This window comes from Apiospora phragmitis (assembly GCF_038363925.1).
Source record: "Apiospora phragmitis strain CBS 135458 chromosome Unknown utg000005l:1.0-4161743.0:1.0-4166827.0, whole genome shotgun sequence".
Lineage (NCBI taxonomy): Eukaryota > Fungi > Ascomycota > Sordariomycetes > Amphisphaeriales > Apiosporaceae > Apiospora > Apiospora phragmitis.
Genome location: NW_027117403.1, coordinates 3840224 through 3962119, shown reverse-complemented (window position 1 = coordinate 3962119; position 121896 = coordinate 3840224). Strand labels below are relative to the sequence as shown.

General features: G+C 39.2%; 23 protein-coding genes across 23 annotated transcripts; 6 read left to right on the top strand and 17 right to left on the bottom strand.

Moving 5' to 3' along the window:
* Positions 1-263: 263 nt before the first annotated feature.
* PG994_005205 (P-loop containing nucleoside triphosphate hydrolase protein) lies at positions 264-3226 on the bottom strand (the record flags this gene model as incomplete). The annotated part of the gene is made up of 6 exons (XM_066856614.1): positions 264-553; positions 960-1196; positions 1253-1426; positions 1696-1777; positions 1836-2541; positions 2595-3226. The coding sequence occupies 6 exons, from the start codon at positions 3224-3226 to the stop codon at positions 264-266; spliced, it is 2121 nt and encodes a 706-aa protein (XP_066718781.1).
* A 441-nt stretch (positions 3227-3667) lies between these two features.
* PG994_005204 (uncharacterized protein) lies at positions 3668-4358 on the bottom strand (the record flags this gene model as incomplete). The annotated part of the gene is made up of 2 exons (XM_066856613.1): positions 3668-4235; positions 4294-4358. The coding sequence occupies 2 exons, from the start codon at positions 4356-4358 to the stop codon at positions 3668-3670; spliced, it is 633 nt and encodes a 210-aa protein (XP_066718780.1).
* Positions 4359-5589: 1231 nt separating this feature from the next.
* On the bottom strand, positions 5590-7237 carry PG994_005203 (uncharacterized protein; the record flags this gene model as incomplete). The annotated part of the gene is made up of 2 exons (XM_066856612.1): positions 5590-7082; positions 7177-7237. 2 exons carry the CDS (start codon positions 7235-7237, stop codon positions 5590-5592), a joined length of 1554 nt encoding a protein of 517 aa, XP_066718779.1.
* A 1807-nt stretch (positions 7238-9044) lies between these two features.
* On the bottom strand, positions 9045-10452 carry PG994_005202 (uncharacterized protein; the record flags this gene model as incomplete). Its single annotated transcript, XM_066856611.1, has 3 exons — positions 9045-9220; positions 9241-10340; positions 10391-10452. 3 exons carry the CDS (start codon positions 10450-10452, stop codon positions 9045-9047), a joined length of 1338 nt encoding a protein of 445 aa, XP_066718778.1.
* Positions 10453-11429: 977 nt separating this feature from the next.
* PG994_005201 (uncharacterized protein) lies at positions 11430-12048 on the bottom strand (the record flags this gene model as incomplete). Its single annotated transcript, XM_066856610.1, has 2 exons — positions 11430-11723; positions 11746-12048. 2 exons carry the CDS (start codon positions 12046-12048, stop codon positions 11430-11432), a joined length of 597 nt encoding a protein of 198 aa, XP_066718777.1.
* A 1008-nt stretch (positions 12049-13056) lies between these two features.
* On the bottom strand, positions 13057-14793 carry PG994_005200 (uncharacterized protein; the record flags this gene model as incomplete). Its single annotated transcript, XM_066856609.1, has 6 exons — positions 13057-13681; positions 13772-14169; positions 14255-14322; positions 14413-14449; positions 14528-14623; positions 14677-14793. 6 exons carry the CDS (start codon positions 14791-14793, stop codon positions 13057-13059), a joined length of 1341 nt encoding a protein of 446 aa, XP_066718776.1.
* An 8460-nt stretch (positions 14794-23253) lies between these two features.
* On the bottom strand, positions 23254-25710 carry PG994_005199 (glycoside hydrolase family 92 protein; the record flags this gene model as incomplete). Its single annotated transcript, XM_066856608.1, has 3 exons — positions 23254-23836; positions 23896-24340; positions 24396-25710. 3 exons carry the CDS (start codon positions 25708-25710, stop codon positions 23254-23256), a joined length of 2343 nt encoding a protein of 780 aa, XP_066718775.1.
* A 1616-nt stretch (positions 25711-27326) lies between these two features.
* PG994_005198 (uncharacterized protein) lies at positions 27327-28359 on the top strand (the record flags this gene model as incomplete). The annotated part of the gene is made up of 3 exons (XM_066856607.1): positions 27327-27795; positions 27895-27979; positions 28050-28359. The coding sequence occupies 3 exons, from the start codon at positions 27327-27329 to the stop codon at positions 28357-28359; spliced, it is 864 nt and encodes a 287-aa protein (XP_066718774.1).
* A 197-nt stretch (positions 28360-28556) lies between these two features.
* Positions 28557-29533, bottom strand: PG994_005197 (uncharacterized protein; the record flags this gene model as incomplete). Its single annotated transcript, XM_066856606.1, has 4 exons — positions 28557-28816; positions 28854-29061; positions 29149-29473; positions 29523-29533. 4 exons carry the CDS (start codon positions 29531-29533, stop codon positions 28557-28559), a joined length of 804 nt encoding a protein of 267 aa, XP_066718773.1.
* A 133-nt stretch (positions 29534-29666) lies between these two features.
* PG994_005196 (uncharacterized protein) lies at positions 29667-31233 on the bottom strand (the record flags this gene model as incomplete). Its single annotated transcript, XM_066856605.1, has 3 exons — positions 29667-30414; positions 30510-30970; positions 31024-31233. The coding sequence occupies 3 exons, from the start codon at positions 31231-31233 to the stop codon at positions 29667-29669; spliced, it is 1419 nt and encodes a 472-aa protein (XP_066718772.1).
* A 355-nt stretch (positions 31234-31588) lies between these two features.
* Positions 31589-31783, top strand: PG994_005195 (uncharacterized protein; the record flags this gene model as incomplete). The annotated part of the gene is made up of 1 exon (XM_066856604.1): positions 31589-31783. The coding sequence occupies one exon, from the start codon at positions 31589-31591 to the stop codon at positions 31781-31783; it is 195 nt and encodes a 64-aa protein (XP_066718771.1).
* A 207-nt stretch (positions 31784-31990) lies between these two features.
* PG994_005194 (uncharacterized protein) lies at positions 31991-33814 on the top strand (the record flags this gene model as incomplete). The annotated part of the gene is made up of 1 exon (XM_066856603.1): positions 31991-33814. One exon carries the CDS (start codon positions 31991-31993, stop codon positions 33812-33814), a length of 1824 nt encoding a protein of 607 aa, XP_066718770.1.
* Positions 33815-34156: 342 nt separating this feature from the next.
* PG994_005193 (uncharacterized protein) lies at positions 34157-35812 on the top strand (the record flags this gene model as incomplete). The annotated part of the gene is made up of 1 exon (XM_066856602.1): positions 34157-35812. One exon carries the CDS (start codon positions 34157-34159, stop codon positions 35810-35812), a length of 1656 nt encoding a protein of 551 aa, XP_066718769.1.
* Positions 35813-36630: 818 nt separating this feature from the next.
* PG994_005192 (uncharacterized protein) lies at positions 36631-37434 on the bottom strand (the record flags this gene model as incomplete). The annotated part of the gene is made up of 1 exon (XM_066856601.1): positions 36631-37434. One exon carries the CDS (start codon positions 37432-37434, stop codon positions 36631-36633), a length of 804 nt encoding a protein of 267 aa, XP_066718768.1.
* A 752-nt stretch (positions 37435-38186) lies between these two features.
* On the bottom strand, positions 38187-38456 carry PG994_005191 (uncharacterized protein; the record flags this gene model as incomplete). The annotated part of the gene is made up of 1 exon (XM_066856600.1): positions 38187-38456. The coding sequence occupies one exon, from the start codon at positions 38454-38456 to the stop codon at positions 38187-38189; it is 270 nt and encodes an 89-aa protein (XP_066718767.1).
* A 23-nt stretch (positions 38457-38479) lies between these two features.
* On the bottom strand, positions 38480-40068 carry PG994_005190 (uncharacterized protein; the record flags this gene model as incomplete). The annotated part of the gene is made up of 2 exons (XM_066856599.1): positions 38480-39163; positions 39247-40068. The coding sequence occupies 2 exons, from the start codon at positions 40066-40068 to the stop codon at positions 38480-38482; spliced, it is 1506 nt and encodes a 501-aa protein (XP_066718766.1).
* Positions 40069-40692: 624 nt separating this feature from the next.
* On the bottom strand, positions 40693-43077 carry PG994_005189 (uncharacterized protein; the record flags this gene model as incomplete). Its single annotated transcript, XM_066856598.1, has 4 exons — positions 40693-40978; positions 41062-41324; positions 41641-42534; positions 42646-43077. The coding sequence occupies 4 exons, from the start codon at positions 43075-43077 to the stop codon at positions 40693-40695; spliced, it is 1875 nt and encodes a 624-aa protein (XP_066718765.1).
* A 557-nt stretch (positions 43078-43634) lies between these two features.
* Positions 43635-44329, bottom strand: PG994_005188 (Highly reducing polyketide synthase ACRTS2; the record flags this gene model as incomplete). The annotated part of the gene is made up of 2 exons (XM_066856597.1): positions 43635-43945; positions 44005-44329. The coding sequence occupies 2 exons, from the start codon at positions 44327-44329 to the stop codon at positions 43635-43637; spliced, it is 636 nt and encodes a 211-aa protein (XP_066718764.1).
* Positions 44330-44630: 301 nt separating this feature from the next.
* PG994_005187 (uncharacterized protein) lies at positions 44631-47550 on the bottom strand (the record flags this gene model as incomplete). The annotated part of the gene is made up of 7 exons (XM_066856596.1): positions 44631-45767; positions 45832-45918; positions 46113-46242; positions 46297-46418; positions 46480-46750; positions 46804-47202; positions 47261-47550. 7 exons carry the CDS (start codon positions 47548-47550, stop codon positions 44631-44633), a joined length of 2436 nt encoding a protein of 811 aa, XP_066718763.1.
* An 898-nt stretch (positions 47551-48448) lies between these two features.
* PG994_005186 (uncharacterized protein) lies at positions 48449-49210 on the bottom strand (the record flags this gene model as incomplete). The annotated part of the gene is made up of 3 exons (XM_066856595.1): positions 48449-48633; positions 49044-49133; positions 49180-49210. The coding sequence occupies 3 exons, from the start codon at positions 49208-49210 to the stop codon at positions 48449-48451; spliced, it is 306 nt and encodes a 101-aa protein (XP_066718762.1).
* A 9059-nt stretch (positions 49211-58269) lies between these two features.
* PG994_005185 (AAA family ATPase) lies at positions 58270-59771 on the top strand (the record flags this gene model as incomplete). Its single annotated transcript, XM_066856594.1, has 4 exons — positions 58270-58545; positions 58595-58869; positions 59021-59335; positions 59504-59771. 4 exons carry the CDS (start codon positions 58270-58272, stop codon positions 59769-59771), a joined length of 1134 nt encoding a protein of 377 aa, XP_066718761.1.
* Positions 59772-60776: 1005 nt separating this feature from the next.
* On the top strand, positions 60777-61599 carry PG994_005184 (uncharacterized protein; the record flags this gene model as incomplete). The annotated part of the gene is made up of 3 exons (XM_066856593.1): positions 60777-60887; positions 60941-61255; positions 61285-61599. The coding sequence occupies 3 exons, from the start codon at positions 60777-60779 to the stop codon at positions 61597-61599; spliced, it is 741 nt and encodes a 246-aa protein (XP_066718760.1).
* Positions 61600-61830: 231 nt separating this feature from the next.
* PG994_005183 (uncharacterized protein) lies at positions 61831-62703 on the bottom strand (the record flags this gene model as incomplete). The annotated part of the gene is made up of 1 exon (XM_066856592.1): positions 61831-62703. The coding sequence occupies one exon, from the start codon at positions 62701-62703 to the stop codon at positions 61831-61833; it is 873 nt and encodes a 290-aa protein (XP_066718759.1).
* Between the last annotated feature and the right edge of the window lie 59193 nt (positions 62704-121896).

Genomic DNA, 121896 nt, shown 5'->3' with positions numbered 1-121896 from the left:
CGCTATCTTATCATCCCAAACTCCCCGCTCCTCTATCGGCGCCCGTGACTTTCGCTGTCGGCTGTGACTGAGGAACTCGTCGCGACCGATGATGATTACACTTGAACCGCAATACAAAATGCATAATGAATGATATGATTCAGATGTATTCGCGCAAGTAAATCTAGTATTGAATCGACCTTTCTTGAAGTCTGCAGCTTCTTGAATGCCTACTCTTATTCTATCAACCATCCACCCTAATTCCAACGTCGACATCGACGAGCCTACTCCGTATCTCGTATCGTACTCAGATACGACGATTGCAAATCCTGGAGACTGAAGCCCCATATGGTAGTCAGGTAAAGTATCAAAAGCCCAACCACAGCCGTCGCAACAGCAACAGCCACGACAATGGATGTCGCCAGCCCCAATGGTCTGTAATCGTCAGTATCCGTGGATGGGCGTCGGCCATTTCGCGAGAGTTGTACCATGGCCTCCAATTCTTCTCTTGCCACGTGGGTCTCGCCGCTGTCTTCATTGCCTTTCGCAGCCAATGCCACGGCGCCTTCGACCACTAAATGTGTTGTTTTTGTTAGCCATTGCCATTGTTGTGCAACTTACAGCGACCATGTTAATATGTGAGGCTAACCTCTCAGCATGTCGCTCCCGTTCTACTTGAGCGCCCTCACTTTCGGCGTCGTGATGATGCTGCGCGCCGCCTCATCCAGGTGAATTCGTGTCACCGGGTGGCATAGTCATCGCAATTTATCTTCCACACCTTTCGGCGTTGAGCCTCCGAGAAAGGGGGGTAATGAACCCGCGCGTGCGCTTTCGAAATGATATCCTCGCCTAGGTCATCTATCCGGTTCATCTCCAGTATGACCAGACTTTGATTTGCATCCAACGCATCGCGGAAGGCTACGGTGCAGGCAGGTTAGTAGAGATAATATGGAGAGAACCTGGGCGTTTCGTGAACTCACCTCCTCGGAAACTCTCCTCCATAGATGAACCGCCGTCACCAGATGAGGGCCTCCCGGCCAACAATTTGTCGGCATCTACAAAGTGGACAATCGTTTGCCATTTGTTGGCCGCACGGATAACTTTCATCATCTCCACTTTGTGTTGGGCTGGGAAGTGGTCGATCACGTCGCTGGAGGATAGTGTCATCAGTGGCCTCTTTCTGTGAGCGGCGATGCATTCTGTGTGGCAACGAGATACTGTTAGTGTTTCATCCGTCACTTTCAGGGCCAACGCCGGCGGGCGATCTACCTACCTGCAGTGAAGGTTTTGCCCAAGCCCGGGCCTCCATACAGGTGCAAAAGGAGACCGCTGTGCCGTGCCTCGACCAGACGGCTAATGAGTCGCTTCTGGGGTTCGTCCATGACCAGCTCGTTCATGGGAGCGTGCTTCCAAGTGAGAAGTCTCAAACCTTGGACAGGTACCTTGTCTATATATCACATCAGCATCGTATATAACCTGCAATTTGGGTAACTAAGGGGGAGGGACTTGCGCCAGTCTCGGGGGTACAAGACAAAAGCCCAAGTCGACGAAGAGGGCAGAGCAGGCATTGGTGCGGCGTTAGGATCTTGCTCGATCTCGAGTCGATTCGGCAATAGTCTCGAAATCTCTTTTCTTTTCTGGCTGCTGGGCTGACACTCCTAGGTTGTCATTACACGCATCGCAGGGGCAGTGCGGAGATCAGACAGCCAAATCTACATCGCTCATCAGGGGTGGGACCCCTTCTTGTGGCTGCTCCATTGAGGGCCTGCTGATGATCAATCATTACAACGGAATCGATCTCGAACCAAGTTAGTTTGGCTTCCGATGCGAGTGGGTGTTTTTTTTTTTAGTCTTACCTCGACTTGCGGGTAGTCGGCAGATAATCCTTTGAACTGCCAAGGTTGAACTTCCCGGACTACATCCCAGTAGGACCTTCCGTTGGCGATGCTGTCCGTGACACTGAAGGACGACGGTTCGCTACTCTGTGATGGCCCCACGGCCTCTCCTTCGGTAGATTTCGACGAGTCTTCGTCGTCGTCATAAACCTGCCATGATGCAGGCTCTAGAACTCGCCACAGCCTCTCCCTCAGCCCGACAAATGGAGCAACTCTGTACCCGGAGACAACCTCCCCCAGACTGTGGCCGTCGTATTCCATATTCCACTCTCCGACATTCAGAAAGCCAACCTGTACATCATATCGGCAAGGTAAGGCAACGAATGGCCCTCGGCTCAGAACGTTTGGCCATTCGCCGCCGTGGGGGCGGCGGGATAGACCGTGCGTCGCGGCAGCCAGGGGCAAACTACGTCGTAGATGATGGTGGTGCCCTGCTTCTGCGATACCCACGCTATATCGAACGTGTACATCCCCCTCCTGTTGCGTTTCTTTTATTCGTTGACTTGCGTCATGATTGTCATGTCCCAAGTACTCGATCAGAAGTTGTATATGCTCAGGAATGTCCTGCTTCATTGAACACGCCGCAATACTCTCACTTCCGGTTCTCCACTCTGCTGCGTACTCTTTCGGTTCATCGTAGTGGTGCACCAATGGCTCATAGGGCCAACTAAACATGGGATAGGCCTTCGTCAGCTCCAGTTCTGGGTAGTACCGAATAACGGATCGGAGAGCGTAACCTGACGTGCTGCTGAGGTCTCGGGGTTAAAGATCCACAGGGGTGCGCCGCAGAGCTCATTGTTGTGTGCAAACCCACGGATAACTCTGGCGGGCAGTTGAGCCACAACGCGGGCCAAAGGTATTGCCGGTTTCGCGATGATATACACCCTAATGGCAACCTCGGGCCGCTCCGGGGGCTCACATAACTCACGCATCTGTTGCTTGTTGAAGAATCGTTTGGCACGCCTCTTCAGGCGCTCTTCGCAGCAGACGACTATCCAAAGTCTGGCATCGGCCTCACTCCTACCCAACATTGCTGGCCTGATGACGAATGGATGATGGGGATATCGTCCTGTATCCCATCTAAGCAGGTTTTCGAGTAATAGGTTGCTGATGCGGCTGATGACTTCGCCGTAGCGCTGCAGGTTCTCTCGGCCCGGATCAAGCTTACTAAACTCACGAAGTCCCCCTAGGGCAGGGGGTTGTGGATTCGCTTCAACATTCGGATTAGTTGCATCTTGCATCGCTAGGATCTGAATGTTGTCGTCGTTAGGCAGAGACAAAGGTGGAGTTGCATGGCCGGGCTGGAGGGAGGCATGGAGAACGCTCGAGCTGGTTGTGCTAGGAAAGGGCATATTGGACTTGTGTCATGCCCTCAGTCATGCGAGGCGCGAATGTACAGTTTATGCTAGATGTTCATATTCAGCAACTGTGTTTCAAGACAGCAGTTTCTAAGATTGTACGCTTCCTGGACGACGTTTGCGGTAACACGTGACGTAAGAGCATGCGTTCAGACGCTTGAACCTGAAGGAGGTATTCCATTCGCTCTCTGTGTGCGGGGTATAGTTATCGAGGAACAAGACGAGCGTCATGCCAGCTTCCATGATGTAACACTACATGCAATGCTGTGTCTGTAGAATAATACGGCTTCAATAGATACTTTGAGGGTATGTACATTACACACGGCCTACCCAAAGTAGTCATGTAATCACACGCAAGTAGGCCGCAGTTCGATAGCAAGAGTCACACCCCCTTTATCAGTGCCCAAGTACACCACAAGCCAGTCAGCTGAAGTATCACTGGCCCGGAGCCAAACACCGCGCCTCCCCGCAGCCCGACTGCACCCAGATGCCCTGTCCGTGCCAGATGTTCGGAAACGACCGATACGTGAACCCAACGGCGCCGCAAACGGCGTGCTGGGAGCTCGCGTCGCGGTCGAAGTAGAGGCTGCACGTCCCTGCAGTATTGACCTCCATGGCCGCGCAGTCGGCGTTGTCGACGCAGGCCTGGCAGCACTTGGCGGCCGCATCGCCGTCGTCTTCGGACAGGCGCCCAACCACCACGCCCGCGGCGCTGTCGTCGAGGTAATTCCACCGGAGGCCCTGGCCGTCGTGGTCTCGGACGATGTTGGTGGGGCGCACTTGGCCGCGTACGTCGTAGTCACGGTGGGTGCGCAGGACGCCCGCACCGTCCGCGTCGTGCCGACGGCCACGAGCGTCGTCGACGTCTGGGTTAGGGTCGTCCGCCACGCCGTCTGTGTGGCCAACGTGACGGTTCTGAACCCGGATTAGGTCTGGATACCGGTGTTCTGGGCTACGGCGCCGGAGAGGGCCAACGCGACAAGGAAAAGTCAGCGCATCATGACTGAAGGATGTTCAAATGGTAGAGTATGAGAGATGCGGCGACTAAGTACACGACTTACTGTTGATCTGCCCGCGGGAGATTGGCAATGATCGGCGTTGAGGAGGATGTGATAAGCTCCAACATAGCGAGGTGCCTCGATGAGATACTTATACTGTTCGCGCAATGTTGCAAGCAACTGGCCTCGGCTGTCCTGCCCGCCTTTCCCCCCCTCTCTTGTGATTCCGTATATCCCCGGTATCTCCTCCAGAAATGGGTAGTGGCCAATGTCCAAATGTAGCCATTACTCCAGTGGGACGTTGGGCGTGCCTTGCGTAAAAAGTTTGCTAATATCGATGCGACGCGAGGGATGAAAACGTATCTCGCGTATGTAATTACTGGTGTGCATATAACGCGAGGGATAGAAATATTACATTTGTCAGGACTTATAAATCTTGTCTTTACGTCCCATAACGGGAAATGCGCGTATGTTTCTCTAATCCTTCGTCGTGAGAGGCTTGAATACCTTATTGCCAATGCAAAGTATTGCATGCCGTGGCTGTCATACTGCAGTCATCAAGGGTCGCTGGCCGTGCCGTTCAACTATATGTATGGTTATCTGTATGGTTCTAACAGGCATGCTTGATTTTATAATCTGAAATACATTGCCAAGGGTGACTATCTGGTTGCCATGATTGTGATAGTTTTCAACAAGTGTTGCTGTCCACCCCATCCCTTGACATGTTGGCATGAGGCCGCGTCAATTGACACTGATCCCATCTTGTAACCCCTAGAGACCTGTAGACAATGGCACTGCCACTTTAGCCCGAGACCACCCAGTAGGATCCATGATCAATGTCATTGTCGATATGGCCATCTTGAGGGTTCTTGTTATGCAGTCAGCCACGGAAATAGCGGCGGCCCGCATGTCCCGTTTCCTTCGATTCAATGCCATGGCAGCCCAGCAGAAATAAGAGATTTATAATAATCTAAAGGTTATACTCGTTATCGTTAAGTCAATTCCTATAAGTTGTACCGAGTCCTTAGCAGCCGATATCAGACTACGTCAGAGGCATAAAGGCCACACGCGGACCTCGACCTTTCCGAGATGATAAAGTAAGATTCCAACCCAAGGAGAAGTAAAGAAGAGCGGTAGTTCAGTAACTTCTTTCTTACTGCTTTCTAAACATAATTATCCTACCATCTGCATCGCTCATAGCCTAGATGGTCTATTCGTTAAGCGGATGATTACCAAGTCTTCGGTTTCCCGGAATAATAGTATACATGGATCACTCAGGAACCCATCCCTCCGCTCTATGACGAAGCTCATTATATTCAAGCCTCCCGCGCGGCAGCAGATCTAACTACCCTTGAAACATCAAGCCACCCCAAAGTGCAACCCCGTCGTCACATCGCCCCACCTGGCATACAGCAAATCCCGCGGCGGCGCGTCCCGCGGCTTCCAGGGCGCCACGCTACCGTACCGCGGGAGCCGGCTGTCGGCGCTCTCGCGGTAGTTGGACGTCAGGTTCCAGAAGCGGCGGTCCTGCATGCGGGCCGCGTCGACGGCGCCTACCCTGGGCGTCGCGGACGTGACTTTTTGTCGCTGCATGTGTCGGTACACGCGCGTCAGGATCCGCGCCGTCGCGTCCGCGCCGGGCGTCCAGGACGCGTCTACGTACCCGATCATGAAGAAGAGGTTCGGCACGTCCGACAGCATGGCGCTGTGCCAGCACCGGCGCGTCGACCACTTGATCGGGTCGCCGCCGTCGACGCGGACGGGGATGCCGCCCATGAAGTGCATGCGCAGGCCCGTCGCCGTCACGATGACGTCTACGTCGTCGAGGGTGGTGGTGATGTTGGTGTTGCCATTACCTTTGCCGCTGTTGACGCTGCTACTACTGCCTTTGCTCCTTTCGAGCTCGATCCCCCGCTCCGTCACGGTCCGGATCTTGGCCGTCACGACCTCGCACTTGGGCTTGGGCCCGCCGAGGGCCCTCTGCAGGTCCCCGTCGGGCGTCAGGCACACGCGCTGCTGCCAGGGCACGTAACTCGGCGTGAAATGGGGGTCGTGCGCGAAGCCCTCGGGTAGGCTGGCGACGACGAGCTTGCGGAACTCGGCCGTGGCGAAGTTGGGGAAGTAGCGGCACATCAGCACGACGCACCACTGGAACGTCATGTGATACCAGCGCTTCCACACCTCGGCCGCGCGCCGCGGCAGCAGCGTCTCGGACCACGTCTTGGGCCGGCCCACGTTCGGGGTCGAGACCACGTACGAGGGGCTGCGCTGCAGCATGGTGACGTGGCGGGCCTGCTTGGCGAGGTTCGGGAGCAGCGTGATGGCCGTCGCGCCGCTGCCGATGACGACGATGTTCTGGTCGGCGTAGTCATAGTCTTCGGGCCAGAACTGGGGGTGGATCACTTTGCCCTGGAAGTTCTCGATACCAGGGATCTCCGACTTCAGGGGCTTGTCGTAATCATAATACCCCGAGCCTAGGACCACGAAGCGCGAGGTAAACCGCTTGATGCGGCCCTTGTGTTCCATCTCGACCGTCCAGGACTGGCCCTTGGATGACCAGTCGACCGAGAGCACCTTGTGGTGGAAGTGGAGGTACTTGCCCAGGCCGTACTTCTTGATGCAGTCCTTCATGTACGAGAGGATCAGGGGGCCCTCGGCGATGGGCGTGGAGTATGGCCACGGCTCCCACGCGAAGCCGTAGGTGAAGAGGTCCGAGTCGGAACGAACCCCGGGATATTTGAACAGGTCCCACGTGCCACCAACATCGCCCCGGGCTTCGAAGACGGCAATTTTGGCATCTGGAGTCTCCGTCTGCAGCCTATACGCACAGTTGATGCCCGAGATGCCGGCGCCTGCAACAACATCAGCCCATCAGCCAATATGACGTGTCCTATCACATATCACCGAAGACCGCCAGGGGAGTACAAGAAAAGCAGTATAACTTACCGACCACAATTACATCATAGTCGACCTCGGTCGACGCCTTTTTCTCGATGCTAAGACCCATGTTGAGCTTGGTCTAATGTCGCATTGAGCAGCGGCCGGATTTCCGGGTGTTTGTTTCTCAGAAATGAAATAGGAATCAGAGACCTTTATTTGCGCTAGTACAATCGTCTGGGCTCGGGACAGAGATGAAATTAAACAGTCGCTGCGTGTCTCAGTTGTGCCGTCTCCGTGAGTTCGGTGTCACTGACGGGGCTCGACGCAGGAGGGATGGGATGCACCATTTATCAGAGCTCATGTGCATCGCATGTTCGTCATGAACCCCCAATGCTACACACCATCCATAACTGCCGATCTAGGCACATCTTGAATGCTGGGCTGCCTATCATGTTTGCTTTTTGTTCCCCCCCCCCCCCCTTTAACCTCGGCCCCCGCGCACCCACCTTTTAGAGAACAGCCAGCTACTGTCTGCATTGAAGCACTATTAGCGATGAATGCTACGCCAGCTGTGGATGCTAGGATTCCCGGTACACAGCCCCATCACCCCCGGTCCCTATGCAGGTCTACTTACATGCCATTTTGGGACAAGCTCTTCCGATTGAAGTCGATCTCGGACGCCAATAGCTCCTCGGATATCTGGAACGGTGGAACGGATGGATGTTTCTGGTCACAGTCATGTGTCTGTGGGCTGTTTGCCAAGGGTTGCCGAGGGGACGCTGTCCCCGGTTTCTCAAATAACTGCGAGACAGCATCATAGACATTGCCTTTTCTGGGGAGTCCGGGCAGGTTGGGAAGGGCTCCGTGATTCGTTATTCGGCTACTCCTTCTTTCTCCGCTTTGCTCTCCGCATTATTACAGTATCTACCCCTGAAACTGCATACGGGGGAAAGTGCATATGTGAGTAAAAGTGCATAAAGTATGTACTGTATACGACTTCTAAAAAGATACAGTTTCAGGGGCCTTAATAAGGGGCTCCGGTACCGCTAGTAGGGGGTTGAGACCTATATTTCGACAATTTTATACATACGTATTTCCCTGCCAAATCTGTCGTCGAGTGGGTCTGGTTTTCGACCCAGGTTCCCAGGTCAGAACAAAAGTGGAGCGGGTCGGTCGGATCGGGGGCTTTTTGGTGACGTTTGGAAAGCGAGCCTGAGTCGTATGCACTTTCAGGGGTACGTACTGTATGGTACTTTTGCCGCATGGTGCAGAATAAACTCTCTGGGATCCGTGGGTAGATGCTAAGATCGCCTGACCTCGGAACAACAGGGGTCCGATTCCTTCGTGATGGGTATAAATTGGGACTGACGATCACAACCGATGGTACCAGTCGTATGGGTGCAACTATTTGCCCCTATCGGTGCTTGCCTAACCATATAACAGTTGCTACTGGGAATATTAAATAGGCAACAGCTCCTGAGAATCATGGGATGAGGTCGTACGATACAGCGGTGGCAGGAATCAATAAATGTTACAGCAAACCGCATATATTGGATTGACATTGGTACGATAGTCATTGGAAATGCATCTTTAGGTTGGTGTTTCTTCCGGATCTGTTTAGTGCTTACTGCTGGGCACTGGCGTGGCATTGGGGGTTTGATGCACATCATATCATATTAGCAGTTCCGCCGACTGCAACGCTGACACGCATTGTTATATGTATGTTTGGCATGACGCCTGTGTGCTAGATATGACTGCACGCCAGTCGGAAAGGACTGTACGCCGAGAAGGAGCCAAGGCAGGCTGTCCAAGGAAAAGCTTGAGTCTGAGCCTACACATCAGTCAATTGCCCACAGAAAGAACAGCACAAGGATATCAAAAACAATGAAGAAATCATCGCTACCAACTTCCAGCCTCCAACCTCCAACCCAAGCCTAGTTAGCCAACAACGAGGCCCGGGGCTTCCTCCGGATGAACTCCCCAACCTTGGTCGTCACCTCGCGCACACTATCCTCAAACCCCAAATTGCCCCCTACGAGGAGCGTATCATGCGGCGCCCCGTCCTCGTCATGAGCTCGAGGTCGTTCTGCCTCCTCCTCTTCTTCTTCCTCTCCCCTTTGCCATTCATACTACCCCCATCTTCTTCTTCTTCTTCTAACAAGGCGACGACCTCTTGCATCTCCCGCACCCACCGTGCCCCGTCGATCTCGAGCACCTCGGCCGCCCCGAAACTGACAAACAGGCGCACGGGCGTCACGAACGGGCGACCCAGGGGCGAGATGTACGGGTCCGACGCGGGCACGAGGCGCGCGTAGGCCGCCGCGCCCCAGCGGAGGAAGGAGGGCGGCAGGATGTCGGTGCCGTAGTGCGGGTTCGACGTGAGGACGACGTCCGGGCCGAGATTGTTCACGGGCGCGACCCAGGGGGAGATGAGGACGGCGCTGTGCGGCAGCGGGATGCTGTTGTGTAGCTGTGTGGAGTGCTCGGCGAGGTAGCGCAGCAGCCCGATGATCAGGTTTCCGCCCGCGCTGTCGCCCGAGAGCACGATGTCCTTTGCGGGGATCCCCAGCTCGCGCACCAGGTACAGGTAGCTCGTCAGTACGTCCTGGAGGGCGCCGGGAAAGGGCACGGGGTCGGGACGGCAAGCGAGCCGGTATTGCGGGGAGTAGACGCGATCCACGCCGGCGTGCCGGAGCAGCATCGAGGCACCGAAGCCCATTGTGGCGGTCCGGCCGTCGCCGATGACGAAGGCTCCGCCGTGCACGTGCAACATCACCATCGAAGACAATGAGGAAGAGGAGGGGAGAGAAGACGACTTTGACGGTTTGTCCGTGGGCAGGAAGCAAGTGATGCCCACGGGCGCCGGCGCCACGGCGGCGCTCCTCAGCGGTCCGACGTAGTCCGTCTCCGATCCCGGCTGGGCGATGCAGAACCGGTCTTTCTCCTGGCCCGGCTCCAGGCTCAGCGGCGCCGGCGTCTCGGTGACGCAGGCGCCGTGGAGGACGGGTTTGGTGAGCGTCGCCATCAGGCTCTGCTTCAGAGTCCATGTCGGGATCGGCCGCAGGCGCGGGAAGAGGGCGAACTTCAGGGTCCAGTACGGGATGCGCGGCAGGACGGTGGCCAGGTAGCATACGCTGTAAATCGACGACAGGGGCTGTCGCGCGAGCCAGGGCAAGGGCGGTCCCCTCCTTCCGGTGCTGAGGAAATGAAATGCTGCGCCATTGTAGTCGCTGATTGACTTTGCGGTTCGTGGACAGTGAAGTCGTCGCGAGCAGGTTACTTGACCGTTACTCCTCCTGCGGGACGGCACCGAATTGCGAGATTGAAGGTGACGTGAGACATGGCAATCTACCTTCTTCCCGTGTCAATCAGCCGCGGCACAAGGAATACCTTGGCCTGTTCCCTTCGCTGGCGGATTGGCCTGTCTCCTTCGCTGACGGATTGGCCTTATCACTTCCCCAATCGGCCAGCGAATAGCTATGCCGCGGCAGGGGTGGGCGTCATCAGGGAAGCATGCGGGGTAGATGGCCAGCGCAAGCCAGATCTGATCTGGTGGACATCACCTCCAAACTCCCGAGCGATGTGCGCGCTCTGTACAGTATGTAGATGCGGCCGCATTGTGCAGGAAGGGAGGGGCCGCAGCATCCCAATGAACCGATGGAAAACCCACAGAGCGGGTACACGATGCCACATCTCCCGGCATTTGGCTGATCGATCGGGCGATAGAAATATCCCGACAGCCTGATGGAGGACCGTATACATAGTTGTATACAGTTGGGTGTACTCCGTATTGAGCTTCCACTCAGTGGACGATCGCTGGCCGATGATGCTGCTGCTGCCCAACCACACAACAAGGGTACAGTCCCATCGCTGTGCGGGCCAAGGATGCGGGGGTCGCTTGGCGTAGGTGGCTCTTGTCATCAGCCATCATAGACAGTGTGTTAACTGCTGTACATGACCAGACTGCCAGATTTTCTAGCATCACAGATAACTTGAAGCAGCTCATGAAGTGGACCAATGATGCCAATGCCTTCGTCGATGTCGGCGGTGGACATACATGATAGTGTGTTAGGCTCACTGCTATTCCTGAAACAATACTTAATGGATGTGCCCACCAACCGGGCTAGCAAGTCTCCGTACACGTGCAGGCAAAGTATGAACTAATGCACCACATCCGGACCCGGTTAACAGTCTTCAAATTCGGTATGCAGGTTAGCCAATTGGCCAAATGAATTATTTTATTTATTATTATCTTCGTCTACTGTTATATTGGTCACCAAAACCTCTTCAGTGTGATTGATCCCGTCAACGTCTCCCAATTAAAACACTGGTCCGCCAGCCTCGAGCTGATTCGCCTCCCGCTTCAGCAAGTCGGCCCGGAACTTGCGGTACGCGTTCTCGACACGGCCCTTGCGGGCGGGGTCCTTGGAGATGAGGCGCGCCGCGGACCAGCTGCCCAGCAGGAAGCCCAGCTCGCCGCCGAGGATGGTGCCGCCCAGGCCGAAGAAGAAGTAGGTCGCGTAGTCGCCGAAGCGGCTGGGCTGGATGAAGGGTGTGATATCAGGCACGGGTTCTGTATGAGCGTTAGTCGATATATCCATAGCAAAAGGGTTCTAGAGAGGGAAAAGGCCTCACCTTGCCTCCCCCAGCGAACACGACGTGCGTCGGCCGCTCGGCGGCGCGGAAGGCCCTGAACACGTCGGCTCGGGCGCGGCGCAGGCGCACGGCGGCGTAGAGGCCCAGGCCCAAACCCACGAGGGTGCCGAGGGTGGCGGGCACGCTAACGCGCGAGGCGGCCTTGTAGAGGCAGTCGCGGTCCGACTGCTCGAGGTCGTGCTTCATGTGCTCGTCGGCCAGGCGGGCAAACTCGTCGTGGCGGGGGTCCCGGCGGAGGGCCGCGAACGGGGTGCCGTTGATGCTGCTGCTGCTTCTCGACATTATTTGATTGGTTTGGTTTGTTGATGATGTTGATTTGCTCGAGCCTCGGTGATGATTTGGGCGTGTGCGCTTGAGATTGAGTCTGAGACGTGCTGGTGCGTTGTTCGATGCTGAGATTAAGTATCCTGGAACGGACCGCTCGGGTGTCCTAGACAGATGAACCGTTTGAAACGAGGGGGGTGATTCTTCTTGACACAGCAGCTTCGTCAAGGTTTCTCTGTGTGTGATGAAGACAAGATGTGCTGGAAGCATCACTATGACATCATCGGCACCGACCAAAGCTACCTCTCCACCCTGGGTCAATTGCATCAATTGTATGTCGCTCTGAGCTCTCTGACTGACCACACGCAAATGGCTCAAACCCCGAGACATCTAGTTCATTGCGACCGGCAGTCAGTCTGCCGATAGAAGCCAGGAGACCTCTCTTTGATATTCGTATCAACTATGCACCAATTTTTAGGGGTTTAGGTTGGTAGAGTAGAGCGTGCGACCGGTCATTGTCGTGGTCGGCAGGTCGGTGCCAGCTTGCCAGCTTGCCAGCTTGCCAGCTTGCCAGCTTACCAGCGTCCCGCAACCGCTGAAACGCAAATGCTGAGAGCTGTGACAGGCGCTTGGCGACCATTCAGCTTTGTGGTGAAGCCACAACTCTCAAGCCATAACGAACATGGCGAATCAATTGCCCAGGACTTGACAGATCCTATGGACAGCGGCGAACTCTTTTTGTATCATTTCTCTTGATTTGGTTTTGTCTTTCATCTCAAGTTTCTCTTGGGATCCCTACCAGCAACAGTCCGACCAGGGTTGGGTTGGAAGTGAGAAAGATTAGATGGCAGATGTCAAGCCTCGTCCCAGATCCAAGACGAGCAGAGAACACACACCCTAAAGTAGACGTACATAGACTCCCAATCAGAAAGGGTATATGTTATGAAGATAATTACTTAGTTATTCAACTCAAAATGCTATAGGCTATTTATACAACACTCGCCTCTGTTCTTCTTCTTCGTCGTCTCATCCGTCCTGGTGCCTGGACGGCTTCTTGAGCATCTGGGCCCGCGAGTTCTTCCGCGACATCTCGCGCGACACCTTGCGCGACACGGGCTGCGCCGAGATCTCCAGCTCGACCTTGCCCACCGAGCTCAACGGGTCGACCTGGGCCGCCACGTACTCGTCCCTGTAGTGCATGTTGCTATTCCCGCTGCCTCCTCCGTAATACGGCCCGCCCCCGCCGCTCCGGCTCCGGTTGAGGCTGGACTCGCTGGTAGCACGACTGTGCGGCCCCCCACCACCGCCACCGCCGCCGGTGCTGGTGTTGCTGCGCGTGCGGTGGCTCTGCTGCAGCTCGACGCCGTCGCCGTACTTGCCGTCGCCGCCCAGCCCGTCGAGGTCCTCGTCGACCGTCTCGAACCGGTGGATCCGCTCGACTTTGATCTCGCGCGTCACGAACACCTTGTCGAGCCGCGCCGTCAGCACCGGCCAGAAGACCGGGATCGACGCGCAGATGGACGCGAAGTTGACCTCGAGCGTCGCCAGCTCGATGCTGATGGGGCCGTACCACGTCGGGTCGAAGGTTGGGAACGTCGCGGCCCGGTGCTCGACGATGGTCTTGACCCGCCAGATGGAGATGAAGTTGATGCTGGATATCCGTTGTGGTTAGCCAGGGTTCGGTTTCACTCTTATCTATTCCCCTGTAACGACTTAGGGCACGAGGGGGAAAAGAACTTACAGAACACCCATGGCGAACAGCCCGATCAGCCCGATCTTGGACTTGAAGGGCGTGTTCTCGGCGAAGTAGATCGGGATCGGGATGCAGAGCACGATGATGTCGAGCGTCATGTTGATGGCGGCCGACGAGGCGTACGTGGCGTAGAAGGCGGGCGCGACCAGGGACCCGAACGCGTAGCACGTGCCCGGCAGCGTCAGGGTCCAGTACTTCTGAATCGGGAAGCACGGGACGATGGCCATGAAAGAGTAGGCCAGGCCCCAGAGCGCCGTCGTGATCATGACGACTATACAAACGACGCGCATCCGGCCCGTCTTGAAGATGCGCAGGTACTGGAACAGCAGCGACAGCTTGACGAAGGCCGTCGAGCAGCAGTATGTGACGTTGGCGACGTAGAAGAACTGGGGAACGAGTAAAAGAGCACCGGGTTAGCTCATGTGCCTTGCCGACGGTGGAGTGCATGGTTCTCTCTTTTTGGGTACTTACTTTGAGGTACATGATCCTGTCCTGGGCCGATATCAAGATGAAATGTTGTCCCATGCCATATCTCGTTGCTAAATTTCCACATCATGGTCAGTCCACGCACCAAGTAGTAGGTACTTATGCAGCGCCTCAAAGCAACATCTTATCTGAGTTGCACTCACCAATGCATTCACATATAGATCCCACTGTGCCGGAAAGCTATGTATAGTCAAGGTCAGCAACAATAGCTTGATGGCATCCAGTCGTCAGAGACTGTGAAAAAGGGGGCCTACGGACCAGGACCAACACCACAAAGACATCGTCCCATCCTGGCGAGTACATGATGAAGAACCGCGTGTAGATCCGAAAGATGACGCATGCCCACGTTACTGCCTGTCGCGATAGTCAGTCTCTGCATTGCGTTTGGAATGATGCTGTCTTCGTACCAGGAACGACACGGCCAGCGCGATGATGGTTTCCGGGTAGTTCGACACCGGCTGGGTCTCGTGCAAGTTGTCGTAGAAGCCGATCAAGCCGATGATACTCTTCGTGTCGTCCGCCATGGTGGGCCGAGTGTTGTTGTTGTCGTCCCAACTCTCTCTCGCAAAAACAGATCCCAAATGTCTCCCGTTCCGTCCCCTATCGGCGGGCGCGCTCGCTAGGCGGCTGGCGGCGGGCGACGGTGTGTGGCGGTGTGCTCCTTTTTTTTTTTTTTTTTTTTTTTTAACGCACTTTGGTCGTTCACGACACACTCAAAAGCTGGTGGTGGGAGGTTCGTGCTCGTGACTGCTGCTGCTGCACATCGCTCATCGATTGACGACGGACTATTCGTAAATGGTGTCTTCCCTAAAGAGTTTCGAGGCCGCGAAAAAGCAATTGGCTCCCGAGACGATCGGGGCGATTGAACTTTATTTGACTCAAGGATCTCCTGTTGGTGCCACCCCTAATTGGTGATCGATCCCTCCCTTCCTTTCCCACAAGTCTCGAAGGTCACACCAAATTCACTGCGAACGTGCCGCCACGATCTAGGATTATCCTTGCATTGACCCCCATCGGGCAGGGAACCCCCCGACACATTAGAGCCGGGGGTCGGTCGGCCTTGTCGGAGGCATTCTTGCCCAGCATCGCATAGGTTGTTTCAACGTCCCTAGTTGATGGAGAACAGATGAGCGACGGGCTCCTCACCTTGCTGTGCTTTCGGCCAACCGGCGCCGAACCGGCGGCGTCCTTGGGGGTATAAGCGAGGCGAGCACAGGTCAACTCGCTGTCCCGACTCGCTTAGCTGGGCTGGAGTCGCATTCAAAACGGGAACGGCTAAGGGCTTAGTCGGCATGCTAGCAGGCAAACCAGGTCGGACGACAAGGAACTTAACTAGGTAATTGCCTGCACGCTGGGACCCCGTCATCGCAATTATCTTGCTAGCACGCAAGCCAACACAACGAATTATTCCAGAAAGGGTATATTCCTCGCTTCTATGGCTATGGACGTACATACGTCAACGGGTATGTCAGAGAGTGTCAACTTGACTGACACTGTCAAGAGTGTTATTAGATGGAACCCCAACCAAAAGCCTCCCGCACGCTAAGGCACGCCAATCTTAATATTTAACTTTTCGTCCGCCTCGGGCCGCTAAGGTGCGACGAGTGTTGTGTCAGTGACTGATTAGTCAACCGGCCTTGGCTTCAGATGCCGCTTCACTGTCACTTCCGCCGGTTTGAAACAAACGACGAACCGCGAGGGTTAGATGGTTCGTAATACAGCAGCTGATCTCATCCATTATGTACGGCAAGAATGTAACATTGACGATCAATTGTCGTCATCCACTTCTGCGTAACACGCTGCTGTTCGTGCTGCTTACTACTACATAGTGAGTCCTGACTGATGGACGAGGCCGTTCAGCTTTGACCAGGGGCTCCATTGCAACCGTCACCAACCATCAGGAACAGCCACTAGGAAAGTTGTATGTATTTAGAACTCACTGCCAGAGGAAGAGGACTGAGGTTAAAAGAGAGTGGCAAAAGCAAAAAGCCAAGAGACGAGGAACAAGGCATGAGAGAGAGGAAAAGGCGATGGAGAAAAACCGTTGCAGGTATCCATGCGCGTGTCTGCCCCCTTGCAACAATGGCCCCCCCCCCCCCGGTTTGTGTGATTTGTCGGCCGATAATTAGCTGCGACTAGCGAGATCCAAGTCGTGCCAAGTTGGACCCATGTTATTATACATTCTCCACAGTTGCGAATTTCTTTCTCACTTTGCCAGTCTCGATACTCCAGACCTCGTGGGACACACGATATTAACAATGGAGACAAACGCCCACAGAAAGCTTGTCGTGTCGGCCGAACTGCGAATTGTCACTACCAGACCGGAGAACCCCAGTGCAGAGTGGTTCCCTGCGTGCCGGAGTCCGGTTGATCTGGTGTTTTGAAGCCAAAGCTGAGGAGCGAGGAGTTTGCGGCAATCTCGCAGGAAGGAGGAGTCTGTTTCTTTGCTAACATGGGCTAATTAGCAACAATTTCTTTTTAGTGCTGCTCTAGTTCTACAACAGACAGACAGTCCAAGTTCTGCCTTTTGCCCTATTAATCCATTTGAGATATGCATTTCTACTTCCAATCCTACATATGTATGCATCCGTGCTAGTATCGGCCGGGGGTGATGGTGGTAATGGTAAGGGTGCTGACTCCCGACAATGGCCTGAACGCCCCTGGCAGGTGGCAGCCAAGATAGTCCCGTCCGGAGTGGCCTCGGCAAGCCTTTCAAACCATGTGCAATCATGCACGACACCATCCCGGTATACACCTCTCTGTACAGGTGACAGGTGACAGGACGTCAGGACTATAGAACATGCCCATGCTACTCTTTGCATACATATTGTAGTATATATACAGATCAACAGAGATCAAAGCGAGGTGCGCAACTTCCAGCGGCATCTTCCGTAATGAACAATGATGGTATGTCTCCAGGCACGGAATGCAACACCAGCCATCGATACCGATCTCATACGCAGTAATCGCCAGCACCCCTATATCTACGCTTTGCATAGTACATAGAAAGATATAGATGTCAAAGCGGCTCGAGGTCCAACGGAACCTTCCGTAATGAATGATGACGGACAGGCTCCAGCCGAAGTATGCACACCAAAGGTAATTGTCACCCTCTTTTCCTTCAATTCGATAATTACCATCAGGGCAGAAAAGAAAGACCCACGAAGGGCAAGTCACTTAGAAAAGCCACCATACCAACTGCCTTTCGAAATATGCAAAAACGTAACAACATATATGACTCCTGTTGATCGGCAAACGTTTGGTGATAGCCATGGGGTTGCGAGAGAGAAAATAATTAAGCACAATAAGCAGATCTCATACGAATCGCGCACAAGAGACCTATCTAATCGCATCTTATCTATATCCGTAACTCTGGCTCGACATGGGGCCTGAGCTGCGCGCAGGTCTTTTCTTTTCTTTTCCTACCGTTGCAAAACGGCATTCGTCAGTCGTGCGACACAGCTTGACAGCAACCTAACCTGGTCGGACGATGTCACCTACTTACTTATGTGGCCCTGCACGGCGAGTATCGCTATTGCACCCGATGGCACGTACGTGAAACGGCATTGCCAGATATAAATAGATTAGCGATTGCGCAACGGTCTTCCTTATCTGGGTGATGAAGGACGTCGATCGTATGAAGCCATGCTACCTCACCCTTGTCTCGTGACTCGCTAGAGCCGTTGCAATGCAGCAGATTTCAGATTAGGTTCCGAGTTTTGTGACGCACAAAAAGACAAGCCTACGATGTCTTTTGTAACCTTGCTCGCACTTTTCCCGGAAGCCGGTAGGTGGATCTGCGTCATGGCATTGGCCATGTGGGCAAGAGTGGGCACACGCAAATCAAGGCCAATCCCTCTGAGATTGGGTATACCAGAATTCACATATAGGGGGGTATTGCAACAATAACGTGCTCGGGGTCCGCCAGCCTGTCAGCATAACTCGGTCTAAAACTTCCGATCGAGCCAGGCCGACCCTTGACGAGCATGTGGTAAGTGACTGGGGTTGTTCATTTTTCTTCTTTCTGTCATCTTATGAGTTCGGTCCAAAGCAGCCGTATATTGCTCTTGCAGGTGTCCGTGCAATCTTGGCAGCGGCCGCTTGTGAACGATATGTACGGAGTCCCCCAGACTCAACTGCAGGTCTTTGATGGGCGCTCGTCCCATCTGATCAGCTCGGCCTCCACCTAGGCCGCCTGCCTGCATGACTGCCAACTTGGGCCTGAGGGCATACCGTTAGAGAAATGCAAGCCCGCGGGGGATCGTCACCGTGGTGGTGGGGGAGCCGGCCTGTGCCCCGACGAGGTAGTACATCTGGCCGACATCTCCCGAAAGCTTCACTCTTTGCCTAGTGATAACGTCAGTGTTCAGTGCGGCGTCGATGACTGGCGTGAACTCGCTCTCGTTGAGGGAATCTGCGCGTGCTACCGTTAGTCCCATTTCCCACCCGTTGGGACTGACGAACCTCGCCTAATAAGTCGGCAATTTCCGTGCCGTTCCTGATGATGGCGCCGGCCGACCGACTCGACTAGAGACTGAAGGGACAAGGTACTTTGCTGTCCTTTGTCGACGTAGACCTGGATACTGTGAGTAACCGTTCTCCGGCGCCTTTCCTCTCTGGGCAGAAGTATAGTTGTCTTGGTCATCTCCTCCTTAGATGGCATCGAGAGCATACACGGCATCGCGCACTGCCTGGCTGAAAGTGCCGACTGAGTCTTGATGCTCACTCTCCGAGATACACTTACATGAGTTGTGCGTGAGGACTGGTTTCTGGTGCGGGCAAGGACATAAACTTTTCTGTGCCTGTGTACATTTCCAAGAATGAAAGCTAAGACGTGATTACTCTTCGTATGGACAGGTTTGTTTGCGATATTCAACGTCAACAGCGACGCCGCGTAGCGGCTGTCGCTCACCTCCCTAGGGGTATGTGGCGTGTCCGCTACAGTTACTCCGTACGTATGGACAGGAAGTCTGGCACAGGCGCCATACTATATCTACCGCGTTGAGTGTCTCGATACCTTGTTCCCACCTCGACCAACCTTTATCCGGATCATAATGCCATCCATCAACACCCTCATGGTGAGTTTCAGGATTTATTCGCCGGGAATAATGATCCGGGATGCTGTGGGCGAATTGTAGCTCAAAATCTGTAGGTGCTTTATGATTCAACATTGGCTGGATCAAGCTTGAGACGTTTGACCTCTGCATTCTCGAATCATCGTAATAGTCATCCTCGTTTAAACCAACACTCCGTAGCGTTGCGGGTTTGATCCACCGCGGGCTTGAAGAAGTCCGAAAAGGGAGCCTGTGTTTATCGCTCCCATGCCTTGATTTGGTAGTTGTTTCGTTAATTTGGTGTTCCATGCACAACCTAAACCGTAAACCAAGACTGGTAAAGTCGTCCATGGTGAACGTTCCCACTTGATCCAGGGTGGCCTTCAGGAAGCACATTGATATCGGCATCAATGGCTGCTCCGTTTCGTAGAAGCACTTTGATGAGTTTCAACGCCGTCCTTATTTACTTAACCAACCCATTTTTGTCAAGTATAAGAGACTCGACAACCCGATCAGGTGCTTCTTTTGGCACAAGCTTGTTTATTAACCCCGCTCCCCTCCTAGGGGGATAAGAGGATCCTTGTTCCTGGTTCTCTAAAAAGGTCCCGTCTCATAGCCTTTCAACAGCCTCGAGTTCACGTTGGAGCGATATCCAATAAACGCTGCTATCTATATGCCATCCGTGTCTTTTACCGTGGCCTCTGCGCCTTTTTCGCGTCTGGTCAATATTCTGTGGATGGGCCAGAGATATGACAAGTCATTCAAGACAACAGTCCGCGTAGGAAATGAATCCACAATGGCCTTTCGGATCGTTCTTAAAATCATGTTCGTGTTCTCGAATGCGGACCAGAGCACCTCCCCGTGTTTTGTTTCATCACGTCTGAATACGAGCAACCTGATGGTGTCGCCCACGTTTGTTTAACATCCATCGTGCGAATAAAAGGTTATTCACCCGAAGGGCATGGAGGGCGCCGTTAACTAGCGTGGATGGTGTTTTGATAGACTCTCTCCTCAGCCGTATCTGAGCAAAGTCTCGCAACAGGAAGTCTCGCGCGGTTGAGTGCATAAACCTGACTCCATAAGTTTCGATCTGGGAAATACCATGCTCTTCTAGCCTTTCCTCGGACACATTCTTGAACCACCTAGGAGCAATATTCTTGGTTTTATAGAGTTCCAGTAAGCCGAGGCAATGCGACTGAAGGCGACATTTTAGACGCTGCAAATCAGAAAGTGCCTTCTGTTCTTGGACATCAAATCTGGTCAAGAAGAGGGTAACATTTTTTGGAAGAGTCTCGAGTTCGGGAGCAATGGGTGAATATGATGTTGATTCTTGTGTCGAAACGACTTGTACCGCGCAAAGGAGGTGAAACAAGTCAACATGAAAATGACCCCCGAAAAGGTCCTGTGATTGGAGTGTGATGTAGAGCATCCTGGAGGCATCCTGCAACTCGTCACCTGGTATTTGCTGGATCATATGCGAATAAAGACCGTCCTCGCCACCTAACTGCCTGGGTAGGCTGTCAACCAGCTCCCAAAGTTGGCGGGTGTCTTTTCCCCTGTCGTGGTTGTACACGATGCGGTCAGCAACTATTCGTACCCACAGGAGCACTCCCTGGGCCTTTGCACTGACTTCCTCACTCAAACTCAAAGGTGTCTGACTTTGTCAGGTCCCGTGCTTCCTGTCCGAGTCGAGTTCGACAGTACTGGACTATGTCACCCGCTGTATGTTGTTGGACCTGAATCCGTGGCTTGAGGCAGAAGGCCTCTTGTTAAAGATGTTGAGCTCTCAGCCCGTGACATAATGTTGGAGCTCCAACACCTCTAGAATCTTTAGCTCAATTTTAATGTCACTGCGCTACATCAGATACTCTAGCCAACTGAGCCAGGCCGCGCCCCAACTAGGCAAAAAGGACTACATTTCCAAGTCAGCGTCTTGGATGTGTACTAGAGCTTATCACCGACCCCTCAGAGTTAGTGCACCTAGCTTTGCAGACATATACGAGAGTGTTATCGTACTTTGGCTCATGGCCTTGATGGGTTCTAATTTTACTCTCTTAGTTTTGATAGAGCACTCGGGATTGTTGGTGCAAAAGCGGTTGAATTGAGGTAGGAAATCTATGTAACTAAACTCACCATAATTGGTGAGTTTTCCGCTCAAAAGTGGCGCAAGCCACCTAACTAATCCACAGTCTCATACACTTACCTAGATGCTACCTATCGCCGACTCTACGTGCGTGCTTGATTAGCAGAGCACGCAATCAGTCGGCGAATATGCCGAAGAACCCTCTTATATCCAGTGTCCTCCAGACTCGAGAACTTCACCATGTCTATATGATTTGCGTGAATAGCATCCGCCTCGACCAAGAACCCGTCGTACACTGCCGAGACATTGTTTACGACCTATGGACAATGAATCAGCGTGGCCCAATGATGCATATTTGAATTGTGAGCTTACCATTTCCCCATATGTCTTGATTTCCTCCCCGAAAGCAAACCACGAGAAGATCTTTCGTAATGCTGGTAAATTCGTCGCGTTGATTGTCGAGGACGTCGGAATCTCGGCGAAGGACATCAAGGAGTTGATTGTTGGGCTGACGCATAAATACTCCATTTCATCATTGACTGATTTGAGACCGTCGGTCTATTGGCCACTGGCTGGCTGGGCTCAAACTGCCGTAGCGAATCGCTTCCCCAGTTATACCCGTTTCCGGTATCGAGGTGCTAGCATCCGTATACGCTGACGCGGCCCCGAGATTCGCGATGCTCGATGAGGCTCTGAGGTGACGGAAATGCAATGATCTAGATTTTCGGATAGTGACTGTAAAGTGAAGCACTTGGAAAGGGCGGACAGCCGGTCTGGTAAGACCCCATTGGACGACGACAATTGTTTGACCAGATCTTCCGTAGCGGGGTAGTCAGTGTCAGTACGACTTCTCGGCTGCGCAACCTCTAGACGGCATGGATATTATTAGCTCCGTACACGGAGCCTTATGCCGAGACTTGTGAGCTGTACAGCCTGACATCAATGCCCCCGGCTTCTCGCCCAACTCCACGGACACCAACTCGTTCTACAAATGAACCACTCGGGTCTCTCTTGATTCAAGGTCTTTTCGTGTTCTCTTACCGCTGTTGCCCAAGTGCATCTCTAATGCCTGTGCTGTCATCTGAAGATGACTCGACCGGTATCACCAGGGAACACAACTCAACGAGAACCGGCATAATCGCACAGGCCTGGCGACCATCGTAGCACCTCCTTTGGGCCTCCGCTCACGTACCCTCCCCTGTACGCGAGAATAGTGGCACAGCCCCTCAGTAAACCGAAATGGGTGGTCATCGGAGTATTTGCTCCTGAAAGTGGTATCTACTTACGTAGCTGTAGCACAATCTCTCAAAGACCAGAGGAGTAGCCAAGATGTTGACGATGCTCCAGGCCAGGAATGATAATGCCAACAAGGAGGTTAGTGCTTATTCACTCTATGCGTGCATCTCATTCCATGTCCAACCTCTGCAACACAAATTCGTGATCAAGATTTGATACTATCATGGATTCTTCGTCTTCATGGGCGGTTTACCAGTGTCTCTCGATCATCCAAACGAGATACAGCCAAGGGAAAATTGACTCTGGCGAAATTCTCGTGCAGGACTGTCGCGAAACATTGTCACATATAGGGTTAGTGGCTCTGGTTAGCACAGGAAAGTTACAGGCAGCTAATTCTGGCTGGACTTTTACTGAATACTACATCGCGGTTTAACATATTCCCAGACTAATCACCTACCGGCAGTGTCCCTTTCCTAACGTGAATATGCGCAATGCGTCATAAACTATAGCAGAGCTTTATCTATTATATAAATCTATACAATACACAATTAATCGTATTTGATCGTATGCACGTCGTAGTCTTGGGCTAGAGCGTTCAGCAACAAGCCCCCTCAACTACCACTAATCCGACTCGGCGGACGATCTTCCGGCCTCGTCCCCCACGCCGACTCCTCCGCCCCCAGCGTGATCTCCATCGTCCACCCCTCGGTAAACAGCTCATGCGTGATCCAATTCCGGGTCCAGGGCTCACCATTGACCGTGACGCTCTGAATCGACACGTTAGCATAAGCCGGGTCGAACCCGCCCACGACGCGGACCGTGGCCGTCTTGCCCGTGACGCCGTGCGTCACGCGCAGCTCCTCGAAGAAGGGCGCCGAGATCAGGTACACATTCTGGCCCGCGATGGGGAACAGGCCCATAATGCCGAACACGACGAAGGCGCCCATGGAGCCACTGTCATCGTTGCCCGGCAGGCCGTCGTTCGTGTTGCGGAACCGGGAGGGGATGTACGTGTGCAGCCGCTTCGTCGACAGGGCCGGGCGGCCCGCGTAGTGGTACAGGTAGACCGTCGAGAAGACGGGCTCGTTGGAGATGTCGGCGAGGCCCGAGGTGTGGAAGAAGTCCAGGCGGGATATGAACTCTTCGTCGCCGCCCATCAGGGAGATCAACGTCGAGATCTGTTGGGGCACAAGACTGTGACATGTCAGTCACTAGAGTCAATGCGGAGGTTATTCAGTCATCCAGCAACTTACAATTGATACTGCCAGATGCTGGCTTCGAACGTTTCGCTCGGGTTCGTGGTCAGCGAGCAGAAATCTGCTAACGCCGAACAGGCGATAGGATCTTGGTAGCCCCAGGTCCCATTCATGTACTTGGGCTGGAAGAACCCCTTGAAGCCAGTGTCATTTCCCTGGATGGCGGAGGTCTGGTCTTCCTTCCAGATGTTGCGCCAGTTTGTGCTCCGCTGGATGTACTTGTCGTAGACGTCGGCCTTCCCGAGCCCCTGGGCCAACGTGGCAAGGCAGTAGTCATTGTAGGCATACTCGAGCGTCCTCGAGACGCTGCGCGAGTTGGTCCCGAAGCCCAGGGGGTCAAAGTCCAGATAGGGGATATAGTCGAGACTCTTCCAGCTCTGCAAGCCGCCCCGTCCCTGGTAGGACCACTCCAGGGGCTCGACCTCGGCGTCTTGGATAATGGCTTCGAGGGCGAGCTGCCAGTCAATTCCCGTCAGGTTCTTCACATATGCATCCACCAGCACGACGTCTGCGTTCGAGCCACCCTGTGTCCAACCCGGAGCACATGCTCATGTGGCAGTCGGGGAGCCACCCTTCATGCTTGTAGATGTCCAACAAGCTGTTGACCATCTGCGACTGTGCCACGGGGTCCAGTATGGTGAGGAGTGGGTGCTGCACGCGGAAGGCGTCCCAGATGCAGTAGTACGAGTCGAAATAGGGGATACCGCTGTCCCAATGGGGGTTCTCGCCCGTGTAGTTCTGGGGCGATATCATGCCGCGGTAGATGCCGCTCCAGAAGCTGCTCTGCAGGTCCTCGCTTGCACCCCCCGCCTTGATCGAGATGGGGCTCAACTTCTGACGCCATGCATCTTGGGTCTCCGACACGAGGCGGTCGAAGTCCGTCAAAGGCTTAGGTATCTCGGTGGCCGCATGATTACAAGCCTGTTCGGTGCTGATGAAACTGAGCCCCATCCGTGCCGTCAGGGTGTTGTTGGCGAGGTTCTGGAACCGGACCCAGTCCCCTGCCTCCACGAAGAATAAGTTGAACCCGCGGGTCACATACAAGCTTTTCGGTTCCGTGCCGGCGCGGTTGTTGACCCACACGCCGTTGTCGCGAACGTCGCCGCCATGGAAATCGACGCAGAAATGCATCACATAGGAACCGGCGCCGAAGCTGGGAAGAAAGGTGCCGTTGCCCTTGAGCTGACCAGTGAAGGCATCCACACTGACAGAAGCGTTCTGCCGACTCTGCCACAAGTCGGTCAAATCGAGAAGCACGAGCGGGTCGCCTCCTCCTCCCGTCGGGAACTCAAACCGGTACAAGGCCGCATGCTCGCTGCTCGTCATCTGCGCCTTGACCCCCGACACCAGCTCGACGGCAAAGCGCCCCGGCTCCGCGACCACGCTGTCGTTGACGTAGTGGGGAGCGCGGTCGCCGATGCGGAACTGGCAGCTGTTCACACCGTCATCGCCGCTCTGGGGGCAGACTTGGGGGAACAGCGGGAAGTTGCCGAGGCTGGGGTTGCCGCCCGTGCCCAGATCGTGCACGGCGCTGAATCCCGTGACCTTGGAGCCGTCGGTCGCGAAGCCGCCCGTGTTCTGGCCGTCCACGTTGGCGACGGGCTTGGCCAGGGCGTAGGGGCGGGTGGCGCCGGCGAAGACGTTGCCGCCGTTGGTGCTGCCGATCAGGGGGTTGATGAGGCGGAGGATGTCATCGCCATCGTCGGCATGGGCTGCGAGTGCGGTGCTGATGTTTGCTAGCAGCGAAAGCAAAGAAAGGAGGAGGAGGAGGAGGGGCAAGCGGAAGGCCGAGTGCGGGGTTGAATTTGGCATGGCGGACTGTCGCGCCGGTCGAACTCTCGTCAAAGAGACCGCGGTTCAAATAGACGGTCTGAGCTGAAGGAAGATCAGCTCGGGTACTTAAATTAAGTATAAACAATTCCCAACCGGAGGTGATGGTTCTTTTGGATTCACATCGCCAGTGCTGAGTGGTTATTGGGCCTCGGTTGTTGTTTTTGGCTTGTCCCTGACTCTCATTTCCCAAGGCCATTCAATAACCGTTCACACAGATTGCGCTGGCGAATCGCGGCAGAACCGACATTGTTACCTGCCTATCCAAGGAAGGTACAGTCCCGGAATGGGAAGGATTTGCTGGTAACGGTTGATTGTGCCGCCCCTGACGCCGAGTCAATCATTCGTGGGGTAAAGCTGCTGCTGCTGCCATGTTGCATCCACGACCAGCCACAGAACATGCAGGCGGGCGGCTATGCATGGTGGCTGGTGATGAAGTCCCAAGCCAAGTAGACCACTACTGATTTGAGACCATGGGAAAACACAGTATTGTCAACCTCCCGATTTTGCAGCTGCGAACTCTGCTACTGTGGCTAAGGCCAGGCTCAGTCGCAAACCTTCCATCAGAACGGCTGTCAGATAGGGCAGCTGCTCAAGCGTTTCTGAACCGATGTCCGAGAGGGCACCTGGTTTTTGTTATCTTTGCTGTCGTTCTTGTTCTCGTCCTGCGCCGGCCAGTTTCGATCTCAAGCGATGCAGGACTTCTCGGTCCGCAAAGATGATGTGGTACATGACCATGCGCAGGCTGCTGGCAACCATCTCGAACCCTCCCCGGGCGATACTCCCGACCTCCTTAAACACTCGCCTTGGGGAAGAACGGGTACATAATATTCTCATCAGAGGAGCAAGTGTCAGGAATTGGAATCCGCATCTCAATGATAGGCAATACGGGCAGCCCATCAAGTTTTCATGCAAAGTATTCGAACCACTGGAATATCATAACACCTCTCAGTATAACATGAAATACATTTACCAAAGCTTAACTTTCCCGGGATCTTATAGTACAGCTCTACTAGATAGTCCCAGATCAGGCCGGCCAGGAACTGCGCGGGATACGACAGGGGATCGAGTCTATAAATAGCAACGTGTGGGCCACAGCCAAGAGTAATACCACCTTATAATAAGATCCCTAAAAGTTTATTAATTAATAAATACCGTTTCGGACTTTAAACGAAGTACCGATAGGCTATATTTATAGAGGAAAAATATCGAACGTTTATGTAAAATATAAAAGAATAGAGGAGTTACTACCGTAAAATATATCCCGCCACTAAACAGCTATTATACGTTTCAGTACGATAGAGATATTGCGGACGTATGAAATACCTATACAAGGGCTCTCACACAAGGGTACGAATTTAACAAACTTTCAGGGGGGCGGGTGTATTACTTCTCGTCCACCCCAGTGGAGCCCTGCTGATATGCGAGCCCGCTATCCGCATCACAACTGCCGACACCGCAGCCTAACCCCGCCCAGACGCGGCGGGGGCTGCCGCCCGACGCTCCAGACCTCCTTACTTGCTTTCCCCGCCGGCCGTTGAAGGAATCAACAATTACTGGCCAAGCACCCGACCCGCGCCCTAAACTTGGATTCCACAATGGAGAAATGCTGGTTCGTCCTCCGCCAGCGGCACTACCCCGCCCCCGTCTACACCGCGCCCGGCAAGGCCTTTGGCGACGCCGAGGGCCCGATCCGCCTGGGCCACTTCGTCGCGGGGCCGAAGCGGCTGGACCAGGTCCTCAACCCGGACGCCGTCACGCCCTTCCCGCGCGATATGCGCATCTGGGTGACCGAGACGGCGCAGTTCCGGCTCTCGCGCCGCGAGGGCCGCGTGCACGACAATACGGTCGGGGCCGACGCGCCCGTCGCGGCGGCGGCGGGGCTCACTGTCGACGCCGAGGCCGGGGTGGTGTTCAGGAGGCTGATGGGCGAGGAGTGGGAGATCGATCGGCTGGAGACGCAGATCGTGCAGCCGACGTCGGCGTACTTGGAGCAGTGCAGCCGGTCGGAGCACTTGGCTTCCTGGGTGGAGAGGCATAAGCTTCTAGGCACATGGAAGGTTTATAGTGAGTCGCCTCGCCGTTCTTGTATATCAATCAAATCTACCTGCGCCAGTTCCATGGTGACGCTTTGGGGTTTCTAACGACTGACTGGTGCGACGGCAGTGATCAGTGGCATCATCGTTGCCCGCGGCGCCAAGTTTGGACGCAATGACGGGAATGAGGCGGGCGTGCATGTGAGTGGCGAAGTGTGAGTATTGTCCCGTGTGCATCATCAGATCCATTCCAGTTGTACATCGCTTTAGCTGACTGTCGATCAGGGATCTATTCGGGGCAGCCGGGGCCAAGGCCAACATTGAAAACAAGAGAGAAAAGGAGGTCAACATCTCTGGGCAAAGCCTAAACGACTTCGTCTGGGCCGTCCGCCTTACCGAGGTCTCCAAGTCACTTTTCCAGTCCAACATATCGCAGAAGACCGTCACCAAGGGCACCGTGTTCGCGTCAGGGCCCAAGAAACTCGACATGGCCGAGCTTCTGTTTGATGCAGGTCTGGCTGGTGAGAATGTGCATGACTTGGAAGTGCTGCAGGGGGAGGATCCGGAACACCTGATTGCTATCGATGAATATTGATAGTATTCTCTCCTTATGTAACTACATGCTGCTCAATTCCTCCTATATCAACGTCGCTTGCTTCATTACCATGCATCCTCCAAACGATCCCTGATCAAGTTGCAGATGCGGTCTCGTGCTTCCTCCCGTTCCTTCCAATGGGGATAACCAGATGTTTCAAACGGGATCCGTTTCAGCAGCTCGGAGCGAAGTAACCTCTAAGGCTTCAAGCACTGAAACTCGGAGTCTGTCATAGCCATAGACATCAGGACTTTAGTCATACCATACTTCACCTTGAGCATGGAGGCGTTCTTGATGAGGCCTTTGCAGTCTCTGTGCCTGGAGAACTCCAGCAGACGACCGACCAGTCCTGCAGCGATGGCGGTCGAGAAGGACGTTCCGGATCTCACCTCTCCACTCATAGTCTTAATGTCTTCACCGAGGATGGCGAAAGTTGATGTTGTTCCTGCCCAGGCCTCTGGAGGGATTGAGCCGCTGAGAGTTTCTGACGGCACCGTCAGTGGAGAAGATGCACAACACGTCATCGTCGTATTTAGCGGGATACGCTATCTCGCCGGCGTTGCTTTCGTTGGTTGGAGCCGCCAGTATGAGCATCTTCCCCGAGGCTTCATGGAATTTGTCATACAGCTCCTGGCTGGAATCGACGAATCCGCATGCAAGACAGAGGACATCCAATTGTTCCTGGATGCACCAGTCAAGGACCTGGTCATTGGCAGTTAAAGTCAGTGGTCGTGCACTGTTACTTCCGCTTACTGGAGATCATATATCAGGCGGGAGAGAAAGACTGACCTGTACTGCTAATTCTTGAGTGTTTTCGTTTGCTTCATCCGACTCAAAGATTCGAATAACGTGGACCGAGGCCGACTCGCACATGTGGAAGATGAGGTTAACCGAAGTCGTCCCATGACCGGTGTTGTCGCATTTGATGCTGTCATTTCCACTCACAAAGTCTCGGTACCCGTCTACGTAAACGGAAGCGGCATCGTCGGGGTCAACTCCCGTATCCAGGACGGCGATCTTAACTTTCTCAAACGTATCCCCCTCTCCAGCCTTGGGGATGTAGTTGAGACCGGACATTCGCTTGAACCAGTCTTTGGTTGTGGTGGAGTTTGTGCTAAGTCCCGTTAGCGACATGAACAAGACTATTGGGCCTGTGAACTCACATTTGTGCCATGGTACGACGAGGCCTAGTAGTGTTGGTGGCATCTGCGTTGGGAGTGCGTAGTACGGACCTTGGTAGTGGCAACGGTGCATGACCAGCGGTTTCTGTCGGGGGTAAAGTGCACGCCAGACTCAGGGGCTTCACGTTATGGGGCTTCCAGGGGATCCGAGATGTCCTCGAAGAAGTGCTTCTTCCCAATGAGGTCTTTGCAGATCCTGTGGTCCGTGTTCTGGTTCTCCTTTCCCTGCGGGCAGTACTTGGACCATTCAGTTTGGCTGTAAAGCGTCTCGATGGGCTGCCCGAGCTGTATCTCCACGAGCATCATACCCAACGCAAGCATCTTTGGTATCGGGTGCCGCGGTCTGCTGAGGAAGGGCGAGCGACGTCGTTGTGCGTCGGGCTCGCGTTTGACTGTTCCCGGCCCCGATTCGTTCGCCGTGTCACCCCCGGAGGCCTGCATACGGCGGCCAATAGAGACCGAGAGGAGCGGTTCGTTCACGAATATTCCCGCAACGTCATGACCATCCTCGTCATGCCGCCGCTCCAGGAGAAAGTGCACGCTTTCTTTGTTCCATGGCTGCTGCATCCAAGGGGAGTTGTAATATTGCCAGATGGATTTTGCTAAAGGCCACGACAACACTTCCTTTCTCTTCTCCGTCAAGCCGCTCGCAGATATCCCTTCCAAGAGTTGGCCGAGGGAAACACTGGGCTTATCGGTTTCACAGTAGCTGGAAAGTTCCATGGTGTCTTCGAAGTATAGCTTGCGTCCTCTGATCGTGAACTTCAACATCACTATGCCATGCTCGTCTTGAGCCGATATGTAAGAACAGAATGGATACCCGGAATCCGATCGAATCTCCTCGTAGTCGATCCCAGAACCGGTGTCAAAGTCACTGCAAGACACATCAGTATGATGTTAATGGAACATGACTGAGGACAAGGACGTATAGGAGTAGGGACTAACACAGTACGGCTAATGGAAAAATACGTATCCTGCCATAATGGCTGCAATGGAAGATCGGTCTGGGTGCGATGCGGATGGGCCATGAAAACCATCCCAAAGGTGATATTTGCACTGTCACCTTCCAATGTGCTGCGGAGTCTGATTCGGGCTAGCATCTCGTCTGAGTCGGTGCAGAGACATTGTGCGGACAGAGCGGCGTGAAGCGATCGGATCTCTCTTCCACACTCGGGAGGTTCGTCGCCTATAGATCGGAGATCGGTATCGGAAGGTGAGATGTCAATGTTCCCTTGCTCCAGATCCTCGGGTAGGAAAGCTTTAAGCGAAGCAAGGGTCGTTTTCCGCTGCCTCAGTGACTGTGGATTACTCGCCACGTCACGTATGGCCCAAACCACCGATTCCGACTCGGCCAATAGTAGAGCGACACACGAGGAACCTCCATCAAGGGCCACACTGGGCGGTGCGGGTTGAGCGGGCGTATTTTGCAACTAGGATCATCTTAGATGTGTGGCCAAAGTTGTTGGATGACATGTCTAATTACCCTGCAGAGCTTGTCTAGTCGCTCGAGCAATGCACTCGCCTCATTCTCGGAATGTTTGTCCTCGGGAAGGCTCCGGAAGCACTTGAGGAGATCAATCAGAATGATCTTCAGACTCTCGCAAAATTGCAGGCATGCAGGCTGGGCGCGCAAGTCGTCGACCACCCCCTGGAGCCGTTTTATTGCCCGGATGGCTAGTGATAGAGCGGACATATGGATGATGGCTCAATTGGTCTTTTCTGGCAGTCTAGTGTCCAACACAACAACGTGAAGGTACACGACGCTATCGATTTACTGAAACGAACTCACTGATATGATATGAGCGGTTAACCGTAGTTGGGGCCCGACGACGTGTGCGGGGTAGGATGTAACACAAGTAGGTACTGGGGCGGTCGGCTCTCTTCCCCATCTACTCTCCCCGGAGAGTCTGTCTTCCATGCAGTTCGTGCCCGGCTCGTTCCTCTTAGCAATGAGCTCCAGCAGAGGCTTGATTAAGAGCTATTCCTCTTGTATTGTTTCAAAGAAGCTCAACCTAAACACTTGAGAGCTTTGAGAGCCGTGGGCAGTCATGGAGCCAGCCAAGGGGCCCCTCTTGGCCGATCACAACGAAGCCGACGACAGAAAGTTGCAAGAAACCACGACCGAGCCGAACGAGGGCACAGCGGACCCCACAGCCATTCGAATCCGCACAGAGGCGTGTCAAGCTTTGTTCGAAGCATGCCAACACCAGTTTCCCCCCGGTGAAGATGTCGGCGCAGTTTAACTGGTGGTCGTTGGGAATCGGCGCGGCCAAGTCTGGCCATTCCTCTTTGGATCGCCGTGTCCAAACTCGGGACGACGTGAAAATCGTCATAGTCAGTTTGCTAGACATTCTGAAAATGTCACTCAATAACTGGATTGCGATTGGTATGTTGTTGAACCTTTTCGTTCACGGACATAGTCCCAGCCGGCATGACTGAAAGTGCAAGCCATGGCGAGGCACAAGAGGTGCGAGGCGACATTCCCGGACCTGGACGAGCAAAAGTACTACATCAGAACAACTCTGAAGGACCTGTCCAACATTTCAACGTCCATACGGAAATCCGGAACCAAATTCAGACATCAGCGTGTCGACCGCATGTTGGAGCGGAGAGCTCCAAAGCTGGAAGAATTTCGAAGATACATGTTTTGGATCATTCTTGTCGGGCCGACAAAGATGCAGCTACTGAACTCGCTCCTCCAGCGTCATACCCTCACAAGCGACATCATCTGGAAGAAGGCCTGGATCACGCTCAGGGCATATTTCACCGATGAGCAGAGACTGAGCCCCGTTCAGAAGCGGCTCATTCATGCCAACTTGGTTCGACGTAATCGGTTCGACGTTTACTTCCGCATGTTCTGCCAGAAGACAGAAGGCGACAAAGGAGTCGCGGAAACAGGGAAAACCCCAATCCAACACGCTGCTGTTCCGCCTAGGCAAACCTCGACCAAGAAGCCAGATTCGGTCCCAGATCAGGCTGGTCACCACGATCCTGCACCACGTACGCAGCCCACTCCGTCACAAGCGGCCGAGTCAGTCGAAAGGACAGTCCTGTCTTCACAGCCCGCTACCGGTATCGGAAGTTTCGTCATGCCCAAACGCCCTCCAACGCAGGGCACTAGGTCCGTGAGCACCAAGTTCTCCAGAGGCGCACTCGAGCAAGATTATCCGAAATGCCCAGGTGCCGAAGGAGGTGCATTCTGGTGTCTGTTCTGCGCTCAACCACTGGACGGATCCTACTCTGACCGAAAGAGAAACAAGAGATGGCGGTATGTATGGTTCATTCTATCTTTGAGCGACACGTACCTAATTGCTTCCAGTGGCCACGTGGCTGAAGACCTGAGCCCGTATGTGTGCATATACGAGGAATGTGACTCCCCAGATTCCATGCACTTGTCGACGGACCAGTGGAAAACTCATCTCAAAAGTTCCCATAGCGTCCCACGCTGGTTCTGTGACAGTTGCTGGCTTGACTCGGACAATCCAGACGAGTTTGAATTCGATGACGAAAAAGACTGGACCGCCCACATGCTTACGGCGCATGATGGCGAGCTCGAAGAGGATGATCTGGGCGACCTTGCCGAGACCAGCCACAGATCCGTCATACCGCCGGTCTCTTGCCCTCTGTGCTATGGCAGCTCGCCACCTCTGAATCCCGGGACGGACGGACACATTGCTGAGCACTTGCACTCCTTCGCGCTCCAAGCCTTGCCATGGGAGACGGTCGGGCCAGTTGATGAAACCCGCGTCTCCGTGGGCTCGGCAATCCGAAGTCACTCCTACTCAGCATCTGACGACGAGTCAGAGGGCTCGGAGGAGGGGGCAGACACAAGGCTAGGGGAACATAACCATAGCCAGTTGTTGAAGTTGCGGGGCATGTCTGCTCTAGAGCACGCCGAGGAGCTGGCGACTGATCCAAGGTTAGGCGAGAATTTACAAGGTATGATGGTCGACCTGGTTCGTGAACTACTGGTCACTTACGAAGTCGAGGCCGAAGCCCTTCCAAGCTACAGTGAAGATGCAACTCGCGCGATTATCACTCGCCTGGAAAATATCGAGTGTATCTTGGAAAGGTTGCGCAATGGCATCGACTTCATGGACTCGGACGCTCTGGAGTACGCAGCCTATGAATTATCCGAAGAGACTTCGGGGCTGAAAGCTCTTCTTCCTCCCACAGATCAAGCATCTATGGCCCCGTCGATCATAACATATGACAAAGACGCCCTCGAAGATGTCCCCCCATTTCTGGTGCTCCAAGAGATGCCGAGCGCCTAGAGACTTCGAGCGTGAAAGTTCTCGTGGCGCTGGCCAACAAGGTATTCCTTACTACGGCATTGGCTCATGACGTCCCAACCCCTATATCCCCAAACCTATGCGTATCGGGGAGACTGTTGCTCCTGAAAACTTGTCAGGAGCATCTGATGACGACCCAGACGGCTCCACCAATCCCTTTCCCCCGAACGGACGGAAAACTCAGCTCTGGGATCTCTCATAGCGCTTTCTACGAGGATACTTGGGCTCATGGTCCCGTCGGTGCCACTGCACAAGCCGTCACACATCAAAGAGATGGTGGAAGTTGTTGCTTCTTCCTCTTGTACACCTGATTCCCCACAAGACATGCCTGGCATGGATCGCATGAGTAGCCTTTTCGATCGACACTGGAAGGACGCCTTTATCACCGCACCGGAGTTTCACCCTTCTGCCAAGAAGGCCCAAGACGCTCCCTTTGTCGTTGCGTTGCCAGCTCGACAAGGCGATGAGTCGCCGGAAGTGTATCTTAGGCGCATTCAAACGGGGAATAGCTGGTCGGCCATTACTGCTGCCTTGTCGACGTACGCTGATCCCTTCTCGGCCGATGTGCTTCAGTTGCACATGCGCAACTTCCACTTCGAGTGCTACACGACTGATCTATCCTTACTCAGGTTCTTTATGGAAGTTGGTTTCGCCCAAGGGATAACCGCCATTGCCATTGATCGGATACTGCAAGGGTTTGAGACCTACTACCGCTCGAACTATGGGTTCTGGGTAAAATCTTGTTACTCTTTTGCCTTTTCTCTTCTGGTCCTGCACATGACCACGTTCCCCCGAGAGACGACTAAGATCGCTGGAGGACTCACGTACGAGGTGGCGCATGAGATGAATGCAGCTGACTATCTAAGAAGAGCTGGCGGCCAGGGTGTCTCTGACTATGTTCTGCTGTTGCTTTACAAGAATCTCACATGCGCTCCATTCCAGAGCATCAAGGATACGCGTTCTAATGGGCTTTTTGAGGATGGAGAGCTGTCGATACATGGGAGGTTCGGCGTTCCTTCCACCCTCAGAGTAGACGATAAGGCATTACGAACTATGGGTCGCGAACTGAAGACGACTCAGGAATTTTCTGATGGATACAGTTACCGCAACTCAGCAAGCCGTTCCAGCGTGGCCGGAACCTACAGTATTGTCGAAAAACATGATCTAGTCCGGGGGGAGGCAACATTGATTCCATATGTACGTGGAGACAAAGTCTTAAAAGAAGGAATGTTGAGGCTTGGAGACCCCCGATCAGGCGAACCACGTGGGACACAAGCAATGGTTACTTTGAAAGGCGGGTATCTCTTTGTCAAGCTAGACGCGGACCTGCCCGCGGGCACCCGTTCTCTCCTGGGTTACGAAGACAAAAGCAGCATATACCTTTGCAAAGCCGTGGCGGTACAGAACAATTATGGCTTCAGCTACCATGACTTCATCGTAGCGGACGACGACGGTCAGCAACATGAATTCGAGGCTGGAGACGACGATGACTTTGCTGATTGGATGGCCAAGATCAACTACGTGGCGGCCTTTCTCACCCACATCGACCCTTATGGTGAAAGAGAAGGACCAAGACCCCACCGTCGACTGATAAGTAGCGCCATTGACGCGGCTGCTACGAGCTTATCGGAAATTTCCGCCAAGGAAGATTTACTATATGAGACCAGCTATTGGTTCCAGGCCCTGATTCCTCTTCAACTACCCATACGAGACCATATGCTGGCAGCCGCTGAGAGACTGTGTGGGGAGCAAAGAGGTGCCTACCTGGAGAAATGCATGATAGAGTGTCACATGTACATCTTGCTTGAATATCTTCAATGTAGAAAAGAGACATCTGCAAACGAGGATGGGGCAACAGAGGAGGGTACGACAGAGAAAGGGAAGGCAGAGGAAGGGACTACAGAGGAAGGGTCAACAGAGCATCGTTCAACGGGGGGTTGGAGTTACGGGGACCCGTTTGGCATGAACCACAGAGTATAAAGTGCAATGTTTGAGAGGGCCTCAACACTGGCACGCTTGCTCTGTTGGCCGACCGGAGAATCTGACACGGATGACAGGGCAATTAATGGACTGGACGGTGCAGCCTATCATCGCTCTTGGATGTAAGTAAAACGCGTCCTAGTTAGATGATTTGGGGGTTTCTTGCCTTCAAATTGGGAATGAGATTCAATTCACAATCCATAGCTCATACCAAGCGAGGTGCTACAGAGATTGACAAGCTGTGGACGCGTCGACGAAGCCGCGAGGATAGGCACGCTATGGAATTTGATTCACGGGAGACAGAAAGCACCTTCTGAACTGAATAATAACTTGTCTCGTCCCATCAAGCTCGAGTTATCACAGTGTTGCCCAAACGAGTGACAAGACCCCTGAAATCCCAAATTGAAGATTCACTGGAATTCAGGGCCCTCGTTGAACCCCAGCATGGTGAGTCCAGCTGCTAATAAACTTTTAATAGTTGCAAAGGTCAATGACTGAACGCCGGAGAATAGGATAGGAGGCAACTACCACATCGGCATGCTCTGTAGGATAGCATCAGATCATACAGGCAAGTTAGAAGTGTTCCAGCCCCCTGCCTTTCATTCACTTTCGCCTTCTGTGCGTCGATGCATCATCATGCCCTAATAATATCTCCGCCGCCCCCATCTGCGACTTTGTCGGATCCCGAAGTAGCCTGAGCTGCCGTAGTAACCTGAGCCGCCTCGCGTGGGTCCATCGTAGTATGTACTTGTATCTAAGGAGCATTAGTCAGACTCTGCGCGCTCAGAAGGGTATGAACAAATATGGCCGTCCATCTTTCACTCACCTCGAACCCGGCTGATGCCCAGCTGGTCGGCCACGTTGACGTAGCCCTCGGACCCCACCACGCCCGTGTTGAGGATCTTCTTGACCACGTCCTCGTCGCCCTGCCAGAGACTCCGGCACATGGGACACGTGACCTGGTCCTTGGCGCCCGGGCTCTGGCGCTTGGTGGCGGCCCACATCTCGAAGCACTCGGTATGGATGTTGTTGCCGCAGGTGGCCTTGCAGTAGACGGTCTCGTCGTCCTCGTCGAATTCGCTGAAGCAGATGGGGCAGTCGCCCTCGATGGCCTTGCGGTTCTTGTCGTCCTTCTTCCCCTTCCCGGCGCCGCCGACCTCGATGGGCGGGGCGCCCTGGAAGATCTCCCGCAGCTCGCTGCTGAGCAGGGCCAGCTGGTAGACCAGGTCGAAGCGGGCGTGCAGCACGCGGGACAGGACGTAGAGGATGTGCTTGCACTGGTTGCGCTTCAGGCCGTGGGGGCAGTCGCACGTGGGCTGTTTGGCGATGTGGACGTGGTAGATGTTGCCGGTAGACCCTGTCAGCTCGACAATCTCCTCGGGGCAAGAAGGGTCGCCGCAGCGCGTTCGTCCCAGGACGTAGAACCTCTGGGAGATGGCGCGCTGGTAGACTTCTTGGAAGGCCTGGGGGGCTTTGGTGCGGAAAACCCGCAATCGCTTTTCTTCATTGGGGTCCTTCTTTCTTGACTTCTTGTGCTTCTCCACAACCTCTTTCTGTGGTTCAGGTTCAGGTTCGGGTTGCTTGCGCTTTCGCGATGAGCTTTTGGATGATTGGCCCGCCATTGTGTGCTGCAGGTGAGTGGATGTGGGGGAGGGAACAGTGGATTTGGTGGGGGTTCTACGGGGGCTGAACTGAGCTTAGCGGGCTTCCGTGGGTACGTCCTTGATTTGGGGTGCAGCTGCCAGTTGCGAAAGGCAATTGGAATGTCAGCTTTTCCTTCTTCGCAAAGCGTTGAAATGATCTTTGGGCAATCGCCTGGATTGAGAGGCAATTTTATGAGTTTTTCAATGCAGTGGGATCGAAGAGGGGAAGGAGATTGAAGGAAAATGAACCGAGTGATTGACAGATGAGTTGCGACGATGGCTTTCATTGACGTCGTTTCTAGCCAAACACCAGTGCGTCGCGGGATCACGTGACGCGAGACCATCAAGATTTGGCCAGGCACAATTGCAGTTCAGAAACTGTCACCACAAAACTTCTTGTCAATGAGACAAAGACATTAGACGACCATTTCATCGGCGACAAATGGACTATGGAGCTTTCGTTCTGCATACTGGGTTTCAGGCGCGGTAACCTTCTTTCCTGCCTTGACACACGAGTCGCGGGCAATTGAGTTATCTCGAAGCTGAGGCATAATGTAGTAGGCACAAGTTGTGTGTACAGTCACACTAGCCACACACACGTCTTACCTACAAAGCCAGTCCCTGGACCATCAATTGCCATCTTAACCCTGAAACAATGAGATATCGAGGATGGCAACAATGACGGCTCTGAGCAGCGCATCATAGAAAATCTTAATGATATTCCCGGCCCATCAGATAATAGCCCGCGGTGCCCGCCAACCCCACACCTCCGCGGCCTCCTCGTCTGCCATCATCGCACGTGCGCCCTCTACTTCCCTCATCCGTGGACAGTCCTGGAACGGCTGGCAGTCCGGCTGACAGACCAACCCCTCGGGCGGCAGCTCGCCCGTCGCGAAGTACTTCCGGATGTAGCCCTCGCGGCACCTGCCCGGCGAGAACAGGCTGCCGTGCCCCGCGTTCTCCTGCACCAGCACCCGCGAGCCCGGGTGGTCCCGCGCCATGGCCCGCGCGTTGGCCAGCGGCGTTACGGGGTCGTACCGGCTGGACACGAACAGGATGGGCGCGGCCGGTCTTCCGGGAAGGCGTGCATCTTCGTCTGTCGGGGCGGTGTGGTCCAGGGCCCGTCGAAGCGGTACTTGGGCCGGATGCGCCACCCGGAGCACCCAAGCCGGACCTGGGCCTCGAGGAAGGCGAAGTCGGCGTTTTGCCGCTTCTGGAGGTCCGCCACGTAGTCGGCGAAATCGGTCGCGGTCAGGTTGTCCTGCGGCTCGCCGTCGCCGCAGGCGACCGCCGTCATGGCGTCGGGCCCCCAAGTGTAAGCCCGCAGATCCGTGCTGTTGTTGCTACAGCTGTCTTTGTGGGTGGACGCTCGATTCAGGCTCGAGTATAGCAGCGTCAAGTTGCCCTGGAGCGCCTCGGACAGCAGCCGCGCAAGGGCCGGGAAGTCGCGCAGCGGCCGGTAGAGCGGGCGCAGGACGGCGTCGAGCACGTCGTGCTTGGTCACCGCGACGAAAGTGTTGGTCGCGCGCGAGACGTAGGGGGCGGGTTCGGCCCCGAGCGAGTCGAGGAACCCGTGCACGCGGTCGCGGATGGCGGCCGCGTCGGGGTCGGTTCGCTGGTAGAGCGCGCAGGCCTCGCGGCCGCGGAAGCAGGTCTCCCAGAAGTGGTCGAGGACGTGCTGGGTATCCAACAGGCCGACACCCCACGACTGTGCTTCGTGTAAGCTACTATGTTAGCCTACTACTGATCATTCATACAAAATCTTCAGTCCCGCTCAGGTCTCTCACTCACCGCCGAGTGGTAGTCGTGTACGTCCTCCACGCCTTCTAGGATCATGCGTCCGACTCGCCCAGGGAACATGGAAGCGAAGTAATTGCCGAGAGCCGACCCGTACGAGAATCCCCAAAACTGAATCCGAGGGGTGGTATCTTCTTCTTTCTCATCGCCCGCAGACCGCAATTCGATTCTCAGCTGCGCCTCCTCGTCCTCATCCGATACAGTCCTGACAGCGGCAGCATCCACTGCCAAGGTCTTCTTGCGCAGCTCCTCCAACTTGTCCACGATCGCCACCATATCCCGCGCCACGCTACTGGTAGACATGAACCCCCAAATGCCCCCCTCGCCCCCCGCGGCCTTGTTCCTCGCCTCGCACAGCCTCCCGAACCCCTCCGCCCGCGCCATGGCCCGCCGCACCGTGTCAATATCAACACGGCCCTCGCCGTCCTTGCCGGCCTCGCCGACGGCGCCCAGCCCGCGGTCCGTCCACCACGCGACGCCGCGCGCGAACTCGTCGCCGCCGAAGCAGTCGGCGCGGGGCTCCGTCAGCCCGACGCCGCGCGGGTCGAAGCTCAGGATCTCGTAGTGGCGGCCGCCGAGCTCTTCCTCGCTGTCGACGGTGCGCTGCACCAGCTCGCCCGCCCGCAGCATGAAGCCGACGCCCGAGGCCGACGGGCCGCCCGGGTTGACGATGATGGTGCCGCCGTGGCGGGGGTCGGACTCGGACACGGTCGCGGGGCGCGCGATGATGGCAAGCGTCACGACCGGGGTGTTGTTATCATCATCAGTAAGAGATTCCGAGGATAGCCAGTCGAGGGGACCACGAGCTTGGCGCATTTGTACGTCTGGTCGTAGCAGCTGGTGTAATTGAGCGAGGTGGAGGGCGTTACCCTGGTCCAGTTGAAGTCCGAGACGACGGGATTTGGCGCGGCGACAGCGTCAGTGGTCAGCATGAGAAGGCCTATGAGCAGAGAGAGGCCTTGGCCCGCATGGTTGGGAGTGGGAGTCTGCCTCATGGTCAACTGAGATACAAGTACCAATTGTTGTGTTCTACTGGCATCAAAATATCGGTCACTTGGTAATGTAAAACATGTTAGTTTTGCAGTTGTGGCTTTTGAGGGATGTCAGGGCTTACCGACACACGCAAGTCTGTGGAGCGACCGGAGCAATTGGTTGCCTGGCCTATTCCGCATGGGTTAATTACGTGGCGGAGACTGCTCCGAAGCCGATGGTCAGGGGTAAGCACTGAACCCCGCTCTATGCCGATGCGTTGTACTCAATCAGGCATATCTCCGATACGGTTGCTGCTTGTGTGCTTTAATATTTGATATTATCAAAGAACGAAACCTCGTTATCCCCTAGATTACATATTTATAGATCCCCTCAGATCGTTTCATATACTTAGCTATGCCATATCATACTCCCAAGGGTGTCTGGAACCCCGTACTAAAACTATCTAGGTTACTTAATCTGCGACAAGATCTCCTTGGACAGGGCATTCAGATGGCGTGCCGCCACGATATCCTTGAGCGCCAAGTCGGCGCCATACTCTCTACGAATCCAGTTTCTCAACTCGACCGACACCAGACTGTCTAGCCCGTAGTGAGCCAGACTCCGCTCCGGCGTGATCTCATCCCGGTCCAGCATCGTGACGTTCGACACCTTGGTCCGCAGCGCCTCCATGAGGGCCTCCGGCGACATATCCACTCCCCTGCTGTGCCCATTCGCGCCCCCCTCCTCCGGCCGCCTGGGATCTGTTGTTGTCTGCGGTCTCGCCCGAGGGGGTGCTGTAGCGGCCGAATGGCCCGGAGCGGATGGAAGTGCCCCCACGGGAGCGTTTCGGCGGCCGTGAGGGTGCTGACGAACGAGAAGCTCCGGCCGTCGACGTTCAGGCCCGAGGCCGGGCCGAGGATGGCGCCCTTGATGAGCGTGTACAGCTGCTCTTCCCCGAGGCTCAGGCCCAGGGAGCCCTTCAGCTGGTCGCCGATTCCGCGGTCGGCCACGTAGCCCACGCCTTCGATAACGGGCAGACTGATGGATACGGCGGGTTTTTCCTGCTTGATGCGGTGTTCCGAGAAGGCGTCGAGGAACGTCTGTCATGGTTTAGAAGTTAGCCCTCTTGAGTGTGGCACAGGGGAAATGGGGGAGATGGTTCTTACCGAGCTTCCCGCGTATATGGACTGCCCAAGTGGCCGATGATGGAGTCGATCGACGACAAGGACACGAAGAAATCAAGGTTGGGGAATAACTCATCCAACAACCAAGCGGCCTGCATCTTCGGACGAGTGATGTTCTGGTAGTCCTCGAATGTGGAGTTCAGAAACATGGCATCCTGCAATAAGATCGACATCATTTAGTCCAATTCCCAGCGCGTAGGTGGTGGGGGGCTCCGAAGCGGATAAAACTTACGCGTAGGAGCAGTGCTCCGTGAACAACACCAAGGACAGGCGGCAAATCTTTGATCTCCTCCTTCATGCGGAGCAGGCTGTCGCGGGACCCGACATCACACGCGATCGCGCGCATGTAAACATCAGTGCCGTCGTATCTTGTCAACAGCTCCGCCACCTTGGGATTCGACGATCTGCTGCGTCCAAGCATGATGATGTGCTTCGCTCCTTGTTTGGACATCCACTCGGCCAACGAGCGTCCGATACCGCCCGTCCCGCCGGTGATGAGGTACGTAGCGTCCGGAGACAGCAGCGTCTTCATCGTCGTCCCCAAGCTGGTGGTAGACGGGACAGCCAACGGCGGGAACCGCTCCGCCAAGACCCTCTCGTCGGCCCCTAGCGTCAACACGACCTTGCCGACGTTGTAGCCCGACTGCAGCCTGCGCAGCCCCGCCGCCATCTGGGAGATAGGCACCCGTGTCACCGGCCGGATGGGCCCGATGGCCCCGCTTTGGTAGAGCGCCACGACCTCGGCCAGCCACCCGCGCACCCCCTCGACCGCACGCACGTCGAGGCCGTGGAAGCTCGCATTCTGCAAGAAGGGTCGCATCGCGAGGTGGCTATTCAGCAACAAATCCTTCTTGCCGAGCTCAACGAAGCGGCCGTGCGGCGCGATGAGCTCCCAGGACTCGCGCAGCAGGGCGCCGTTCAGGGAGTTGACCACGACGTCGACGCCGCGGTCGGCCGTCGCCAGCAGGAGGCCGCGGCGGAACCCGGCGTCGCGGCTCGAGAAGACGTGGGCCGCGGGGAGGCCGAATGTCTGGGTGAGGAAGGCGCGCTTCCCGGGCGTGCCGGCTGTGGCGAAGATGCGGGCGCCGAGGTGCTGGGCGCCCGCGGCGGCGTGGATCAAGACGCTCTCGCCGCGTTAGATGTGGGCAGTGTCCACGAGACTCAGGAGTGCCGTGCAGTATGCGATGGGCATCGAGGCCGCATCGGCCATGTCCAGACCGTCGGGGAGCTTGTAGACCTGCGGGCAACGCGTCCGCACATAGTTGGTCATTCCAGCCTGGGTGATGGTGTAAAACACCCGGTCGCCGATTTGCAGATCGGACGCATCCGGTCCAGCCCGAACCACTACTCCAGCTCCCTCCATGCCCGGGGGATGCCAAGGCAAGGGGCCGAGGACGAGGAGGAGGTCCCGGAAGCTAACACCGATGGCGCCGACCTGGATGATGACTTCATCGCCGCTCAGGGGCTGCTCAAAGACGTCTTTGGTCGTGTCGCGGAAGAAGATGGAATCGGGGCTCCCCACGGCGTCCACAGTCATTTCGAGAACCTGCTCATCTGCACTCCGGATGCTCTGTTCCTCTTTGACGGAAACTCCGGCCTCCATAGCGAATGTCTGAGCCGCCGGCTCGTGCGGGCAGAAGCGCGGGACGTGGAGCAGGCCGTGGACCATGGAGTATTCTTGCTCGTCCAGAATGCTGGGCTCACTCAACCGCAGGGCCAGCTGAGATATCGCCTGGAGGCCTGCTTTGTCAAAGGTGGCGTTCTCGAGGAGCACGAAAGCCTTCGAGTCGTCTTCTATACGGAGAGTGCGTAAGAAGCCCTTGACCAAAGCCGAGTCCGGGTGCGAGTTGGCGGGAGTGACCCAGAGCACATGGCAAGCAGACTCCGTCAGCGCTTTCTACAGGACAGAAAACATTTCGGGGGACGGGTCACTAAAGACGCTGCGCTCTGGATCATCCACGAAGACGCAAGTTGTCTTCGAGTCTACATCGAGTTCCAACAGTGGAGAAACAGTTGACTCGACCAGTTCCTGCGAGATCAGGTCGGTCAATGCGTTATCGCACGTTCCTCCGCTCGACACTTGGCACACGTTGAAACATCCGCTCGGCTCCGCCAACTGAGAATGCTTGGTAGACCAAATGGTCGTCAAGAACTGTTCAGGCTCCCCGGGATAGTCATCGACGAGCCCGTCTATGTCGGGAACCCGTTGGAACCCAGCAGAGCCCGCTAGGAGTCCTCGGACAGCAGCGGCCCATCGATGGAGCGGTAGGTATCCTCGGACAGCCACCAGCCGGGGAGCGAGGCGAACGGGAATGCCAGCGGGAGCGACGTCTTGGTGAGCTCGAGCAGCACGAGTTTGCCACCGGACTTCAGCAGCATGCTTGTGTTCTGGATCGTCTGCACGATATCCGGCGTCGCATGCAGCACGTTGGCGGCAATGATCAGGTCGTAGTCCTCGGCGACGAACCCCTGAGACAAGGGGTCCTGGCTGATGTCGAGCTTCTTGTACGTGATGTGTGCTTGGACCAGCGGCCGATCTTGGTGCGGGCGTTGTCGAAGAAGCCGGCCGAGATGTCGGTGAAGGTGTACCCGAAACTGGCCGAGGCACCCTCGAGCGCCTGCTCCATGGCCTCCAACACCGGCAACGTCGCACTTCCCGTACCGCCACCGATCTCGAGTATTCGGATATCGGGGTTGCAGTCGTACAGGAGTCCGACGTATTTGGCCAGGGCCTCGGTGGAACGCTTGTTCGCCGGGTCCTGCTCGTAGTAGCGCGTGAGCAGGCCGTCCTCGAGCATGATCTCGAGCGGCTCGATCTCGCCGCGGAGAATCTCCAGCAGCAGGCTCCTCCACCTCGGCCGCTGGCGGCGTGATGGTCTTGGCGAGGACCGAGCCATCGATGAGATCGACGTGCGGCACATGGCGCGTGAAATACGTCTTCGGCAGCCCGTCCACCACGGACTCGTCACTGAGCTGGGTGATGGTCTTGAGCGCCATATCGTCGACCTCCATCACGGGCTGCGGAGATCCACTAGACAAGTCGAAGACGACGAAGCTGAGGTGCAGGTTGCTAGACTTGGTGTCATGAGACAGCCTCGTGCTCACGACGGTGAATTGGTGGCCCGCATCGGCCGCGATGCTGTTGGAAATGCGCCATCGACATGTGTGGGTAGGCACGTGGACTGGCCTCGGCCCTTCGAGCTCCTGCAAAGCTCCTATGGTCTAGAAGAAGGAGCCCAACGTAGGCGGGTCGACCGTGGCAGCAGACGCGTCCTGCGATAGCATAGCCTCGATGTCGCGGAGTTGGATGGTGTGGATGATGGCGCCAGAAAGACGACGCATGTCAATCATGTTGAGGAAGGTTGGGCCGTAGACCACACCGTTCTGCCTCTGGAAGGCGTATTCTGCCTCGTGGTCGAGCGGCTGCGCTGTCGGCTGTTCCAGAAGGAGAGCCGCGGCTTGAACAGCAAGGTTTGGTTCGAACGTTTCGCCATGGTCCCTTTCCACCAGCCCGCGACAATGCACGGTCCAGTCGTGGGCGCTCGACCACGACATGACCTCGAAAGCCCATGCGGCGGTAGACGTCAACTCGGTCCCCATGTCGGCCGGGCGCATCTTGGTCGTGAGATCGACTTGCTCGTCCTCCTTGATGCGGAGACCTCGCGTCACGTGGAACTCTCGGACGAGCACGTTCGGCAGCGGGGTGCTAGCGTCATGCACCCTTCGGAACGCCTCCACGGCCAAGGAGAAGAAGCCTGTGAACGGGAAGAGAACGGCAATCTCACCACTCGAGTGCCCGACCACAGCGGCTGGCGAAATGCCCCAGGACTGCAGCAATGCGACGAGGGCAGGCTGGATGGCCGTACAGACCGGCTGGCTGAGTTCAGCATCATCTATCCGGGACTCGCTCTGGGGCTTTGCAAGCTCTTCCGTCAAAGACCACGGAGCGCCAAGTTCAGTAAGGAGCGACTCTGCTCGCTTGATAGCGTTGGCGAATGCATCGTACTTCTCCAGTCCAGCGGCCATCTGGAAGTACTGGGCACCTTGACCGGTGAAGATGAAGGCGATGGTTCCGTCCAGTGTTTCGGCTGTTTTGGAATTGGGAGGCGCTGATTTCAGTTGGTCTAGCAACGAGCCCAGGGAGTCCGCACTCACGGCCAGCCGGTGACGAGGGAAGTGGGTTCGGCGCTGGCCCAGGGTGAAACTCAGGTCCTGTAGGAACTGGGTTGAGGTGGGCTGTTTCTCAAGGTAATCGGCCATGGACGAGATATAAGCCTCGAGGCTTGTAGAAGATTTGGCAGAAACGACGAACAACTTTTCATTTGCGACTGTGGAGGGTGAATGCCCGTTCAGCAGGATCTGGCTTGAAGACATCATCACCATCGATAGCCACGGCGCCGGCGTGTGGAGATATTCCATTCACCAGCGGCTTGTGAATACCGTTCGTTTGGACTTGCGACGCTTGCTCGAGAAGAACAGCTGCATTACTGCCACCAAAGCCTAAGAAGCACTGTTGTCAATAACAGTATGCAAAGTGGTTAGACTGCGAGTTGTCGGCTCACCAAAATTAGTCACACAGACGCGTTTTGTAGTGCTAGGGGGCCACGACAGCGGCTCCTTTAATACCTGCCAGAGGATACCTGGTAAGCCAATGATCCCACGTAGTCGAAACCTCGAATAATATGAAAAGACTCGGGAACTCACCTTCAGACGCCCATCGTCTACTATGTCAGGATTGAACTTTTCGAAGTTGGCGTTAGGCAACAGGCATTCTTGCTCGAGCATCATGATGGCCTTGACCACCGATACCAAACCACTAGCTCCTTCCAGATGGCTGTATATGGTTAGACACGGCAAGAAAACAAGTTAAAAGGACGGAGGAACTGACCCAAAATTGGATTTTACCGACCCCAGGTACGTCGGATTGCTCGAGGAAGCCTCCTTTGCTACCACGGCTGCAATAGCGCCGGCATCGATGGGATCTCCCGCCTGTGTGCCCGTGCCGTGGCCCTGTGGATGCTCAGCCACGGTGAACTCGCAATGGAGGGGGGGCGGGGGGGGTTGTTCTTACCTCGACGAATGTGGTGTCCCTGGGGCTAAGTCCAGCAGACTCATGTAGTTTAACAAGCAGCCTCTCCTGGGCAGCCTGTGATGGCATGGTGATTCCCTTACTCTGCCCCGAATGGTTGCATGCCGTACCTCGAATGATCGCCCTTACTGGGTCACCGCGGCCCACGGCGTCTGAGAGTGGCTTGACGATCAGATAACCGCCGCCCTCGCCTCGGCCAAAGCCTGCTGCTCTCGAATCATATGAGAACGATTTGCCCTCCGGAGATAATGCACTAGCGTCAAGTTAGCCACGAGCTCCGAGCAAAAGCCAACACCAAACACATACCCTAGGGCTGCCAAAGCAACCCACATCTCGGGGCCACTGATGATGCTCGCAGCTCCCACGAGAGCGGCGGAGCAGTCACTAGCCCTGACGCTCTGGCAGGCCTGATGCAGTGCGTACGTAGTACCTGCACACGCGGCATCTACCGAAACACTGGGCCCGATGAACCCAAAGAAGTACGAAAGGCGATTGGCCACTAGAGACTGGGAAATGCCGAGCCCTGCATATCTGTTTGCTGTTTGTAGGTCTTCCATCAGGCGCATGCTGTAGTCGGAGAATGTTGCCTGGCAAAAACTCCGATATCGGCGCCAGCCAACTCCGGCAGCGTCATCCTGGCGACATTGGTGATTAGTGAGTCGCATTCTAGTATGATTCTTGGAAGGAGTGTGGACAGCTTTGCTGCTACCACGTGCATAATTAGGTCGCCCCTGAGTTTTGCTCCATGGCGACAAACGCACACTCGAGCATGAGCCTGGTCTGGGGATCAAGAGACCGCGCCTCCTCGGCCTTGATATTGAAGAACAATGCATCGAAAGCATATACATCATCGGGTAAAAAGTGGCCCCCTTCTGATGGGAAGAACCCAGGCTTGCCGCTGGTATGATGGGATACATCCTTGTTGAATCGGTCCGGAGGGATTTGGGAGTATGCAGACTTGGCGTCGGCCAGGAACTCCCACAGGCCTTTACGCCCGACTCCTGGGGCCCGATAGGCGTACCCAACGACAGCCAAGGGTGGGTTGGGGTCCATCAAAGCGTGCTGGTAGAGAATGATCGCAAGGAAACCAAGTAGAACTGTCAAAGGGTATAGAATTTTTACAATGCAAGGCGACTTTTCAGGCCGGGCTTGACGGGGAGAAGCCGGTATATACAGTCAGGGGTTGAGATGGCAACGCCGTGTTCAGGCCAAAAACAGGTGCATACAGAAAAGCAATCATATTGTACGTTAGAAACCATGCGGGACTAATGCCGCCAATCATATCAAAGACCGATACGTTGCATTTACGTATTAATTTCGAGCACTGGGCGTCACCGAGGAGAATCGGGTCACTTACACGCCGGCCATTACCACGCGCGTTCAAGTGGAAATTTGGCGAGGCAAGTCTGAGTCCGGTTCAACTTGCAGGGCGTTCTCGTTCTCCATCAGATAGAACCATGGAGTCGAAGCCCCAGAAGATCTTCACGAAATTTGCGACCCAGGACCCCGGAGGTATTCGATGATGTCTTGCAGCCTAGTTGAGACCTACAGTATTCGGCAGCGGTCCCTGGTAGAAATTGCCTCTGGGGAATGTATGTTATCGTTGGAAGAAGGTGGTGACGAGGTGGCAGGGCCTGTGAGACTCGATGCGTGAAAATCCTGCAAGACATCATGCGGCGACGTGATTCATGATTGGGGGGAGCCAAACGGTGACGGAGAGGGCAGGCCAGGTTAGAAAATGTTTATGCGAGGTCTGAGATAGTGGGCGGCCGCACTCGGATCCTTTCGATTTATCGGTAAAGGCCGATGGATCTCTCATCTCCCTTTCTGAGACAAGCACATCATTCGCCAGTTCCGGCCGAATGTTTCACAACAGGCGTCTGTGTAACCTCGGGACCGTCAAGCCCCTTGACTCAAAAGGCTGATTGAGTTTCCTGGCGTCTCGGCTTTTTCATTCGTCGCCACAGATATCGTCGAGGTTGTTGAGGGAACAGGGCCTTCGGCCTTTCCCGACATTGTCGCGGGAGCAGGGTGGAGGCTGGCTGACAAGACCACGTCCGGGTTCTGCCTTGAGACCAAGACCTCTCAGGTTTGCAGTGGCATTAACATATGAGGTCAATGGCTTAAACGGCCGGGCTGTTAGGGGTTCGTCGCATCCCCCCTTCGAATCAAAAGGGGCCATACTCCAAGAACCAGACCAGGCCACTCTCTGTATCATTCATTCGCTTCTTCTATATCGCTGTCGTATACCTTCTTAATACTTTTGCCCCGAACCACTTGGTGCTGGGCGGCCCAAAACTACCACCAGCAGCCATGGCGAACGTTCAAAGACACACGCTCGAAGAAATCTCCAAGTCGTGCGGTGTGCCAGTCGACGCCATCGAAGATGTCTACGCCTGCACCCCGCTCCAGGTCGGCATCATGGCCCAGCTAGACCAGCGGATCTATAACCACACACTCGTCTTCACACTCCACCCGTCAGTAGACGAGGATCGCTTCTGTGAAGCTGTGTGTGAAGTGGTGGCAAAGAACTCGGTTCTACGAACACGCATCGTCAATTGCGACCTGGGGCTGTCGCAGGTTGTCATCGCAGAGCAGTTCCAGGTCGCTCGGAATTTTGGAGCTTTGCGAGTTTCCTAGAGGATCACAAGTCAACCCATATGCACCTTGGCCAATGCCTACTCCGGATCTCCATGGTGGAGGAGAAGTTCATCCTGACAGCGCATCACGCCATCTGCGACAATGCTACCCTACATACACTGGTAAACGACACCTCCAAAGTATACCACGGCGAGCCAACAGAACCCCATGCCGAGTACAAGCTCTTTTCAGACCACTGCGCATCATTGGACGAGGAGGCAGCAAGGGCTTTCTGGAAATCCAAATTCAGCGGCCAGCCGAGTCTCTAGCCGCCGGCCAAGATGGGCCACATCCCAGAAGCCTCGCGCCAGATCCTCAAGGAGATCAAGCTCAAGGCCGCCCTCTACCAGGTCGACTCGTCTCTCATACCCTCCTACATCCAGGCCGCCTGGGGCCTCACCGCCGCCTCCTATCTCTGCGCGAGACGCAGGCCAGCCCGGCCCTCCAGCTGGGCTTGCTCCACATCCGGCAGGTCAGCGCGGTGGCGGCGGCGGCGGCGGCGCGGTTCACCACGCTCCTGAGCATCGTGCAGCACGACGCCGTTACCTACGCGCGGGACATGGTGTACGAGTACGAGCACGAGAGCCGGTCGCCGTACTGCCTGGGGCTGGTGTGCACGCTCGGCCAGGGGCTCGTCTCGGTCCAGGCTACCTTCGACAAGGCCGTTCTCCCTCCGCAGTAGATGGGCCGCATCCTCCACCAGTTTGAGCACATGCTGCAGACTCTGATACGGTAAGCACCCTAACTACTTAGCCGTCCTACCACATAAGCAGCCACCCAAATTGACTACCGATAAGCGAAGCCCCCTAACCCCCTTGTCGCATATAAGTCAGCATCCAACCCCCTCATTAGCAATCAGAGGATACTGCCAGAATCGTCACTTCTCGTACTTTCTAGCCATGCCCATCCCAACCCCCGAATCCGCCATTCAGCGTGCCATTTTGGCCGTACAAGCTGGCGAGTCGGAACGTGCAGCCTTTAAAAGACTTAAGGTACCCCAGCCACTTTACGGGATATAATTAGAGGCAGACCGACCCGGACCGAGTCCAAGGAGTCCGCTATGAGCCACTTTTCCGCATAGGAGGAATATCTTAAAACCTGGGCTATCTGACAGGCGTAGCTAGGCCTTGCCCTTAAGTATAACGTGTTCCAGCTGTTCGTCGCCCGGCTATTCAAAATAGATCAGCGCGCCCTGCCTTTAAAATCCACTGAGTAAGGAGATTTATCGCCCGTTACCATAAGTTAAAGACTATACTAGCCACGACGATAAATTTCCGACGCGTTTACTACATATTCGAAGAGAATATCCAGCTTTTTTTTTTTTTTAAGGCAGGATTTTATTAAGGATATTCCCGCCCGATTTATTTATAATATAAATAAAATTAGTAATATTATAAGCTTAAGTAATAATTATTATATAATTAATTTAGCCGAATTAATTAAGATTTTTATTTAAAATACCGCTTATCGCGAATAAGTAACCGTTATAATATTTATAAATATAGATAATATTACTTTACCCTTTTTAATTATTTTTAAAGGCGTTAGCGTATAATAGTAGTAATTCTTAAACCGCGGCGATAACTTTTATAACCTACGGATAAATTTTTAAAATTAGTTATTCGCTTATTTACTTAAAGGATTAATTAATAATATATTAGCGATAATATAATTATAAAATATTTATTTATTATAAATAAAACCGAAAAACCCGGAGTAATAGCGGCTATTTATTTTAAACGGCTACGGTAATTACGCATAAAACTATTTTATAGCGGAATATATAATTAATAAAATTTAATTATTATATTTATTAATATATCCTCTTTATATATTATAACTTTTAAATCTAGATTTTTTTCGATATTAAAGTAGAAAGTTCGAAAATATTTAATTCTTCGCTATTAATTAATGTTTAATATAAATATAAATAATACTAACTTTATTTAAGCGTAATACCGGGCCCGGGAGTTAGCTTTTAAACTTAAGGTAATAGTTAACGGGTAACGAGCCACCGGAATCTATCCACGGGATATTTTTAAACCCTTAAACTCTCGGTTACGTAGATACGAGTAGGGCCGCGGTTAAAAAGTGGTCCTTTTAAGCCTTAAATAACTTAACGATTAGTAGACACTTATTTGAGAAGCGCCTACACCTATTATCTCTTAGTATATACGTTAGATCGAAGCTTTAGCTCGTAATGAGGATATTTAACTTAATAATACTTATAAGAGGCTATTATTTCGTAAGCTTAAAAAAAGGCTTAATACTTTAAACGCTTAATTAATTAAATTAAAATAAAAGAGGGATCGTTTATAAGCTAAATTAAATAAAGTATATAAGTTTAAACCTTATTAAGTAATTAAAGACCCTAATCGTGCTTTTATTACGAAATAAGATGTGATAGTAGTTAAGGATAAAATAGCAGGCTAGTAGTATAACCCTTAAGATAAATCGAAGGAAGATAAAGCGATTTAAATTATTAACTTAAATTCGAAAAGCGATTCTAATATTACTAGCTATATTAAAGTTAAAATTCGTTAAAGTTATAATTTTCTAATTTCTTTTTAAATAATTATTAGTAAAATAAACTTAGGTTACGATGTGGTTTAGTGTTGAGTTTAGGTGGCTGCTTATGTGGTAGGACGGCTAAGTGGTTAAGGTGCTTACCCTAAGGAGACCACCATTAGCAAGCTCCAGCTCGTCGGCGTTCACGACCGCCGCGAGGTACTGGAATGGAACCGGGCGGGTCCCCCGGACGTGCCCGAGCAATGCCTGCACGACCTCCTCAAGAGGCAGGCATGCGATTGAGATCGTCGTTGCCCGCGAGAACACTCTCGCGGGCATGCTCGACACCAAATTCCAGCCCCTGGACCGTCCCGCTTCACCATCGCAAGCCGCGTACATCCTGTTCACGAGCGGCAGCACAGGCGCCCCCAAAGGTGTCGTCCTCGAGCACAGAAACCTCGTCTCGGCCCTGACCGCCTTCGGCCGCCGTCTGGCCTGGACGCCGGGCACCCGCGTCCTCCAGTTCGCCTCCGCGGTCTGGGGCGCCAGCCTCATCGAGACGCTGGGCGCCCTGCTGTTCGGCGGCTGCGTGTACGTCCCCTCGGACGAGGCGCGGTCCTCGGACCTCGCCGGCTACGTGGCCGCGGCGGGGGTCGAGTGCGCCACCCTGACGCCCACGGTCACCTGGCTATTCGCGCCCGGCGACATGCCGGGCCTCCGGACGCTCTGCTCGGCGGGCGAGGCAGTCGATGTCGAGTCCGCCTTCCGATGGGCCCGGGCAGGGGTCTGCTTCTTCAATGGATGGGGCCAGAGCGAGACGTCCATGTGCAGCACGCTGGCGGAACTCGCCCCCGACAGCCCTTACCCGCAGAGCATTGGCACCCCTGTGGGTTGCGCCATCTGGATCGCCGACGAGGCCAACGTGAACAAGCTGGCCCCAATCGGGGCCGTAAGGCAGCTGATCATAGAGGGCCCCGGAGTGACACGAGGCTATCTGAACGACGAAACCAGAACGGCGGAATCCTTCATCCCGCCACAGTCGTGGACACCTCGAGGCAGACCGGGTCGATGGCACCGCAAGATCGGTGCATGTAGCGCAGTGGTGACCTGGCGAGATACTACACCGATGGCAGCATTGAGTATATGGGACGGCAGAGCAGCCAAGTGAAGATCCACGGGCAACGGTTCGACCTCGGCGAGGTGGAGAAAGCCATCTGCTCTTGCGCGGCCGTTCGGGGCGCTTTTGCTACGGTCGAGGCGTCGGCCGAAAGCCACGATGACCCTACATGATCCCAACAGCGTGGCTAGTGGTCCAGGACTTCCCTAGCACGCCGTCCGCGAAGCTGGATCGGCAGCGCCTCAAGGAGTGGGTGGGGAAGAAAGATCTGACAGCCGTTAGACTAGTCATCAGCTCATTGCGGCGGACACAGTTGTCCGGGCCAACCACGGCCAAAGAGAAGGTGCTGTACTCGTCATGGGAAACCGTGTTATCGGTTCCGGAAGGAGGGCTTGGGAGGGAGAGCTCCTTGCTGAGGCTCGGGGGCGATTCCGTCACTGCGATGCAGATTTCCTCGCTCTGCAGAAGTCGGGCGTCAAGGTGTCAGTAGCTACACTACTTCGGAGCGAAACTCTGGCCGACGCGGCCTCCGCCGGGGAGTGGCTTCCGGGGTTCACCGACGCTGGCGGAAGCTCTTGCTCTGGCGAGGCAAATGTCGGGGATGGGTCCATTGTTCAGCCGGCCGAGCCCTCACTGACCCTGCGCGAAACACACCTGGCTGGTTCAGAGAAGCCGAGAGTGCAACTACTCTCCAGGCATCTCGTTTCCATGGGTATCTCAGTGCCCGAAGTCGAACCCGTGCTGCCGTGCACTTCCATGCAAGATGGCATTCTGTTCGCCCAGATGAAGGGAAAAGGGGATGAATACTGGAACACATTGCGGATCAAGATGTCCACAGACGACAACCAAGAAGGCCTCGATCCACACCAACTCGCCAAGGCGTGGCAAGCCATCTGCGAGGCCCAACCCGTTTTGCGCACGTTCTTCATCAGCTCCATCTCCGACCCGGAATGCGCCTTCCAGCAGGTTATACTCAAGGATGTGTTCCCATCCATATCACAAGGGCCTGTCAAGTCGCGCCTGCGCCCGGGGGGGGGGGACTTCCCGATGCCGGGAATCTCCCCGACGCAGCCACCGCACCATCTGCATCTCACGCGCGTCTCTCGCTATGTCGTGTACGCCACAATCTACATAAACCATGTGCTGATGGACGATCGATCCATGGGCATCCTCGGCCAGCTGCTCCGCCAAGCCTATGCCGACCTGTCAGCACTTGCTCCGGGACCGGGCCTGGGTGACTACGTTGCCTGGGATCGCCACCATCGCACTTCGGCCCGCGATTACTGGTCGAGGTATCTTTCGGGCGTAAAACCCTGCCTGGTTCCTCACTCGGTCTCCCAAGTTCCTCCAAGGCGGAAGCCAGTAGTAGTAGCTTCCACGACACAATCCCCAGAAGAGATGCCAGCACTCTACATGACTTCTGTAAGGGTCAGGGCATCACCCTCGCCAACTTGGTGCAGGTTGCGTGGGGTATCGTCCTGAAGAACTGCACGGCGACGGAATCGGTGTGTTTTGGCAGCATCCTCTCGCAACAAAGCTCCGTCGAACGCGGCGAGTCGACCTTGGGCCCCCTCCTGGCCATGGTCGTCTGCAACTTTGAGGCTTCCCCGAGCAGCACCTTGCGTAGCCTCCTCGAGGGTGTCAGGGACGATGCATTGGCTATTCTGGAGAACGGCGGATGCCCGATGAGCGAAATGCACGACCAACTCGGGATGGGCCACTCGCCGCTTTTCAACACGGCCATGACCATTGCGCGCACTCGCCCCGGCGGCGTAGAAGTCGGTTCGGACATAAAGCAAGAGTATCTAGATGTTGAAGATAACCCAACCGAAGTGAGTGGCAGTTTTTTCCAGCTCCTGTGCAGACCATTGCTAATCTGCTGTCACAGTATCCCCTTACCATTGGAGTCGGGTACGACCAAGACTCGTATGGGGCTCGGATATGGTGTGGCCAAACCAGAATATCCATCTCCGATGCTTCAGAAGTTGGAACGATGTTCTCCGTCGCCCTGAACAGCATCATGAAAAACCCGGAGCAGTCGGTGCAGGATCTGACGGCACGACTGAGCAGCCCAAGCACCATGTCGACCACTGTCGTCGACGACATCCCAAAGACGTGGGAGCACTCGGACACTTCTGAAAGCTCCACCACAAGCAACTGTCAGAACACTCCTTCCACTTCGTCGGCCAGACGGAACCTTCTCGGATACCGAGGCCGAGCTGCGTCAGCTCTGGTCGCAGGCCCTGGCTCTTCCCGCCGACACCATAGCCAGGGATGGCAACTTCTTCGAGCTGGGCGGAAACTCCATCCGTGCGATGCGCCTGGTCAACCAAGCGAGAGCGGCCCACCTCTCCTTTACGGTAGCCGACGTCTTCAAGGCCCCCGTGCTATCCACTCTGGCTGCCGTCATCTCGCGTCCTTCCTCCAGCTCCGGCGCGTCAAGCCAAGACTTGGTTCCGACCAGGGACGCCAACTCCGATTTTGCCTCCGCCCCCGTGGAACTGCGTCACGTCGCGGACCTGGCGACATGGCACGCTTGTTTCCGAAGCGACAACATCGAGAGCGCGGTGCCGGTCACCGACGCCCAAGCTTCCCAGCTCGCGGTGAGTGAGCTGGACGGCGAGAGCCTGCACAACAAAGCCATCATCGAACTGCTGGGGGGCCTCGACATGGCCCGCCTGGCCAAGGCGTGTGAGCAGGTCGTGCAGCACCATGCGCTCTTGAGAACCGTGTTCGTACAGGAAGGCCCCCGGTTGCACCAAGCGGTCCTCCGTTCCCTCCCCCGCCAGTACCGTGACGATTCAGGGGCATGATGAACAGCCGATGGGCTTCGACCAGGCTCGGTATTTGCCACGGTTCCAACTGCGATGCGATGGCCCGGACAACAGCTCTTGCGACGAGCTGCGCCTCCACATCCATCATGCCCTATACGACGCCATCTCCATTGAGCTGGTCCTCCAAGACCTTCACGCAGCCTACATGGGAGAGCCGCTGTCCGACACGCCAAAATTCTCCGACTGGGTGGCGCAAGTGGGCGCCGCGAGCTCCTCGTCCTCGTACGACTACTGGCGCACGTTCCTGGCCAAATCGTCCGTGACGGCCCTCACGCCCCCGCGGCTGCCCGCCCGGGGCGCAACCCAGACCCGCAGCGTCACCTTCCGGACGCGGTCCCGGAACCTCCAGACGCGCTTCGGCCTGCCCTCGAGCGCGCTGAGCGCCGCGTGGGCCGCGGCGCTGTTCCTGGCGATCGGCTCGCGCGACCTGGTCTTCGGCGCGGCCAACGCCAACTGGAGCCGGTCCTCCTTCCCGAACGTCCTCCAGGTGCCCGGGCCCTGCTTGAACCTGCTCCCGGTCCGGGCCACCTTGCCCGACGAGACGACGTTCGGCTCCCTGATTGAGCAGCTCCAGGCTCAGGTTCGGTGGGAATTCCCCATCAGCACGTCGGCTTTCGCTCCATCGTGAGGCAGTGCACGAACTGGCCTTCGTGGACGAGACTGGGCTCGGTCATGGTGTACCAGAACTACGAGACCGTCGGCGACGCTCTCATCTTCGGGCATGTTGATGCTATTTTTGCCGGCGAGGGAACCATCGGCGACACCACGGACTTCTGGGTCGCGGCTCGGCCAGCGGCAGAGCCGGAAGGAGACGACGATCTTGATTTCGAGATCATGTATGCTCCTCATAGGATCTCTGAGGAGCAGGCGCGTTGGGTGTCTCGCTGCTTAGAGTCGGTATTGGCCTCTGTCCACACATTGCTGGAGTACTCACTTGAGTCTTTTCAGAAGCTCGTGGATTGTCCCGTGCCTAGTCAAGTCCCCGTAGCGAACAAGACTGTCGATTCCCCCAACGACGTCGTTAACAGGTCTAGTTCTCCGGATAGACAAGCCCAGGCAACTGTGGCGCTTGCCTGGAGCGACGTTGTTCTGAAAGAACAGAGCAACGAGGAAGTCAACGACGGTGCCTCACTATTCGACTGCGGGGGTGATTTGGAGACGGTGCTCTTGCTGTCGTGGTGGTATCGTTATCGCGGCTACGATGTTTCCATGTATGATATCATCGAAAATCCGACAAGACTGGGACAATCGCAGCTTCTTGGTAAAGGTCTGGTGATGGGGCAGAGCTAGAAGTCGAGCTATCGGGCTGATCATGAATGGACCGGGCAGGATGGTACGTCTTTATGTTTCATGGTTAATACTTTGTGGGCCAATAAGGCCCGCTGCCTTAAGATCCAGATGCGTCAATTTTACTATTCTTAATATTGATATCCTATCAAGCATAAACGGAGACTTGTACCTTCCTTAAGAAATCTCCATGTACATCTAATCTAGTTCGTCCATCTCGTTAATCAAGGCACAAACGGATGTGGTGCGAGAGCTAACAATACACTGTCTGGTTGTAGAGTGAGCACGAGGTTACATTCCGCTACATGGTATCACTCCGTCTCACTGGCACTCCTTTGAACTGGACGGTTGCAAGTGGTCGCTGTCTTTTTCATGCTGTTGGCATTCTTTCGTTTGTTTGTCGTTTGGTTGACTGTTGACCCCCAAGCGCCATGCGGTGTCACCACACCTTTAAAGGGGCAGTAAGCATGTTCCCACCTAATTCCAAAGAGACCGCCATCTTATGAGATCAGCCATCATATATGTGGGACATGCCTAGTCAGATTCGTTCGCGCCCCGATTGCCTAAATAAGTATCAATTTCTTTACTGAGGAGGGAGGCCGATGAGGAACTCCGTTTCCATCCATTCGATTCTTCCAGGTATAGCTCCCGGGTATAAGTTCCACTGCCCCCCCCCCCCCCACTCTGATATAATTGAATTCACTTCTTGTCACCATCTTCAGCTGATTACGATATCCTCAGAACTGCAGCTCTGCTTCTCCGGATCCCGTGGCCCCTGAGCTGGCAGATATTTCAGCCCGACAGATGCACGAGATCACCTCGAGCGGCATCGAGTGTGATTTGCAAAAGCTGTACCCGGGTCCGCCCAAATGCTCCTGCTGCACCAACTGGGTTGAAGAGTACACGACGGATCTCAAAAGCTCTATCGAGGAGCAGCCCGAGTCAAAGCGGAAAGCCCTCGTGGTACGCATGGGCATAAACCATGGCGAGGGCAAGCCCCTGTCGCTGGATTCCATCGTGGTCCAGAGCCAGCACATCAAGGATCTGCTGGGCGATGTCTTCCAGGGTTACGGGGGCATCACGGCCAACCTCAACAAGCTGGTCTTCAGAGCACCCTTTCATCCCTTCTACCACCGCGGGGCCCGGTTACAAAATCTGCTGGCCGAGAAGAAGCAGGAAGATGCACATGCCCATGCATACTCTCAGCTGCTCTACAACATTCTGGGGCATGAACTCAAAGAGACCATGGACGAAGCGAATGACCTCTGTGCCTAACAGGTCATCACATACCAGCTTCTCTGGGCCATTTTTGAGCCTGGTACTCGTATTTACTCGACATTGAATGATCTAGATCAGTTCTTTCTGGTCCGAAGCACCCAATAAATAATGGGATGTTTCAGAATTGCTGCCTCATACGTTGATCATAACGGATATATGTTCGGATTCGCCACCATCAATTTGGACATCGCATCCTTTACAAAAACCAAAAAAATCACCAGCTTGAATGTTCATCCCACGTCGTTCCGCGATGACGAAGGCCTGATGAAACAAGCTATATGGGCCCGAGGCAAACGGTTCTACGATCTTCGGGGTGTTCAGTACAAAGCGTATCGGGGCTCCTGCCTTCTAGCCGACGAATATATCTGGGGTACTAGGCGTAAGGTAATTAAACGACAACGTGGCTGTTGATCTTAACGCTGATAGCTTGCAGCAACTCGATGGACGCGTAGTCATTGACGCCTCATTGGCTCCTCCTCTAGTCGGTATTGGTCGTCTTGTCTCTCTTGATGATCCGTCCGTGGCCCCAACGATCCATGTTGACGAACAACCCAGCCACCAGACGCCAAGAAGCCAAAGACGATATCAACCTGCTTTTCACGACCCAACTCCCCATCCGGGGATCACATCCCGCTATCGGTCAATCAGACGAGAAACCTCGTCACAAAGGGCGCTCGAAACTGCTTCAGGTGCAAACTGGCTCTCAAGGTAAGTAATATGCGCAATCACACAGTCTCACAAAGAAGAAAGCTAATCTAAGACGTTCAAAGTCGAACCTTCCGAGGAACAGCTCATGCTTAGCAATGGTAGCGTTCGAGGATATTCATTGGTAGACAAATGCTGGGGACTGTTAGTGTAGACTCTATCGGAGAAATCAACTGGAACGAGAACGCGTCCCAAATCTCCGACTCCCCGAGGGGCATAAGGGGCTCATCCTCGCCTTTGTTGATGGGCAGCTGTCCGACTCGCAACCCTTCGACGGCATCATCCAGGGCAAGGGTCTCGGGCTCACGATGCTCCTGGCCGGAAGCCCCGGCACGGGCAAGACCTTGACGGCCGAGGCGGTTGCCGACAGACTGCGCAAGCCGCTCTACGTGATGAGCGCGGGCGAGCTGGGCCAGAGCGCAGCCTCGGTCGAGAGGGAACTCAACATTACTCTCGAGATGACGGAGAAGTAGGGGAGCCATTCTACTCTTAGACGAGTGCGACGTGTTCCTGGAGAAGCGATCGCATAGCAACCTGGCACACAACGAGTTGGTCGCGGTTTTCTTGAGGTAAGTGGACTATCGTCCCAGTCCGCTTGTGCCGTCTCACATTCATCCCACTGACGCTCAGCGCTTAGAACTCTCGAGTACTATACCGGAATGCTATTCCTGACGACCAACCGTGGTGATGCCATCGATGCCGCTTTCCAGAGCAGAATCCACCTGACGCTGCAGTATCCCGAGCTCAGCACCGATGCCAAGACCCACATCTGGAACCAGTTCCTGTCGCGTGCCCCTTCCAGCGCCGTGACTACTCTCGAGGTGTCGAACCTGGCACTTCTACCACTGAACGGCCGACAGATCAAGAACATTGTCAAGACGGCCTCGTTACTGGCCAGAAGCTAGGGATGTCCTTCGATCAAAGGCGAGCACATCGAGACCGTGCTCAAGGTGACAACCCAAGATGGCGAGAAAGCAAAGCAGGAGGGTATTGATAACACACGCGATGACGTCCAAGTCAAGATGTAAACGCTATTCTGAGTACAGCCCTCTCTCAGGAGTTGGTTACTTTCGGGGCAACGGATTCTACTGGACCTGGACGAGACCTCTCGTATTCGCCCGTTCGTCTTGCAGCTGGGCTGTCCAAGTGACAGGCATGCGATGATCACAGCTAAGGAGGACAGGCAGGAGCATACTGAACTAGTTAGGAGAATGAATTTTTGATCTGGCCGAGGTGAGACAGTCACTAGGGAATAACCCCTTTTCCCGGATCCGCCTATGATCAAACTGGCGTATGCCCCTACCGAAACCAGATAGTTATGTGCCCCTAAATAAGATAAATGTTATCTCTAGATGGCGATAATGCGTCCACCTGAGAAGATTTTCACGGATTTCCCTCCGGCTTTTATATGGCAGGCCACCGCTGCCTTTGAACAAATCCATAGGTTTGCTGGGGCTACTTACACCCGCACACATTACATTCTCCGACAATATGTAGCTTGAACTCAGTGTTGCCTAACTATCATGACGCGACGGATGACTCATTGGGGAAACAGGATTGGAGTTGATTGTGTATGCGATACAGCGACTGTATACTGTGTCACGGAATACTGGGTAGCGCAGTATGCAATTTGCCAATGTTGTTAGGCATGTAGTTGGGGAGTACAGGGTAGTACTGAAACCAGCTTCCTCGTAGTGCTGGGTTAACAACCAATAAAAACGTGAGTGAGCCGAGAGAAAATTGCCAAGGACCAGAGCGGAGGTGGGACGCAAGGATAGTGGCAGCCTAGTGGGATTTCTATGGGACCTGCCTGTTGCCTGGAAGCCTGAACAACTTGATTAATTAGGCAATTAGAGCAGTGTATTTCCGCTCAGAAATTCCTCAAACCCCTTGGCGCTATACAGAATACTATGCCTGTTACTATCAAAGTTGCCAACCACGAAGCCAACCTGATCTACAGGCCCCAGAGAGTCGACAGCCCGGAGAGTCTCCTTGGAACACTGCACGGAGACGACAGCGCGGTGAACTGTTTTGGAAAGGTTTGCCCCCAAATTCCCACGGCGACATCCTCCAGTCTTCCCTGGAGGGCGACAACCTCCCGCCAGTTCTGCTCGCTCATAAGAATGGCTTCGTGAACGCGGCGACGACAGCCTACAGCCGGCACCACCATCTCGCCATCCGGCCCGAGGACATCTGGCTCGCCATCATCTCGCAGTTCAGCATCTACATCAACAAGCACGCCGAGGAGCTCCGCGGCCAGTTCGTGGCGCACGCGGGCCAGAAGGAGCTCAAGATCGTCTACGAAAACGCCACGCGGCACACGGTCGACTTCGCCGACTTCGCGCGGCAGATCCGCGGCTTGATCTCGGAAAGCGTCGTCGATGACGAGGTCGGCCGCTGGATCACGCCCGACTTCAGCACCACGACGGGGACAACGTCGTCGTGGCCCACGTCATGATGATGGGCACGCTGCAGGCCTACTTCCGCTACGCCATCCCCTCGGTCACGCTGCTGGGGACGAAGCAGGACTACGAGGAGATCCTGCGCCGGCTCGACAGGCGAGCCCGCCACGGCGAGGAGCCCGGCGCCTTCTCCGACCTCCTGCGGCCGGTCGTCCGGTGCCTCATTCGCGGCTTCGACGAGCCCGGGCACCCGGACGTGCGCAGCTTCTGGGAGAAGATCTGCGATGAGCACCACGGGAGCGGCTTCAGCTACTACACGGGCTCTATATAGAACATGCTAATTATACATAGATAGCTTGCAAGACCCACACAGAGTTTGCTATATCGATTCACCGTCTTTCAACTGGCCAACCTGCGAACCACTACAACGTAGCCCACTTTCTATGGCAATACCCCCTATCCCTCAGATATCTTAAGCCATATCGTCAATATACTCGAGTCTGATGACACGGCAGAGAACTCATGACCGAGTGGTTAGTTCGATATCCGCTCGAATCTCAACCTACCCCTTTTCACCTCTCCGTCCGCCGCCCCCGATCAACCGGGCCTTGACCCCGTCTCCCCACTCCTCCAGCGCCTCCTTGCCCAGCTTCTCTCTCCCCTTTCGCGCCTTCAAAAACGCGCCGAACTCCTCCTCCCATCCACCCGAGACCAGGAATGCAAGGCCGCTTGTCTTCCACAGCGGCATGCCACCGGTGGCGATGATGCTTGCCACCAGCAGCAGGGCCGCTAGGGCGGTCTCCACGAGGGGCAGTATCATCCAGGGCCAGCGCACACGGATATACGTCTCGTCGTAGACGGCCTGGCCCTGGACCGTTGTCGCGTTGTAGTTGTCCCCGGGGTCGACGCTGCGAATCTGGTTTGTCAGAGCGGCCGCGAGATCCGTCGAAATCTTATCGAAGGGCGAATTCATCAAAGCATATCCGAGATTGAACTGTACATTTCGGGAGAAGTCGGGGCGGTAGATGTTGTTACGAACAGTAGAGCCAAGGAGGACGGACAGCACGTTTGGGAGCATCGATGTCATCCGAGAGATGTTGTAGACTCGGTCAGTGGAGTTGGCGACATAACTCTTGTAGTAAGTCCCCATCTCATTGCCGGAGGCGTAAGGTAGGGTGAGATTGCCCGTAAGGGTGAGACGCTCCGAGGTCATATTGAGATCAGCATGGGAGATGCCAGCAGGGGTGGCGGTTACGTTGTGGTAAACTTGCTCGCACCACCCGAATTCCGCATAGGATACCTGGACAGGAGGCGGTTCCAGTCGTCCGTCTTTGCTCGTCGGTATGCCCTTGTTGAGTGCCTTGATGGCTGTGAGGGGGCCAAATGACGGCCAGTCGGCGGCCCCGTTCGCATGGAACAGTGACCCAAAAAGCATGGTCCCTTCTCCTGCACCTCCCGTATTCTCTTGATTCCATGACATAACAAGGACGTCATCTAGGTCTTCTCGGTCCACTGCACAGTGACTAGTAGTCAGTAGTGGTCCAAACAGATGAGCAGTAGTGGCAAGCATAGAGATGCCCCAGGTAACACTGTCTCATTTCTTCCCGGTAGGGTAACAGAGTAGATGTAGAGGTGGCTTACTCATGCCGGGGAATGTGTAAGCCAGCTGACGGTGCTACGGTCACCCCATGCAACGGCGACCCCTAAATTTAGATAGCCCCTGACAGCACCATATATAAATCAGTATATAAACTAGTCAGCTTTTGATTTATAATTAATTGAATAATACCATCTTCTTCTTTTTCTTTTCCTCTTTTCGATGGGCCGTAAACTTGACGAGTCAGCACTATAACGCGCGATTTAAGATGTTGTAAATGGTTCGTTAATAAAACAAACCGCCGAGAAGCATAATATCCTGGAACAATTTTAAAGGCTCGGATTCACGGCCGTAAGACTATAAAACAACGGAATAAGTCCTTCCAGGCTTTAATAATAGCGGAAGAGTTTTAGATCGTGACTTGGTACCTTGCGTAATATAATCTAGGCTGTTTACCGGCGTATATTATCTTTCGGATATTCGCTTAACGGATTTTTTAAATTAACGAGATTAATATAATACTCGGTAAATACTAGGTTAAAAAATTTATTGCTCGTTATTTATTTATCGGTATTATTTTTTTTAAAAGGATAGATTTTTTAAAGCTTGATGTAACTTCCGTAGAAAAAATTATCGAGTTTTTCGAGCGGCTTAAAAATCTTATTTTAAAATCAATCCCTCCGGAGTTTCGGTTTAATGTCGACAAGATCGGTAACTAGCTCGGCTATAAAACGAATATAATAGTTATTAAATTTATTAGAATAAAGAGAATATTAATTATAGACTCTTTTAACCGATAATGGGCTTCTGCGGTCGAATATAATAACGCTTTAAGCCGAGCCTTGCCTCCTTTTATAATATTTAAAGGTTAATAGGTCTAGTAGTAATAGTTTTTAGAAGAGGAGGACTCGCTAACGGATACTATAGAGGATTAGGTTTTTATAGCATCCCTTAAAGGCTGGACTAACAAGGAGCTGGCCTTAGTATAGCTAAATAAGGTCTTTATCCCTTATATAAAGCCTAAAAACGAGGACTAGTAACGGCTTATTATCCTGGATGGCCACGTTAGCTACGTAAGCGAGGACTTTATTATAACGTATTTAAAATATAAAATATAACTTCTCTTCTTTTTAGCACACTCGTCGTACCTATTATAACCCCTAGATCTTAATCCTTTTAATATATTAAAGAATACCTATTAGTAAAAGGTGACCTTATTCTATATAGGGCTTAATAATATAAATATAAGTAAGAGGGATTTCCTTTAATATTACGAGCTAATTAAAAGGTTTACTTTTCGGCCGTATATAATAGCTAGCGGCTAGGCCGTAATTAGTATATTCCCTCGCGATATTAATAAGTCTTTTAATAATATAACGAACGCTATCTAGGTTTTAAAAGAAACTTAATAAAACGTACTAGGGTTTATATTAATAATATAAGAAAGTATCCGAACGTGCGATAAAAGTCGCTTTTATTAATATAATAAGTAATAGTTTATAAAAATAAAGGTAATTAAAGTATATAAGTTTAAAAATATTTATAATAGTTTTATTAAAATTATTTATTTTATTAATAAATTAAAATTAATATTTAAATTAATTATTAAAATAAAAAGTATTTATATAAAATATATAAAAAACGTCCGTCGTTATATATTTAATCTCTTCTTTTATTAATCCGTTAAAACGTCCGCTAGCTTACGGTAATCCCGTTATCGGCTCACGGTGATCCATCTTTTAAATCACGGTGATCTATTTTAGTAGCTTATTTAAGAGCGTCGTGATCCCGTCGCTCTTAGCTTATTTATTAAAGCGGTAGTTTAATTACTCCTCGTTTCGTAACTTTTTCCTAGCTGCTTTTTTAGGTCGGGTCTATTCTTTTATTATTTAGGATATCTTTGTAATTATATTTATACGCTTTTATAATATAAGAGAGTTTATATTAATATAGTTAATAATACGGTCGGTAATTATAATATTATAGCCTGATTAGGGTATAGTAGTTTTATTCCGGCGGGTGGGGTTTTAACCGTATGGTTAGGTTAGGTTATAATACTATCCTCCTTCTTTTAACCGCTTTATTTTTAAAGTATCGATTTTATAAGTATTTTAATTACCCGTATTATTAAATTATAGTAGGTTTCTTTTCTTTATTATTCTTTATTATAATATTTATTTATTATAATTAGTTATATTAAAAAATCTCGGTTAAAAAAACTGTCGCGCGTTTAGTTCTTATTATTAATATAGAATTTACGGGTAACTTAATTAGTATACCTTATACTTATTATTTTCGCTAGAACTTAGCTTGTTATATAAACGAGAAATTATTTCGCTATTCGGAGTATATTCGGGTTAGTCGCTCCTATAATAGCACTTTTATTACGTCGGCCTTAACAAAGCTGGCTATTTAATAAAAAAAGCTGGAGGCGGAAGAGTCGGATATAAAAGAGACTTTGTTCTTTTTATAAACGTAGTTATTTACCGCCTTAGGTTATTTAGCCCGTTTTCGTTATATAAAGAAGGTTGTGGTAAAAAAGCGTTCGGAGGCGTTTCGTTAGGGAATATAGGAGCTGGATAAGGAAGATAGTGTTTTTTTTTCGATTATTAACTAGGAGAACTTCGTTTTTAATAACCTGCGTTCTTTAGGTATTTCTGGGGACGTTAACTGGTCGTTTTTTAGTTTAGTAGGTTTCTCTGAACCTAGGCCGTCGGTCCTCGCGGGGGAAGCTTTTTTTTAAACTTTTGGAGTTTTTCCGCGGCGTTCGCTAGGTGTTTTTTAAGCTTTTAGGTATTATTCTTTAATAGGTAACCTTTTTACTAAACGAGGTATTGGAAGTTTCGTTTTTTCTTTTTTTTATTAATAATTCTGTCGATTTTATACTCGTGTTGATCTGTTTTAATTTCTAGTTACGTATCGATTAGGGTTTCTTTAGCCGTTGGTTCGAGTAATGAAATATGAAATATAAGGTGTATCCGTATTATTTTAAGTAGCAATAATTAGTAGTTAGTTTTTAAAATAATTTCTACGATTTTGAATAGTCCGATCTTTTTGAAGTCTAGTTTATCGCTTGGTCGCTTGGTTTTAATGTTTCGTTATAAAAGGTAGATTTTTTTTCCTTTTTTAAAGGTTAGTCTTTTTAATTTTATTCGGTCGGCGTATCCTTTTATCCATTATTAAAAGAAGGTGAGGTTTTATTATAATATAATTTAAAGTTCTTTTAATTTTTTGATTTATATAGTCGTAATTAATACTAGCTTTTTTTTAAAGGTTTCTTAATAATTTCCGGGTCGTATTTATAGTTTATTCGGAATAATAAGATACGCGTAGTTTCGTTATCCGCGTTATTATAAATAAATTAAGTTATTAATAATAATTATACCTAATTATTTTATTTATAATTAATATAGTAGCGTAGGTATTATTTTAAGGTTTAGTTTATTTATTTAGTTTGTTTATTTATTTAAAGGTGGTAAGCTGTAAATAGTTTATATTTAACGCCGAGTTATGTTATTAGGGATTTCTAGAATTTAGCGGTAAACAGTTTATTTTTATCGGAGATAATCGTTTCAGGCAGTCCGTACTGGCTGACGATTATTCGGAGGAAGGTATATATTAAATTATTAATATCGCTAAATTCTTTATATGGTAAGAAATAGGTGTACTTTGTGAGTTTATTTATAATTATTAGGATGTTATTATAATCGACCTTAATTAAAGGTTTTTTTAATAAAGGTGGTTTAATAACGAAATTAAATATAATAGTTTTTTATACTTTATTTAGCGGTAGGATCGGCTATAACTTTCCGTATAGCCGGTATCGGGTGGCTTTTACTTTGCTATAGAGGTTACACTTACCGATCACTTTAGCTACGATTAGCTTGAGGTTTTTATAATCGAATTATTTAGTAATCCTCTTCTAGGTTTTAAATATTCCTTAATATCCGTGTATAGGGTGCTCGTAAAATTTTTAAATAAAGTCTTCGCGGTATTACTTAGGGATATAGATCTTGTTTTAATAAAAAGCGAGACCGTTATAGTTTTCGAGGTAATCTTTAGGATAATTCGCGGGGTCAAGGTTTTAACTAAGTTATCGGAATTTAATAACCTATTCGTCGTTATATTAAACATGGTTCGTAACGTTTAATTATTTTAAAAATACGAGGTTGCCGTTTTAATTATAAATAAGAATTATTCGCGTCTTGGGCGGAACTTCCTTTTAATGGTCCGGTTATTAGCTTAGTGCGTTAACGCGACCGTTCTTGCTACTTTTTTAATAGATAATAATAAGGTTAAATCTTAATAGGAATTTAAACTATTATATTTATTATTTATTTAATTCTTTAATAGTAGTAAACGTTATAAGGTTTTTATAATCGGTATAGACTTTAATTAGCTTTATTATTTCGTTAAGGTAATATTTTTATTTTTCGTAAGCTTTAATAATAGTTATTAGTTTTTTATTGTAAATTTAATAATTTAGTTTTAATTCGTTAAGCTTTTTTTAAAAAAATACGACGGGATGCGACTTTTCGTTATTATTTTATTAATTTAGTTACCTTTCGATCGTATAGTTTAATACGTCGGTTTCGACTTTAAAAGGTTTAAACGGGTTTATTACGCGAAATATTAATTCGTTAAAGATTCGTTCTTTAATATTATAAAAGGCCTCGTTTTCCTTTTCTGTTTATTAAAATAGTTCGTCTTTTTTTATTAAATTCGTTAGGGGTGTCGCTATTTTGTTAAATCCGGGGACGAAAATCCGGTAGTAATTAATTAGTTTTAAAAAGGATCTAACTTTTATAACGCTTATAAGTGTAAACTACTTTTTAATTATTAAGATTTTCAAAGGTTTTATTCAAATTTCGCCAAAGATATTACGTATTTTATAAAAGTAACGGATCGTTAATAAAATTCGCTCTTTTTTAAATTAATTAATAGGTTAGCGTTTTATAGTTTTTAAAGTATTAATTTTACGTATTTTCGATATTATTCGTTATTTTCGGAGTAAATAAAGATATCGTTGAGGTATATTACGATAAACTTATCGAGGTATTTTTATAAAACGTAATTAATTATAATTTAAAAATTAATTAATATATTAATTAAGTTAAACGGTATAGCTTAATATTCGAAATAGCCGTATTTAGTTCGGAACGCGGTTTTCTACTCTTTTCTTTTTTTAATTCAGATTAGGTTATATACGTTAAAGAGGTTGAATATTGTAAAGATTTTAACGTGTAACAGTTTATCCTATAAATCGCTAATTAAAAGTAAGGGGTACCGGTTTTTAATAATAATTTCGTTAAGTTTCTAATAATCGATATATATACGCTATTTAGGTTTCCCGTCTTTGCTTTTTTTTAGGACGAAGAAGGATAAGGAAGCCTATTAATAATATAAATAGTTAAATAACTCTTTTTTTGAGATTTTCCGTAATATATTTTTTTAAGGTTTATTCGTACTCTTAATTAAGTTTATATATAGGTATAAATAAGGGTTCTTTTTTATTTTTAAAGGGTATTTTATAATTTTACCGTGTATAAAACGGTAAGCCTATTTTTAATTTTTTATTAAAAAATGTTTCGAATTACCGGTACTTTTTTAATATAATCGTTATAATATTTAGCTTAAGTTTTTTAATAATAATATATATTTTAAAAACTTTAAATTTATTAAGGGGTTATTTTTTAAACCGCTACTTATTAATTAAACCTTTTTTTAATATATTTTATTAAAATTAGCTTATTTTTTAATTAATTTTAAAATTATTTACCCGTAATTAAAATATTTTTAAAATTATATCGTATCTTACGACGTCCGTAATATTACACGTAATTCGTTTATAACGTCTTCTAATATTAATTAAAAGGTTCGCGATTTCTTTTTATATTTCTTTATTGTTATAAGTTATAAATCTTTTATTAACGGTTTTAAATCAATATAAAGCGTTTTTTTCTTATTATTCGAATTTAAAGTAATTAATGATTTATAATAAAATATAGTTTTTTTATACTTCGCTCGCTATCAAGTAACGCTCTAATATAAACTCTTTTTACACTTAGTATTAATATAATATACTTATAAATAACTTAATTATCCGTTATTTAATATAAGAACCTATTTTAATCCGCTTATTATCGTTTTTTTATAATAAGCGGCGTTTATTTCTTAAACGTTACGTTTATAAATTATTAATAATATCTTACGATTAATCCTCGTATCGTCGCCATTATTCTCTCCGTTTTTTATAAAGCGTTTCTTAGTATACTAATAAGGGTATTTTTATACTCCTCTTCGTACGAAGTATTATCCCTAGTATTTAAAGTTCGGGTTTTTTTAATAATTCGAAAATTTATTAGGTTCGCGATAATCTATAAACGCTTTATAAGTTCTTTAATACGGTAAAGGGGTTCTCTTATTAAGTATATACTTATATATCCTAAAAGTATTAAACGCTTTCCTTTAAATATTTATAAACTCGCGATTTTTCTTAGGTATACTTAAAATATTAATTTTTAAAATATTCCCTTTAATCTCGTCTTTTTAAATAATACTATTATAACTACCGTAAGTTTTCTTATATTAATAGGTACGCGCGTCGTCCGTTTAGGATCGACGTTCAAATTTTTCTAATAATATAATCCGGGTATAGTTACGTAATAAATCGTTTACTAATCTTTTAAGGAAACTATTTATATTCGAGTTTTTTCGCGAAGTATTTAATATAAGCGTTATATATATACGAAATTTATAAAAACGTAAAGTGTCCTCCGTATATAGGGGAGGTTTATAAGTTATTTTTTATTACATAGTTATTATAAATTCTTTAATTAAAACCGGCCGTAATAAGTATTTAGTATAAATATTTCGAGTCGGGGTAAGAAATACTAGGGATAATTAATTACCCGTCGGTTTTAAAGTCTCTAAATTTAGCGATCTCGTTTATTAGCTCGTTTATTAATATACTTATTAAATATTTATAGTTTATTAATTATTCCGATTAGCTTATAATATTATTTATCGAATTACTATCTTTGTTATAAAGAAAAGGTTACTCCTTTCGCATTATCGCGACGCTCCGGCTATAGCCCTTCTTGCTTTCCGGGGTTTTAAAGAACTATCCGGTGCCTTCTTTATCCGCTAAGTAAAAGGTATATCTATTATCGTAACAGGCTATTTAAAATAAGCTACTATATTTAATAGTAGCGTTATTATTTTTAATAATTATTATAAAAGTGTCCTCTATTTTAATAACGTTAACGTATTATTTTTTTAAAACTTATTAAAAATCCTTTTTTAATACTTAATATTTTTAAACGTAATACCTTAGTTTTTAATAATTATAATAAATATTACGTAACTTTTTATCTTATTTATTATATTTAATAACGTTAAAGTTTATAAGTTTATTATAATAACTATATGTTATAATATTTTTAAGTGGTATATAATTATATTAATATAGTCGCCCCGTATTAATTTAAATTTAATTAATTTATTATTAAAGTCCGCCTTATTTTTTACGGCGTCGCTTATATATATAAATATTAATTTTAATAATAAATTCTATATATAAAAAGAAGTTATTAAGGGCGTTAAGCCGGCTAAGTTTGTTTTTAATATTATTTTTTAATTTTTAATAATATATTATAATTTTCGTAATTTCGGTATAATTTAATCGAGTTATAATACGCCGGAACTCAGTTATATAAAAGGCGGTTAATCCTTTTTACTTAAAGGTTTTAAGCTCCCTCTCCGCTTATCGCTTTTCGTCGGGGTTCTAAAAGAGTAACTTAAAGGCTTATTCGAAGCCGTCGTAACTTTCGAAAATACGTTATACCTCTGTGCGGCATAATTTAACTTATTAATTGTTTTTTACGAGTTCGTTTAAGTAAGGTTCGAACTAAGCGAGTGCTTTATTTTTAAAGAACGAGGTAACGTAAATAACTCGCTAAGTAAAGTTTTAGAACGTCCTTTTATAAAATCGTTAATAGGTTTTAATTTAAATAAAAAAGCTTCGGAAATTTCCGCTTATTTTATTAAAAGGTGTTAACGTATTAATCTTGATACCCTTTTTTAATATAATAAGGGTTTAAATAATATTAATAACTATACGAAAGAGACGTACCTTTTCGCGTAACTTATTAATATTATAAAGTATTTATTTTAAAATACTTTTAATTAAAAGCTCGTTACGCTTTTTTTTAAATTTAACGTAATAATATTAATAATTAGCGCTCTTTTATTCGAGTTTTTTAATTCGTTTAATTAATACTTATCGTATAAGCTCGTCGTTATTATTATCGCTATCGATATCTATAATAAGGTTCCGTTAAGAGGTATTAAAGGTAACGATAGGAGTCTTTCTTTATCGGACGGCGTTACTAAGGCCAGGTATAAACATAGTTCTTATAATATTATTATTTAAGGGTTTAAGTAATAACTTATAAAAATAAGAGTAATTAAAATATAACGAACGCTATTTAGGTTTTAAAAAAAACTTAATAAAACGTACTAAGGTTTATATTAATAATACGAAAAAGTATTCGAATATATAATAAAAGTCGCTTTTATTAATATAATAAGTAATAATTTATAAAAATAAAAGTAATTAAAATATATAAGTTTAAAAATATTTATAATAATTTCGTTAAAACTATTTATTTTATTAATAAATTAAAATTAATATTTAAATTAATTATTAAAATAAAAAATATTTATATAAAATATATAAAAAACGTCCGTTATTATATATTTAATTTTTTCCCTTATTAATTCGTTAAAACGTCCGCTGGCTTACGGTGATCCCGTTATCGGCTCACGGTGATCCATCCTTTAGATCACGGTGATCCATTTTAGTAGCTCACTTAGGGGCGTCGTAATCCCGTCGCTCCTAGCTTATTTACTAGAGCGGTAATCTAGTCGCTCCTCGTACCGTAGCTCCTTCTTAATTACTTTTCCGGGTCGGGTCCATCCTTTCGCTATTTAAGATATCCTCGTAATTATATTTATACGCTTTTATAATATAGAAAAGTTTATATTAATATAGTTAATAATACGGTCGGTAATTATAACGTCGTAGCCTGGTCGGGGTATAATAGTTCCGTTCCGGCGGGTAGGGTCTTGGCCGCATGGTTAGGTCAGGTTGTAATAAATAGCCGGAACTAGAGAATAAAAGACTAGGCAGAAGCAGGACTATCTAAGCCTCCCCTTAACGTTTTCGATAAATAATTCTCTTTTATAGCGTTATTAATATTTATAATTAACCGCTAAATTAAAAAGTTAGCGGATATGCTTAGTAGTAATAATGTTATTTTCGATAGCGCGACGCGCCGGGTTTTGTTCCGGAAGCTTTAGAAGAGTCTAGATATTTTAAACGGCTAGATTAGCTAACTAGAGTACGAGAAGTTAGTTTTAAAAGGTAATTTAGAAAAAGAAAGAGGTAAAAAAAGGAAAAAAGTAATACTTAACTTTAATTAAAAGTTTATACGTATACGAGATGTTATAATAGTTAAGAGGGAGATAAATAGCGTTATACCGGAACCCTAAGCTATTACTCTTTTATCGTCAGGCGCCGGAAGCCGTTATAATTAAATCTAACTTTAAATTTAAGATTAAGAGTGTTATAAAAGCGTTTCGAGATTGAAACGGTGTTTTTAAAATTTTATATTAATTTTTAATTAAATTATTCGTATTATTATTATATAGTATTATTATTAGTTTTTAGGGTCGCCGTTACATGGGGTGACCGTAGCACCGTCAGCTGGCTTAGACCATTCTAATACAATTCGAACTTCTAGGGAGCTCCAATAGATCTCTTGAAGTGTACACCCGGCTAGGACTTGTCTTCTTCCTAGCTTGGAGACTAGATACATCCACGTCGATCTTTATTATTATATTTAAAAAGTTTCGCAAATTACTTAGCAACCTTTGGTGATGGGTTCAGCCTCTTCGCGTCGACAGGTGAGCACGTGGGTGCCGGGTGCGTGCAACCACTGTAGCTGAGAGGCTGTCTGGCGCACCGAAGTTTTGCTCGTGCCCTGTTGGTTCCGGTCATTCGTTGATGGTAGAGACCGACCAACGGCGCTGCATGGTAGGGCACGTTGGAGAGCAGCAGTAGCGCAAGCAGCCCCGGCGCCTTTGGAGTGTAAGCACACCCCCTGTCAGCGCAACACCTGCTCAACGCAACGGCCTTTTACAGCAAAACGCTAACTTTTTATACCTTAATAATAAATTGAATATAATAGATATAAATACTCTTTTTAAAATACTAAACTGAGAATTTATAACGATATAAAATAAAAATAAAGGTAAAATTCGAAAGATTCGTTATTATTTTTAAATATTTTTATAAATAAAAAGTAAAATATAATCTCTTACGTTTAATATTAACCGTTAAAAATTTATATAATTTTTTATCTCATTTTTTATTTAATTAAATCCCATAGTAATAAAACTTTTACCGAAATTTTTCCTATATTATTCGACTTATTGTTCAAATTTTAAAAGTCAGCGTTTTAGTGTAAAATGCCGTTGCGTTGAGCAGGTGTTGCGCTGTCTAGGGGTGCGGCTTATATACAGGAGCAACGGAAATGGGAACACATCTTCTGGGGAATGCAGCAGCAGCGTTGGATAGTATGCGGCTGTGAAGAAAGCGTTTGTGGGTGACAGGCGTCCTTTCATCTTCTCGCGAGCACCCAGGTTTAGGGGGCGGCATCGAAAGCAGAGTCGAAGTTTTCGGCAATGGTTCACGAGCTAGTGTTCCAGTCGTCGAAATTACTCGTTGCGCGAGTCGTGGGTGCCATCTTAGTAACAAGCGAGTTAAATATTAAACATTATTAATAAATTAAAAATATTAAAAAAAGTTAACTTAATATTTAATATAAAGGAAAATGTTTTCTTAAAAAAGTTAAGTTAACTTTTTTAATAACATAATATTAATTTAATATAATAGTTTTTTATATTAAAAGGTTAGTTTATTAAATTTAAATAATAATTTAAATATTTAGTTAATAATAATAATAAATTAAAAAGAGTATTTAAACGTGCGAAAAAAACGCCTTATTAATATAATAAGTAATAATATTTCAAGTCGTCATATAATAATAAAAGTAATTAAATAAAACAATATATAAAAAACGTTTATTATTATATATTTCGTTTTGTTTTTATTAATTTAAGGATATATTAACTCTATTTAAATTCTTTAAATCCTTTTTTATTTTAAATCTATAAATCTCTCTTAAATCTCTAGATTTATTATATAACCTAAGTTAGTTATTTATTTTTAACCGTATCGTTTTAATTATTTAAACCTAGTTATTTAATTCGTATTAATTATTTAATAGTGTCGTTATTATTTAATCTTATATCCTTTTTTTAATAACCGTTATTATATTTTCAGCGAGTAAGTTCGTTATTATTAATAAGTTATAAGCGTTAATTAAATAAGTTAAGACTAGTTTATATTAAGTTTCGTATATATTTTAAAGTATTATAAAACCGTATTAAAAATAAGTTTAAGTTATATTATTAAGTTAAGTTATAATAATATTTCCCCTTTTTTATTTATTTATTTTTAAAGCGGTTAATTAATATAAATACTTATCGTTTCGTTATTTATTAATAAGTTCTTTTTCATTTTTATTTTTATTATAATATATATTTATTATAACGAATTATATTAAAAAGCGACGTATATAAAAATATTTTAAAACTAAGCGTTATAATATCGTTTTAAGCTTAATTTATTAACGGTTAATTATTTTACTTTTATAATTTTATTACGAATCTCGACGTTTTAAAGTTTATAAAGTTTTATTATTAAACTCTTTTCGTTATAATTATATTACTTAATTTATTTTAAAAAAACAAATCGTTTTAATAATTTAAGCGATAGAAACCCCTTTAAATATAATAAACGAAAAAGCTATTATAAAGATATATAACGTCTTTAAAGCTACTTTACGTTATTAAATCTATAACTAAACACTACGACGCGAAATCCGATATTTACGATATAAATTAAACTTAAGCACCTTAACTACTTAGCCGTCCTACCACGTAAGCAGCCACCTAATTTAACTACCGATAAGCGAAGCCCCCTAACCCCTTTTTCGTATATAAGTCTATATTAAACCCGCTTATTAATAATTAGAGGATACTATTAAAATCGTTACTTCTCGTGCTTTTTAGCTATACTTATCCTAACCCCCGAATCCGCTATTTAGCGTGCTATTTTGGCCGTATAAGCTAGCGAATCGGAACGTGCAGTCTTTAAGAGACTTAAGGTACCCCGAGCCACTTTGCGGGATAGAATTAGGGGCAGACCGACTCGGACCGAGTCTAAGGAGTCCGCTAGGACCCTTTTTTTTACCCAGGAGGAATATCTTAAGACCTAGGCTATCCGATAGGCGTAGTTAGGCCTTACCCTTAAGTATAACGTGTTCCGGCTGTTTGTTGCCCGGCTATTTAAGACGGACCAGCCCGCCTTGCCCTTTAGAATTTATTAGGTAAGGAGATTTATTACTCGTTATTCTAAGCTTAAAACTATATTAGCTACGACGATAAACTTCCGGCGCTTTTACTACATATCTGAAGAAAATATCTAGCTTTTTTTTTAATTTTAAACTAGAATTTTATTAAAGATATTCTTTATCGATTTATTTATAATATAAATAAGATTAATAACATTATAAACCTAAATAATAATTATTATATAATTAGCTCGGCCGAATTAATTAGGATCTTTATTTAAAATACCGCTTATTGCGAGTAGGCGACCGCCGTAAAGTTTATAAATATAAATAATATTACTTTACCCTTTTTAATTATTTTTAAAGGCGTAAGCGTATAGTAGTAATAGTTTCTAAACCGCGGTAACGATTTTTACGACTTACGAATAAATATTAAGAATTAGTTATTCGCTTATTTATCTAAAAGATAAATTAATAACGAGCTAGCGATAATATAATTACGAAATATTTACCTATTACGAACGAAACCGGAGGACCCGGAGCAATAGCGGCTACTTATTTTAAACGGCCACGGTAATTACGTATAGGACTATTTTATAGCTAAATATATAGTTAATAAGGTTTGGCTATTATATTTCCCGGTATATATTTCTTACGTGTTATAGCTTTTAAATTTAGGTCCGTTTTTTATATTAAAGCGGAAAGTCCGGGATTATTTAACTCTTCGCTATTAATTAATGTTTAATATAAACGTAAGTAAGGCTAATTTTATTTAAACGTGGTATAAGGCCTGGGAGTTAATTTTTAAACTTAAAGTAATAATTAATAGGTGGCAAGCTACCGGAATCTATTTACGGGATATTTTTAAGCCTTTAAACTCCCGGCTACGTAGATACGAGCAGGGCCGTAACTAAAAAGTGGTCCCTTTACGCCTTAAATAACCTGACGACTAGTAGACCCCTATCCAGGAAGCGCTTACACCTATTAGCTCCCGGCATATACGTCAGATCGAAGCCCTGGCCCGGAATAAGGATATCCAGCTTAATAACATTTATAAGAGGCTATTGTTCCGTAAACTAGGAAAGGGGCTCGACTCTTCAAATACCTAGTTAACTGGATTAGAATAAGAGAGGGACCGTTTATAAGCCGAGTTAAATAAAGTACGTAAGCTTAAGACTCGTCGGGCAGTTAAAGACCTTAATCGGGCCTTTATTATAATATAAGATATAATGGTAGTTAAGGATAAAATAATAGGCTAGTAGTATAACCCTTAGAATAAATCGGGTAAAGATAAAGCGATCTAAGTTATTAGTTTAGATTCGGAAAGCAATTCTAATATTACTAGCTATATTAAAGTTAAAATTTAATAAAGTTATAATTTTACGATTTTTTTTAAAATAGTTATTAATAAAATAAACTTAGGTTACGATATTATATAGTATTAAGTTTAAGTAACTGCTTATGTAGTAGGACGATTAAGTGGTTAAAGTACTTAATTAAAACGGAGGTGCTTCGTAAGTATTTATAAATTTAAATACTTAAAAAATACTTTTAATATCGTTAATATAAAAAATATAGCTAATTTTATTTTAAAGTCGCGCGATAATGAGCGCGTTAATAAGTATTAAATTAAGCGATTTATTATAATACGCGCCGATTAATATAAAAAAGCGAAATTTATTTAGTTTAATAATTAAAAATAGTTAATAATTATAAATATATTAATATAAAAGGTTAATATATTCTATTATTTTTAATTATTTAGAGTTAATATTAGTTTATAAATTAAGTTTATAAATATAATTTATTAAGCGATTAAATAATTAAACCGACTTTTAACGATTAAATTAATAACGAAAAAAGCTTAAATTAAATTAAATATTCTAATAAATATATAAAGTTATAAATAAAAGATTATTATTATTTTTTAATCTTTAATAATTATATAAGCTATATTTTAATATAATTTAAAATATATTATTAAAATAATAATATTATTACGTTTAATATATTTATTTATTTATTTTAATTATGAAATATAATACTTTATTTATTATTAAAGCGCGTATATATAACGAACGCTATTCGATTTTTAAAAGAAACTTAATAAAACGTACTTAGGTTTACATTAATAATATAAAAAAGTATTTAAACATGCGATAAAAGAAACGCCCTATCGATATAATAAATAATAGCACTTTCGGTTCGTAAAGTAATAATAAGGGTAATTAAGCGAAAAGATTCGTATAATAGAGTTATTAAAGCTATTTACCTTATTAATAAGTTAGATTAATATTTAAATTAATTATTAAAATAGAGAGTATTTATATAAAATATATAGGGAATATCTATCGTTATATATCCCGTCTCTTCTTTATTAATTCCCCTTGGGATCGTACCGTCAACTAGTGATCCCTTCCACTGGCTCACTTGGATCACTGTGATCCGTCCGCTCCTAACGTCCCTGGGTATGTCATCCCTTTGTCTTATCTCCACGTGACCTAAGTTCGTCATCCGTCTAGTTTGTCCAGTTCTGGCCATCTAGACCTGGCTTTCCAGTTCGTCCTAGTTGCCTGGTATTATCGTTGTTATTGTATCCCGTGCTCTTTCCTTAATAACTATTATCGTGTTCCCGGCGAGTAGGTCCGTTATCGTTGGTGGGTCGTAAGCGCTGACTGGGTGGGGCTGGCTTGTGCTGGGTCTCGTACATGTTCCGGGGCATCGTAGAGCCGTGCCGGAATTGGGTTTAGGTCGCATAGTTAGGCTAGGTTATATAATAGTATATTTAAAATAAAATAAAATAATGTATTAAACTATTAATAAATTATGTTATGAAATTAAAGTTTTTTATTATTTTTTTAAAAATTAATATTAAATTTAGTTTTAAAACTTAATGTTAAATTTAGTTTTAACGTATTTAAGTTAAATTTTTATTATTTAAACGAGGTAATTAATGAGTTAAATATACGTTTTTAAACGTTTAACGTACTTTATAAACGAGCTGCGTATATAAACGAGCTATACACTTTTTATTATTAAGTTTTATAAGTTATAAATTAATTTAATTATAACGCTTATAATTAGTTAAATATATTAATAATTACTATTTTTAAAGGTTTTTATATTATTTTAATAAGTACGCGTATTATGCCCAGGCTCTCCGTAGATTTTATAGCACTATAAGCGTATTTTAAACGTTGTCGTATAATCACTCCTTTAACGCGATTTATTTTATAATTATTTATTAATGTTCCTTTAAAACTATAAGTCTTCTTTAATTTATATACGAAGTAATCCTCTATTTTATAGCCGTTTTTTTTATACGGCGGCGCCGGCTAAGTATTTTATTTATTTTTCAAAGTGTCGCGTTTTTACTTATAAAAGAGCAACTTAGTATATAACTTATATTACAATTTTTACGATCTAGTTAAAGCTAATTAAAATAGATATCGGAAAGTTATTTCAATATTATACGATACGGTTTTAAACGCATTAAGTTTAAAATTAGGTTTTAATCGAATTATTTAAGTTTTTAATTTTTAAAGAATAAGTAAGCTAAAAGACGTACCTAGAGGTGTTAAAGAGCGTAGCTTTATATTTAATTATAAAATAATATATTTCGAATTATACGAAACGAGTCCTATTTTTCGAAAGCCTCCTTATATATTCGAAATAGTAAAAGTCGCTTGGAACGCTTTTAAAAACGTTAGTAGAAAGTCCTCCTTTAAGATATAAGCGATATGCGCCCGCATAAGACCTTTAATTTCTTTCCCATACGGGATTTTTAATGTACGAAAACAGCCGATATTAAAAAATTAGAGCTTATATAATAAATAAGAAGATATATAGAGTATAATAATTAAGTTCTTTTCGTAGTAGAGCTTAAAAGCTATCGAGTAGTAGCTTTCGTAACCGTTTAGGATTAGGAAGTAATAATAACCCTTCGTAGGAGACCTAGTATATTAATTAAAGTGTCGAATCTAGTCCTCGCCTCTTTTATTCGTAATCTAGTTATTTTTAATAACTGCAATTACCTTATCCTTTAATAATAGGCTGTTTTTATATTAAAAAGAGGTGCGTTTTCCCGGTAAAGATAATATATAAAGGGATAGTTTAACCGTTTAATTCGACGCTTTAAATAATTATAACCTATTCCCGGTTCTTTTACTATATTACCCTAGGCCTTCCGCGTCGATTAAAGGTGATTATAACTATTTTAGACGAGTTCTATACAAGAATAAACTACGCGCGATACGTGTTAAGGTCTTCGTAAAAGACTTTTTAATAATGGATTCTTTAGTTAAAACGCGTTCGAAGGTTATACTTATCGTCGTACGAAGTTAGAGGCTTAGTTAACGCCGACGCGTCTCGCGTCGCATAAACTAAGTAATTAATTCGCTATATCTTTTATATTACTTAATTAAAGAAGGAACGATCGCGTATTTAAATTAATAATATATTAAATAATTAATTCCTCTTTAAAATTAGAAAGCTTTCGAGAGTTTATAGAGATTTCGGATCCTAATCGAATTCCGCGTCGTCGGCTACGTAACGTCGACTCTAGGATATAATATATCTCTATAGCTTTTTATACACTTAATTTCGGGTTATTTAAAACGCTTAAAGCGTTAAATTAAACCCTTTTTCTTTGTTTTTTAATTTTATGCTTATTAAAAAAGAAAAGTTAATATAAAGCTAATTAAAAAAAAGTTAATTAAAAGTATATAGCTCGCTTATATACGCAGCTCGCTTATAGGGTACGTTTAAAGATAATTAATACCTTTAAATATTATTTAATCTTTAGTAAATAATTTTTTTATTAAAAAAGCTTTTTAATATTATAAATTAAATAATATAATTTATAAAATAACTTTTATATATAATCGAATATATATTTCAAAAAAAGTTAATTTAACTTTTTTAAAGCGTTAAGGAGATAATAAATCGCGAGTTTAGCTTAAAAGAGGCCTTATTATTAAGGAATCTAAAAAGATATAAAACGAGAAGGTAAAAAGAAAGCGTCTAGCGATTAATAAAGGCGAAAATAAAGGTTCGTTAAAGCGGAGGGCGACCGGTAAAAAGCGCTGCGGTGTTTACGGCGAGATAGTTTATAATCCACGAATATATGAAAAGGATATAGAATCGAGTAGCGAATTAAATTAAGAGTAGTTTTAATTAATTTAAAGCGTTCTAATTAAATTATTTTATATAAAAGTGTCGAAATATAATAAAGGTAATTATTTAATAATATAAACTATTTAATAATAAATTACGTTATATTATAATCAGATTTTAATTAAAAGTTTATTAAATATATTATTTTTATAGTAGTTTTATATTATAAGAAAAGTATAATAAAATAAAAGCGTTTAATAAAACTTATTTTAATTAATTAAATACTTTTTAATATTTATTTCTATACTAAAATATAATAATTCTTTTTAATGTTATTAAAGGTTTAATAATAACGAAAAAGTTTAAAAAAGATTATATAATTTAGTTTTTAATAAAAGGGTTTTAATTTTTAATTATTTTAATCTTCTCGAATTTAATTTTTTATTCACTTCTTAGACTAAATATATATTTTATTTAAACATTATTTTTTAAAAATATAATAAATTAATTTATTTCCTTTTAACTTTATACTTTTTTTTATTATTTTATATATTAAAAAGCTATTTATTAATAATAAAACCTTATATAAATTTAATAATTAACGAATTTTATTTTTAAGTATAAAAACCTAAATTTTATATTTAATTTATAAATTAAAGATATTATTTTTATTAATTAATATTAAATTTTATAAGTAATATAAAAAAGAATAATTTATTTAATATAAGTAATAATTTAATTATTAACCTTTAATAAAGGGCTTTAAAACGTTATAAAATAATATATAATATTAAAAAGTTTATTATTATTAATTCGTATAAAAAAAGCCGAGTTATAATAAATAGTTTTTTATTAAATATTTTATTTACTTTATTATTATAATTATAAGGGTTATAAAAAGCTTATTAAATAAAAGTTTATTTATTTTTAAAAACTTAACTATAATAATATATAATAAGAATATTCGTTTTATTATTATTTAAATTAAAGTTATAAATAAAGGATTATTATTTTTATTTAATAAAAAGCTTTTAATTTAAAATTAGAATAATTTAAATTTTATTTTAATATAAAACTTAATAATAAATTTTTATCTTAGTATATATAAAATTTAAATAAATTAAAAAGTTTTATATAAATATAAAACTTTATAATTAAAATTTATATAATAAAATAAAACGAAAATATATAAATTAAAATAATTATTTTAATAAATAATATAATATGTTATAATAAGCGATTATTATAAATAAATTTTATATAATAAAAAGTTAAAGAAGTATTATTAAAGTTTATATTATAAGAAGTAAAAAATGAATAAAAATAATTAATAATAATTTAATTATATTTTTAAAAGAGATAATATAAATCTTAAAATAAGCCACTATATATATATATAAATTAAAATATTTATATTTTAATATATTTTATAAATATATATTAATATTAAAGATTTATTATTAATAATAAATTAATAATTCTTAAATAACGTTATTAAAAACCTTAAATTATATTATATATTATAAATAAAATTAAAATTAAACCGGTTTAATTTATTAATAATATTTAATTAATAAATAAATTATTTTTAAGTTTAATCTTAAAAATAATATAATTAAAAACTATAAATATAATATAGTTTATTACGAAATCGATTATATTATTAAATTAATTAATAATATATATTTTATTCTTTTTATATAAATTAATTTAATCTTTATATTTTAAATTAAATAAAATTACTTTTTATTTAATTCGTTATTTAAATTTAATTTATATATATACTTATATATTATAACTTATTTCGCCATAAATATTATAACTTATTTACTAGCCGCCTTTTATTTTAATAAACCCCTCGTTCCGCTTTTATTAATTATTAACCGCTTCTTTTTTTTACTTAATAGTTTTATAGTTTTTAATATTCTAATTTAATAAGTACTCGTTTAAGTTAAATGCGTGGTTTTTTTAATGCTTTAATACTAAAAATATTAAATTAACCTTTTAAAAAGTATATATGAAATTTTTTATAAAGTTTATTTTATATATTATTATATATATATATATATCTCGTTATTTAGTTTATAATGTTTAAATCTAGTATTAAAAAGCTTTTTTAATAAATAAAAACTTTATTTTAAAAAGAAATAACGTATTTCATTATTTATTAAAAATTAAATAACGTTTAAAGGTTATAAATATTAACCGTCTTTAAACTTAACGAATTAAATATAAGCGTTTAAAAACGTATATCTAATGTATTAATTATTTTATTTAATTCATAAAGTACTAAACTAGATTCGTTAAATCGAGATTTAATGCTTTATTTTATAAAAATAATAAAATACGCGGCCTTAAAAACGATAAAAAACTTTAAGTTCGTAATATAATTTATTAACGCTTTAATAAATAGCTCGAATTTTTTTTAAATAAAAACGTTTTAATAATAAATAAAGTGCTATATTTAAAGATTAAAATAGGTAAGAAAAATAAAAAAGTATACTAAGCGTAATAATACCGTTATTTTTATAATATTCTTCGAATTTAACCGAAGTATAACTTACATCACCGTTTAAAATTAAAAGACGATCAAGGCTTTTCGTTCGCGTTTTAATATATTTATCGAAATATCTAATTTAATTTACAGTCGTTATATTATTAGTTTTATTATTAAAAGTCGAATTAATTATTTAATTATATAATAAGTGATATTTATAAGATTAATTTACGAGGTAATATTAATTTTAAATAATTAAAAACAGCGGCATATATTAGCTTTATAAATTAATATATTTTATAGCCGTTAATTATTCCTAATTATTAAACTAGACCGATTTCGCTTTTTTATATTAATCGGCGCGTATTATAACGAGTATTAACTTAATTATCTTTATTATAAAGCTGGTTTCGTTAAAAATGTATATATTTTTATTTAAAATATCGTATTTAATTTCAATATTTCTAATTAATAAGAACTAGTTAAAAATAAAATTTAGATTTTTATAAAAAGCTTATTAAGAATTATATTAATTATTTATTTAAGTTTTAAGGTTTAAGTTATGATTAATGAGACGTTTAACTTAATATTTATTAACGCGGCCGCCGCTACGTAATTTTAAGAAAAAATAAATTATATCTTTTATAATATTAATATTAAGAAGCATTTTTTAAATATTTAAATTAATTATATAATTACGAAGCATCTTTTTTTAATTAGATTTAATTTATATTATAAATATTAGATTTCGCCTCAAGGTTTAATACCGCGGAGTTAGTCGCTTAAAATAGTTTAAAAGACACTATATATTTTCGTAGCAGCTCTTTAACTAATTTAATTTAAACTTTCTCGCGTCGCTTAAATTATTAAAACAATACGAACTTTTTTTTTATTAAATCGATATTATAATTAAAAAAATATTATGTATTAAAGTTTAATTATATAAATTAAAAAAAGTAGTTAACTTAGTAATATAACTTAATAATAAACCACGTTATTTTTTTTTAAAAATCGTAATTTTATATTTAATTTTAAATATTCTTTAATGATATACTTTCTTTTAATAAAAATACCCTTAAAATAATAATTATAAGTAATATTATAAACCGATTACTTATAATTCTTAAAAATATTAAAATAAGTTATATCGTTAAATAAATAATTAATATTTTTATTAAAATATTTTAAAACATAGCTTTTATAGCTTTAGTTATAGCTATTATAATATTATAATAAAAACTATTAAAGTTTTTAAAAAAGAACTTAATAAAATATATTTAAGTTTATATTAATAATATAAAAGTGTTTAAACGCGTAATAAAGAGAGCGTTTTATTTATATAATAAATAATAATAAAAGTAATTAAGTAAAAGTATTTATTTATTATATTAAGTTAAATTAAAAAGTTTTTTAAAACCTGCGAACGTTTTTATCTTTAAAATAAATTAGTTTTAACAGTGGTTTCGCTAATATACCTTATTTTTATTATTTAAAAAAAAAGGTATAAGAGTACGGATTTGTTTTTTTCGTTACGAGGAGTATATAAGCCGTAATCGCTTTTATAAATGCTTATTTATAATTTTTAAAAAAATGGTTTTTATATAATTATATAAGTAAGATAAAACTAAAAAGAGAGCGAGTAAAAAGCTTTTATTCTTATGTTCGAAATTAACGGAGCTATAGTTTTAATTAACGAAGGCTATTAACCGTTTTTCGCGGATTTAAAGAATTTGTCGTAAGGTGAAAAAACAAGGCTTCGATTTATTTAAGCGTGATATATAAGAGTTAAATTAAAAGAGCGAAATTTTATTAGCTTTAAATAATTATAAATTATATTTTATAAATAATTATAAGTTATATTTTCTATATAATTTCAATTATATTAAGGTTTTAATAATATTAATTAATTATTTCTTAATTTTATCGATTTTTAGAATTTTAATATATTAATCTTTTTTAAAAGCGCGTTTATTTAAACTCTTAACGCTTTTTTATAAGATTTTTTTAATATTTCTTAAATTTTTAAGTATTATTTTTTAATAGGTAATTTTTTTATTAAACGAGGTATTAAGAGTTTCGCTTTACTTTTTATTTATAAATAATCTTTTTAATTATATATTAATCGAGGTATTTTTAACCGTTAATTTAAGTAATTAAATATAAAATATAAGGTATATTCGTATTATATTAATTAATATTAATTAATAATTAGTTTTTAAAAAAATCTTTACGATTTAAAATAGTTCGATTTTTTTAAAATCTAGTTTTTCGCTTAGTCGGTTAGTTTTAATATTTCGTTATAAAAGGTAAACCTTTTTTTCTTTTTTAAAAGTTAATTCTTTTAACTTTATTTAGTCGGCGTATCTTATTATTTGTTATTAAAAACAAGTAAGGTTTTATTATAAAGTAATTTTAAGTTCCCTTTACTTTTTTAATTTATAAAGTCGCGATTAATTTTAAGTATTTTTTAAATGCTTTTTAGTAACTTTTAAATTATATTTCGTAATTTATTTAAAATAATAAAATGCGCGTAGTTTTATTATTTATATTATTATAAGCGAACTATATTATAAGTTATAATAAAACTTTATTATTTTATTTATAATTAATATAATAACGTAGGTATTATTTTAATATTTAATTTATTCGTATAGTTTATTTATTTATTTAAAAATAATAAGTCGTAAATAGTTTATACATAACGCCGAGTTATGTTTTAAGCGATTTTTAAAATTTTATAATAAATAACGTATTTCGATTAAAAATAATTATTTTTAATAACTAGTATTAATTAATCATAATATAAAAGAGTATATAAAATTAAATCGTTAATATTATTAAATTTTTTATATTATAAAAAGTAAGTATATTTTATAAATTTATTTATAATTATTTTATTTAAAGTTTTTTTTAATAAAGGTAGCTTAAGAATAAAGTTAAGTATCATTTTTTTTATATTTCTTTTCGTAGTTAAATCGGTTATAGTTTTTCGTATAACTAGTACTTAACGGCTTTATTTTATTATAAAAGTTATACTCGTTAATTATTTTAATTATAATTAATTAAAGTTTTTTATAATCGGATTATTTAATAATTCGTTTTTAAGTTTTAAATATATTTTAATATTAAAAACAATGTGTTTATAAAATCCCTTAATAAACTCGTTACGATATTATTTAAAAATATAAATCTTATAGCGGTAATAAACGAGGCTATCTTTATTATATAAATAGTTTTATACTTTATTAATAAAGTCGAGGCCGTTATTTATTTTTTTATTTTTTTTATAGAATTATTTTTAATACATAACTCGAATATATCGTAATAATAGTAAGTTTTCGTTTTAGTTTTATATTAAAATAATTTTAGTCTCGAGTAAGATTCTTTTTAATAATCGAGTGGGCGGCTTAATACGTCGGCGCGACCGTTCTCGCTTTTCTTTTTATAAATAATAGTAGGTTTAAATCTCGAAAAGAATTTAATCTATTATATATATTATTTATTTAATTATTAAAAAGTAATAAACGTCGTAACGTTTTTATAATCGATATAGACCTTTAATAATTTTATTAAAATAATATCTTTATTTTTTATAAGCTTTAATTTATTTAACTTTTTAAAAGAATATAACGAGGTATAACTTTCCGTTATTATTTTATTAATTTAATACGTTAATTTCGAATTTAAATAGTTTAATAGGGTTTATTATGCGAGGTATTAATTCGTTAAGAATTCGCTTTTTTATATTATAAAAGGGTTTTTTTATAAAAATAGCTAGTTTTTTTTCGTTAAGTTTATTAAAAGTGTTACAATTTTATTAAATCCGGGGATAAATATTTAGTAATAATTAATTAATTTTAAAAAAGATACAGCTTTATAATACTTATAAGCGTAGGCTATTCTTTAATTATTAAAATTCTAAAGGCTTTATTTAAATTTCTTTAAAGGATATTATATATTTTATAAATATAACTAATTATTAATAAAACTCACTTTTTTAAGTTAATTAATAAATTAATGTTTTATAGCTTTTAAAGTATTAACTTTATATACTTTTTATATTACTTTTTATTTATAAAATTAATTAAGATATTATCGAGGTATATTATAATAAACTTAATAAAATATTCGTAAAAAAAAGTAATTAATTATAATTTAAAAGCTAGTTAATATATTAATTAAATTAAACGATATAGCTTAATATTTAAAATATTTATTCTTTATACGAAACGCGGTTTTCTACTTTTCTTTTCTTAATATAAATTAGGTTATATATATTAGGGAGGTGAGATATTAAAAAGATTTTAATATATAATAACTTATCTTATAAATTATTAATTAAAAATAAAATATACTAGTTTTAAATAATAATTTCGTTAAGTTTTTAATAATTAAGATATATACGCCACTTAAGTTTCTCGTCCTTACTTTTTTTTAAAATAAAAAGGATAAAGAAGCCTACTAACGATATAAAAAGTCGTATAACTTTTTCTCGAGGTTTACCGTGATATATTTTTTAAGGCTTATTTATATTTTTATTTAAGTTTATAAATTAATATAAAAAGGGGTTTTTTCCTTTTTTTAAAAACTTATTTCGTAATTTTATTATATATAAAGTAGTAAGCCTATTTTTAATTTCTTATTAAAAAATTTAAATTACCGGTATTTTTTTAATATAATTATTATAATATTCGGCTTAGATTTTTTAATAATAATATATATTTTAAATATTTTATATTTATTAATAACGCTTTTTTAACTCGCTCATTATTACTTAATCCTTTTTTAATATACTTTATTAAACTTAACTTATTTTTTAATTAGTTATATAATTATTTATTTTTAATAAATATGTTTTTAAATTATATCGTATTTTATAACGTTTATAATATTATATATAGTTTATTTATAACGTTCTTTAATATTAATCGATTAGTTCGCGACTTTTTTATATTTCTTTATTTTTATAAGTTATAAATCCTTCATTAACGGTTTTAAGTTAATATAAAGCGTTTTCTTTATTTTATTTAAACTTAATAAAATTAATAATTTATTATAAGATGTAGTTTCTTTACGCTCCCTTATTAAATAACACTTTAATATAAGCTTTTTTTATAAATATTCCAATATTTATTATCTAATATAAGTATTACGACCTAGCTTAATTATACGGCTAAACTCACCTTTAGTACGGCTCTACGATAACTCGAAGCGTGTATAAAACCTAGCATAAAGAACTACCCCGCGGGATAATATTTAAGAATCTACCTATAATAATAAGCCCTATTATATTATATTATTACTAATATAATAATTAATACTACGATAATAAAGTGAATAGTATAGAATAAATAATATTAAATAAATAAATAAAGCTAAAGAATTAATGAAGAGATTACGTAATAATTAAATAAAACGTAACTTAGTAAAATAATATAGAGTAGCTTAGTATTATTTAATTACGTAATATTAATTACGATTAATAAAAACTAAGTAATTAGAGAGTTAATAAAAAAAAGTGAAATAAATAACGATAAACGTTCTTTATATATTTTATATAAGTACTTTTTATTTTAATAATTAATTTAATTTATTAATAAAATAAATTACTTTAACGACTTTATTATATAAATATCTTTACTTAACCACTTTTATTACTACGTTATAAATTAAAATACTATTACTTATTATATTAATAGAACGTTTTTTTATTACATGTTTAAATACTTTCTTATATTATTAATATAAACTTAAGTATGTTTTCTTAAGTTTTTTTTTTAAACTTATATAGCGTTCGTTATAATAAAGACTTCTTTAAATCTACTTAGTATTATTTTTTTTATATTCGGCGACGTTTACTTTTTGCTCGATATTTTTTTAAGCAAGTAATAAACTTTTAAAATTAAACGCCGTATTATTATTAACCTTTTTCTATTTATAAAATATTATTTAATACGCCGGCGAAAGTAATATTAAAATATAAGTTTATTAATTATTTTAAAAGTTTATTATGTTTATAATTATTTTAAAAGTTTATTATGTTTATAATTATTTTACAAGGTTTTAATTATAATAAAAGGTTTTCTCGTTAAATATATACTTATTCGTTTTAAAAATTTTAAACGTTTTTTTAAAACGTTTATAAACTCGTAATTATTTATAAATATATTTAAAGTATTCCTTTTCAAGTCGTCTATTTAAGTAATATTATTATAGCTACTATTAACCTTTTTATATTAATAAATACGCTAGTTATTTATTCGAAATAAACGTTTCAAGTTTCTTATTTAAATAATTAAAATATAAATATAAAATAAATTATTTATTAATTAATTAAAGAAACTATTTATACTTAAGTTTTTTTATAAAGTATTTAATATAAACGTTATATATATACGAGACTTATAAATAAGTAAGATATATATTATTTATAAGCGAAATATAAAAGTTATTAATTACGGCGTGAATGTTTTTAATCTTTTAATTAAATCTTATTATAATAAATACTTAACGTAGATGTTTTAAATTCAAATAAAGAATACCCGAGATAATTATTCATTTATTAACCTTAAACTTTAAAGCTTAACGATTTCATGTATAAGGCTATTTATTAATATATTAATTAATTATTTATATTTTACAAGTTAGTTTTATTAATTAATTATGTTTTTATTATCGTTAAAATTATTATATATTAAGGTAAGTTTTTTATGTATTATTATAATGTTTTGATTATAGCTTCTTTTAAATTTAAGAGTTTAAGAAAATTATTCGATTCTTTTTAAATTTATTAAATATATAATATACTTATTATTATAATAAGCTATTTAAAATAAGTTATTATAAAAGTGTTCTCGTTTTAGATAATATTAATATATTATCCTTTAAAGACTTTTTAAAATTCCTTTTTTAAAGATTAATATTTTAAGCGTAATACTTTTATTTTTAATAATTATAATAAGTAATATACTTTTATTATACTTATTATACTTAATAATATTAAAACTTATAAGTTTATTATAATAATTATATTTAATAGTATTAAAATTTATAAGTTTATTATAATAATTATATATAATAATTATATATAATAATATTTTTTAATTATATATTAATATATTAACGTAAGCCTTTTATATTAGTTTAAATTTAATTATTTTATCGTTATTATTCGCTTTACTTTCGCTGCGGCGTTTATATAAGCGCGTATTAATTTTAATAATAAACTTTATATATTAAAAGAAATAGTCGAGGGTATCGAGCTAATTAAATTTACTTTTCATTTCCGCTTTTATTTTTTAATAATATATTATAATTTTTATAACTTTAATATAGTTTAATTAATTTATAATACGTCGGAATTCGATAGTATAAGAGGTGGTTAATTTTTTTTATTTATAAGTTTCGAGTTTTTTCTCGGCTTATCGCTTCTCGTTAAGGTTTTAAAATAGTGGTTTAAAGGTATCTTTAAAGTTATCGTAGTTTTTAAAGATTTATTATGCCTTTATTAAATATAGTTCGATTTATCAGTTATTTTTTACGAGTTTATTTAAGTAAAGTTTAAATTAAGCGAGTACTTTTTTTTAAAGAACCAGGCGGCGTAAATAACTCCCTAAGTAATGTTTTAAACCATTTTTTTATAAAATTATTAATAGGGTTTAATTTAAAAAAGGAATTTCTAAGGTTCTCGCTTATTTTATTAAGGGGTATTAATATATTAATCTTTATTCTTTTTTTAAATATAATAAGGGTTAAATAATATTAATAATAATATAAAAGAGACATACTTTTTTAAATAATTTATTAATATTATAAAATATTTATTTTATAACTTACATAATTAAAAGCTAGTTACGCTCTTTTTTAAACTTAGCGTATTAGTATAAATAATTAATATTCTTTTATTTAAAATCTTTAATTCGTTTAATTAATACTTATTAAATAAGGCCGTTATTATTACAGTTATTATCGATCTTTATAGCGAGGTTTTATTAAAAGTTATTAAAGGTAGCGCTAGGAGTTTTCTTTATTAAATAAAGTAATTAAGTTTAAATATAAATATAATCTCTATAAAGTTATTACTTAAAGGTTTAAATAATAACTCGTAAAAATAAGAATAATTTAAATATAATAAACGTTATTTAAGTTTTAAATAAAATATAATAAACCATATTTAAGTTTATATTAATAATATAAAAAAGTATTTAAACGAATAATAAAAAAAGCTCTTTATTTATATAATAAATAATATTATTAATTTATAACGTAATAATAAACGTAATTAAATAAATATAATATAGTTTATTATTAACTAGTTTATATTATTAACTAATATATATTAGTAAATAGTTTATTTTTTATATACTTTAATAGTTTTATATAAAATTAACGCTTTAAATTAATTAAAATTACTCGTTATTTAATATAATATTTAATTTTATATCTTTTTTATATATTAACGTATTATAACCTATTTTATTATAAATACTATAGCGCCTCTTATTAATCGCCCTTCGCTTTAATAAACCCTTATTTTTGCTTTTATTAATTATTAGACGCTTTTTTTTTACTTTCTTCTTTTATATATTTTAAGATTCCTTAATAATAATAACTTTTTTAAGCTAGACTCGCGATTTCTCAACTCTTCCACGCTTTAAAAGAGTTAAATTAACTTCTTTAAAATATATATTCAATTACGTATAAGGGTTATTTTATAAGTTATTTAATTTTACTTTTCGTTATTTAATTTATAATATTTAAAATTAATATTAATAAGTTTTTAATAAATAACAACCTTACTTTTAATAAACGAAAAGTATTTAATATTTATTAAAGATTAACTAACGTTTAAAGGTTATAAGTATTAATTATTTTTAAACGTAATAAGGTAAGTATAAATATTTAGAGATATATTTAAATTTATTAATTACTTCGTTTAAATAATAGGGTATTAAGTTAAAATAAGTTAAATTTATATATAATATTAGTTTTTATAAAAGTCGTAAAATACGCGGCTTTAAAGGTTATAAAAAACTTTAACTTTATAATATAATTTATTAATGTTTTAAATACGCGCGTTTTAATGGTAAATAAAGTGTTATATTTAATAATTAAAATTAAAAAATTAAAAAGAGTTATATTAAGCGTAATAATATCGTTAGTATTATGATATACTTTAAACTACGATAAAATATAGCTCTTATATCCGTTAAAGATTAAGAGGCGATAGCCACCTTTTATTCGCGATATAGAGTACTTATTACAGTGTTTATTTTAATCTAGGCTTGTTTCGTTATTAATTTAATCGTTAAAATTCGAGTTATTTACTTAATTACTCGGTAAATCGTATTCGCGAGCTTAGTTTATAAAGTAGTATTAGCTTTAAGTGATTAAAAACGAAGAAATGTACTAGCTTTTCGAATTAATATATTTAATAGCCGTCGATTATTCCCGATTATTAAGCTAGACTAATTCTGCTTTTTTATATAAATCAACTCGTATTATAACGAGTATTAATTTAATTATACTTATTATAAAGCTAGTCTTATTAAAATTATATATATATTTATTAAAGATATTATATTTCGCTTTAACATTCGTAATTAGTTTAAATTAATTAAAAATAACGCTTAAACCTTTATAAAAAGCCCTTTAGTAATCGTATTCACGGTTTATCTTAGTTTTTAAGTCCGGTTATAATTAATAAATCGCTTAATTTAATACTTATTAACGCGCTCGTTATCGCGCGACTTTATAATAAAATTAGCTATATTTTTTATATTAACGATATTAAAAGTATTTTTTAAGTATATATAATTATAAAATACTTACGAAGAACCTCTTTTTTAATTAAGTTTAATTTATATTATAAATATCGAATTTCGCGTCGTGATATTTAGTTATAAATTTAATAACGTAAAGTAGCTTTAACGACGTGATATATCTTTATAATTACTTTTTCGTTAATATATTCAAAAGGTTTTAGATCCCTTAAATTATTAAAATAATTCTTTTTTTTAAATTATAAAGTTATTACGCGTTAAGATTTAATTAAAGTTAAGAAGTAATAATAATAAACCATTTAATAATATAAGTTATTTAATAATAAACTATGTTATTTATATAATAAAGTTATTAAATTTATTTATTTTATTAATAAATTAAATTAATAAATTAGATTAATATTTAAAATAATTATTAAAATAATAAGTATTTATATAAAATATATAAGAAATATTTATAGTTATATATTTACTCTTTTTTTAATTAATCGCGGTTTTAAGTTATAAAAAGCTTTATAATCTCTTTTATTTTTAAATTATTTAAATTATTATAATCCGTCGCTTTTATTTTTAGCTTATTATAATTATTTTATATATTAGCTATTATATACTCGCTATTATATTTTAATTATTATATATTAATTATTATAAATTAATTATAACGTATTAATTAAAGGTAGTTATTATAGTTTTTAATTATTATAAAAGCTTAGCGTTGCGGTAAAGTTTATTATTATAAAAAAAATAAAAGAAACTTTTATTATAATATTAATATTTTAATTTAAGCTTTTTAAAACTACTTTAATTATTAATTTAAAATTTAATATAAACTTAATTATAAAAAAGCTTTCACTTATTAACCTTTAATATTTATAAGCAATTACTTATTATATTTATAATTAATACATTAAAATAAGCTAAACTAGGTTACTTTTTAAAATATATTAATAAGTTTAGTTTTATACTTATAAAATAAAAATTTAAGAGTATTTCGTTTAAAGATTTAAAGGTACTTTACGACTTATATAAAAGGTCACTCTATTTTAAAATTAGGAGACCTATATTATTTTTAAAAAAAAGTAACCCTTTTAAGCGTTTATATTTATATAAAATCTATAGGTTTAAGAAATAAATTAAAAGAATTATTAATAATTATCTCGAAATATAACTTAATAAAAGCCTAGTTAATATCTTTAAACATTAATAAATAAGAATTCTATATTATAAAAAGATAATTAAATTAAATTTTTATATATAATCTTACTTGTTTAATAATAAATATATAGCGGTTTTTAATTAAATTTATAATAAATTATATAAAATAAATTATTAAAATAAATTAATAAGCTTATTCTTTATATATATTCGTTATTTATTATTTAATAATAACTTTATAATAAAGAATAAAAGCCGCGTATTTATTAATTTAAAAGCTTTTAATAAAGTTATAATTCTTAATAATTACTCGTTTTTATTATAATAAGCTATTAATTTTATAGTTAAAATTCTTTTATTACTCTTTTTATTTATTTTAAATACCGTTATTTATTTATTATAATAAGTATTAAAAGTTTTTAAAAGCTAATTATAATAATAATAACTTTTAAAACACTTTAATATATATATAACGATTTATAAAATAAACTAGCTTTTAAAGGTTTTTATAATACTTTATAAAGCTTTTATTAATTATATAATAATATTTTAATATAATTAAAAATCACCTAGTTTATTCTAATATAATTTAGTTTTCTATCTATTAAAATTAATATCGTTATTTTATTAAAAAAATTCTTTTTAAAATACTTTTTAATCAAGGTTTTTAAATTCTTTATTAACGGTTTAAAAATAGTTTTTATTAACGATTATTTTATTATATTTCTTTAATCATCCCTTTTTAAATAACTTTATTTATAAAAATAATACCTTAAAATAACTTTATTTATTAAAATAATACTTTAAAGTAAACGATTTCTTTCGCTATTTAATTTTATATAACGTATAGATTATTTAGCTGTTATAAATATATAAAACGCTATTATTTATTAAAAGATATAAAGTTAAAAAAGGAATTAATAATAACTTTAATAAATATATAGTTTATATAATATTAATATATTATAAACTAATATAAAAGAAATTAAACTTTTTCGTAATTATATAAGATATTATTATAATCTTAACTTTACTTATTTCCTTTAAATTAATAAGTATTTAAAACGCGGATTTAAAGCTATATTCTTTTATTTTAAGCTTAGTTATAAATAAATAAAAAGAGCTCTAGTTTTTTTTAAATCTTTTTTATTATTTTTTAAAGTCGTTATTAATTTAATATTAAAATAAAATATAAACCATTAAAATAAAAGGTAATATATTTAATATTCGCTATATATAAAAATTATATAATTATTTATTTAAATATTAAATTATTAATAGTTTTAATTAAAGATTTTATTATAAAAAGGTTTATTAAATAAACTAATCTTAATATTTAAAGTATTAATAAAGTATATAAGCGATTACTAAACGATTTTACTTATTTTTATAAAATAATATAAAAGCTTATTATTTATTTAAAAACCTAAATTTTATTTTGATTGTTTTAAATTAACTACGCGCTAATTATAATAACGAATAAAAAAATAAACCGGTTACTATTAATATTATTCAACTTTATATTAAACTATTTATTTATTACCTTTACTTTAAAGATTATATAGCTCTTTAAATAAAATAATAATTTATTAAAAATTTTTATAAAGACTTTTATTATTAATTACTTATTAAAGAAATTAAAATAGTACGTTCTATAAAAATATTAATATTAATTTATATAAGTTTAATATTCTTCTTAAGTTTAGAGATAAACTACTTTATTATATTAATTAAAATAATAACGTCAGCTTTATATTTTATAAACATTTATTAATTATTATATAATATTTATATATAATAATAAATATTGTTTTAACGCGATTAAAATATTTAAAGATTTAAATAAGAAATTATTATACTCTTTATAATTTAAACTAAACGTTTTAAAAAAGGTAACGTAGTTTATTATTAAGTGGGCCGTATAATTAAAACGCTTAATATTTTTTTATAATTTAATTTAATTATAACGCTTTAAATTAATTAAAATCACTCGCTATTTAATTTATTACTAGATTTTATATCTTTTTTATATATTCGCGTATTATAAACTATTTCGCCGTAAATATTATAACGATTTCTAGCTTTCGCCGGTCGTTAAACGCTTCTTTTTTACCTTTTTATCTTATAGCTTTTAAAATTCTTAAATAGTAACGGCTCTTTTAGACTAGACCCGCGATTTTTTAACTTTCTAGCGTTTAAAAAAAACTAAATTAATAGTTTATAAAATATAAATTTTCATACGTATAAAAGTTATTAAATACGTTATCGCGCTTATACCGTTCTTTATTTAATTTATAATATTTAAAATTAGTATTAGAAAGCTTTTTTATATATAAAGACTATATTCTTTAGAAAAATAAAGTATTTAATTATTTATTAAAAATTAAACGACGTTTAAAGGTTATAAGTACTAGTTCTCTTTAAATATAATAAATTAAGTATAAGTGTTTAAGAACATATATTTAATTTATTAATTACCTAGTTTAAAAAGTAATATACTAGACTAGATTTGTTAAGTTTAAATTTAATATTTTTTTATATAAAAATAATAAAATACGCGGCTTTAAAAATAATAAAGAATTTTAAGTTCGTAATATAATTTATTAACATTTTAATAAATAACGTAGTTTTTTATAAAATAAATATACCTTAATAGCGAATAAAATGCTATATTTAAAGGCTGAATTAAGTAAAAGAATAAAGAAGTATATTAAGCGTAATAATGCCGTTATTTTTATAATATTCTTTAAATTCGGCCGAAATATAGCTTTTATAACGGTTTGAGATTAAAAGCTAATAAAAGCTTTTCGTCCGCGCTTTAATATATTTATTAAAATATCGAATTTAGATTAAGCTCGTTTTATTATTACTTTAATTATTATAAGCTAATTTAATTACTTAATTACTCGGTAGGTTACATTCGCTAGACTAGCTTATAAAGTAATATTATTTTTAAACGATTAAAAACGGCGAAATATACTCATTTTTTAAATTTATCTATTTTATAGCAGTTAACTATTCTCGATTACTAAGCTAAATTAACTTCGCTTTTTTATATTAATTAACGCTTAATGCGATTAATATTAGCTCGATTATACTTATTATAAAGCTAGTTTTATTAAAACTTTATATATTTTCGTTTAAAATAAGAGCAAAGGATTTAAATACCCTGCACCACCCCTGTAAAGATTTATTTACCCTGTCGTTTTTTCTGCCGGTTTTAACGCTTTGGCCACCACCCCTCTCGTTAAAGAAGTAGGTGACTTGTTCGTAGGCAGTTTAGACTAAGAGATTAGTGCCACTTGCTATTTACGATGACCTCGTTACCGTTACTTTAAGTCCTAGTCGATAGCTCCGAGTTTCTCGACCTTAACGCTATAACCTTTACTCTCGATAAATAAGCTATTAAAGAAAAGTTCAGCTATAGAGTCGACCGCCGAGACGCGACCCGCGTAGTATAGGCTTGCCTCTTCGCTATAGAGGGCTGTCCATAGCGCTGTAGAGCGTCTTAGGACGCCGAGGAAGATCTTTAAAACTTACATATTAATAAAACTAATCATAGCTGTCTTCACAGCCCTCGATAAAAGTACTTGGCAGCCTCTTATAAGGAGTGGCTTAATTAAACCGTGCCTGCCTACCTTACCGTTACTTAATAATCCACACCACAATAGATCCTCGACTTCCTCCGTATTTAATTTATTAAAGATATCGATTATAAAAGAGTATAGGAATATCGCCTTTATCTCTTTAATAGAGATATCGGTAAGTATCGCTTTAGCTTCTAATTATTCCTAGCTTATAAAATGCTTCTTAAGGCTATCGTATTAACTATATACGTAGAGTTATTATAAGACCGTTATTAGCGTTTCGAGCGGATCTTTATTTACCCTCTTTAAAGTAAAGCGAGCTTCCGCTACTATAGAAGGCTTGTAGCCGTAGACGGAACCTTCGTTAAGGGACGCTTTATATTAATACTCCTCTATAATGAACGTTATCTAGGTTTTAAAAGAAACCTAGTAAGACGTACTGGGGTTTATGTTTAATAATACGAGAGAGTATCTAAACGTGTAATAAAAGTCCGTCTTTATTAATATAATACGTAATAGCCGTAAAAATAAAGTAAATAATGTGCGTAGGCTTAGGGGTATTTATAATAAAGTCGTTAAGGCTATTTATTTTATTAATAAGTTAAATTAATATTTAAATTAATTATTAAAATAGAGAGTATTTATATAAAATATATAAAGAACGTTTATCGTTATATATTTAATCCTTTTTTTATTAATATAAGTATTATTTCGCGGCTACTTAATCGTAATTAATATTACTTAGCTAAGTATTATTAAATAGCTTACTAGGGCTCTATTAAACTGCGTCCTTATCTGGTATCTTTACGTGACCGAGTATTATTTCGTCGTGGCTGTCCATTCCTGGCTGTCCATCCCGTACTATCCTTTAGGTGCTGGTCTGGGGTAGCTATATTATTTTCGGTCATCGTGGTGTTAGTTATCGTAGTTAGTGGGGCTGGCCGCATAAGTTAGGCCCGTTCGTAACACTATCCCTTCTCCCCTGTTTACTTTGTCCCCAAAGCAGTCATCATAAGTATTCAGTGCGTGCCGTCGTGTCGGGTTTGGTAAGTTTCCTTCTTTCCTTTACTTTCTTGTATTGTGTGCTCATTATGGTATTTAGTCGTGTTGAAAAACGCCGTTCTTTGCCGAAAGCTTCCACGGCTCGTCGCCATCATCTTGTTTCGTCTTTTGACGAGTTTGGTTTTGAAGTTATGCCGTGTTCTCGTTACGTTTCTAAGAGGTGGAAGTGCATCATGATAGAAGGCGTCGGGAAGTGTCAGGAGTGTACTCGTTCGGCTTCGGCCTGCGATGGGTTGGGCGTCCTTCTCTATTCCCTTAAGCGGATCTAAGAAGAGCACCGTCGCCTTGGTCGTAAAGAGGTTCTGGCCGAGGAGCGGTTTCTTAAGCTCCAAAAGCGGTATTAGGAGGAAATGAACGAGGCCATTGCCCGCTTAATTCGTCTACGTAAGCAAAAGGAGATGGCTCGTTCCTAGGGTGTCAAGCTGGTACAGCGTGGGCTTCGCTCCTTAGACGAGTTAGAGGAGCAAGAGCGCCAGGAGTTAGAGGCTGTTATGGCCGTGCGGTCGCGTGGGGGTTTTAGCGTGGTCGACTAAAACGTTACAGATTTTTCTTTCTTTCCGGATTTTCCCGATCCGTCTGCGGTCGTGCCTTAAACGCTTAGAAAGCCTCAGCGGCATTCTCTAAGTATTCCTTAGATTTCTAAGTATTGTTTTTTATTAGGTAACCTTTCTATTTAATAAGGTATTTCCACCTGTTCTTAATTCGCTTTTTATCGAGGATCGTCTCGATTTCGTACTCGTACTAATCTGTTTTAATTTCTAGCTGTGTTTCGGTTTTTACGTTTTCGGGGGCTGGTTCGAGTAATAAGATATAAAAAGTGGGGTGTATCCGTATTATTTTAAGTAATAATAATCGATAGTTAGTTTTCGAAATAACTTCTGCGATTTTAAATGGTCCGATCTTTTTAAAGTCTAGTTTTTCGCTTAGTCGCTTAATTTTAATATTCCGCCGTAGGAGGTAAACTTTTCCTCCTTTTTTAAGGTTAGTTTTTTTAACCTAGTTTAATCGGCGTATTATTTTATTTATTATTAAAAAAAGGCGAGGTCTTATTATAATATTATCTAAAGTTCTTTTAATTTTTTAATTTATATAATCGCGGTAAGTATTAACTCTCTTTTTAAAAGTATTTTAATAATTTCTAAGTTATACTCGTAATTTGCTTAAAATAGTAATATATATATAGCTTCGTTATTTATATTATTATAAGCGAACTATATTATAAGTAATAATTATACCTAGTTATTTTATTTATAGTTAACGTAATAGCGTAGGTATTATTTTAATATTTAGTTTATTCGCTTAGTTTATTTATTTATTTAAGGATAGTAGGCCGTGGATAATTTATGTTTTACGCCGAGTTATACTATTAGCGATTTTTAGAACTTAGCGGTAAATAGCTTATCTCGGTTAGAGATGATCGTTTTAAATAGCCCGTATTAGTTAATAATTACTCGTAGGATTATATAGGCTAAGTTATTAGTATCGTTAAATTCTTTATATAGTAAAAAGTAGGTATACTTTATAAGTTTATCCGTAATTATTAAGGTATTATTATAATTAATTTTAATTAAGGGTTCCTTTAACGGGGATAGTTTAACTATAAAATTAAGTACGATTATTTTCTACGCTTTATCTAGTAGCGGGATTAGTTATAATTCTTCGTATAGCTAGTATCTATTAGCCTTAGCCTTGTTATAGAGGTCGTATTCGTTAATTACTTTAGTTACGGCCGACTTGAGGTTTTTATAATTAAACTGCTTAGTGATTCGTTTTTAGGTCTTAAATACTCCTTAGTATCTATGCGTAGGATGTTCGTGAATTTTTTTAATAAAACTTTTACGGTATTATTTAAAAATATAGATCTTGCTTTAATAAAAGATGAGGTTATCCCGTTTCTCGAGGTGATCTCTAGTATAGTTAGTAAGATCCGGGGTCTAATCTAGTTATTAGAATTTAGAAACCTAGTCGTTATTATATTATATAGAACTCGTAATATTTAGTTCTCGTGACGGCGTAAGGTTACCGTTCTAGTTATAAGTTAAGATAGTCCGCGTTTTAGGCGGGACTTCCTCCTGGTGGTCCGGTTGTCGGCTTAATATATTAGCGCGACTATTCTTATTATTTTTATAATAGATAATGGTAAGGTTAAATTTTAATAAGAATTTAAACTATCATATTTATTATTTAGTTCTTTAGTAGTAATAAATATTATAAAGTTCTTATAGTTAATATAGACCTTTATTAGTTTTATTATTCTATTAAAATAATATCTCTATTTTTTATATATTTTAATAATAGTTATTAATTCTTTATTATAGATTTAGTAATTAAGTTTTAATTTATTCAGCTTTTTAAAAAAGAATGCGACGGGGTGCGATTTATTATTATTATTTTATTAGCTTAATTACCTTCCGACCGTATAGTTCAATGCGTCGGTTTCGATTTTAAATAATTTAAAAGGGTTTATTACGCGAAGTATTAGTTTATTAAGAATTCGTTTTTTAATATCGTAAAAGGTTTAGTCCTCCTTTTTATTTATTAAAATAACTCGTCCTTCTTTATTAAGTTTATTAAAAGTGTTATTAACTTGTTAAATCCGGGGATAAATATCTAGTAATAATTAGTTAATTTTAAAAAGGATCTGATTTCTATAGCGTTTATAGGCGTGGGCCACTCTTTAACTGCTAAAATTTTAAAAGGTTTTATCCGGATTTCTTCAAGGGATATCACGTATCTTATAAATATAACGGATCGTTAATGGAACTCGCTTTTTTTTTAAATTAACTAGTAGGTTAGCGTCTTATAGTTTCCGGAGCACTAACTTTATATATTCTCGGTATTATTTATTATTTTTGGAATAAATTAAGATATCGTCGAGGTATATTACAATAAACTTATTAAGGTATGCTTATAAAACGTGGTTAATTATTATTTAAAAATTAGTTAGCGCGTTAGTTAAGCCGAACGGCATGGTTTAATATTTAAAATACTCGTATTTAGTTCGAAATGCGGTTTTTTATTTCTCTCCTTTTTTAACTCGGATTAAGTTATACTCGTTAGGGAGGTTAAGTATTGTAAAGATCTTAACGTGTAGCAGCTTATCCTGTAAATCGCTAATTAAGGGTAGGGGGTACCGGTTTTTAATAGTGATTTCGTTAAGTTTTCGATAGTCGATATATATACGCTACTTAGGTTTCTTATCCTTGCTTTTTTTAAGAACGAAAAGTATAGGGAACCCTGCTGGCGACGTGGATAGTCGTATAACTCCTTTTTCGAGGTTTTTTATAATGTACTCTTTTAGGGCTTCTTCGTGTTCCTGATTTAATTTATAGATCGGCATGAAGGGGGGTTTTTGTCCTTCTTTTAGCGGTATCTTATGATCTCACTATATATAAGGCGGTAGCCTATTTTTTAGTATTTTATTAAAGAGGGCTTTAAACTGCCGGTACTTTTTTAGTATAATTATTATAACCTTTAGTTTAAGCTCCTTAGTAATAATGTATACTTTAAGGACTTTAGGTTTATTAAGGGGTCGCTTCTTAGACCGCTGCCTATTAACTAAACCTCTTCTTAGTATATTTTATTAAAGTTAGCCTATTCTCTAGTTAATTTTAAGATTGTTTACTTATAATTAAGGTATCCTTAAAATTATATCGTATCTTACGACGTCCGTGATATTATACGTGATTCGTTTATAACATCTTCCGATATTAGTTAAAAAGTTCGCGACTTTCTTTTATACGTTCTTATCGTTATATATTATAAATATTTTATTAACGGTTTTAAGTCGGTATGGGGCGTCTTTTTCCTATTATTCTAAGGCTAGGCTGTTAATGATTTATAGTGAAATATAATTACTTTACGCTCCGTTATTTAATAGCGCTCGGATAGTAACTCTTTTTATTTTAATTATTAAAATAATATAATTATAAATATCTTAGTTATCCGTTATTAAATATAGGGATTTATCGTGTCCCGTCGGGTATTATCCTTTTATAACCGGCGGGAGTCGTTTTCCCAACCGTTATAGTAGGTTTTGTTTATTGGCTATTCGTTGGTGGCGACGGATCTGTGCGTACGGCGTTTCGTGTTCGTATGGTGGTGGCGGTGTTTGGGATCCTGTTGTCATGGCAGGTCCTCTGACCTAGGAGTTCTAGGTATCTTGGGAGCGCTGTGCGTCTACCCTGAACGCTCGGTAGGCTCGTGACTTCTCCTATGCGTACTATAAGTACTTGTCGTTGGTGCAGTCCCTCTAGTCCTGCCCTTTTAGGTGATATTCTCGGGACTATTGGGGGGTCTTTTCTATTAGTAGGTAAGCTTGTCGGGGATCAGGTATAATCGTTTTGACCTTCCCGATAAGGTGGTCGAGGTATGGTTACTTGATTAGGTGCTTGTATTACAGCCGACGGTTGTCTCCCGTGCGGGGTAACGCTTATAGTATAGAATTGGACAGAAATGACTTGTCTAGTCATTTCCGAAGCTTTTGCTTTGTGGCGCAGTGGTTAGTCCACACGCACTGTAACACTTGCTAATCTTTCTAAAGAACCATCCCTCTTCGAGCTTCTCTATTAAGTGCTCGGTATAACTATTGTGGATATAGCCGATCTAAGCGAGTAAGAAGTGATCGTTGTGTGTTAGCGAAATTCTGGGATCGTTATTAATAGCGTAGTTTCTTTTTATTTTTTATTCGAGTCTATATATAATAAATACTTACCGTAGTTTTTATAATTTAAGAAGTATAACTCTTAGGATTACTAGTTATCCGTCGATATCTAGGTTTTAAGGTTTCGCTATTTCTTCGGCGAATTCTAGCGTAGGTAGTTTAATAAGCCGTTTAAGGTTATCTAGTTAACGCTCGTTACGGATTAAGTAGTTCTTTAGGCTTTTATTTTCGCTATTATCCTCGTTACTTTTTTTATTATAGAGGGGTTATTATTATATTATTACGAGGGTACGTATAGTACCTTACCGTCTAAAGGTTTTAAAGAACTATCTCGTCTTTTCTTTATTTACTAAGTGGTCGTAATAATTATTATTATAATAGGCTATCTAGGACAGGCTACCGTGGGGCATATTTAACGTATTATTAGCGCTACTTTTTTTAATAGGTATAGGGGTTAGTTAATTATTAATAGTATTAATTTATTATTCGTTTAGGATTTTACGAAAGTCCTTCTTTAGGGATCGATAGTTTTAAGCAAAATGTCCTTGTTTTTAATAATTATAATAAGTAACGCTCTACTTTTTATTATACTTATTATATCTAGTAGCGTCGAGATTTATAGGCCTACTATAATAGCTATACGTTATACTATTCTTTAACGGTATGTTATTATAGTACTGTGGTCGTTTTATATTAGTTTAGACTTAACTAGTTTAACGTTATTATCCGCCCTACTTTTTACGGCGGCGTTCGTATATGCGGGTATCGATTTTAATAATAAGCTCTATATATAAAAGGAAATTATTAGGGGTATTAAGCCGGCTAAGTTCGTTCTTAATATTTTCTTTTAATTCTTAATAGTATATTATAATCTTTATAACTTTAGTATAGTTTAGTCGAGTTATAATACGTCGGAATTCGGCGGTGTAGGAAGCGATTAATCCTTTCTATTTAAAAGTCTCTAATTCTTTTTCTATTTGTTACTTCTCGTCGGAGTTTTAGAAAAGTGATTTAAAAGCTTATTTAAAATTATTATAGTTTTCGAAAACTCGTTATACCTTTACGCGGTATAGCTTAACTTATTAGTCGTTCTTTATTAGTTCGTTTAAGTAAGGTTTAAACTAGGCGAGTATTTTATTTTTAAAAAACGAGGCGGCGTAAATAACTCGTTAAATAGTATTTTAGAATATTTTTTTTATAAAACCGTTAATAGGCTTTAACTTAGATAAGGAATTTTCGGAGGTTTTTATTTATTCCGTCGAAAGCTATTAAAATATTAATCTTCATACCTCCCTTAAAAATAATAAGGGTTTGGATAATATTAGCGGCGGTATAGAGGAGGCGTACTTCCTTGCGTAGCTCGTCGATATTTAGTGTTTATCCTAAGGTGTTCTTAATTAAGAGCTCGTTACGTTTTTTTTTAAGCTTAATATAATAATATTAATAATTAGCGCTCTTTTAATTAAATTCTTTAATTCGTTTAGTTAACGTTTATCGGGTAAGGCTATTAATAAACGTTTTTAAATATAATTAATATAAAAAATATAATAAATTACTTTATTTCGTTACGCGGCGATAAGCGCGTTAATAAGCTTTAATTTAAACCCTTTATTAATAATAACTTAACTTTTAAAATTAAAATAAATCGTTAATATAATTATTAAAAGAATTTTTATAAAGATATAAATATTATTTTCGGCTAGTTTAAACTAATTATAAATATTAAAGCGAAATATAATAACTTTAATAAAGAAATATATAATTTTAACGAGACCGGTTTTATAATAAATATAATCGAGTTAATATTAATTATAACACGCGCCGATTATTATAAGAAAATAAAGTCGATATAACTTAATAATTAAAAATAAATAACGGCCATTAAATATATTAATTTATAAAGCTAATATATCCCGCCGTTCTTAATTATATAAAGCTAATATTACTTAACGAATTAAGCTTACGAATGCGATTTACCGGGCGATTAAGTAATTAAACCGACTTCTAACGGCTAGACTAATAATAAGACAGGCTGAGACTAGATAAAGCATTTTAATAAGAGTATATAAACTATAATTACCTTTATAATTATTTTCTTATAGCGTTTTATTAAAAAAAGTTTCTTTTATAATAAAAAAAAACCTATTTAAAATGCTTTTATCTTTATATTCGAAATTAGAGAAATTATAGTTTTAATTAACTAAGGCTATTAAACTAAAAACTTTAATAAAAAATAAAAAAACTAATCTATAATTTATTTTAAATTTTAAAGCTTCTTTATAATATTCTTTAAGTATTTTTTAAGTTTTTAAGTATTATTTTTAATAAGTACTCCTTTTATTAAATAAAGTACTAAACCCTTTATTTAACCTTTCTTTATAAATAATTATTTTATCTTTATACTTATATTAATTTATCTCGATTTCTAGTTATATATTAATAGAGGTGTCTTTACTTATTAATTTAGATAATAAAATATAAAATAGAAAGTATATTTATATTATTTTAAATAATAATTATTAACAATTAAATTTTAAAATAACTTTTATAATGTTAAATAGTTTTATTTTTTTAATATTTAATTTCTCGCTTAAATATTTAGTTTTAATATTTTATTATAAAAGGTAAACTTTTTTTTTTAAGGTTAATCTCTTTAACTTTATTTATTTAACGTATTTCTTTATTTATTATTAAAGGAAAGTAAAGTTATAATATAAAATAATTTAAAGTTCTATTAATTTTTCGATTTAAATAATCGCTATTAGTATTAAGTCTCTCTTTAAAAGCTTTTTAATACTTATTAAGTTATATTTATAATTTATTCGAAATAATAAAACATTTATAGTTTTATTCTTTATAATATTTTAAACGAACTACGTTATAAATAATAATAAAAACTAGTTATTTTATTTTATAACTAATATAATAATATAAGTATTATTTTAAAAGTTTAAATTATTCGCTTAGTTTATTTATATAATTAAAGATAATAAGTTATAAATAGTTTATATTTACCGCCGAATAATATTATAAGCGATTTTTAAAACTTAATAAAAAATAATTATTTTTAATAATTTATATTAATTAATAATAATATAGAAAAATATAGAAGCTAAGATATTATCGTAATTATTTTCGACGCTTTATTTAATAATATAATTAATTATGATTTTTTATATAATTAATATTTATACGTAAAGTATTATAAAATTCCTTAATAAACCTTTTTTAATATAGCTTTAAAATATAAATTTTATAAAGTAATAAGTTATTTTATTTTTAATACTAAGATAATATTTTATTTAATTAAAAAAATCTAACGTTTTAAAAGTATATTTCTTAAATTCCTTAACCTATTTATTATTTTATTAAACCTAGCTAATAATATTTAGTTATAGAGATAATATAAGGTTATTATCTTAGTTTTATTTAATAATAGTTTTAGTTTTTAATAAAATTTCGTTTTAATAATCGTATTAACGGTTTAATATACTAACGCGACCGTTTTCAATATTCTTTAATAAATAGTAATTAGGTTAAATCTCGAAAAGAATTAAAATTATTTTATTTATTACTTATTTAACTCCTTAATAATAATAAACGCTATAAGCTTTTTATAATTAAATTCTAATTTATTTATCTTTTTAAAAAAATTACGATAAGGTACGACTTCTCGTTATTATCTCGTTAATTTAGTTACCCTTCGATCGTATAATTTAATACGTTAGTTTTAATTTTAAAAAGTTTTATAAAGTTCATTACGCGAAGTATTAATTTATTAAAAATCCCTTCTTTTATATCGTAAAAACCTTTTACTTTCTTTTTTTATTTATTAAAATAATTCGTCCTATCTTATTAAATTCGGGGATAAAAATCCGGTAATAACTAATTAGTTTTAAAAAAGATTTAACTTTTATAGCGCTTATAAATATAAGCTTCTTTTTAATTATTAAGATTTTAAAGGTTTTATTTAAATTTCTTTAAAGGATATTATATATTTTATTAATATAATTAATCGTTTATAAAATTCGGTTTTTTTTTATTAATTAATAAATTAACGTTTTATAACTTTTAAATTATTAATTATATATATTTCTTATATTACTCCTTATTTTCGAGATAAATTAAGATATTATTAAAGTATATTATAATAAAATTATTAAAATATTTTAATAAAATATAATTAATTATAGCTTAAAACTTAATTAATATATTAATTAAGTTAAACGATATAGCTTAATATTTAAAATAATCGTATTTAATATAAAACGCGGTTTTTTCTCGTTTTTTTAAATATAAATTAAGTTATATATATTAAAGAGGTTAAATATCGTAAAGCCTTTAATATATAATAATTAATCTATATATCTTTATATTTTTTAAAAATAAAAAAAATAAGAAAGCTTATTAATAATATAAAAGGTTATATAACTCTTTTCTTTAAGTTTTCCGTAATATATTTCTTTAAAGCTTATTTATATTCTTAATTAAGTCTATAAATCGATATAAAGAGTTTTTTTTTAAAAGAGTATTCCGTAATCTCACTATATATAAAACGATAAGCCGGTTTTTAATTTCTTATTTAAAAAGGCTTTAATTACTAACACTTTTTTAATATGATCGTTATAACGTTTAACTTAAGTGTTTTAATAATAATAAATGTTTTAAATTTATTAAATAGCCTTTTTATTAAAACCGTTATTTATTAATTAACCCTTATTTAATATATCTTATTAAAATTATATCGTATCTTATAACCTTTATAATAGTATACGTAATTTTTATATAACATCTTTTAATATTAATTAAAAGGTTCGCGACTTTTTTTATACTTTATTTTAATAACTTATAAATATTCTATTAATAAGTTTAAATTAATATAAAGTATTTTTCTCCTTTTATATAAGCTCGAAGGAATTTATTAATTTATAATTAAATATTATTTTTTTACGCTTCGTTATTAAATAACGTTTTAATATAATCTCTTTTTATATTTTTATTAATATAATAAATTCGGAAATATTTTTATTATTTATTATTTCATATAAAATCTTTTTTAATCTCGCTTAATATTCTTTTTATATTTAACGACGTTCGTATCTCGACTAATATTCTTTTAAATAAATAATAAACTTTTATAATTAAATATTATATTATCGCTATTTTACCCTCCTTTTTCGATAAGGTATTATTTAATACGCTAGCGGGGGTGTTTTAATACCTCTTTTTTATATAAAGTGTTAGCTTTGATATTTAAAAACTTAGCTTGTTTAATAGTTTTAAAGTTTATTAAGTTTGTTAAAATTTATAGCTTATTTAATAGTTTTAAAGTTTATTAAGTTTATTAAAATTTATAGCTATTTTACGAGGTTTTAATTATATTAAAGAGGTTTTTTATTAAGTCTATATTTAAATATTTTAAAAGTATAAAGCGTGTTTAAAGTATTAATCCTTAAAATATTCTATTTAATCTTGTCTTTTTAAATAATATTATTATAGCTACCGTAAGTCTTTTTATATTATTAAGTACGCTTATTATTTATTTAAAATAAACGTTTAAATTTTCTTAATTATATAATTATAATATAAATAAAAGATAATTCGTTTATTAATTCGTTAAAGAAGTTATTTATTCTTAAGTTTCTTATAAAATATACCGTATAAACGTTATATATATATATATATAATATTTATAATAATATAAAATATACGTTATTTATAAACGAAATATAGAAGTTATTATTTATAATATAATTTCTATTAACCTTTTAATCGAATTTAATTATAATAGATACTTAACGTAGGTATTTTAAATCCGGGTAAAAAATACTCGAGATAATTAATTATTCGTTAATTTTTAAGTTTTAAGGCTTCGTTTATAAAATCTTTTATTAATATATTAATTAATCGTTTATAATTTATAAATTACACTTATTAATTAATTATATCTTTATTATTAATATTATTATACGTGAAATTATATTCATTATATATAATTATTATGTTTTAATTATAACTTTTTTTAAATTTAAAAGCTTTTAAAAAAGTTCGGTTTCTTTTTTATTTATTAAATATATAATATACTTATTATATTAATAAGCTGTTGAAAATAAGTTATTATAATTAATTTTAGCGCCGCCTCTTTTAATAGCTATTATAAGGGTGTCTTTATTTTAAGTAGTATTAATATATTATTTTTCGAGAACTTTTTAAACATTTTTTTTTAAAGATCGATACTTTCGAGTGTAACACCCTTATTTTTAATAGTTATAATAAGTAATATTCTTTTTTTAATTATATTTCTTATCATATTTAATAATATCGAAATTTATAAATCCGTTCTAATAACTATATATAATAATATTTTTCGACTATATATTAATATATTAGCGAAAATATCTCTTATTAGCTTAAATTTAATTACTTTATTATTATTATCCGCTTTATTTCTCGCGGCGGCGTTTCTATAAATGCGTATTAATTTTATTAATAAACGTTATATATAAAAAGAAATAATTTAAGGTATTAAACCGGCTAAATTTAGTTTTAATTTCTTTTTTTAATCTCTAATAATATATATAAATTTTTATAGCTTTAATATAATTTAATCGAGCTATAATATATCGAAACTTTACGGTATAAAAAGCGGCTGATCCTCTTTATTTAAAAGTTTTAAACTCTTTCTCGGCTTGTCACTTTTTATCGAGGTCTCAAAAAGGTGATTTAAAGGCGTCCTCAGAATTATTATAACTTTTAAAAATCCGTTATACTTTTATATAATATAATTTAATTTATTAATAGTTCTTTATAAGTTTATTTAAATAAGCTTTAAATTAAGCGAATATCTTTTTTTAAAATAAAGCGGTATAAATAACTCACTAAGTATTATTTAAAACGTTCCTTTATAAAATTATTAATAAGCTTTAACTTAAACGAGAAATACTCGAAAATTTCTACTCGTCTCGTTAAAAAATATTAATATACTAATCTTTATCCCTTTTTAAAATATAATAAGGGTTTATATACTATTAATAAGTTATATAAAGAAACATGGTATTTATTTTAATACTTTATTAATTAAAAACTTATTACCATTTTTTAAGCTTAAGGTAATAATATTAATAATTAATATTTATTAAATAAAGCCGGTATTATTATCGATATTATTAACCTTTAAAATAATGTCTTATTAAAAGGTCGTAAAAATAATATTAAGAGTTTTCTTTATTAAATAAATTAACTAGGTTTAAATATAAATATAATTCTTATATCATTATTATTTAAGTATTTAAATAATAACTAATAAAAGTAAAGATAATTGAGATATAAAAACTATTATTTATATTTAAAAAAAAAACTTAATAAAGTATATTAAAGTTTATATTAATAATATAAAAAAAGAATTTAAATATATAATAAAAATAATAATATTATTAATTCGTAATATATTCATATTAATTAGTAATATAATAATAAAAGTGATCGAGTAAAATAATTATTAAAATAAAAAGTATTTATATAAAATATATAAGAAATATTCTTTATTATATATATATTATTTTTTTAATCGCGATTTTATATAATTTAAAACGTTATAATCCCCTTAGTTTTAAACTATTTAAATTACCGTAATTCGTTCCGCTTACTTTTAGCCTATAATAATTATATTATATACTAGTTATTACGTACTAATTATTATATCTTAATTATTATATATTAATTATTATAATTTAATTATAGCGTATTAATTTAAAGTTATTATCGTACTTTTTAATTATTATAAGGGCGTAGCGATACGGTGGGGTTTATTATTATAGGTAAGTCCGTTATCGTAAGTGAGTTTATTAGCGTTAACTCGTAAAATCTTAGTTTATATTAATTTTTATAAGCGCCGCGGAGTATAGTCGCACTGTTTCGTAGTAGAGTCTTAGCCGTATAATTAAGCTAGGTTATAATAATAAAGTGGCTTTAAAAACGTCGTATATTTTCGTAATAACACTTTCGATTATTAGATTTAAAAGCGTTCGCATCGCTTAAATTATTAAAACGATTCGTTTTTTTCAAGTTAAATATTATAATTATAAAATTATTACGCATTAAAATTTAATTAAAGTCGAGAAAAAATAAAAATAAACCACTTAATAATATAAACTATTTAGTAATAAACCACGTTATATATAAAAATAATAATTTTATATTTTAATTTAATATTCGTTTATTTTTAAATTTTTAAATAGAATTAAATTTATTTAAAGCTCAGACTTAATACTTAGATTAAGTTAAGTTAAATCTTTTATCTTCTCTTATAAGTAAAATCTATTTATAAATTTATAAATAAAATAATTTTCTTTTTAATATTTAATTTAAATAAACCTTTTTACTTTAATTTTATATATAAACTTAACTATAATATTTCCTTATTAAATTCCTTAAGTATAAATATATATATAGTTATATATATTAGAAAATACGAGTTATTTTTAGTAACGTGTTAAATAAATTAAGTTCTTTTTTTAAATTAATAAAATAAATTTCTTCCCCTTTAAAATTTAATAATAAACTTTATTTACTAGATTCTCGTCGAATAGTCGCTTTATATAAAATAAATAATAACTTATATATATTAAATAAAAAACGTTAATATTTGTTAAACTTTATTTAAAAATTTTAAATATAAAATAAAAGAGAATTGAAATTTAAGTTTTTAAAGAAAATAAAAGGAAAATATAAGTTAAGCGTTAGTTAAATAAAGAGTAAAAGAATTTAAATTAAACCTTAATAGAATAAAGATTAAAGGATTTAAAAATAAAGTAAAAGAGAATTTATAATAATATTTAATAAAATAAAATAAAAAATAAAAAATAAATAAATATTTAACTTACGAAATATTTTATTATATTAAAAGGTCGTTTAATATTATAATAAAGCGGATACTTAAAATCTATTTTATTTTAATAAAACTATTTTTAAATTTAATGAAAGAATAAATTAATAACGTAAAAGACTATTCTATATAAATTAAAAAGGCTAAAATAGAATTTATATTATAAATATTATTAATAAAAATAATTTCGCAGGCTATTTTACTTAATTTAGTTAATAATTAAAAAACTTAATTAAGTGAATAAATAATAAAATAATGCTAGATTTAAAAACGTAAAGAAAACTTAAATATTAAAAGAAAGAGAAAGCATTATAAGAATAATGTCTATATAAAGAAATTAAAATTAAAATAATAGAAAAAATTAAAGTTTAAAAATAAATTAATATATAAATAATATAAATTAAAGTTTAATACTATATAATATATAAATTTAATAACGTATATTTTTTATTCTAATATTATATACTTTAAATTTAATAATTTATAATATTTTAATTAAATATTATATAAATTATATTATTGAGCTATATTTTATTTTTAAGGTTTAAAAAGTTTATATATATTATTAAATTTCCGTTCGTTATTTTTAAAAAAAAATAATATTATATATAATATAGTTTATCATTAAATAGTTTATATTATTAATTAGTTCATTTTTACTATATCTCTATATATTTTTATATAGAATAATTTAATTATAATATTTTAAATTAATTAAAATCACTTATTTCATTCGTTACTTTATTTTATATAAATTTTTTATATTCACGTATTATAACTTATCTCGCCGTAAATATCGTAACGCGTTCTACCGGTCGCACTCCGCTTTAATAAACGCTTCTTTCTTATCTTCTCGTTTTATATTTTTAAAATTCTTTAATAATAAGTGCTTTTCTAAGCTAAACTCGCTATTCTTTAGTTTTTTAACGCTTTAAAAGAGCTGAATTGACTTTTTTAAAGTACGTATCTAATTATATATAAAGGTTATTTTATAAATTATTTTATTTATACTCTTTACTATTTAATTTATATTATTTAAAATTAATAGTAAAAAACTATTTAAATAAATAAAAACCCTACTTTTAATAAAAGAAAAGTATTTAATTATTTATTAACGGTTAAAAAGCGTTTAAACACTATAAATATTATTTATTTTTAAATATAAATAAGTAAGTATAACCGTTTAAAAACGTATATTTAACTTATTAATTACCTTTTTAAAATAATAAAGTATTAATTTAAATATATTAAATTTAGATTTAATATTAGTTTTTATAAAAATAATAAAATACTGTAATAAACGCTATTTAAGTTTTTAAAGAAACTTAGTAAAATACACTAAGTTTATATTAATAATACGAGAGAATACTTAAACGTATTATAAAGATAAAGATTTATTAATATAATAAGTAATAATATTTTAATTTATAATATAATAATAAAAGTAGTTAAGTAAAAAGTTTTATATAATAAAGCTGTTAAAGTTATTTATTTTATTAATAAACTAGATTTATATTTAAATTAATTAATAAAGTAAAAAGTATTTATATAAAATATATAAGAAACGTTTATTACTATGTTTAATCCCTTTTTTCTTAATTTAAAGATCTCGCGGATTTTACGAGATCTCGTCGAGCCGGATTTTTAAATCTCGTCGAAATCTTATGATTCGTAACGTAACTTCCCCTTATTCTTTTTAATAACATACCCCACAAGCGAGCTGCGTATATAAGCGAGCTGTGCACTTTCTATTATTAAGCCTTATAAGGTATAAATTAACTCGATTATAACGTTTAGAATTAATTAAATATATTAATAGTTATTATTTTTAAAGGTTTTTATATTATTCTAATAAGTACGCGTATTATACCCGGGCTCTCCGCAGATTTTATAGCGCTATAAGCGTGTCCTAAACGTCCTCGTAGAACTACTCCTCCGACGCGATTCGTTATATAACTGTCTATTAACGTCCCTTTAAGACTGTAAGTTTTTTCCAGCTTATATACGAAGTGATGCTTTACTTTATAACCGTTTTTTTTATACGCCGGCGCCGGCTAAGTATCTTATTTACCTTTCAAAGTGTCGCGTTCTTACCTTTTAAAAGAGTAACTCGGTATATAACCTGCGTTATAACCTTTACGATCTAGTTAAGGCTAATTAAAATAAATATCGAAGAGTTATTTTAATATTATACGATACGGTTTTAAACGTATTCGGTTTAGGATTAGGTTTTAATAGGGTTATTTAAAGTTTTTAATTCTTAAGGGATAAGTAGGCCGAAAGATATCCCCGGAAGTATTAAAATGCGTAGCTTTATATCTAACTATGAAATAATATATTCCGGATTATACGAGATAAGTCTTATTCTTTAAAAGCCTCCTTATATATTCGAAACGGTAAAAGTCGCTTAGAACGCTTTTAAAAATGCTAGTAAAAAGTCCTCCTTAGAGATATGAGTAATATACGCCCGTATAAAACCTTTAATTTCTTTCCCGTACACCTTTTTTAATATATAAAAACAGCCGATATTAAGAGGTTAGAGTTTATGCGACGAATAAGAAAGTATATAAAGTATAATAATCGAGTTCTCTTCGGAATAAAGCTCGAAAGCTATCGAGTGGTGGCTTTTGTAGCCGTCCAGGACTAGGAGGCGATAACGACCCTTTATACGAGACCTGGTATATTAATTAAAGTATTAAATCTAGTCCTCGCCTTTTTTATTCGTGGTCCAGCTATTTTTAGTAACTACGATCACCTATTCCTTCGGTAATGGGCTATTTTTATATTAAAAAGAGGTGCGTTTTCCCGGTAAAAATAATATATGGAGGGATAGCGTAACCGTTTAATCCAACGCCTTAAATAATTATAACTTATTCCTAATTCCCTTACTATATTACCCTAGGCCTTCCGCGTTAATTAAAGGTGGTTACGATTATTTCGAACGAGATTTAATTTATAAAAAACCCGGTCTCGTTAAAGTTATATATATCCTCCTTTTATATTTTATACTTATTAATTATATTCCGTACGAAAGTAAACTACGCGCAATACGCGTTAAGATCTTTATAAAAGACTCTTTAATAATCGATTTTTAAGTTAAAACGCGTCCGGAGGTCTAGTTATTGTCGTACGAAGTTAAAGGCCTAATTAACGCCGACGCGTCCCGCGTCGCGTAAGCTAAGTAATTAACTCGTTATATCTTTTATACTATTTAGCCGGGGAAGAAACGATGGCGTATCTAGATTAATAATATATTAAATAATTAATTCCTCTTTAGAATTAAAAAGCTTTTAAAAGTTTATAGAGATTTCGGATCGTGGTCGAATTCCGCGTCGTCGGCTATATAACGTCGACTTTAAGACATGATATATCGCTGCAGCTTTTCGTACACTTAATTTCGGGTTATTTTAAAGCGCTTAAAGCGTTAAGTTAAACCTTTTTTCTTTATTCTTTAGTTCTATGCTTATTAAAGGAGAAAAGTTAATATAAAGTTAATTAAAAGTACATAGCTCGCTTGTGAGGTACGTTACTTATATATTACTTCTTTTATATTATTTAGTTTATTCTATTCTCTAAATATTATTTTAATGTTTTTTAATTAAGCGTTAATTAGTATTATAAATAAAATTATTATTATAAGTAAAGTTATATATATTAATTAACGAGGTAAAGTTATATTTAATATTTTATAAGCGCTTAGAGTTCTTATAATCTCGTTTCGAAAATAAATATTAGCCGTATTATTAAGTTAAGTTATAATAGTATCCCTCTTTTTTTAATACTTATCTTTAAAGCGGCTAGTTATTAGAAATAGTTTAAAGTTTATTATTATTTTATTAATTTCTCGTAAATTCTTTTCCTTTTTACTTTTATTATAATATTCGCTTATTATATTAAGTTAAGTTAAAAAACTTCGCGCGCTAAAGTAATTAAAAGCTAAGAAATTTTAAACTTATAACCTTTTAATTTAAATAGTTTTTAAATCTCTCGTTAAAATATTATACTTAAAGAGGTTAAAAAGCGTCGTTAAAAATAAATGTAAAGGTTTAACGACTCCGTATATTAAAAAAGCTATAGTTTAAAAAATAATACGGGCGGTTCGTTACGATATTTCCTTCGTTAAAAAATTAAAACGTTTAAAACGTAAACAAGCTAGGGAAGAAGTTACGTTATAAAACAGTTATCGAACTAATTCTAATAATTACTCCTATATTATTTTTTAAATTCGTATTCGATTAAAACGAAGTATATTCGAATATTATATTAAAGCCGACGTTTTTAGCCGATTTTAATCTTATTCTTTAAATTATTAAAGTTTTTAAGTAACGTTTTTTAATTATATATTAATCGCGGTATTTTTTATCGTTAATTTAAATAATAAAATATGATTATAGCTTATTCGTATTATTTTAAGTAATAATAATTAATAATTAACTTTTAAAATAATTCTTACGATTTTAAATAATCTATTTTCTTAAAATCTAGTTTTTCGCTTAATTATTTAGTTTTAATATTTCCTTATAAGAAATAAACTTTTTTTACTTTTTTAAAGGTTAATCCTTTTAAATTTATTTAATAAATAAACTTATAAATAAAACCGTGAAGCTTTAAAACTTAAAAATCGATAAATAATTAATCGTTTTTAATATCCCTTATATAATATATATACTAAATACGTATTATAATAAAACTCGATTAAAGGATTAATAAAAACTACGCCGTAAGTGATAACTTTCGTTTCTCGCTTATAAACGATACATATTCTACTTTATTATAAATATTATATATTTATAACGTTTATATTAAATACCTTATAAAAAGGCTTAAAAACGAACAGTTTCTTTAATAAATTAATAAATAACTTATTATATACTTATACTTGAATTATATTTTTAAAAAATTTAAACGTTTATTTTTAATAAACGACGAGAATATATATTAATATAGAACTATCTATAGTAACTATAATATTATTATTTAAAAAGACGAGATTAAAAGGAGTATTTTAAAAATTAATACCTTAAATACGCTTAAAAACACCGCGAGCTTATAAACGTTTAAAAACAAGCACGTAATACTTTTAAAACGTATAAGTATATACTTAATAAAAACCTCATTTATTATAATTAAAAACTTATAACGTAGTTATAAACTTAAATAAACTTAATAAAACTTTTAACTATTTAATAAATTCGAATTTTAAATATTAAAATTAATGTTTTATACGAGAAAAAGTATAAAAATACTTCCGCCGGCGTAGTAAATAATACCCTATTAAGAAAAATAGAAAAAATAGCGATACGATATTTAATCGTAAAGGTTTATTACATATTTAAAAAAAAAGATTAATTAAAAATTAAACGCCGCTAAATATAAAAAATTAATATAAAGCGAACTTTAATAATCTTTATATTAAATAATAAATAACTAAAATATTAAAAAATATATAATATTAATAATAGATATAAAAGAAGTTTATATTAAAGCGTTATTTAATAATAAAATATAAAGAAACTATATCTTATTATAAATTATTAATTCCCTCGAGCTTAAGTAAATAGATAAAATCGCCTTATATTAGTTTAAAACCGTTAATAAAAGATATATAACCTTTAAAAATAAAGAAATATAAGTATATATTTTTTAATCGATATAAAAAAACCTTAAAAATAAAATATGTATAATGTTATAAAAGTTATAAAATATAATATAATTTTTAAAATATTTAGATTAATAAATAACCGTTTAAAAAGAAAATAATTAAAATATATACTATTATTAAAAGACTTAAATCGAACGTTATAAGGTTTATATTAAAAAAGTATTAATAATTTAAAGCTTTTTTTAATATAGAATTAATAATTAGCCTACCGCTTTCTATATAATAAAATTACGAAATACCTTTAAGAAAAGGATACCTCTTTTTATATCGATTTATAAACTTAATTAAGAATATAAATAAACTTTAAAAAATATATTACGGAGAACTTTAAAAAAAGTATTATATAACCTTTTATATTATTAATAAGCTTTTTTATTTTCTTTTAATTTAAAGAAAGTAAAGATAAAAAACTTAAATAACTTATATATATTAATTATTTAAAACGTAATAAAATTATTAATTAAAACTAATACTTTTTATTATTAATTAATAATTTATATAATAAATTATTATATATTAAATTATTTCTTTATTTAACTTTTTTAATATATATACTTTAATCCTTATTAAAAAAAACTAAAAAAATAAAAAACCGCGTTTTATATTAAATATAAATATTTTAAATCTTAAACTATATCTTTTAATTAAATTAACGCGTTAATTAAATTTTAATTATAATTAAATATAAGTTTTATAAATACCTCGATAATATTTTAATTTACTTCGAATATAAAGAGTAATATAAAAAGTACGTAAAATTAATATATAAAAAGTTATAAAATATTAACTTATTAATTAATTTAAAAAGCGGATTTTATTAACGCTTAATTATATTTATAAAATACTTAATACTCTTTAAAGAGACTTAAATATAACGTTTAAGAGTTTTAATAATTAAAAAATAGCTCATGTTTATAAGCGCTATAAAGGGTAAATCTTTTTTAAAATTAAATAATTATTACTAGATTTAGTTCTTAAATTTAATAAAATAATAATATTTTTAATAAACTTGATAAAAAAAGAAATAAAAACCTTTTAAAATATAAAGGAGCGAATCTTTAACGAATTAATAATTTATATAATAAACTTTATTAACACTTTTAAAAATTAAAATCAACGTATTAAACTATATAATTAAACGGTAATTAAATTTATAAAACGATAATAAAAGAATTATACTAAATCGTAATTTTCTTTTTAAATTTAAAGCTTAATTATTAAATATATAATATTTAGTATTTATTATTAAAGCATATAAAAAATAAAAACTTTATATTAATAAAATAATAAAATTAATAAAAGTTTATATCGATTAGAAAAACCTTATAATACTTCTTATTATTAAAGAATTAAGTAAATAATAAGTATAATAATTTAAATTCATTTTAAATTTTCACTTTATTATAATCTATTAAAAAAGTAGTAAAAATACTTGCGTCGACGTATTATACTAATATATTTAAGCTACTTATTAAATATAATTCTACGAGGGATAGATTTAAAATTTCGAAAAATAAATAACGGCCTCGACTTTATAAACTAACCACGAAACCGCCTATACGAAAAGAATAGCTTTATTTATTATCACGATAAGATTTATATCCTTAAATAATATCGTAACGAGTTTATTAAAGAATTCTATAAACACGTCGTATATAAATATTAAAGTATATTTAAAACTTAAAAACGAATTATTAAATAATTTAATTATAAGAACTTTAAATTAATAAGAATTAAAATAATTAACTAATAAAACTTTTATAATAAAGTTAAAGTTATTATATATTAGTTATATATACGAATTATAACCGATTTTATTATTAAACTTTATTAATATTATTATAATATATTATTAAAATATGTTTACTTATTTTAAATATTATAAGAATTAAACAATTTTAAAATTAATTAATTATTCTTATATTCTTATCCTTAGATTTAATAAAATAACGATACGTTTAATAAACTTGATAAAAAATAATAAACTATTTTAAGAAATAAAAAAAGCGGAAACCTTTTATAATATAAAAGAGTAAAATTTTAACGAATTAATACTTTTTATAATAAACTTTATAAAACTTCTTAAAATTAAAACCGACCTATTAAATTATACGATTAAAAGGTACTTAAATTAACGAGATAATAAAAAAGAAATCGTATATTATTATATTCTTTTTTAAAATTTAATTATATTAAAGCTTATAAAAAATAAAAACTTTATTTTAATAAATTAATAAAACTAATAAAAACTTATATCGATTATAAAATCCTTATAATATTTATTACTATTAAAAAATTAAAAAAATAATAATTATAATAGTTTAAATTCCTTTTAAAATTTTTACTTTATTATTATTTATAAAAAATAAACGGCCTTATTTATTATTATAATAAAATCTATATTTTTAAATAATATTAGAAACAATTTATTAGAAATTTTTACGAACACTTTATAAATAAATACTTAAGTATATATTAAAACTTGAAAACGAATTATTAAGTAATTTAATTATTAAAACTTTAAAGAAATTATAATTAAAGTATTTAATAAGTATAACCTTTATAATAACGCTTAAGTTATTAAATATTAATTATATAAAGAATTATTATTAATTTTATTATTAAATAAAGCGTTAAAATATTTATACTTAACTTCATTATTAAGTTACCTTTATTAAAAAAACCTTAATTAAAGTTATTTATAATAATATTTTAACGATTTTAAATAAATTTATAAAATATATCCACTTTTTATTATATAAAGAATTTAATAATATTAATAACTTAAATTATATATTTCTTTATATTACTATAAATTAATATAAGCTATTAATAAAGATTTATTTTAATTATAATAAATTATTTTTTATTAATTCTTAAAAACTCGATAATAATATAAATAACGAAGCTCCGCGTATTTAATTACTTTAAATAAATTATAACTATAACACGAAATTTATTAAAAACCCTTTAAAAATAGATTTAGTACTAATCGTAACTATATAAATTAAAACCTTCTTTTTTAAAAAGCCGAATAAAGAAATATATTAATTAAATAAAATTTAAATGATTAATTTTAAAAAAGAATAAAACGTTTCCCGCTTATAATAAAATATTAAGATTAAATAAATAAGCGAAAAAATGAACTTTTAAAAAATCTAATTATTTAAAATCTTAAAGATTATTTTAAAAATTAATTATCGATTATTATTAATAGAAATAATATAAATGTAGCTTATACTTTATACTTTATTACTTAAATTAGCGGCTAAGAATACCTTAATTAATATAAGTATGAAATTTAAAACATTATTAATAGATATATAAAAAAGCGAAGCTTTTAATACGTCGTTTAATAAAAAGGGTATTTATTAAAGAATAATACTTATAAACTTTAGTTTTTAATAAATGCTAGTTAAGAATTTTAAAAGTTTATGAGTAAAAATAAAATCCGCTAATAATAACGGCTGTAATAGAATATTTAGGAGTAGTTTATTTTAATTAAACACGAAGTTAATAAATAATATATAAGTAACTTTCGAAATTAATTCGATAGCCGCCTCGTAATAAGCCTTTTTCTTCGCCTTTATATACTCGATACGCTTTAATTTTTTAATAAAAGATATACTGCGACGAATTATATATATTATTTTATAAATTATAATTTCTTTTATTTATAAAAAAGCTAGACTTTTATAACTAATTATATTAATTCTTTTTTAATAACATTTAAATCGCTTTTAAAGCGAAATTAATTATAATTAATAATTTTTAATTAAACTACGAAAAGCTTTTATATATTATAACGTAATTAATTCTTTTAAATATATTTTATAATTAATAAAGTTTAATAAAATCTTTAAATAAATCTTTTAATTTTAAAATTTATAATAAGAATAAATAAGTATAGTAACGAACCGTTAAGTAATTAAACTAAATATAATATTATAATATTTAATTTTAATATATTTTAATATATAACGATTTTTAATATAATTAAATATTATAATAAGTATATATTATAAAAAAGTATAATAAAAATCTATAAAACTTAATATAACGGTGAATTTTAAATATTTATAACTTTTATTTAAAAATAAAATAAATAAAGGAAAAAAGATAATGGTATAGCTTAGTTTAAT